The sequence below is a fragment of the Danio rerio genome, chromosome 11, assembly GCF_052040795.2.
Source record: "Danio rerio strain M-AB ecotype USA chromosome 11, GRCz13ab, whole genome shotgun sequence".
NCBI classification, from domain to species: Eukaryota; Metazoa; Chordata; class Actinopteri; order Cypriniformes; family Danionidae; genus Danio; species Danio rerio.
Window position 1 is genome coordinate 8335001 of NC_141031.1, and position 109955 is coordinate 8444955.

General features: G+C 36.6%; 6 protein-coding genes and 1 long non-coding RNA gene across 13 annotated transcripts in view; 2 read left to right on the forward strand and 5 right to left on the reverse strand.

Annotated features, from left to right (window-relative positions):
* dnase2b (deoxyribonuclease II beta) overlaps positions 1 to 11418 on the forward strand; it is a 19953-nt gene extending 8535 nt beyond the window's left edge. For 3 of the 5 annotated variants that reach the window (XM_087273292.1, XM_087273293.1, XM_087273295.1), the window contains one exon: positions 1 to 385. This exon is cut by the window's left edge and continues 82 nt beyond it. In XM_087273292.1, the coding sequence (XP_087129418.1) occupies positions 1 to 253 (253 nt within the window). In that variant the 3' untranslated portion in view covers positions 254 to 385. Of the gene's footprint in view, positions 386 to 11214 lie in introns of those variants that run through there. The other 2 variants (XM_087273294.1, XM_087273296.1) reach the window with 1 other exon arrangement.
* Positions 11419 to 21198: 9780 nt separating this feature from the next.
* LOC141376527 (uncharacterized) lies at positions 21199 to 33210 on the reverse strand. Its single transcript, XM_087273249.1, has 8 exons — positions 32759 to 33210; positions 30324 to 30470; positions 27411 to 29087; positions 26951 to 27045; positions 26770 to 26820; positions 25261 to 25753; positions 24446 to 24551; positions 21199 to 22163 (listed from the first exon to the last, which is right to left on the reverse strand). Exons 1-7 carry the CDS (start codon positions 32976 to 32978, stop codon positions 24448 to 24450), a joined length of 2787 nt encoding a protein of 928 aa, XP_087129375.1. The 5' UTR covers positions 32979 to 33210; the 3' UTR covers positions 21199 to 22163; positions 24446 to 24447.
* Positions 33211 to 40120: 6910 nt separating this feature from the next.
* LOC141376535 (uncharacterized) lies at positions 40121 to 49300 on the reverse strand. The gene is made up of 8 exons (XM_087273243.1): positions 48799 to 49300; positions 46942 to 47088; positions 43884 to 45698; positions 43421 to 43515; positions 43241 to 43291; positions 41724 to 42216; positions 40701 to 40809; positions 40121 to 40405 (listed from the first exon to the last, which is right to left on the reverse strand). The coding sequence occupies exons 1-7, from the start codon at positions 49016 to 49018 to the stop codon at positions 40703 to 40705; spliced, it is 2928 nt and encodes a 975-aa protein (XP_087129369.1). The 5' UTR covers positions 49019 to 49300; the 3' UTR covers positions 40121 to 40405; positions 40701 to 40702.
* LOC141376538 (uncharacterized) lies at positions 49215 to 56685 on the forward strand. The gene is made up of 3 exons (XR_015502366.1): positions 49215 to 50425; positions 50824 to 50899; positions 53625 to 56685. It is a non-coding gene; the product is annotated as an uncharacterized LOC141376538 (long non-coding RNA).
* An 885-nt stretch (positions 56686 to 57570) lies between these two features.
* On the reverse strand, positions 57571 to 89348 carry si:dkey-211e20.8. Of its 2 annotated transcripts, XM_087273242.1 has the most exons (10): positions 89250 to 89348; positions 66897 to 67271; positions 65122 to 65268; positions 63479 to 63867; positions 61993 to 63273; positions 61535 to 61629; positions 61355 to 61405; positions 59838 to 60330; positions 58816 to 58924; positions 57571 to 58519 (listed from the first exon to the last, which is right to left on the reverse strand). In XM_087273242.1, coding segments are annotated over exons 4-9 (2028 nt in total). In that variant the 5' UTR covers positions 63480 to 63867; positions 65122 to 65268; positions 66897 to 67271; positions 89250 to 89348; the 3' UTR covers positions 57571 to 58519; positions 58816 to 58817. The 2 variants fall into 2 exon arrangements, with proteins under 2 accessions (XP_087129368.1, XP_087129367.1); XM_087273241.1 differs by lacking the exon at positions 89250 to 89348 and adding an exon at positions 69950 to 71486 and having other exon boundaries at positions 61993 to 63867; positions 66897 to 67575.
* Positions 77422 to 89260, reverse strand: LOC110440124 (uncharacterized). Of its 2 annotated transcripts, XM_087273245.1 has the most exons (9): positions 88854 to 89260; positions 86508 to 86654; positions 85032 to 85270; positions 83489 to 84979; positions 83037 to 83131; positions 82857 to 82907; positions 81340 to 81832; positions 80519 to 80624; positions 77422 to 78250 (listed from the first exon to the last, which is right to left on the reverse strand). In XM_087273245.1, coding segments are annotated over exons 3-8 (2235 nt in total). In that variant the 5' UTR covers positions 85033 to 85270; positions 86508 to 86654; positions 88854 to 89260; the 3' UTR covers positions 77422 to 78250; positions 80519 to 80520. The 2 variants fall into 2 exon arrangements, with proteins under 2 accessions (XP_087129371.1, XP_087129370.1); XM_087273244.1 differs by having other exon boundaries at positions 83489 to 85270; positions 88854 to 89254.
* A 10642-nt stretch (positions 89349 to 99990) lies between the features above and the next one.
* Positions 99991 to 109640, reverse strand: LOC141376536 (uncharacterized). The gene is made up of 8 exons (XM_087273250.1): positions 109146 to 109640; positions 107067 to 107213; positions 104435 to 106102; positions 103973 to 104067; positions 103793 to 103843; positions 102274 to 102766; positions 101249 to 101357; positions 99991 to 100955 (listed from the first exon to the last, which is right to left on the reverse strand). The coding sequence occupies exons 1-7, from the start codon at positions 109363 to 109365 to the stop codon at positions 101251 to 101253; spliced, it is 2781 nt and encodes a 926-aa protein (XP_087129376.1). The 5' UTR covers positions 109366 to 109640; the 3' UTR covers positions 99991 to 100955; positions 101249 to 101250.
* Positions 109641 to 109955: the final 315 nt, after the last annotated feature.

A 109955-nucleotide genomic window follows, 5' to 3' on the forward strand; every position in this document is an offset into this window, starting at 1 on the left:
CTCTAACTGCTCCCTACCCTGGCACGTGATGAACATTAACGCGGTCTGTCTACCCGGACCTCAGATGTTCAGAAGCTATGAGGATCATTCTAAGTGGTGTGTGTCTTACACTTTTAAAGACCAGTGGACATGCCTGGGGGACTTGAACAGAGATGGTGGTCAGGCTGGCAGAGGTGGAGGGTTAACATGTTGTCAAAACTCAGTTATTTATAAAGCTTTCCGTAAGGCCATGGCCAGTTATAAACACTGCTGAAAAATACAGCACTGAGCAGCTCTGGACATGTATTGCTCAATGCAAGGGATTTTAACCCCTGGATGAAAACCTGCAGGTAATACAGTTTAACAACAAGACAGTGCAGAGCTCAACATAAATGAGTACAGCCCATGTTCATTCTTTTTTTTCGGCTTAGTCCCTTTATTCATCATTGGTCGCCACAGCGGAAAAAAACACAAACTTAGCCAGCATATGTTTTATGAAGCAAATGCCCTTCTAACTGCAACCCAACACAGGGAAACACCCATACACACTCTTTCACACACATACACTACGGCCAATTTAGCTTAGTCAATTCATCTATACCGCATGTCTTTGGACTGTGGGGGAAACCAGAGCACCCGGAGGAAACCCACGCCAACATGGGGAGAACATGCAAACTCCACACACAAATGCCAACTGACCCACCGGGGCTCAAACCAGTGACCTTCTTGCTGTGAGGTGATCGTACTACCCACTACGCGACTATGACACCCTACACCCCATTTTGAAAATGAATATTTTTATACCTTTCTCAGTGAATATAGGTCATATATTTGGGTGAATTTGAACAAAACAGATTTATTAAACAAATATATTTATTATCTCTTAATTCCGTTGAGAATGTTTTCATCTTCTCTGGGGTGATTTTGTGTCTTAATTTGGCCAAACCTTTTTGTGTATCAGCTAGAAGAATGATTTTTGGTGACAAATCTTTTTTTACACAAATTTTGAGAAAATGCTTTGATTGGGTGGTTTCCCGCCCAACTGCATTGAAAAAAATGATTCAAAGATTATTCCTTGGATTTCCTCAATTTTCCTCATTTTTTTTTAAAAGTTAAGTGGTTGTAAACAATTTATTTGTGTTGAATTTAAACAAGAAAATTGAGTTGAACATTATTAAATTAAATTTGTTTAAATTCAACACAAATAAATTGTTTGCAACAGTTCTGCATGCAACACTTTTTTTCAGGGCAGTTTTGAATTTTGCAAATAAAACATGGCATAGGCAGGTTGACAAAATTTGAGCGGTTTGAAAACCTAAATTTTATATGAAATTTATTTACAAAGCATAACTTTGTGCTTCTACTTTATTCAGTTAGTAGTGACCAGTGCATAGCACAAATCACATGGGTCCACCCGCAAGAGGAGGTGAAAGTTCAAAATCTGACTTTCCGGACAAAGCCGACTCCCCATCGCATGCACAATCATCACGCAGCACCTATTAAACTCACAGCGGTTTATCAAAAAAACCTATTGATAATTTTTTCCACAATTGACAACAAGAATAATCTTTTCTAACCGGACCAAAAGAGCTAAAACAAGTCATGTGTGAGTAAACTCTCCTCACATTGGTCAGAGTTTCACAGTTTATTTTGCAGATTCTCGCTCAGCTGTCAGGGGGGTGGTGGTTTGGTGGTGTTTGACAAGGTGCACGAAACGTGTCTGAAGAGCTAGGAGGAATGTGGTGGTGAGGGTCATGAGCGTTTCTTAGAGCGTTTGTTTTGGCGCGGATCCGAGTGCGATTAGTGGATTGACATATGCCAAATGAACCACTCTAACTGGGCAAACGAGACAGATTCCAAAACAAAAGTCTAGGTGTGAAAGCACCCTAAGATGAATTTACACCCCATTTCGAAAGTAAAACATGCTCTAATAGACAGAAGAATCGTTGAATAAAAAATGCTAAAAAATAAAACACTAACACTTTGACGCGTACCATACCACTGAAACTCATGTGATCAGACAACATTGGCCATTCCCTTAAGCATACGATTACACCGGTGTGCTTGGAATGTGTACTTTAGTGCATTGGGTCATCAGATGTTAAAAATCAGTCCGCTTGGCGCAGAACCAGAGGAGGAGGTGCGCAGCGCCTGCAGAGCAGATACACTTATGGTAGAGAAAAAAAAATCTATGCTTACATGGTAGACTCTTAATAAGAGTACTATCTTAAACATATTAAAATCAGAGTATTGGTGTCCATGTAAAGGTACTCAGAAAGTGCCAGATGAAGTCGCGAGCTATCAAAGACAGCGCATTCCTCTGCCTTTCAGCATGCGCCCTCCAATGTTCACTCCAATTTGCTCAGTTCAAAGAATATTTGGTCCCTCTCTAAATTGAGTAACATTTACTCAAACACCATCTTTGTTGCGGTTGTCAGCCTATGGTTTGTCCACACTCGGGTTGTCAGGCGGGTTAGAGTAGAGGCTGCCTTCCCAATCCTCCTGTCAAGCTTAGCACCCAGGGAGAGGTTAAAGGTGATGGACATTTTGGACATCAAGCTGGTAGTCATCTACTATGATGACTGGCAGAGTGCCAGTGTCCTGGCTCAAGATATTTGTTTGTTTTTTTCAAACAGATAGTTAAAATCTAACTAATTCAAATATTATGCAGTGCACTTACATCTTTGTTAAGAAGCAGCACCTTTGGGCCCTCTGCAAGGTACTCCATAATGCCCTGGAGAACTTTTAATGGGTCTGTAGTCACTCTGATTCTCTTGCTCATAAGAAACTATGTGATGGTCTTGCCCTTCTCCTCAATTTGGTTCAGCAATTTAGTTTGGACAGGAAACCATACCCATTTATCTGTTTGATCTAGCAGATGGGTGGCTTCAAAGAGGTAAGGTCGTTATTCCATTACTTGGATTACGTAGTTTTTATTATTCTGAGTGATTCGCTGAATTAATCGTTTAATGTCACTCTCGGGAAGGGATTTTCTTTTAAATGCTTCTTTCAGAATTTTATTATTTTCCTCATGGTAGCCAATAGTCATTTGGTGACTCTGGTTCCTACTGACTGCAACCATAACGGTCAGATAATTTGGACTTTTTCCTATGGTCTCTGTACAAGGAATGCGTACAAAGCAAACTGTTGTCTAACATTCTCAACTGGGTTCTCCATTTGCAAAACAAGGGAGGCAAAACCTTGACCCACAAGATCTGTACCAAATTTATCCAAGAAGCAATCAGCGTGTTTCTCACCTAGTTGTTGTGCAATCTGCTTCAATTTGATTGTTCCTGGTCTGAAGTCAGTATCCATTAAGTCGTCAATGGATCCTGATCATATATCTTCTGTCTTTTGGTAGTGGTCTCTTCTTTTCCTTTTGTACATTCATTAACTTAACTGGAAACTTATGCCGTAAAAATTAAAACTACTGTGAAGTCACAGTTGGTGTTACGGTTGGTGTCACATGTTCAGTAAAACTAGAATTGTTGGAAGCACATGACTCAACCACAGTGCTTTGAGATGCTAAGTGAAAAAAAAATACAATAAAAACACAATTGTCACAAATTTGTTTGATGGAACTTTTACAGAGAGAGTAATGAGTACTGAATAGAATTAGTCTCGAGTAGGGATGTAATAATTTACTGTGAGGCGGTTGAAAATCGATTCAAATATGGGACGATTCAAATCAGTAAAAAATTAAACAAATCGATATGCATTTTTTTTAACTAAGCCCCCTCAGTTAAAAAAATGCATCGCAATTTGTTTCATTTTTTCGCAGTGTTTACAGGCGCAAAAGCGATTTACATGCACATCAGTTTAGATGCGCAAGTGGAATCCAATGACACACGAATAAAAGCTTAAGTCCAAGATTTCAAATTGTGCTTCCTTCTGCGTTTCGAACTGCAGTATTAAAACTAGCTCATGATCATATAATGGCTGGTCATCTAGGAGTTAAGAAAACCTTTCAATGCATGTCTAAAGTGTGGAAGCTGTCTCTTTTCCAACGAGTCGTCTGCAAAACTCAATTTTACAGAATCTGACCTTGTATCTAAGCTATATGCCAGAATTACATCGGCCAGATGTTATAGCTTTAATTAAGCACTTTCCTAATATCTTTTCCAATGTCCTATCTCAAACCAACGTTCATTCAGTTTCATGACATTGATGTGGAAAATGCCGGTCCACTTAACAACCTTACAGACTAAACCCCATAAGGAGAGAAATAATGAAGTCTGAAGTACATTATATGTTGCAAAATGGCAAGGCTGTACCTAGCCAAAGTTCTTGAAGTTCACCGTGTTTGCTTACAGATTACAGAAAACTCAATGCAGTAACAAAACTTGACTCCTTTCCTTTACCAAGAATTGACGATTGCATTGATTATGTTGGTCCAGCTAAATTTGTAATGAAATTAGACCTGTTAAAAGGGTATTGGCAAGTGCCATTATCGCCGCACACCGCACAGCAAAAAATGTTTTTATAACTCCTGACTTCTTTGGTCAATATTCGGTAATGTCCTTTGGCAGGCAAAATGCTCCAGCCACCTTCCAGCACCTCATGCGTTTAGCACTGCAAAATATACCTGACTGTGAGGCATACTTAGAGGACACTGTCATCTTTTCCAGTGAAGTCTGAGATTCCTAAAGCCACAATTACTTACCTTGGGAAGCAAGTGGGCCAAGGCCAGGGGGAACCAGTGGATGTGAAAATCACAGTCATGGCAGAGTTTCCCAGACCCTCTAATAGGCAAGAATTACGTCGTTTACTAGGATTAACCGGTTATTATCATGGATTTTGTTGTAATTTTGCAATCCTAGTGACACCTCTAACAGATCTTTTAAAAATCACTCGCCAGTTTGCGTGGACACCGGATTGCGAGCGTGCTTTTGATGGAGCGAGGGTTCTTTTGTGTGGACTCTGATCTTGGCTGTGCTGGATTTTTCCAGGGCTTTCGTGCTTGACATTGATGCCGGCGCAGTGGCTGCAGGAGCAGTATTGATGCAATTATCAGTCAAATGTGGAGTTGCCTGGCAGTTACTTTTCTAAAGGGTTTGACTATTGTCAGCGACGATGCAGTGCAGTTGAGAAGGAGACCTTAGCTTTGTTGTTGGCCTTGAGACATTTTGATGTTTACTTGAGTGCTGGCCCTTTTCCGATAGGAGTGTACGCTGGTCATAATCCACTCGTCCATAATCAAATCGTTACATCCCTAGTCTCGAAAGACGTTGAGAGTTGTTACACACCTGAGCAGAATGCACTGATCAATCGTCTGGACTGTATTAGTAGCAAAATCCCATCCCAGTCTGCTGCTAGATAAGTGCTGCAGTCAACAACATTTGTAACTCCCAGCTTCATCAACTTTGTGATAACAGTTTCCAGTTGCTGTTCTTCTAGTGACAGGACTGTGCTTTAGGGCAACCAGCAGTCTGCCACCTTTATGGTAGTGTCTTGTAGTCGAGAAGCTCATTGAGTCTTAATCAAATCAAAGTACCAGCATCATTATCTACTTGCAGCAATTGATGCCACTGTGAAAGTGATTTTGTGATGTTTCTGAAATACTTACATGCCCGAAAACACCTCTTAAAGTAGCTGTTCTTGCTTTCAAAATGCATTTTCCATGCGCAAATAATGGCTCAAACTGCAATGTGAGATCTGAATAATGCAAAAGGTAATGATGTTAGGGTCTGCGTGGGAAAAGGGCTTGCCTTGTTTCTATGTACTCCTCAAAAAGGATCTTCATGTAGGCAACCTGCGATTCAGACACTGTGGGAGCACAAACTAGCTCAACCACCTGCCTAAGCAGCAGTATGAATTCCCAGACAACATCCTTAGGATTTCTTACTACGTCATGTAGCAAGACTGGTGGAAAGTGACCACCAGTTTTGGGCAGCATGTCCTTCAAGTTGTCACATTAACAGACTGCACACCTGGACTGCACACCATTGTGAATCTGCATATCAGCATTTTTTTGTAACACCAGCAATGTCTCACTGTAACTTTCTCAGGTCCTTTTAGAGGCTGTAGAAAAAAGGATCTCTTTGAAAATCCTCTTTTGTAATGTGTCAGAACCTGCAAAAATGTTCTGTGGAACTAAAGTTTTCAGTAAATCCACCAAGATAGTGGGATCCAACTTATGCATAAATATTGCCTAAAGTGTAATACACAGCAAGAACCTTGTGTTTTTGCCTGGCGGACCCCAGAGGGTTTGCAACATACCTTGAAACAACATAATCTGAAGTGCTTGTGGATCAAATGCAAACAATTAATTGCATTTTAAGGAGCATCCGTCTCTAATATCACAAAGCAACCCATTTCGCTTTTGTATGCTAATGCTCCCTGCCTTGGTCTATAGCCAAACCGGTTTGAGTTTGTTTTTCAACTCACATGTGATGTTAGAAATGGGAAACCAGGGGGAAAAAAAAGATAAATAAAAAGATTCATTTAAAAGTAGAATTCAGAACCACTGTGCCAATCTGCTGCTTAAAAAACATCTACTTAGAAATACAAATATTTTTAGGTTTAGATTTAATTACCATCACCATCATTATTATTAGTATTATTATTATTAATAATAATAATAATAATAATACATGCATACATACATACATACATACATACATACATACATAATTAAATTCTCTAGCTGTAGTTTTATTATTAGGCCTACAATTTGTGCAGAAATGTATTAATCCCAATGTTAATAAAATCTTTACCGTTCTGCCTCAGGGTTCTATTTGTACAGAATAAAAATGTGAATTATTCAATATACAACGAATATATTTTTAAATAGTTGACAATTAAATTGTTATGAAACACGAGGCTTGAGAAGGGAAATATGATTAATCAGTCTAAATGAGACTCCCTTTTTTGGCCTCCCTATGCCCGTTCCAACATCTACTATGAAGGATTAATAAAATATATAAATAAAGACATCTACACCCGAATCATTTCACAGAAATGAAAATCGTTTTAGTCATACTTCAATTAAATAAGCAAATAAATATTAAAAAAGTTTGTACTTCATCTGCAAATTATTCCTAATAGTCTACAGTGTGCGCGCGTTATAACTATTCAAAAATCTGCCTAAAACATACTACCAATAAATTCAATAAAAATATATATTGTGCTTTCAAGAACTCTTGGGATTTATTTCTATATTGCATACACCTTTTTTTAGTTTGCTCATTTGATATTTTCTGTGATTGTGCTTTCCATTCTGTGATATGAATTAATATTTGCACAGTTTTTATTTTATCAGTAATTTTTCTGATACACACCATCTGAAACCTGTAATGAGCCAACTTATCACATTTCCAGGTCAATTGTGTAACTCATGCAGTCTGCGCATACAAATTGATGATAATCGTAAAGCTAGACTGACTGCAGAAGAGGACATCGATCCTCAAATGCTTAGTAATCAATAGAGCGGCCATTTTGTGATCAGTCATTATGACTTGAATAGATGTTTAACAATAGATATCAATATAGGCCAGTCAATGTTCGGTAATCTGACTGTGATAATGGTTTGCTATTATGTTAATTGCACAAGAGAGAACGTAAGAGCAGCAAAATCATTCATATCATGAGAAGTAAAATACTGTGTTGTTTTAAACCTGCAGGATACATAAAAATGCCATTCTGTGTGACTAAACCAAGCAGTTTGACCATGCTAAAGTGAATAAAGACTGTGAATGATTTTGTAATTTGTCAGAAAAGCATAAAATCAAACAATTCTCAACCATTGTTGTTATATATGCATTTACCTATCTTTTTTTTGGGCATAAGTTTGAGGCACCCCTCTGTAGCTGCATAGTAATGTGCTCTTTCTCTATAAGAGAAGATCGCAGCATTATGCCATTTGTTTTTTTAGAGAAAGCTAGATAATGTAATGTTTTTCAGACAAAAATCTGTAGTGTAACAGTATTGAGAGGTATGAAATTTAATTAAAACTAAAAACAAGGCTGTGCAAAAGTTTGGGATCCTTCTTTTGTGTGGATTTCAAAATAAATCTGTAGTCACTTAATGCTGATTGATCACAACACAAACTTGATTTGAGTGACTCAGGGTGCTTTCACACCTACACTTTTGTTTCGGAACGTATCTCGTTTGCCCAGTTAGCGCGGTTCGATTGGCATATGTGAACAGGGCAATCGCGCTCTGTTCCGCGCCAAAGTAATCGCTCCGAGATCGCTTGAATGAGGTGGTCTCGGCTCGATTGAAACGAACCCTGGAGCGGTTCGATTGTAGTGAGAAAGCGATCCGATCCGAGCGCGGTTGTATCACTGTGTTTTATGGATATGTAATAGGCATATACGGCTATATGAAGAAAGAATTATGATTGGGGTGGGAAGTTTCGCGAGTCTCCGGATGCCCGCAAACGAGTGATGATCTCCCGGTAATCTCGCGTCTCCCTACAGGTCCTCAAATAGGCATCGTCGCGCACCCTTCTCACCCCTCCCCTCCGCATCTCTCCTCAGACACATCGCGCGCGCACCCTGTCAATCACCACCAAACCACCACTTCTCCTGACAGCTTAGCGGGACGCTGCAAAATAAACCCTGACACTCTGACCAATGTGAGAAGAGTTTACTCGCACGTGACTTGTTTTAGCTCTCTTGGTCCGATTAGAAACTTTGCAGTGTGAAAGCGAACCGCTCCAAGAGCAAAGAGCAACAATGTAACAATTGTAATCTCTGTTTCCGAACAACTGAATCGATTCACAGGTGTGAAAGCACCCTCAGTGAACCTTAACAATCAGGTTCAACCAATCATGAAAAAGGATATTTGAGTTAGCTAGTTGTGCTTCTCCTTGTTGTGAACTAGAAAGTAGCAACATGGAAACCTCAAAAGAACTTCCTAATGACCTAAAACTAGGGTGTAAGGGGAAGGATGCAAAAAGATGTCACAAAGGTTTGAAGTCTCTATCTTCACAGTCAGAAATATAGTAAGAAAATGGAAGGCCCCAGGAACAATTCTTGGAAAAACTAAGAAAAATATCTGAAAGGAAATAGGGAAGAATGTTTAGAATAGTCACAGTGCACCTCCAAAGATCTCCAGGAACATTTTACTGCTGATAATGTCTGTACATCATTCCACAGTCCAGAATACTCCGCCTAAATAATTTTTAAAAAAAATATCGTGTGGACAGATTCCACAAACATAGGTGCTTTACAAGGCGGAAAAGGAACACAGCATTCCAGAAGAATTTGATCTCTACTGTAAAATATGGTGGGGGCTCCATCATGCTGTGGGGTTGAGTGGCAGGTGTGTGTCAGCAGATTCTTAAGAACAATGTTCAGGAATCTATCAATAGGCTTGCAATTATGAAAATGGTCAGGGTTGGCCAAACTTTTGCATGAAACAGTCCTATATATACACACACTCTTCTTGCTGTTGTACTTCTTAGTGAACAAATGTGCATTTTTGGTAGATTGTCTGGGGAATAATGAAGCATTTAAATGCATTTTGATAGTGTGATGACATCCTGAAACTTCCAGTGAGTGTGAACAGTGTGAGGAAATCTGAGGCCTGCTTTCCATGAGCTCTCTCTCCATAGGGGCAGTGCAGTATGCAACATAAATACATAATGTGGTTTCTGTCTATTATTTAAGGAATAATAAGTTAGTGCTGGGTAGAACACATACAAATTTTCCATATATATTGTTTAGATTTGGAATTCATATTTTTGAAGTTGTGATTACGACACTTTGATCAAAAAGAAATGATGTTTGTTTTCGAATATAGAGCTATTGAACATATTAATACTGGCAACAATTAGTTTTTTGTCTTTTGACAACCCTATTTAAATTTTTTTAGTTATTATTTTTTGAACATTTATTGTATAACAGAAAGATACATTTGGTCCACATCATTTACAATATCAAGCATTTGATTAGGAATGGTGCCGATAAAAGTGAATAAGAGGAAGAAAAACAACATAAACCAAACAAAGAAATATCAACAGGTTATCTGATCTAAGGATAGAGAAATATTATATAAAGAAATTAGGAGTGAAGAGGGCAAATAAAGAAGATAACACATAACAGTAAGGGGGGATATGGGGGGGGGGGGGGGGATCTGTTTCCACCGCTGGTCAAATGAGACGGGCATAGATCACTTCCTTCTTTCCATCCCTTCTTTTGGGCCATGTCTTTTAAAGATGTTTCTGTGTTCTTCACCAAGTCTTTCTATGTAGCATCCTAAATGCAAAACATTGTGTTTACTGTACTTCATGTGTAAGTTTCCAAATGACACATTTTGAACAATGAAAGCTTAGTGAGGCCTAAACAAATGTACTACACCCTTTAAAATCATAAAGTTACGGTAGGGTAAATTACTGTAATTATTTCTCTTCATTATTTGTGTACTGCACAAATATGAATAAAAATATGGGTAAAATATCACCTGTAGTAAGTCAGTCTGGCCTCTGTGAATGTACTACACCCTTTAAAAACAAAGTTACAGTAGGGTGATTTACTGTCATTTTTTTTCTATATATGTGTACTGTAAAAATATGAATAATAATAATATGGGTAAAATCTCATCTGTAGTATGTCAGACTGGCCTATACAAATGTACTACACCCTTTAAAATCATAAAACTACAATTGGATGATTTACTGTAAATATTTTTATAAAATATTTGTGTACTGTAAAAATATGAATGAAAATATGGGTAAAACATCATCTGTAGTAAGTCAGTGAGTGCTCTGTGAATGTACTACACCCTTTAAAAACATAAAAAATTACTGTAGGGTGAATTAATGTAAACACTTTTCTTCAATATTTGTGTACTGTACAAATACGAATTAAAATATGGGTAAAATCTCACCTGTAGTAAGTCAGTCTGGCCTTTACGAATGTACCACATCCCTTAAAGTCATAAAAGTACAGTAGGATGATTTACTGTAAATATTTTTCAAAAATATTGTGTACTGTAAAAATATGGCTAAAATCTCACCTGTAGAAAGTTTGTCTGGCCTCAGTGAATATACTACACCCTATAAATACATGAACATACAGTAGGGTGAATTACTGTAAATATTTTTTTTTCATACAATGTGTCCCAAAAGGATTTGACAATAGAACTATAAAAAAAAAAGATGTTCCTGAAATTCAATACCTTTCCAGCAGAAAATACAAGCATTACTATCTAAATTAAATCTTTTTGTAAGAAATTCATTACATGGATAAATGTCATTAATTGTTTTGAAATGTGCTTCTTTCATTTTAGGTAACAAAGGAAATGACAGGTATCTTTGTCTCATTGCGGAACAAAGTTGCCTGACGGAAAACAAACAAATCGCCACACGAATCAACTGTCAACTAATCAAAGTCATCGAGAAAATACAGTTTTTTTTTTGTTATGACAAAGATTTTCGTTATGTAACACTTACTTTGTTGTTCTGTAAAGAAAGTGTGCCGTCAAGAGACCAGCTGATGCCGTGTCCTTGTAAGTCTGTCACGCACAAACACACAAAATCATTCCATGTTGGTTGACAATGCATTATTATTATACTATCCAAATATCATGTCTGCACTCGTGAAGGTCAAGGGCTGGGTAAATCGGCTCTCATATCATATCAGCGACAAGGGATTCCAGCTGACCTCACAACAATTCACACCGAGGATTAATGTAGGCCTAGTGAGAGACTTTACACGCAGGTGCTTTTTGGTGGCAGGTTGTTGGTGGACATTTGAGAGGGTAAAAAGACAATGTCATGAAAATAAACCCCCAAAAGAAAGACCTCCTTTTATCCAATGGAGTATTTTATATTAGGACTACTAAAATAATGAAAATGTTTGTTAATATTTAAAATAAACAAACAAAATCACACACATTGGCTATATACAGTATAGACTGTATGTCATTGTTCATATTTGTGATTGTTTAGGACATTTTCAGAAAATGAAATAAGCCCCTTTCACACATACAGACCTTTCCGGAAAATTTATATTACGGAAAGGTCTGTATGTGTGAACGGGCCCTTTTTGAAAATACTGGAAAATTTGCTCCGGCTATTTTCCGGAAAGAGAAGTTGTAACATTACCGGTAATTTGCCAGAATGCTGCGCTGTGTGAATGCAGAAGGAAGATTGCCGGAAAGAGCGCATTCATGTCTAGAACGTGCTGACGTGAGATGTCGACTTTAGCCAATCACAACACTCAGACGCATTCACGTTCGCGCAGTTATGAGAATAAAAGCCTGTGAATGTATTTTCAGACACATTTAGCTGCTAGATGTCAGACAGATAACATTTCTATGTTCCTTCTTAATGCCAATTGTGTAAATAATTATCGATAAAATACTTATAAGCCGTTGTTGTTTGTTTACCTTCAAGCTCTGATGCGTGTGGCCGTAAAGCAGCAGGTAAAATGTTTACAAATACAAGCGCAGCCAGAGGTCATTTCTGGTTAATGATGTCAGAATTTACCTGTATTTTAGAATGCATGTGTGAACGGTCTTTTCCGGAAAAATTCCATAACGTCCGCGCCTGTGTGAACAGCGCTTTTTTGAATTTACCGGTAAAGTTGGTATCACTGTGTGAAAGGGCTAATGTCAATGTGAAAAATGAAATGTTTTTAAACGTTAATGTTTTCAAATAATGTACATAATCTTTAAAAAAAATATTTAAAAAAAAAAGTCAATATTTTTCATATATTCCACAATATTTGTGGTGCAAAAAGATTTTTCTGTGTATAAATCATTTTTGTAGATCACATTTATAGTGATCTCTTATTTATTTTTTTTACAGATTAGATGAACCCACACACTCACACACACACACACAGACACACACACACACAGACACACACATACTACAATTTTCTTGTTTGTTTGCTGCATGTTGAAATGAACGCAGCCCAGCCCAAGACTTTACTCACTAAAGCTAAGCAGGGCTGAGCTTGGTCATTTTTTAGGTGAATTATATCTTATAAATACAGCATATAACTCTTTCAACTCCATTAGAAGGTGTCCACGTTGCTGAACAACGTATGTAAAACAATGTGAAGACTGGTGCGGCCACCATTGCTTCTCTCCTAAACTTGAATATATGATTGACAGAATCGTAGAAATACTGGATTAAGGTCGTCTTGGGGGTCAAATCAAGATCGCAATCTTTTTACAATTAATTGTGCAGCTCTAGGTCAATTGTAATTATTTAGTTATTTCAACAGTATGTCCCACAAGTTATGTGCAGGGCTCCCTAGTTTGATCAAGGCATGGGACGATAACCGGTTTCAGGGTTTACCGCGGTTTGGAAAAGTTATTAGGATTTTAAACAACAGCAAGTTATCCAGCAAGTTTTTACGCAGCGGATGCCCTTCCAGATGCAACCCATCTCTGGGAACATCCACACACACACTCATACACTACAATTTAGCCTACCCAATTCACCTGTACCACATGTCTTTGGACTGTGGGGGAAACCGGAGCACCCGGAGGAAACCCACTCGAAGGCAGGGAGAACATGCAAACTCCACACAGAAACGCCAACTAAACCGAGGTTCGAACCAGTGACCCAGCGCCCTTCTTGCTGTGAGGCGACAGCACTACCTACTGCGCCACTGCCTTGCCCTGTTATAAAAATCTGTGCTTTTGAAACCAATGAAGAGAGCAGAAGTCAATGATTTATTTAAATTATTTATCCTGACAAATATTTCTTAAAATCAAACAAATAGTTTTAAATTACATTTAAAGAGTACTTATTTTTGAGTAGTAATCACAATACCATGATACTGTAAAACTTTTATCCAGTTATCATACTGTCAAAAACTTATACTGGCCCATGCCTGGTTTGACCATGCTTAAAACAGATAAATTATGTCTGCATATTTCTTTTACTAAACCTAAAATATTTGTTCTTAAATTAAAATCAGATAGATCTGTTTATTTAGTTGTTGAAATGACCAAGTTGAACTAGAAACGTCTCAATACTTAAATGCAAACATCAGACAGCAGAGGGCGACAAACAACCTTCTGAGAACAGATCAAATTCACTGTGTAACATCATAATACTAAAAGCTCATGTGAACACTTTACAATACTCTGTCGTTTCAATCAGCTTTCTTCTGGATCAGAAAGGCAAGGCACAACTGAATGCAATTTACAGCACATTTATCAATTACAACATCTCATCATTGTCAGTGGGAAATGTGGCTATAGGCTACAATGCTAGCCGGGCAGGGTTTACAACCAAGGCACTTCAACAAAATAAAGAGCAGCAGTGAACGTCACAATACTTCTACAGCAATACATGTTTCAGAAGGATTAAGCCAAATGTATTAATTCACTGATTATAGATTATATCGCCAAAATTATGCAGCTGTTTTATTCTGAGCACAATCCTGTGAATCATTCTTTGTGCTGCAGTTTAAGAAAGTAACAACTAACGTTTATGAAAGTTATAGCACTCTGTGTGTGTATGTGCGTATGTGTGTGCGTCCCCCCCCCCCCCCCCCGAAAGTAAAACTGTATACAATTTCTGGTGATAGTTGGGTTTAGGGGTAAAGAGGGGTTAAGGCAATAGAAAATACAGTTTGTACAGTATAATATCAATAGAAACCTTTGTAATGTACCCACAATTCACAAAACAAACATGTGTGTGTGTGTTATTACATTAGCGATAATACAGTGTAATGCCTGAAGACACTTTGTTTGTAAGATCAGCAGCTCATCTGTGCATGTGCTTAATGATGAGCTTAAATTACCAGCACTGACATCTTGGACCCTAGACACGTGTGCTCTGTCATCATCACACTGGATATTACCAACATGACCCCTGACTCTTTTTACAGCTTTAATGACCCAGCCACTGAGTGAAGAGTGCAAACCACAGGCTGAGTGCCTCCATTAAATAGGCCAGCATATTAGAGCAGGCCATTGCTTACATGACACAGCATAATTTACTCACCCTTCTGTTGTTTTATGCATATATGACTAATTTCTTTCCTTTTTCCTTTCTTGTTCTTCTGTAAAAACACACACATACGCACAAGCGATAGCCATAAAGTGGGCAATAAATCAAAATGTACTTCATTTTTTATAAACATTAAATTGCCCTAATAATCTTTATTCAAAATCCATAACCTTCCACCCCCCCCTCGAAAAGACTTTTCATCACATTTATTTGTCAATTTTCCACCATTTCAAGGAGTTTACACTTAGATATTGTTTGACAAATGTTAGCAGGTTTGGCATGCTGTCCCGGGGGAGAACCCTGAGCTCAGAGATAGTTGGGCCCAGGGCTCCCGCTCGGTCAGCAGAGCATGTAAGGGGAGTACAAGATCTGGTGGTTCTCAAGAGCTCCCCGTGGTAAAAGCGGAAAAGAGGTGGATGGGGTCCTTCTTCGGAAAACGAAGGTAAGAGAGTAGTTCTAGCTAGGCTACTTATAGTGAGTTTGGATTAATCTGATTGGCTAACTAATGATTGTAGATGGGTGGCTAGCTGCAGTCAATCATATAAGGTGCTCCTCTCGAAATTAGTTTGTGAAACTTGACTTTGTTAGCAACCATCTTCCAACAACCCAATAATTTCCTAAAGGACAAAATCTTGCACCTCCCTACATTTTTTTTTCTCATTTCAGAAACTATTTCAGGTGGATGTACATCATGATAGCAGAAAAAAATGACAATCTTAACTTTCATTTCATGGCGATTTTAAAGCTGCCAATTTGTTAGCAATGCCCATCTTCCCACAATCCGAACGTTTCCCAAAGGACAAAATCTTGCACCACCCTACAGTTTTTTAATTACAGTAACAGGTGGATGTACGTCATGATAGCAGAATGAGTTGGCAGCTTTTTAAATTAATTAATTGAGGGGTATGCTGTTGTATTTCGCACTGTTGTTGTATTTGCACTGTCTGTATTTTGCGCTGTCGTTGTATTTGCATCTGTATTTTGTATTGTCTGGAGCCAGTCTAAGCTTTTCACTCATCATAGCACACGTGCTGCTGATGATGTGACAATAAAACTGATTTGATTTAATTTAAAAGGACAGTAGGTGCAGTCTTAAAGGGCCATGAAACACCCCTGTTTCAGCAGGGTTTTTTCACACCTCTACTTTGGAAAAAAGTCAGGAAAGTGGGCGTGTCCAGCTCTGTATAGGGGGGAGTGTCGGGGGAGGGAAAGAGGGAAGGTCCATAAAAAATTGCATAAAAATGAGAGTTTTGATTTAGGCACGCGCTGATTTTCACAGAGGCAAAACACAAAGACGCAGGGGAGAAAGACAGTGACTGTGTTTACATCGATATCAATAACCGAATTACTTGACAAATGATTAAATGGTGGACTTTAACTGCAGTTTGGCACTTTCATTTAGGAATTTTATTCATGCCCCTCGTAACAAATGAGATATTTGATTCGAGGAGCTGCTGGAAGCGTGCATTTTTCATGCAATGTTTGAGACAGCACGGCGAATAAGAGAAAAAAAAACCCTCCGCATTTCTCTGTAACTTGGATGCACTCTGTAGGTAGCGTCAGAAAGCTGTGTGTGTTATTCATGCACAATGGAAATAGTTTGATTGTGGTGTTCACATGTTTACACTTGGAGAGCAGCATTTACAGCAGATTTGTCAGTCAATAATATTGTAGTGATATTAACGTACTGTAAACTTTATTAACTTAGAAATCATTTGACTAAGGTTTGTCTTTAAACACTGACAGAGTACACGTTATTATCAGCTCAAGAAGTTCGTTATATCAAATATAGACGCGATTGTGAGCTCCTGGAAGAAAGGGAAAAGCGCTTGCACTCTTAGACGGGCTCGTAAAACAACAACAGCACATGGCAGATTTTTTCTTTTTGGCTTTGTGTTCAGCTGCACGTCTATGCCTTTTGGTACCTTTTCTCGTGTTTGGTACCCTTTCAAAAGGGTGCCGAAAAAGTGGTACGGTTCGGTTTTATTGCTGTTTCCACTGTCAAAAGGCATACCGAACCGTATTGTACCTCTCAGTGGAAACGGGCCGCTAGTGTGTATTGCCTCTTCTTGCTGAATATCTCCTCAGTTGTAAGTCACTTTGGACAAAACTGTTTGCTAAATGACTAAATGAAATGCAAGACTAAAAATAAACATTTAATTTTTAATTTTCTGCAGACTTTAAAAACGTAAACACTCACCTTTTCTTCCCACTAGTACAATTTGTTGTGCATCACAGTTCAACAATCAGGGTCAGGGGTTTGATTACATCTCTAAACCTATTGACCTTATTCTAAAATGCGGAAGTGCGCCTGTTTTCGCGATTGTCTAAGAGCTTCCGTTTCAGTCGCCTATGGGAGAAATGACAAGGAATAATAAACGGCAAAAAACGGTCAAACTACTTGCTCTACAAACAAATGTTTGCATGACTATACAGACCAAGTAGAAGAATATAACAAGGAAATATCAGTTTGCAACATCAAACAGCGAAACGAGCAGTTTTTAATGTCTAAAAATGAATGAAAGTGAATGATACCGGAAGTCTCGTGCCAAAAAGATTCAAATGGCAGCGCCCGCTCGTCTGCGGAGAATAAGGTCAATATGCAATACTAATTAGCAATTAACAGCTGCTTCTTCTACTGCTTCCTTCATTTGAGAAGACCCACAGATGTCTCTTTTTACCAAGTGCCACAGCTGCCTGGCCTGAACACAGGAATGGCCATATTTGGGAGGAAGTGTCCATCAGGTCATTACTATGTTTCTTTTGCCAGGGGAACAGTAGGAAGTGAGGTTTCCTATACACATAGAGAGAACTATTTGTTGTTTGAATGGCTTCTCCAAATCCAACATTGCATTAGATGATGCTTCGTACCTGGATGTTATCGATCTGCTGATGTGCTGGAGCACTGATTCAGAGGCTTTTGATGCCATTATATTGAATAGAGATTTTATTTCTTCCTGTTTTTATGGTCGGCCAGATAAAAATAGTAAGGGTGATTGCTTTGAAGTGCACAAGAGCCACAGTACATCAAGCCACATGATTTGAGGTTTGCTATTTGTGATTTTAGATGGAGAATTCAAATTTACACCATATCAATATTGGGAATAGGGGCAGCACAGTAGCTCAGTCGCAGCAAGAATGTCACTAGTTCAAGTCCCGACTGGACCAGTTGTCATTTCTGTGTGCATGTTCTCTCCGTCTTCACATGGGTTTTCTTTGGGTGCAGCAGGTTAAAGACGGGATAACTGATTTGGATAAACAAAATTGCCCATAGTGTATGAGTGTGTGTGTGAAAGAGTGAGTGTATGGGTGTTTCCCAGTACTGTGTTGCGGCTGAAAGGGCATTCGCTGTGTAAAACATATGCTGGAATAGTTGGTGGTTCATTCTGCTGTGAGAACTCCTGACAAATAAGAGACTAACAGAAGGAAAATGAATAAATGAATGAATATTGGGAATTTGTTTGTAATATATGAATATTTAATGGGTTTAATTTTGTTTGTTTTTCATTCATAAAATCAAAATTGACTGGAATATTGGAAATTTATTTGGCTTATCTGTTTTTAATCAGAATTGTAATATTGATGCATTCCTAGTCATTCATTCATCCATTCATTCATTTTCTTGTCAGCTTAGTCTCTTTATTAATCCAGGGTCGCCACAGCGGAATGAACCGCCAACTTATTCAGCAAGTTCAAGTTTTTACGCAGAGGATGCCCTTCCAGCTACAACCCATTTCTAGGAAACATCCACACACACATTCACACACACACTCATACACTATGGACAATTTACTCTACCCAATTCACCTGTACCGCATGTCTTTGGACTGTGGGGGAAACCGGAGCACCCGAAGGGAAACCCACGCAAACACTGGGAGAACATGCAAACTCCCCACAGAAACGCCAACTGACCCAGCCGAGGCTTGAACCAGCAACCTTCTTGCTGTGAGGCAACAGCACTACTTACTGTGCCACCGCATCACCTACTCTCAAATTTGTTATAGGGCCCCTATTATACATGAAATATGGTCATATTTTTGTTGTAAAAAACACTTTCATGGTCTTATAATATGCATTTATTTTTACCTAATTATCCCAGCGACTCCCATATGAATCATACAGCGATTCATTTGTTCCCAAACCCCTTCTTAGCACAAAGCAAATCTGCGCTGATTGGACTGATGACAGCCTGTTGCGATTGGTCGACACTGACAGCGTTCACCGAGAGACAGAGTGAAATGCCTAGCACAGCTTATCAACAATACAGAAGTAAGGTTAGTCAGAGTGGAGAGTGTATGTGTGAGCTTACCTGTCAACACTCCTGTTTTTGCCGGGAGTCATAAATTCAGTATTAATCCACACAGTGTCAAAAGCTGAACAATTTTGAAACTTGACCGCCGCATGTGTGTAAGAACAGCTGAAGGTGGCCATAGCAATGAAAAACGGCAGTGGAACGTGAGCTCACAAACGTATTTAAATCCCTAAACAAAGTGGCTGCGTCACATTTTCAACGTGGCATTAGCCTTTATATAAGAATATAAAGAGCTAATCTGATACAGTACAAGCGGTTACAAGTAACAAAACACAATTAACGTAGACTAACCATGTTCCGTACACTTTTCTCTATTCAGCGCACTCAAACGACCACTCCTCCGTCATTGAAAGCCAGATAAGCATGCTTGTGCACTTCATTCTCTAGGGGAATACCTATTGCACAATCCAAATCTTGATTGATGTCTTTTGGACAAGTAGTTTTTGAGAAAAGATGGGATAAGTACCGGCTTCGCATGTGTACGGAAGATGATAGGTATTAACGGTTTTCCGTACACGACTAAAATAGTGTTCCGTACAGGGCGCATAACTTTAATTTACTGGTAAAAATGGGCATTGTTTGAAGTCTTATTTAAATCTTATGTCAGAATATACTATTATTGTGTTTAACTTGAAGTTAATGATAGTAAATAACTCTTTTATGAAAGTTTGAAATGAAAGAGCTTCAAAATCATTTACTTTTTGCATCATGTTTATTACAGCATGACATTTCAAAATATTAAAAAATTAAATTCGTGCACATTAACGCTAACTTGACTGACCTTATATGAATATAAACATAATCACTGCATAATTACTGCGTTTGCAGTCTGTCTCTCAGGCGGAGAGTTGCGACATATGGTCGTCACGCACAACTGACGTTTAAACATCCCCATTTCAAAGCATTTATTCAACAAAAGATAATTTAACAATTTGTGATAACATAATATTCACTTTATAAAGACTGTAATACCGTGTGATGCATAAATTAAATGCTAAAGCATATTGTCGGGGCTTTAATGTCTCCCCTCCAAGGCGACACTAGCACTAAGCTTGCCCACTTTCTATTTTCAAGTGCATTAGGTGGACGTAGCAAACTTACTGATTTTACTCGGAAAGATATAGTAGGAATGTCTCTGTTGTGGTTGGAGCTGAAAGAGTGAGAATTAAAGATTACACAGATATATAGCTTGCCTACTACCCTTAAGTATTTATTCAGAGATTAACGTTAAAAGGTCATCTGTACGGAACATCGTTGTGTACGGAATATAGTCTATGTTAATTACCTAATTAGCAAGCTAGAGAAAACAAGGAGGCAGCCATTTTAAATCACATGTACTTACACTTGTGAAATAGAGGACGAAACGGATTCATGATCCACTAATCCATGTACTGACATAGTCCCTTACATCAATTGTCTTTTCTGATCCTTCCTTTAACAGCCGATGAATTCTCCGTTGTAGTGTAGATTCCGGAAGCACTCAAACAGCACATGGCTGGGCTATAATGCTGAGGTATTTTTGCAAAAGTAAACCTCAACAACTGACTCTTCAGTTTCATCTTTGGGTAGAGACAATAGCACTAACATTCCCCTCACACTTCCAAAACTATCCAGCTGAGCACAGCGTGACTTCACACAACAGTTTGCTACAGTGTGTTTCTAGCCTCTTTTTCTTTGTTACCGTGCTAGTGGGCGGGACCGCAGGTTTCACTTTTCCCGGGTTAGTATGCGCAACAGCTGGGCAGAGCTAAAGTTTCGTATTCGTCACGCCAAAACGGCTAAAGACTCGTTATGCAGATGATTCATTTGAAGTACTCGACTCTTTTAGAAATGAATCAATAATTTTAAACTCTGCGCACTTTCAGATTTAAACCTTTAGAGCTGTTACACACTACATGGAAGGTCATTCACAAAAACCCATAATAGGGGCTCTTTAAAGTAAATATCTATTTTAACGTTAATATGAATTAATTCTAAAAAGTAATTCCTTGCAAAAAGTAATTTTATTGAAGAGATTTTTATTAAGAAATGTACTTTTACTTACATCATCTCGCTTCACTTTATGTTGTCATGTGCACAGTAGAAAACAAGATTCCCTGTTCAATCAATTGCTTTGCTTTCAACAATAAAATGTTATACATAAATATATGGAAAAATAAATACATATAAATACCTCTATACACTGCCGGCCAAAAGTTTGGGCTCAGTAAAATGTTTAAATGTTTTAAAATAAGCTTCTCCTGCTCACCAAGGCTGTTTCATCAAAAATGCAGTACAAATTGTGAAATGTTATTCCACTATAAAATAACTGTTAAAATGTATTTGATCATTTAATTTAATCATTTATTACAGTAATTTTAAAGATGAATTTTCAGCATCATTACTCCGGTCTTCAGAGTCACTTGATCCTATTAATGGTAACAGTAATAAAAGCAAAAATTATTGGATTAATGATTCCATTTGCAACTACATACAATAAGTAATAAATCAATATTTACAGAATCATTTTCTTTAACACCCCCCACCGCCAAACTTTTGACCAGTAGTGTCATAAACAGCATAAAGTGCAAAAGTTAAAACTTTATTCCTAAATAAATAAATATACACATAATATACTCTAATATATACATAAACAGTGCAAAAATAAATCTTATTTCTGATATGTACATGTCAATTCATCTTTATTTACAAAACTTATACAATGCAGATGTTGTCAAAGCAGCTTAACAAATGTCTCTGTTGAAATTCAGTTCAGTGTAATGTCTCTGCTGAAGGCCGATCCTATGGAGAGTAGCTCAAAAGAGGCAGTTTCCTGGGGAAACGCTGATCCTGTAGTGTTTATGAGCACAGACGGTGGTTCTGGATCGGGAAAAGCTTCTTTATAGATGAGTTTTGATGATTTTTTAATGATTTTTTGTTGAAGATTTTGCTGCTTTGTGTGTGAAGTTTCTAAATGAGGAAAAATAAAAGAAGAAAAAATTAAAAGCATGTCTGGAATTTGTCTACCACATCGATAAAATAGGAAACAACACAATAGAAAAATCATCTTGTCCATGAACGGCCTCTTGAAGCTACAATCAGCCCATGAAATAGAAACCGCAACAAGAATATTATTTACCACAAAACTGCAAGTTGTTTTGAAGTAGTTATATGCAGTAAACAGACCCCCTAGTTTTCTGTGATTTTGCAAACGCTAAACTACACGCAAAATCAACAAAAAGCAAAATCCTTTGCGATTCTGCAAAATTCTTAATTTAAATGCAAAAAAAGTAAATAATCTCATAAAACATCCAATTCTAAACTATCAAATGATATTTATTTCAGTTTGCAATGAAGTATTTTACACGACTTATACTGTAGATGTTGCAAATGCAGCGCACGTGATGTATTTGAGTGTCTCGAAAAATGACGTCTCACCTGCGCCCTAACAACCCTAAAGCCACCTTTCCACTACACATGACATTTGGACACGATTGTCGGATTACGCCCCCTTGTGTTAGTCGCACAGAATTTTCAGTTCTGACGTGCACCGTGGAAAAGAAGCTGTACTCGCAGTGTCCGAAATGAAGGAGTGCAGAAGCAATTCTCCGTTGTTGAATGAATGAATGAATACTAGAAACTCAGACCGCTAAAAATATTGGAGGGGATGTGAAGACAACATAAAAAATATATTTTTATTACTTTATTACTTACATTTATGAAAAGAAATGTTTTTTTTTAATATAGACTTTTTCTGATTAAAACAAATAACCAAATAAAGTCCTATTTCTCATCTCACGCACACGGACCAGTTCGAACAACACTGGAATACATCACATCCGGCCGGCTGGTCGCATACGGTCTAGTCGCAGGAGTTTAAATATTTCAATGGATCCGCAGCTCAATTCAGATCAGAATTTTCTGCATATGGAGATGATTGAAACTCAACGCAGCTCCCGAACTACTCTCCATTGGAAATAAATGACTTCTGGTTTTTCGTGTGCAGTGGAAAGGAGGCTTGACGCCCCATTCACACGGGGCTTCAGCGTCAATGCTTGACTGAAGGCATGTCTGAAGTTGGGGCTGACACGATCATCAGAGCAGCATCAGCCAATGAAATTCAGTCAGCAATAGGCCACTGTCTAGCTGGTGTATTTGCATTCAGCGATTTGATTAGCTGACGCTTCCGTCGCCTCTGGAAAAGTTGAACAAGTCCCGACTTCTGCAGCGAGCAACGCCTCTGAAGCGGCGCAGACTGATCCACAATGCAGTTCGGCAACGCCTGACGTCACCGATTCACAGTGAATGGGAAGCGTTGAAGCTGACGCCTCGTGTGAATGGGGCCTAATGCCTGTTTTACACCGCAAGCGAAAGCACTGCGTGAGCAGCACGTATGGAGAGCAGAAGCAGCAAATCGAGCGAATGACACGACGCGAATTGAGACTAACAACATCTAACATCTAACAAACAGAGCAGTGGAACAGACAGAAAAGGAAGCAGCTTACAATGATGATTGTTTGTGGATGACGGCCGCTAGACCTGACCCAATTGAATGAGATTATTTTTGCATTACATGTATGGCTGCTTTTATGATACGTGCCAAATTGATAATGATTTTCCCTTGCCATTGATGAGAGAAAACGCTTCACTGCCATTGATGTGTTTTAGGTTTAATACGGTAAGGTAACGCATGTTCTGAGTGAGATAAATGATGTCAGATACTGCTGGGAGTGAGCAAGAGAAAGTAAGATTGTCTGTAAAAAATAAAGAGTTATGCAACCTTCCTTTGGCGTAACCCCTGCCGTTTCAGATCTTGTCTTGACAAAAGCTTTATTTTAACGACTTGTGTCATGAAGATATATATTAATCGCAAAATTTTCAAGAACTATCACCACAAAATTAGACATTTTCATCACAAAAACAATCGTGAAAACTAGGGGTTCTGAGTACAGTTTTAGTAAAACACCCTCATGCCTGTGTGTATGTACAGATTTTCAGAAAATTAATCATTTTAAATGCTTTCATTGTCACATTTTTTTTAACATCTTTGAATATTCAAATATATGTTTCTTTTACATTAACTGTATTGCTAAAAATGTTTAGTGTTTAGTAATTGCTAAGTGCTCTAAAATATGTTACACATTAGCAAAATTGAAGATGATTAATAAAAGCGCCAAAACTAATGTGACACCATCAGCTTTGTGTGTGCCAGTATTACAAATGTTGTTTCCTACTGGATCAGTTGTATTTACCTTCATCCCTGCTCCATCTCCTGCCTCTTCATCCACTGGTGCTGTAAGACTTCCTCCAACGTTGACAATTTTTTATCCATGCACTTTTCTATCAGATCCCAGCAGTCTGTACAAGGAGAAAGAGATAGTTATTCAAGACTGTATAAGACATTAAAGCTGACATTTATAAAGATATCTTCTGAAATTTGTTATTAAAAAAGGCTACTGGAGAGTCCTGGAGGGTCTGTGTCCTGCAGAGTTTTACTTAAACTCTAATCAAACACTTGTGAAGCAAGTTAACCAATGGCTGAAATCGCAGCCCTGTACCCTTAAATGAATTAATGAATACATTTATTTAATTGTAAAAATAACATTCCTATACATGATAAATAAAACTACAGTGTTTCAATACTAGCATACAGCTTGTTGTGATAAATAACTTGGGTCTAACCAAGCAGAATCCAATCCAATTGAGGGGTTTATCAACCAGAAAAGCACAAACAAAACTGCTTCAATTGACTTATTTGTTTACATTTACTCATTTAAATACACTAATTTACTAGACTAACGTAAGGAGTAGTAGATGAGGGTATAGGAGTGATTTTGAATACAGTCAATGACAAGATCATTTGAGGATTAAATTTAAAGGTAAACTCTGTAGGACAGTGGCACCCCATGACTGAAGTTGCTCAATCATTAACTATTATACAAGGTGTCGTTAGATTCCTTATTAAAGTCAAACATTTCCTAGGATCAGCAATGCTAAGCTCTTCCTGTCTTGTCATGAGACTACAACAGGTTGAGGTTTTGGCATGTACATTTGTCTTTTCACTTACCACTGGATACACTGGGACCAAACAAAAGGTGGCGCTTCCTTCCAGAAATTCTGTTCACTAGTTGTCTTCCATGCACCATGAAATACAGCATGTAGCCTACGTTCCAGATGTTTGAAAAGACGACAGCTTGATAATCTTCTGCTCTGATTTTGGTAGCACAACCGAAGTCAATCAGCTTGAGCTCCACCTTCGTTGTGTTGACTAGGATGTTGTCAGCATGCATGTCGTTGTGGGAAACATCATGGTCAATGCAGTGCTGCATTGCCTGGACTAACTGGTGCAGCAGGGAACGTGCAACCCGTTCTGACAGTTTGTCATGCATGTATATATAGTCCCGCAGAGATACGCAAGGTTGGGGGTACTCCATGACGAGTGAAATGAATCCAGCTTGATCAAACCACTCATACATTTCTATCACATGCATGCTTGCTGAAGGATGTTTCAGTATTAGCATATACGCTGCTTCTTCACACACAGGTCTGGAACAACCAGGCTGCAGAGAAAAAGAAAACAAGGGTTAGTAGTTGTACATCTGAGGAAAAATTGGTACTATTTTAATGATTAGTTCACCCGAAAATTAAAATACTGTTATTATTTACTTTCCTTCATGTCATTTCAACCCCCTGAAACGTTCATTCGTCTTTCAGAACACAAATTAAGGCATTTTATCTGAGAGCTCCCTCACGCTTCACACATAGGAACGTTCCTGAGGTGCTCAAAGTCCAGAAAAGGAGACAAGGAGTGTCTTCAGTGGTTCAACTGTAATCATACGATGCTCCAAGAACACTAAAATAAGAACTGTAAAAACAACTGACTTTGCCAGAGTCTTCTACATCAGACTGGGGTGTGCATTTACTACAGGTAATATGACTCTGACAAAACATCATACTGCCTGTAGAAAACATGTACCCTGACCTGATGCAGGAGAGAAAACATTGGCAAACTAATTTGTTTTTACAGATTTGGCGCAGACAAAGGTGTTTCAGCAGCTTCGTATGATTGTAGTGGAACCACTGAAGTCACATGAACTGTTCAGACAATGGTTTTGGCTTTTTTTCTGAATTTGAGCTTCTCAGGACGCTTGCCGTCTACAGCAGAAGAGAAAGCTCTTAAATCTGAAATATCTTTTGTGTTCTGATGAGGAACAAAAGTCTCAGAGGATTGGAATCACAGGGTGAGTAAACAATGATTTAATGCTTGGGCAAACTTATCCTTTACATGTATTTTACCCTGCTTTAGTACTTTTGTATATGATCAACAAGGCTTTCCAGCTCTTTTCTCTTACAGTGCTGCAACATAATACAGTAAATGTTCACATTAATCAAATTTCAGCATGAAGCACAGCTCATCCTAAAGTCACCATAAATAACTTTCTTCAGTTTGAACATGAGAGAAGTTTTCATACAGATTCATATGGCTGCTTTTTGACTTTTGAAATTGAACTATGTAACTGTAAATGTGTCCAAACCATTAAAGAATTAAATGATAAGTGAAGTTTTGCCAACTTACAACAGAGATGTAACGTGGATTGTTTCTCTTCAGAATCTTCTTGATGGCAACCTAAAAAAAAGAAAACACAATAATTATTTTTTTCACATTATTCAATCTGTAATTTGTTTAATAAATATACAAGTTTGGATCAAGTGAACAGGTTACATAAGAAGCCAATTGAACAGTAAGAGATTTTTACCTCCTTGCCATCAGATTTACGAACTGCTTTGAATGTTAAGCCGAAGCTCCCGCCTCCTATCGTTTCTCCAAAGCCGTAGAGACCAATCAAAGATCCTGAAAAAGAAGAAGAAGAGGTTATTCTCTTATACTGACAAACTAACCTTACATCAGTTGTTCTCGAATTTTGACTCTCGGACCCCCACACACACATTTTGGATGTCTTTGTTATTTAACACACAAGGATAAGTTAATGAGCTGATGATCAGAATCAGGTGTGTTAGGTAAGGAAGACTTACAAAATGTGCAGTGCAGGGTGGCCAGAGGCCCGAAGTTGAGAACAACTGCCTTACGTTAACAAGTATGTTACAGTAGCATCTATAATATTACTGTTTCCATCAAATTAAATAAACAAAATTTCATGAATTTGATTCTGCATTTATGTTTTGTATGTGATTTCAGAGTGCTGTTAGCACACTCACCAGTATTTGGCTCAAAATTAGGGGCTCCTGAGGCAGATGAGGACCTCACATTAGACGTGTCTTGGAGACTAGATGGTCCAGGCACAGGCTCTGGTTCCTGATCTACCATGTTCTGAACCACAGATGGTCCAGCAACAGGGTCTGGATCTGGATTTAAATTGGCTCTGAGATGAAGCGGTCCAAGGGCAAACTCTAGCTCAGGAACAAAAGTGTACCTAAACCGATACAGTCCAAGTGGAGGCTCTGGATCTGGATCAACAGTGTTCCTGAGACCAGACACTTCAGAAATAGGTTCTGGATCTGGCTCAGCCAGGTTCTGGACCCCAGTTGCTCTAAAAAACGGCTCTGGGTCTGGATTTAAAGTGTACCAGAGACGGAACAGTCCAAGGACAAACGGTGTCACTGGACGCACATTGTTCCAAAGCCAAGACAGCCAAGAGACAGGCTCTGAATCTGGACCAACAGTGTTCTGAGGACCAGGCACTTTAGAGACAAGCTCTGGATCTAGATCAACAGTGTTCCGAGGACCAGGCACTTCAGGGACAGGTTCTGGATCTCGATCAACAGTGTCCTGAGGACCAGGCACTTCAGGAACAGGTTCTGGATCTAGATCAACAGTGTTCTGAGGACCAGGCACTTTAGAGACAAGCTCTGGATCTAGATCAACAGTGTTCCGAGGACCAGGCACTTCAGGAACAGGCTCTGGATCTGGATCAACAGTGTCCCGAGGACCAGGCACTTCAGGAACAGGTTCTGGATCTAGATCAACAGTGTTCTGAGAACAAGGTATTTTAGATACAGGCTCTGGATCTGGATCAACAGCGTTCCGAGGACCAGGCACTTCAGGAACAGGCTCTGGATCTGGATCAACAGTGTTCCGAGGACCAGTCACTTCAGGAACAGGCTCTGGATCTGGATCAACAGTGTTCCGAGGACCAGTCACTTCAGGAACAGGCTCTGGATCTGGATCAACAGTGTTCCGAGGACCAGTCACTTCAGGAACAGGTTCTGGATCTAGATCAACAGTGTTCCGAGGACCAGGCACTTCAGGGACAGGCTCTGGATCTAGATCAACAGTGTTCCGAGGACCAGGCACTTCAGGGACAGTCTCTGGAACTGGATCAACAGTGTTCTGAGGACCAGGCACTTCAGGAACAGGCTCTGGATCAACAGAGTTCTTTAAATCAGACACCTCAAGTACAGGCACTGGATCAACATTGTTTTGGAGACCAGACACTCTAGGGACAGAAACTGGATCTGGATCAACAGTGTTCCATAGACCAGCCACTTTAGAGACAGGCTCTAGATCTGGATCAACAGTGTTCTGAAGCCCAAACACTCCAGAGACAGGTTTTGGATCTGGATCAACAGAGTTACAGAGACCAGACACTCCAGGGACAGGCTCTAAATCTGGATCAACAGAGTTACAGAGACCAGATACTCCAGGGACAGGCTCTAAATCTGGACCAACAGAGTTCCAGATCCAAGAAGGTCCAGCTACATTCTCTGTATCTGAATCAGTCTCTAGGTCTGGATTAGTTGTTTGTGGATTCTCCTGTGGTGTTTGTGGTTCCACACTTATCTGTCTGCAGCAGAGGAAAGGTTTCTTTATGGCCTTCCACACTCTCTTGAAGAAAGCACGAATTTTGCTCCACCTGCTGCCTTGTATTTGAATTCCTAAATTGAAAAGAAGACAAAAAAGAAAACATGACAATCTGGTATTGTTTAGGCTATTGAGTATATATAAATAAAACATATTAAAAAATAACAAGATATAGGGTGACTTTTCCCTAAGTGGGGACAAGCTGTAGTGTTTGTATAACCCTAAATAACAAAATTAGACATAAGAGTCATTTAAAAACTTAATTTTGAAATACTTAATTTTCTGATGAATTTTGGTATAAAAAGGAAATCAAATGAAGTGTTTAAGCTATTCCTAAACATACATACAAACATGGTCAAAATTATTAGCCCTCTTGTGATTTAATGAGATTTTTTTTCATCACGTTTTTAAACTTAAGTTTAAAAAACTGTTTTACAAGATACTAGTATTCAGCTGAAAATGCTTAAAGACACTACTATGATAATTAGGTTCAGTAGGCAAGTTAGAATAATTAGGCAATTCATTGGACAGCAGTGGTTTGTTCTATAAAGACTAATACAATTATACATATATATATATATATATATATATATATATATATATATATATATATATATATATATATATATATATTTTTTTTTTTTTTTTTTTTTTCTTAAGGTGGCTAATATTATTGACCTTAAACTGTTAAAAAGCTACTTTTATTCCAGCCAAACAAAATAAAAAAGGCTTCCACAAGAAATTAATGTTGTAACAAATCTCATGGTTTGGATAACATTATTTTAGTCACCGATCGGCTCAATTTTTTGGGTCACAGATGTAATTTGTTTTCCATTTATTACAAGCACAGAACAGCAAGGAAGATTTGCTTTTAACAAAAATAACTTTTAGAGTGTGTGATTTTGTGAGTTGAGAACACAATTAAATATATTATTAAAATCTACTCAATTTACTCAATGTATTATCTGCAGCTTTTCTTTTTCAATGTTAATATAACATGTCCTGTGAATTTTAAAATAGTATTTTGAATATGAATTTGTTATTTTGGATAGGCCACCTTAAAAAAAGTCTCACTTGAGGCCAATTTATCTTATAGAACAACATGTAATCATTGTGTTAATATTAATCATTTCTCATTTTTGTTTAATATGTCGAGTTCCTTGTTTTTTTTATATATTTAATTTAATTCCCTAATACTTATGTCTTTACCCTGTTTTCACCTTTATATTTTACTTAAAGAGATTAAGTATCCTAATTCCCATTAATAAAATGTTCATATTTTACAATGAAGAGGTTGCTAATTATCTCACCGGTTGTGTTTTCCTCCATGGTGTTATCGGGAAAAGGGTCATCGGGCATCTCATCTGGTGCTGTACCGACATCTGAAGCCACAGTCCAGTCATCGTCCAGCCAGAGACAGAAATCACTGCAAAAGCTGATGATCTCCATATGTGACCCTAAATAACAAAATGAGCCATAAGAGTCATAAAACAACAACAACAACTGTAATTTATTCATTACAAAATGTCTTCATGGAACATGATCATTACTTAATTTTCTGATGATCGTTGACATAAAAAGGAAAATTATTTATTTTAGTCTATTCCTAAAGATTACCACACACACACACACACACACACACACACACACACACACACACACACACACACACACACACACACACACACACACACACACACACACACAGAAATACATTAAGTTAGTGTGATGTATATTAGGGTCTTTCCTGACTAATAAAATAAGGCAGAGGTGATATCTCAATCATTAATTCTTTGCTACTTGAAAGAAACAGATTTTGTATTATTCTTGTAATCTTATCAAGTAAAATATTATCTTACTTAAAAAGGCTAACATTTATAGTAATAAAGTATATAACATTTTCGATTAATTGTTGGTGGTTTTCCCTTGTTGGGAAGAAATAAAATGTGTCATTTTTACTGTTCATCATCAGTTGACAGCATTAACCCTTTAGATTTTCCCTGTGCAAATAAGATTCTGGCTTTTATATGGAGCTCTATGGAGTAAAACAGCAGATTATAGTGTTTGTGCATAAATACACTCACTATGTTTACTATCCTCTGAGAGCTAACTTGCTTATTTTAATTTTTTCAGACATTTCTCTCTCTCTCTCTCTCTCACACACTCACTCACACACACACACACACACACACACACACACACACACACACACACACACACACACACACACACACACACACACACAATATTCCATATAGAGGGAAAACTCTGCAAACTGGACTGAAGCAGTTTTAGTTTACTAGAACTTCAGCTGTGTTATGCTGCTTTGACACAGTCTACATAGTGAAAGCACTTTAGAAACAACATTGAATTGAACAGAAGGCAGAAACTAAGCCTTTTTGCACTGCAACTGATGAGTAAAAAATTAACTCTGACCTTTTCCCAACAAGAAGAGCAAGCAGAAGTCAAAACTGCATTATTAGATGGTGTCATGTCTTTGCTATCAAAAAATGACATCATCAATGGGGCAAAATCAGCCACGAACGTAACAAAATTCTTTCCCAGAGTATTGTTGTATGTCAGAAAATATTTAAAGCATTTTCCCAAAATATGTGTTAAAATAAGATTTGAAAATCATTCAATATGCAGAAACAGAAAATTGTGGCCAAATTAAACATTTGATTTCAAACCGATTAAACTCTTTGCTATGGTTTTTTCTTTGCTATGGTTTGAGCCCTTTATGCTGCACAAAGCTTATTTCTCGAAGAAAAAAAAAAATCAACCAGAAGAAATTATACAATAAGACCAGAACCAAAATGTTCAGAAAAACATGCTGGTTTTTGCACAAGACACTGTTTTGTATTAGGTCGATTACGCTGTAAACTCTTAAATGAACTAAACTATGACACTATTTGAGATAAAATATTCAAATAAACTGTAAAACTGTTTGAATATTTCTGTCTATGATGCACAAGCTTTGTTTTTTATAGTTATGCCTTTGTTAATTTTATATACTGCAGTGAATCCATATTGTCAGTATATCAGAAAAGTGCTTGCAGTGCAACCGATATACTGAAAATTTGGATTTATTTCTCATATTTAGCCATTTTTAGGGTTGATTTGAATTTTATCTCAAATGGTGTCAGAGTTTAATTCATTTACGAGTTTACAGTGTATTCGACCTAATACAAATAGCCATGGATGCATTATTGTATATAAAATATTATTGTATAACTTGTATTATCATTATTGTATAAATTTTATTGTGTACTATTGTGTTCTTCTGAACAATTTGGTACTGGTCTTAGTGTATAATTTCATATGGTTGAATTTCTAAATTCTTTTGTATGGTTAATTTGTTTTTGTTTTTTAAATCGAGAAATTAAGCCTTGTGCAACATAAAGGTCACATATTTATATCTATCTGACATATTTTTGACTCAAACTATAGCAGGAGCAAAGAGTTTAATTGTTTTGAAACCAATTGTTTAACGTCAATGAATGTCTAACGTCAAACTAACTTTAAGGTTAGGGATATCTGAGGCCAGAGTCTTAATTCAGGGCAATTCACCTCACACTTTTCTCATCCTAAACCCCATTATTGACAATTTATCATGTTTTGTTTTATATATTATGTTTCTTAAGTCATATATTAAATTAATTTCATCCACTAATACTTTCTCTTTGCCCAGTTTTATCATTTTTTTAAAAACCTAGAAAGCTTGGGTGGTTGCTGACAGTCTTACCGGTTGTATTTTTCTTGTCATTGACAGTAAAAGGCTTATCAAATGCTTTGTCGGCATCTGAAGCCATTGTCGAATCCTCCTCGTCGAGCCAGGGACAGAAGTTGGTGCAGAATCCAATGTTCTCCAGCCATGTTTTCGTCCCTTCAGTCTCTCCTTCGACACACAAGGGCGTTGTTGCTGCCATCGCGTGGACAAACATAAAATTAGTTTTCTCACTCATAATCCTGTTTACTCAGAAAATAAGTTAGTCAATAGATATTCGCAAATCCAAAGATTTGCGCGAGGTTTCTGCAAACGCGTCTTCACTCAATTCAGAATATCAATTAAATGAAGGGTGTGGCAGCACCGAATAGCGATGACGTCATTTTTGGAATCCTTCGAACAGTTGCAGCTTGCTTCGAACAGCTTACGAGTTTGTAGTTTTTTTGCTTAAAACTACAAAGGCGATTTTCAAATATTACTCAACTAGGACTGTTCACATCTGAAGTTGCCACTAAACCACATAACCACTACAGTCAGCGATAGCTCATCAATGTCAAAATGCTAGCCAATCAAATCAAAAAGGCGGGCTTTACAGTTCGCAGAGGATTTATTTAAAAACGATTACAAATTGATTGACAAAAATACAAAATTAGTGCTCAAGTTCAAAAATATGAATGTTTGTGACGGATATTGAATACTATAGCACAATACTGAAAAAAACATAAAGGCATTTTAAAAAGGGCAACAAACAAATGTTTAATTATTTTATAGACAAGTTATTAATTAATTACTCTTGTAGGAGATACCGTTCTTCTAGCTTCGATTAAAAAATATGAATAAAAACAAATATTGAATGAAATAATCCTAATCAGTTTGTGGGTTTTCTAAATAAATCCTGCTGCTACATCAGACACGGGTAAAGTCTAGATAGGATACAGCTGCGGATACGCACATCAATATCATTTTGTAACACTGAATAACAATAATTAATAAAATACAACAAATGGGAAATTTAAAAAATAATTCTCGTTAACCAACCATATCTGCCCTAACGTTAGCAACAACCAGATACGGCTGCGGCCGGAAGTTAATGAGAATTATTTATATTATTATTTATTAAGTTTTCCATTTATAGTATTTTATTAACGTCAAACCCTACCCCAACCCTAAACCCAAACATAACAGCAATGTAAAAACAGTAGTTGTACCGAGTATTATTTATGGTATTTAATAAATTACCCAATAAATTGTATTTTATTAACGTCTACCCCTACCCCAACCTTAAACCCAACCTTCACAGTACTGTAAAAATATTAATTATTGTTATACAGTCTTACAAAAATGATGCTATATTAATGTGCGTGTCCGCAGCTGTATCTTATGTAACGTCAGGCTTTGCTGCTGTTAGCGCGACATCTCTGTGTAGCTCCACACAGAAAACTTAAACAAAGTTTCATGTAAATTTCAGAGTGGATTTTCGCTTTATGTTTGTGCTATTTTATACCTTTGTTGACGTTTTGATGCCTACTCTTCTCCATGAGCGCCAATTTTCCATGTGCTAACGAAATGATGTTTTTAAAATGGTGGAAATATAACAACTGTCAGTTTGAGTCCTATGCAGGTAATTATTTCTTTATTTAATATAGAGTTTAGCTATTTACTTAGTTTTTTTATATCAGTGTATATGTGCATTTTCTATCATTTTAAGTTCAATGCTTTGTCTAAACTGTTTTGTAGAGGATTTAAATGGTGGTTTTACTAAGAAACATTTCGTGATGTAAACTGAAGGTGTTTTGTATTTAGTGTTTTATATTCAGTCCTTATATTCAGACCTATTTCTGCTGAATGACATGTAGATAGTGGAAAAAGTGACATTGAATTGTTAAAAGAAAACATCAGTTTAATTGTGATGGAGAAACATTTCACAGTTTCACATTATAATGTTTCATTTTTTATTGTCAAAAGCAGCAGAGCTATAACTTGACCATTTGTCTCCTACTGCTCTGTGTGCAGGCATCAAGAAGTTCTGTCTTCATCTATGAGTGTGTGTTGATGGAGAGTGGAAAATTTGGATTCGAAGAGTGCATAACCAAAGAATGTTTTATGGTTAACCAATGAATGTGTTTGTGTTTGCTATTAAAATTCTTAAATTAAAAACAGCTCAAATGCCAACTTACACTTCAATTTAAGGAATTAAAAGATTTTAATGGATATTGACAACATTTTTCAAATCAAATCATTTTTATTGTTACATTATCTACTATGATGAGTAAAAATCTTAATTCATTGTGATCTTAAGGAGTTTTGAGTTGATTATTAAACTATTGTAAAAATTATAATTTTAATACATTTTATTTGGGACAATTTTCTTACAACCCAAAGCACTACAAAAAAAAAAAAAAGTAAAAAGTGAGACAATAAAAAGTACATAATATAAGATAATAACAACAACCATGATCAAGTCAAAATTCTAATAACATATTCATGAGCAATTTTTAAGAGGTGTTTCATTTTCAAATAATTTAATAAATATATATTTTGTACAGTAGATGGCAGTAAATGTCCTAATTGGATTAAACATTATAGGTATACTGGGTGAGTTTATTTGTTTTAAAATATCTCAAGTCTCTTTTTTCAAAATTTTGCTGCACTAAATATTTTCACTTAAATTACAGATTTAGATTAGGCTATAAAACAAAAAAACACTGGCTCAATCTTTTGTTAATAACCAGCATAGGCTGTTTTCCGTTAAAAATAAAAATAGCAGGCTACCTCTAATCCATTTCTCCACAAAAAATCAGCATAACATTTTTAATACAACATTTTAAAGATTATGTCTTGAGCATTTGATACCTTAGCGCTTGTGTGCTTTCATTTTCTTCATCTCTCTCATGGTGAGTTCAGGTGAGGGAGTGTTTTGAATGAGTTAAACCAGGCATGCCCAAACTCGGCCCTGGAGGGCCGGTGTCCTGCAAAGTTTAGTTCCAACCCCAATCAGAAACACCTGCACTAGCTAATTAAGCTCTTACCAGGCTTTCTAGAAACATCTTTGGAGGTGTGTTGAGGCAAGTTGGAGCTAAAATCTGCAGGACACCGGCCCTCCAGGACAGAGTTTGGACAACAGTGAGTTAAACTCTCCTTAGTTTAGTGTCACACTGGCACGCAAATATCAGTATATATGTATCGGCTTTTTTGAAAGCATATTCCTATCTTACTGGGACGATAATGGTTGGACTGCACGATATATCGTTTCAGCATCAATATCACAATGTGATCATTCACAATAGTTTATCGCAGAATATACAATATCGAGTCTAAATTCATTCATTCATTTTCTTGTCGGCTTAGTCCCTTTATTAATCTGGAGTCGCCACAGCGGAATGAACCGCCAACTTATCCAGCAAGTTTTTACGCAGTGGATACCCTTCCAGCCGCAACCCATCTCTGGGAAACATCCACACACACATTCACACAAACACTCATACACTACGGACAATTTAGCCTACCCAATTCACCTGTACCGCATGTCTTTGGACTGTGGGGGAAACCGGAGCACCCAGAGGAAACCTACGCGAAGGCAGGGAGAATATGCAAACTCCACACAGAAACGCCAACTGAGCCGAGGTTCGAACCAGCGACCTTTTTGCTCTGAGGCGACAGCACTACCCATTACGCCACTGCCTCGCCTCGAGTCTAAATTATAATTGATAATTTTGCAAAGTGTTTTTTAAGGCCTGTGATTGAATGAGAATTTTGAAAAATTGTTTCGTTTTAACTTCAATAATAATTATTCTATTGATTTGTTTGTTCAACAGGGTGGCACAGTGACTCAGTGGTTAGCATTGTTGCCTCACAGCAAGAAGGTCGCTGGTTTGAGTTTTGTCTGGGCCAGTAAGCATTTCTGTGTGGAGTTTGCAAGTTCTCCCAGTGTCGGTGTAGGTTTCCTCCGAGTGCTCCGGTTCCCGCCACAGTTTAAAGACGTGCGGTGCAGGTAAATTGAATTAACTAAATTGGCCGTAGTGAATGAGTGTGTGTGAATGTGAGTGTATGGGTGTTTCTTAGTAATAGATTGCAGCTGGAAGGGCGTAAAACATATGCTGGAATAGCTGACGGTTCATTCCGTTGTGATGACCCCTGATAAATAAGGGACTAAGCCAAAAGAAATTGAATGAATACAACAAAGACTGTTCAATATTTTTTTTACATTTGATTACTTAAGTACTGTTATTTAATTCTCCCCTACAGAATCATATCAATCTAAAATTATAAATTCCAAATAGACATTCGAGTCATTTAAAGAAATTGTATTAATATAATTACAATACAATACAAAAATATGGCAATTTTGAAGGTTTCCTATACCCATAGAGAGAACTATTTGTTGTTTGAATGGCTTCTCCAAATCGAACATTGCATTAGATGATGCTTTGTACCTGGATGTTATCGATCTGCTGATGTGCTGGAGCACTGATTCAGAGGCTTTTGATGCCATTATATTGAATAGAGATTTTATTTCTTCCTGTTTTTATGGTCAGCCAGATGAAAATAGTAAGGGTGATTGCTTTGAAGTGCACAAGAGCCACAGTACATCAAGCCACATGATTTGAGGTTTGCTATTTGTGATTTTAGATGGAGAATTCAAATTTACACTATATCAATATTGGGAATAGGGGCAGCACAGCCGTTCAGTCGCAGCAAGAATGTCACTAGTTCAAGTCTCGACTGGACCAGTTGTCATTTCTGTGTGTAGTTTCTGTGTGCATGTTCTCTCTGTGTTAACGTTGGTTTCCTTTGGGTGCTCCGGTTTCCCCCTATAGTCCAAAGACGGGATAACTGAATTGGATAAACAAAATTTCCCCTTAGTGTATGAGTGTGTGTGTGTGAAAGAGTGAGTGTATGGGTGTTTCCCAGTACTGTGTTGCGGCTGAAAGGGCATTCGCTGTGTAAAACATATGCTGGGATAGTTGGTGGTTCATTCTGCTGTGAGAACTCCTGACAAACAAGAGACTAAGCCGAAGGAAAATGAATAAATGAATGAATATTGGGAATTTGTTTGTAATATATGAATATTTAATGGGTTTAATTTTGTTTGTTTGTTTTTCATTCATAAAATCAAAATTGTCTGGAATATTAGAAATTTATTTGGCTTATCTGTTTTTAATCAGAATTGTAATATTGGTGCATTAGTCATTCATTCATTCATTTTCTTGTCAGCTTAGTCCTTTTATTAATCCGGGGCGCCACAACAGAATGAACCGCCAACTTATCCAGCAAGTTTTTACACAGCGGATGCCCTTCCAGCCACAACCCATGTCTGGGAAACATCCACACACACACTCATACACTACAATTTAGCCTACCCAATTCACCTGTACCGCATGTCTTTGGACTGTGGGGGAAACCGGAGCACCTGGAAGAAACCCACGCGAATACAGCGAGAATATGCAAACTCCACACAAAAACGCCAACTGAGCCGAGGCTCAAACCAGCGACCATCTTGCTGTGAGGCAACAGCACTACCTACTGCGCCACTGCTTAGCCTGCATTCCTAGTTATAATTATCATAATTATTTATTAGTTTATCATAGTGTCTATTCCAAGGGTTCTCAAACTTTTCAGCCTGTGAACTCCACTATTTTCAGAAGTGGTTATTGTAACGCTCGTGTTGGTAGGTGCATTATTGCAAAAAAGAAACAAATCAAAATAATCATTCATTTAAAGTTAACCTTGGGCGCCAGACAGAAACATCTGTCAAAATACCTTTTTGTTAAAGAAACACGCTAGCTCTTACAACACATTACAAATATTAAATGAAAAATAAATAATAAACAATATGAGCGACACTTAGGCTGCGTCCGAAACACAGTGTTGCCAACTTAGCAATTTTGTTGCTAGATTTAGCAACTTTTTATACTACTCTAGCAACTTTTTTTTCAAACAGCACCTAGCAACAAATTTAGCAATTTTTAACAGAAATTTTCCAACTTTTAGCAATTTTTCAAAAGTGACTCAAAAGAGCAGTGGCTGCAGGCTTCACTCAGTAAATTGCTAGCTCAGATTGTTTTTCATAACTGTTCATTTACTGATGTTTGTCAACATTTTTCTGATCCTTCCTTTACCAAACAACTGATGAATTCTCCGTTGTAAGCGTGAGTATTTCCAGAAGCACTCGAACAGCACATGGCTGGGCTATAATGCTGAGGTATTTTTGCAAAAATAAACCTTAACCACTGACTTTTGAGTTTCATCTTTGGGTAGAGACAATAGCACTAACTCTCCTTCACATTACCAATAATATCCAGCTGAGCACAGCGTGACTTCATACAACCGTCTGCTACAGTGTGTGTCGAGCCTGTATTTCATAGCTACTGTGCTAGTGGACCAGAACGCAGGTTTCAATTTTCCCGGGTTTGCACACGCAATTGCTAGGCGGGGCTTAAGTTTTGTATCCACGTCACGCCGAAACGAAAAAAGACTCGTTGTCAAGGTGATTCATTTGAAGTAGAAGGAGTCAACTATTTTATAAATTAATCAATAATTTTAAACACTGCGCACTTTCAGATTTAAACTTTAGCTGGATATTTCACTTCACTTAGAGCTGTTACACACTTCATGGAAGGTCATTTACAAAAACCCATAATAGGGGCTCTTTAAAGTAAAAATCCATTTTAAAGTTAATATGAATTAATTTAAAAAAGTAACTTCCTTACAAAAAGTAATTTTATTGAAGAGATTTTTATTAAGAAATGTACTTTTACTTACATCATCTCGCTTCATTTTATGTTGTCATGTGCACAGTAGAAAACAAGATTTCCTGTTCAATCAAGTTCTTTGCTTTCAATAACAAAATGTTATACATAAATATATGGAAAAATAAATACATATAAATACCTCTATACACTACCGGGAAAAAGTTTGGGGTCAGTAAAATGTTTAAATGTTTTAAAATAAGCTTCTCCTGCTCACCAAGGCTGTTTCATCAAAAATGCAGTACAAATTGTGAAATGTTATTCCACTATAAAATAACTGTTAAAATGTATTTGATCATTTAATTTAATCATTTATTCCAGTAATTTTAAAGATGAATTTTCAGCATCATTACTCCAGTCTTCAGAGTCACTTGATCCTATTAATGGTAACAGTAATAAAAGCAAAAATGACTGGATCAATGATTTCATTTGCAACTACATACAATAAGTAATAAATCAATATTTACAGAATCATTTTCTTTAACACCCCCCACCGCCAAACTTTTGACTAGTAGTGTCATAAACAGCATAAAGTGCAAAAGTGCAAACTGTACAACTAAATAAATAAACATACACATAATATACTCTAATATATACATAAAGTGCAAAAATAAATCTTATTTCTGATATGTACATGTCAATTCATCTTTATTTACAAAACTTATACAATGCAAATGTTGTCAAAGCAGCTTAACAAATGTCTCTGTTGAAATTCAGTTCAGTGTAATGTCTCTGCTGAAGGCCGATCCCATGGAGAGTAGCTCAAAAGAGGCAGTTTCCTGGGGAAACGCTGATCCTGTAGTGTTTATGAGCACAGACGGTGGTCCTGGATCGGGAAAAGCTTCTTTATAGATGAGTTTTGATGATTTTTTGAACATTTTTTGTTGAAGATTTTGCTGCTTTGTGTGTGAAGTTCCTACATGAGGAAAAATAAAAGAAGAAAAAATTCAGACTTTCAGAAAATTAATCATTTTAAATGTTTTCATTGTCACAGTTTTTTTAAACATCTTCAAATATTTGAATATATATATTTTTTTTATTAACGGTGTTGCTAAACATGTTTAATACTTGAGTTTTAAGTGCACTTAAATATGTTACACATTAGCAAAACTGAAGATGATTAATAAAAAATCTAAAACTAACGTGACATCATCAGCTTTGTGTGTGCCAGTATTAGAAACGTTGTTTCCTACTGGATCAGTTGTATTTACCTTCATCCCTGCTCCTCCATCTCCTGCTTCTTCATCCACTGGTGCTGTAAGACGTCCCCCAATGTTGACAATTTCCTATCCATGCACTTTTCTATCAGATCCCTGCAGTCTGTACAAGGAGAAAGAGATAGTTAATCAAGACTGTATAAGACATTAAAGCTGACATTTATAAAGATATCTTCTGAAATTTGTTATTAAAAAGGCTACTGGAGAGTCCTGGAGGGTCTGTGTCCTGCAGAGTTTTGCTTAAACTCTAATCAAACACTTCTGAAGCAAGTTAACCAATGGCTATGTCTGAAATCGCAGCCCTGTACCCTTAAATGAATTAATAAATACATTTATTTAATTGTAAAAATAACATTCCTATACATGACAAATAAAACTACAGTGTTTCATTACTAGCATACAGCTTGTTGTGTTAAATAACTTGGGTCTAACCAAGCAGAATCCAATCCATCCGAGGGTTTATCAACCAGAAAAGCACAAACAAAACTGCTTCAATTGACTTATTTGTTTACATTCACTCCTTTAAATACACTAATTTACTAGACTAACGTAAGGAGTAGTAGATGAGGGTATAGGGCAGGGCTGGCCAGCCCTGTTCCTGGAGAGTCACCTTCCTGCAGATATCAGTTGCTACCCATATCAAACACACCTGAACCAATTAATTAGGACCTGAACACTGTGTGATAATTACAGGCAGGTGTGTTTGATATGGGTTGCAACTGAAATCTGCAGGAAGGTAGATCTCCATGAACAGGGTTGGCCACCCCTGATATAGGGGGTGATTCTGAATACAGTCAATGACAAGATCACTTGAGGATTCAATTTAAAGGTAAACTCTGTAGGGCAGTGGCCCCCCAGGACTGAAGTTGCTCAATCATTAGCTATTATACATGGTGTCGTTAGATTCCTTAATAAAGTCAAACATTTCCTAGGATCAGCAATGCTAAGCTCTTCCTGTCTTGTCATGAGACTACAACAGGTTGAGGTTTTGGCATGTAAATTTGTCTTTTCACTTACCACTGGATACACTGGGACCAAACAAAAGGTGGCGCTTCGTTCCAGACATGCTGTACTTTGGATATCTTCCATGCACCATGAAATACAGCATGTTGCCTACGGTCCGGATGTTTGCCAAGACGACAGCTTGACAATTTTCTGCTCTGATATTGGTAGCACAACCGAAGTCAATCAGCTTGAGCTCCACCTTCGTTGTGTTGACTAGGATGTTGTCAGCATGCATGTCGTTGTGGGAAACACCACGGTAACTACAGTGCTGCATTGCCTGGACTAACTGGTGCAGCAGGGAACGTGCAACCCGTTCTGACAGTTTGTCATGCATGATTATATAGTCCCGCAGAGATACGCAAGGTTGGGGGTACTCCATGACGAGTGAAATGAATCCAGGTTGATCAAACCACTCATACATTTCTATCACATGCTTGCTTGCTGAAGGATGTTTCAGCATTAGCATATACGCTGCTTCTTTACACACAGGTCTGGAACAACCAGGCTGCAGAGAAAAAGAAAACAAGGGTTAGTAGTTGTACATCTGAGGAAAAATTGGTACTATTTAAATGATTAGTTCACCCGAAAATTAAAATACTGTTATTATTTACTTTCCTTCATGTCATTTCAACCCCTTGAAACCTTCATTCATCTTTCAGAACACAAATTAGGGCATTTTAAATTAAATCTGAGAGCTCCCTCATCCTCCACACACAGGAACGGTCCTGAGGTGCTCAAAGTCCAGAAAAGGAGACAAGGAGTGTCTTCAGTGGTTCAACTGTAATCATACGATGCTCCAAGAACACTAAAATAAGAACTGTAAAAACAACTGACTTTGCCAGAGTCTTCTACATCAGACTGGGGTGTGCATTTACTACAGGTAATATGACTCTGACAAAACATCATACTGCCTGTAGAAAACATGTACCCTGACCTGATGCAGGAGAGAAAACATTGGCAAACTAATTTGTTTTTACAGTTTTTTGGCAGACAAAGGTGTTTCAGCAGCTTTGTATGATTGTAGTGGAACCACTGAAGTCACATCAACTGTTCAGACAATGGTTTTGGCTTCTTTTCTGAATTTGAGCTTCTCAGGACCCTTACCGTCTATAGCAGAAGAGAAAGCTCTTAAATCTGAAATATCTTTTGTGTTCTGTTGAGGAACAAAAGTCTCAGAGGATTGGAATCACAGGGTGAGTAAACAATGATTTAATGCTTGGGCAAACTTATCCTTTACATGTATTTTACCCTGCTTTAGTACTTTTGTATATGATCAACAAGGTTTTCCAGCTCTTTTCTCTTACAGTACTGCTACATAATACAGTAAATGTTCACATTAATCAAATTTCAGCATGAAGCACAGCTCATCCTGAAGTCACCATAAAATAATTTTCTTCAGCTTGAACATGGGAGAAGTTTTCATACAGATTCATATGGCTGCTTTTTGACTTTTGAAATTGAACTATGTTACTGTAAACGTGTCCAAACCATTAAAGAATTAAATGATGAGTGAAGTTTTGCCAACTTACAACAGAGATGTAACTTGGATTCTTTCTCTTCGGAATCTTCTTGATGGCAACCTAAAAAAAGAAAACACAATAATTATTGTTTTCACATTATTCAATCTGTAATTTGTTTAATAAATATTCAAGTTTGGATCAAGTGAACAGGTTACATAAGAAGCCAATTGAACAGTAAGAGATTTTTACCTGCTTGCCATCAGATTTACGAACTGCTTTGTATGTTGAGCCAAAGCTCCCAGATCCTATCATTTCTCCAAAGCCGTAGAGACCAATCAAAGATCCTGAAAAAAAGAAGAAAGAAGAGGTTATTCTCTTATACTGACAAACTAACCTTACATCAGTTGTTCTCAATTTTGACTCCCCGGACCCCTACACACACATTTTGGATGTCTTTGTTATTTAACACACAAGAATAAGTTAATAAGCTGATGATCAGAATCAAGTGTGTTAAGTAAGAAAGACTAACAAAATGTGCAGTGCAGGGTGGCCAGAGGCCCGAAGTTGAGAACAACTGCCTTACATTAACAGGTATGTTACAGTAGCATCTATAATATTACTGTTTCCATCAAATTAAATAAACAAAATTTCATGAATTTGATTCTGCATTAATGTTTTGTATGTGATTTCAGAGTGCTGTTAGCACACTCACCAGTATTTGGCTCAAAATTAGGGGCTCCTGAGGCAGATGAGGACCTCGCATTGGACGTGTCTTGGAGACTAGATGGTCCAGGCACAGGCTCCGGTTCCTGATCAACCATGTTCTGAACTACAGATGGTCCAGCAACGGGGTCTGGATCTGGATTTAAACAGGCTCTGAGACGATTCCGTCCAAGGGCAAACTCTAGCTCAGGAACAAAAGTGTACCAAAGCCAAGACAGTCCAAGTACAGGCTCTTGATCTGGATCAAGATCAACAGTATTCCGGTTCCTGGATACTTCAGGTACAGGCACTGGATCAGAATAAACAGTACTCCAGGGCTTAGACATTCCAGGTACATTTTCTGGATCTGGATCAACAGAGTTCCGGAGATCATGCACTCCAGGGGCAGGCTCTGGATCTAAATCAACAGTGTTCCTGACCCCAGGTGCTCTAGAAAACAGCTCTGGATCTGGATTTAAAGTGTACCAGAGACGGAAAAGTCCAAGGACAAACGGTGTCACTGGACGCACATTGTTCCAAAGCCAAGATAGCCAAGAGACAGGCTCTGAATCTGGACCAACAGTGTTCTGAGGACCAGGCACTTTAGAGACAAGCTCTGGATCTAGATCAACAGTATTCCGAGGACCAGGCACTTCAGGGACAGGCTCTGGATCTGGATCAACAGTGTTCCGAGGACCAGGCACTTCAGGAACAGGCTCTGGATCTGGATCAACAGTGTTCCGAGGACCAGGCACCTCAGGAAAAGGCTCTGGATCTAGATCAACAGTGTTCTGAGGAACAAGCACTTTAGAGACAGGCTCTGGATCTGGATCAACAGTGTTCCGAGGAACAAGCACTTCAGGAACAGGCTCTGGATCTGGATCAACAGTGTTCCGAGGAACAAGCACTTCAGGAACAGGCTCTGGATCAAAAGAGTTCTGTAAATCAGACACCCCAGGGACAGGCACTGGATCAACAGTGTTCCGAGGAACAAGCACTTCAGGAACAGGCTCTGGATCAAAAGAGTTCTGTAAATCAGACACCCCAGGGACAGGCACTGGATCAACAGTGTTTTGAAGACCCGACACTCTAGGGACAAGCTCTGGATCTAGATCAACAGTGTTCCTAGGACCAGGCACTTCGTGAACAGGTTCTGGATCTGGATCAACAGTGTTCCGAGGACCAGGCACTGCAGGAACAGGCTCTGGATCAACAGAGTTCTGTATATCAGACACCCCAAAGACAGGCACTGGATCAACAGTGTTTCGGAGAACAGACACTTTAGAGACTGGCTCTGGATTTGGATCAACAGTGTGCTGAAGCCCAAACACTCCAGAGACAGATTTTGGATCTGGATCAACAGAGTTACAGAGACCAGACACTCCAGGGACAGGCTCTGGATCTGGATCAACAGTGTTCCAGAGCCCAGACACTCCAGGGACAGGCTCTGAATCTGGATCAACAGTGTTCCAGAGCCCAGACACTCCAGGGACAGGTTTTGGATCTGGATCAACAGAGTTACAGAGACCAGACACTCCAGGGACAGGCTCTAAATCTGGACCAACAGAGTTACAGAGACCAGATACTCCAGGGACAGGCTCTAAATCTGGACCAACAGAGTTCCAGATCCAAGAAGGTCCAGCGACATTCTCTGTATCTGAATCAGTCTCTAGGTCTGGATTAGTTGTTTGTGGATTCTCCTGTGGTGTTTGTGGTTCCACGCTTATCTGTCTGCAGCAGAAGAAAGGTTTCTTTATGGCCTTCCACACTCTCTTGAAGAAAGCACGGATTTTGCTCCACCTGCTGCTGCCTTGTATTTGAATTCCTAAATTGAAAAAAAGACAAAAAAGAAAACATGACAATCTGTTATTGTTTAGGCTATTAAGTATATATAAATAAAACATATTAAAAAATAACAAGATATAGGGTGACTTTTCCCAAAGTGGGGACAAGCTGTAGTGTTTTTATAACCCTAAATAACAAAATTAGACATAAGAGTCATTTTAAAACTTAATTTTGAAATACCTAATTTTTTGATGAATTTTGGTATAAAAAGGAAATCAAATGAAGTGTTTAAGCTATTCCTAAACATACATACAAACATGGTCAAAATTATTAGCCCTCTTGTGATTTAATGAGATTTTTTTCATGATGTTTTTAAACTTTAAGTTTAAATAACTATTTTACAAGATACTAGTATTCAGCTGAAAATGCTTAAAGACACAACTATGATAATTAGGTTGACTAGGCAAGTTAGAATAATTAGGCAAGTCATTGGACAACAGTGGTTTGTTCTATAAAGACTAATACAATTATATATATATATATATATATATATATATATATATATATATATATATATATATATATATATATATTCTCTTAAAGTGGCTAATATTATTGACCTTAAACTGTTAAAAAGCTACTTTTATTCCAGCCAAACAAAATAAAAAAGGCTTCCACAAAAGAAATATTATTTTAAGAAATTAATGTTGTAACATATCACAAATCTCATGGTTTGGATAACATTATTTTAGTCACCGATCGGCTCAATTTTTTAGGTCAAAGAGGGATAAATGTAATTTATTGTCCATTTATTACAAGCACAGAACAGCAAGGAAGATTTGCTTTTAACAAAAATAACTTTTAGAGTCTGTGATTTTGTGAGTTGAGAACACAATTAAATATATTATTAAAATCTATTCAATTTACTCGATGTATTATTTGCAGCTTTTCTTTTTCAATGTTAATATAACATGTACTGTGAATTTTGAAATAGTATTTTGAATATGAATTTGTTATTTTGGATAGGCCACCTTAAAAAAAGTCTCACTTGAGGCCAATTTATCTTATAGAACAACATGTAATCATTGTGTTAATATTAATCATTTCTCATTTTTGTTTAATATGTCATGTTACTTGTTTTTTTATATATTTAATTTAATTCCCTAATACTTATGTCTTTACCCTGTTTTTACCTTTATATTTTACTTAAAGAGATTAAGTATCCTAATTCCCATTAATAAAATGTTCATATTTTACAGTGAAGAGGTTGCTAATTATCTCACCGGTTGTGTTTTCCTCCATGGTGTTATCGGGAAAAGGGTCATCGGGCATCTCATCTGGTGCTGTACCGACATCTGAAGCCACAGTCCAGTCATCGTCCAGCCAGAGACAGAAATCACTGCAAAAGCTGATGATCTCCATATGTGACCCTAAATAAAAAAATTAGCCATAAGAGTCATAAAAAAACAACAACAACTGTAATTTATTCATTACAAAATGTCTTCATGGAACATGATCATTACTTAATTTTCAGATGATCGTTGACATAAAAAGGAAAATAATTTATTTTAGTCTATTCCTAAAGATTACCACACACACACACACACACACACACACACACACGCGCGCGCGCGCGCACACACACACACACACACACACACACACACACACACACACACACGCACAGAAATACATTAAGTTAGTGTGATGTATATCAGGGTCTTTCCTGGCTAATAAAATAAGATATCTCAATCATTAATTCTTTGCTACTTGAAACAAACAGATTTTGTATTATTCTTGTAATCTTATCAAGTAAAATATGATCTTACTTAAAAAGGCTAACATTTATAGTAATAAAGTATATAACATTTTTGATTGATTGTTGGTGGTTTTCCCTTGTTGGGAAGAAATAAAATGTGTCATTTTTACTGTTCATCATCAGTTGACAGCATTAACCCTTTAGATTTTTCCTGTGCAAATAAGATTCTGGCTTTTATATGGAGCTCTATGGAGTAAAACTGCAGATTATAGTGTTTGTGCATAAATACACTCACTATGTTTACTATCCTCTGAGAGCTAACTTGCTTATTTTAATTTTTTCAGACATATGTCTCTTTTACACACGCACGCACACAAGCGCGCACACACACACACACACACACACACACACACACACACACACAATATTCCATATAGAGGGAAAACTCTGCAAACTGGACTGAAGCAGTTTTAGTTTACTAGAACTTCAGCTGTGTTATGCTGCTTTGACAAAGTCTACATAGTGAAAGCACTTTAGAAACAACATTGAATTGAACAGAAGGCAGAAACTAAGCCTTTTTGCACTGCAACTGATGAGTAAAAAATTAACTCTGACCTTTTCCCAACAAGAAAAGTAAGCAACAGTCAAAACTGCATTATTAGATGGTGTCATGTCTTTGCTATCAAAAACTGACATCATTAATGGGGCAAAATCAGCCACGAACGTAACAAAATTCTTTCCCAGGGTATTGTTGTATGTCAGAAAATATTTAAAGCATTTTCCCAAAATATCTGTTAAAATAAGATTTGAAAATCATTCAATATGCAGAAACAGAAAATTGTGGCCAAATTAAACATTTGATTTCAAACCGATTAAACTCTTTGCTATGGTTTTTCATTGCTATGGTTTGAGCCCTTTATGCTGCACAAAGCTTATTTCTCAAACAAAATAAAAATTCAACCAGATGAAATTATACAATAAGACCAGAACCAAAACTTGTTTTTTTTAAATCGAGAAATTAAGCCTTGTGCAATATAAAGGGCACATATTTATGTCTATCTGACATATTTTTGACTCAAACTATAGCAGGAGCAAAGAGTTTAATTGTTTTGAAACCAAATGTCTAACGTCAATGAATGTCTAACGTCAAACTAACTTTAACGTTAGGGATATCTGAGGCCAGAGTCTCAATTCAGGGCAATTCACCTCACACTTTTCTCATCCTAAACCCCATTATTGACAATTTATCATGTTTTGTTTTATATGTTATGTTTCTTAAGTCATATATTAAATTAATTTCATCCACTAATACTTTCTCTTTGCCCAGTTTTATCATTTTTTTAAAAACCTAGAAAGCTTGTGTGGTTGCTGACAGTCTTACCGGTTGTATTTTTCTTGTCACTGATAGTAAAAGGCTTATCAAATGCTTTGTCGGCATCTGAAGCCATTGTCGAATCCTCCTCGTCGAGCCAGGGACAGAAGTTGGTGCAGAATCCAATGTTCTCCAGCCATGTTTTCGTCCCTTCAGTCTCTCCTTCGACACACACGGGCGTTGTTGCTGCCATCGCGTGGACAAACATAAAATTAGTTTTCTCACTCATAATCCTGTTTACTCAGAAAATAAGTTAGTCAATAGATATTCGCAAATCCAAAGATTTGCGCGAGGTTTCTGCAAACGCGTCTTCACTCAATTCAGAATATCAATTAAATGAAGGGTGTGGCAGCACCGAATAGCGATGACGTCATTTTTGGAATCCTTCGAACAGTTGCAGCTTGCTTCGAACAGCTTACGAGTTTGTAGTTTTTTTGCTTAAAACTACAAAGGCGATTTTCAAATATTACTCATCTAGGACTGTTCACATCTGAAGTTGCCACTAAACCACATAACCACTACAGTCAGCGATAGCTCATCAATGTCAAAATGCTAGCCAATCACATCAAAAAGGCGGGCTTTACAATTCGCAGATTTATATAAAAACGATTACAAATTGATTGCCAAAAATACAAAATTAGTGCTCAAGTTCAAAAATATGAATGTTTGTGACGGATAATGAATACTATAGCACAATACTGAAAAAAACATAAAGGCATTTTAAAAAGGGCAACAAACAAATGTTTAATTATTTTATAGACAAGTATTAATTAATTACTCTTGTAGGAGATACCGTTCTTCTAGCTTCGATTAAAAAATATGAATAAAAACAAATATTGTATGAAATAATACTAGTGGGTTATCTACATAAATCCTGCTGCTACATCAGATACGGGTAAAGTCTAGATAGGATACGCACATCAATATCATTTTGTAACACTGAATAACAATAATTAATATTTTAAATTACTGTGACGCGTACGGGTTTAAGGTTGGGGAAGGAGTAGACGGTAATAAAATACAACAAATGGGAAATTTAAAAAATAATTCTCGTTAACCAACCATATCTGCCCTAACGTTAGCAACAACCCACGCCGGCCGAAAGTTAATGAGAATTATTTATATTATTTATTAAATTTTCCATTTAAAGTATTTTATTAACCTCAAACCCTACCCCAACCCTAAACCCAAACATAACAGTAATGTAAAAACAGTAGTTGTACCGAGTATTATTTATGGTATTTAATAAATCACCCAATAAATTGTATTTGATTAACGTCTACCCCTACCCCAACCTTAAACCCAACCTTCACAGTACTGTAAAAATATTAATTATTGTTATACAGTCTTACAAAAATGATGCTATATTAATGTGCGTGTCCGCAGCTGTATCCTAACGTCAGGCTTTGCTGCTGTTAGCGCGACATCTCTGTGTAGCTCCACACAGAAACTTAAACATAAAGTTTCATGTAAATTTCAGAGTGGGTTTTCGCTTTATGTTTGTGCTATTTTATACCTTTGTTGACGTTTTGATGCCTACTCTTCTCCGTGAGCGCCATTTTTCCATGTGCTAACGAAATGATGTTTTTAAAATGGTGGAAATATAACAACTGTCAGTTTGAGTCTCTGTGCGCAGGTAATTATTTCTTTATTTAATATAGAGTTTAGCTATTTACTTAAGCTTTTTTTATTTATATCAGTGTATATGTGCATTTTCTATCAATTTAAGTTCAATGCTTTGTCTAAACTGTTTTGTAGAGGATTTAAATGGTGGTTTTACTAAGAAACATTTCGTGATGTAAACTAAAGGTGTTTTGTATTTAGTGTTTTATATTCAGTCCTTATATTCAGACCTATTACTGCTGAATGACATGTAGATAGTGGAAAAAGTGACATTGAATTGTTAAAAGAAAACATCAGTTTAATTGTGATGGAGAAACATTTCACAGTTTCACATTATAATGTTTCGTTTTTTACTGTCAAAAGCAGCAGAGCTATAACTTGACCATTTGTCTCCTACTGCTCTGTGTGCAGACATCAAGAAGTTCTGTCTTCATCCATGAGTGTGTGTTGATGGAGAGTGGAAAAACTGGGTTCGAAGAGTGCCAAGGTCACACACACACACACACACACACACACACACACACACACACACACACACACACACACACACACACACAAATGTAGTTTGTAATTTTGTTTGCAATAAATCTTTCTATTCCTAAAGATGTTCAATGACCAAACTCTCATTTTAACGGACATAGACTAACTGTTTAATAATGAAAGAAAATGTTTGATAAAATGCACCAAAAATTATTGACTATATTCACTGAGAAATGGATATGGGGTAAGCAAAATAATCTTGTTTTTCCTTTTGAAGTGATTATTTTGCAGATTTAATATTTTACATATTTTGCTTGTTTTAAGGAAAAAAATCTATTAATTTTGATAAATAATTTCTTCAAACAAGACATACTTGCTTGTACAGAAATTGTTTTTGATTTAAGAATTTTTAGATATTTGGACTAGAGACTAAAATCGAAGGAAGAAAAGCATTTTTTATAATGTCATTGATTTTAAAATATTTCACATAAATAAATAAAAAAAAAACTTTTAGGCCTTAAAATCTTAAATTAACTGAAATGTTGTGTTTTACGTCTTATATAATTTTAAACAGGTCTTCATTTTGCTGTCCATGTAAAGGTACTAAATTAGGCCAACACCCATTCAATCACATACATTTCATCTCAATAAAAGTTTTGTCAAAGATTTGCCTTTAAACTCTTATTTATTAACTTTATTTATCAACTCTATTTATATGTCTATTTATGAACATATTGTTTAATTATCTTCCTTACAATAACAATTTAAATTTTCTTTTTAACTACACCATAACATTGTGTCTGACATTTTATTCATAATGGTGTTGAAGTCAGAATTATTAGCCCCCTTTTGATTTTTTACTTCTTTTTTAAATATTTCCCAAATGATTTTTAACAGAGCAAGGACATTTTCACAGTATGTATGATCACATTTTTTCTTCTGGAAAAAGTCTTATTTGTTTTATTTCAGCTAGAATAAAAGCAGTTTTTAATAAAAAAAGAATGTTGGGACAAAATTATTAGCCCCTTTAAGTTATTTTTTTTTCAATTGTCTACAGAACAAACCATCATTTTACAATAACTTGCCTCATTACCCTAACCTGCGTAGTTCACCTAATTAACCTAGTTAAGCCTTTAAATGTCACTTTAAGCTGTATAGAAGTGTCTTGAAAAATATTAAGTAAAATATTATTTACTGTCAGCATGGCAAAGATAAAATAAATCAGTTATTAGAAATACGTTTTTAAAACTATTATGCTTAGAAATGTGCTGAAACAATCTTCCCTTCATTAAACATAAATTGGGGGAAAAAATAAACAGGGGTGATAATAATTCAGGGGGACTAATAATTCTGACTTCAACTGTATGTAATATATATATATATATATATATATATATATATATATATATATATATATATATATATATATATATATATATATATTTGCATAACCAAAGAATGTTTTATGGTTAACCAATGAATGTTTTTATGTTTGTTATTAAAATTCTTAATTTAAAAAACAGCTCAAATGCCAACTTAGACTTAAATTTAATGAATTAAAAGATTTTAATGGATATTGTCAACATTTTTCAAATCAAATCATTTGTATTGTTACATTATCAACAGCATTATGTACTATGATGAGTAAAAATCTTAATTTATTGTGATCTTAAGGAGCTTTGAGTTGATTATTAAACTATTGTAAAAATAATAGTTTTAATAAATTTTATTTGGGACAATTTTCTTACAACCCAAAGCACTACAAAAAAAAAAAAAAGATAAAAGTGAGACAATAAAAAGTACATAATATAAGATAATAACAACAACCATGATCAAGTCAAAATTCTAATAACATATTCATGAGCAATTTTTAAGAGGTGTTTCATTTTCAAATAATTTAATAAATATATATTTTGTACAGTAGATGGCAGTAAATGTCCTAATTGGATTAAACATTATAGGTATACTGGGTGAGTTTATTTGTTTTAAAATATCTCAAGTCTCTTTTTTCAAAATTTTGCTGCACTAAATATTTTCACTTAAATTACAGATTTAGATTAGGCCACAAAGCAAAAAAACACTGGCTCAGTCTTTTTTTAATAACCAGCATAGGCTGTTTTCCGTTAAGAATAAAAATAGCAGGCTACCTCTAATCGATTTCTCCACAAAAAATAAGCATAACATTTTTAATACAACATTTTAAAGATTATGTCTTGAGCATTTGATACCTTAGCGCTTGTGTGCTTTCATTTTCTTCATCTCTCTCATGGTGAGTTCAGGTGAGGGAGTGTTTTGAATGAGTTAAACCAGGCATGCCCAAACTCGGCCCGTGAGGGCCGGTGCCCTGCAAAGTTTAGTTCCAACCCCAATCAGACACACCTGCACTAGCTAATTAAGCTCTTACCAGGCTTTCTTTACAACGTTGAGTTAAACTCTCCTTAGTTTAGTGTCACACTGGCACACAAATATCAGTATATATGTATCGGCTTTTTTGAAAGCATATTCCTATCTTACTGGGACGATAATGGTTGGACTGCACGATATATTGTTTCAGCATCAATATCACAATGTTATCATTCACAATAGTTTATCGCAGAATATACAATATCGAGTCTAAATTATAATTAATAATTTTGCAAGTGTTTTTAAGGCCTGTGATTGAATGAGAATTTTAAAAATTGTTTCTTTTTAACTTCAATATTGATTATTTTAATGAATTGTTTGTTCAACAGGGTGGCTCAGTGACTCAGTGGTTAGCATTGTTGCCTCACAGCAAGAAGGTCGCTGGTTCGAGTCTTGTCTGGGCCAGTAAGCATTTCTGTGTGGAGTTTGCAAGTTCTCCCAGTGTCGGTGTAGGTTTCCTCCGAGTGCTCCGGTTCCCACCACAGTCCAAAGACATGCGGTGCAGGTAAATTGAATTAACTAAATTGGCCGTAGTGAATGAGTGTGTGTGAATGTGAGAGTGTATGGGTGTTTCTTAGTAATAGATTGCAGCTGGAAGGGCGTAAAACATATGCTGGAATAGCTGACGGTTCATTCCGTTGTGATGACCCCTGATAAATAAGGGACTAAGCCAAAAGAAATTGAATGAATACAACAAAGACTGTCCAATATTTTTTTACATTTGATTACTTAAGTACTGTTATTTAATTCTCCCCTACAGAATCATATCAATCTAAAATTATAAATTCCAAATAGACATTCGAGTCATTTAAAGAAATTGTATTAATATAATTACAATACAATACAAAAATATGGCAATTTTGAAATATCGTACAGCCCTTAATGGCATTATACATTTGAATGAAAATTGAAGTACAGGTCTTATCAATGTTTTAAAGTAGAATGCCCTTAAATAGTGTAGCATACAGGGCTCGAAATTAACCTTTCTGCTTGGTTGCACCGGTGCTCCTAACTTAAAAAATTTAGGCGCATCAGCCAAAATTTAGTCGCACTTATAAGCACCGTTACTACAAGTTTTATACAAACATATTTATTGCATTTAAAATCACCACTAATCAAACTAACAAGCAAAACAATATATATGCATGCATGAGAAAAATATGCACTTCATGCACTGCTTGACATGAATAAATCTGTTAACGGTGTAACTGTGCTGTTCTCACACGTCGTGTCTAATATTGCACTGATGCTTTTGACATATACTGTACCTTATTATATGCATACGTCATGTTAATAGCAATACTTTTCATGAGAAGCAATATTAGTTTACTCAGTGTAAGCCCGTTTGTGATGGTGTACGTGGTGTTCAATTTTACATATAGCTGCCCCTTGCATGGCGGACAGAATCTGGCGATTAGGATTAAACAGAAGCTCTCGTGCTAGATGTGGCACAGAGTTACCTGAAAATTCCATCCCACAGACTTTTTATAGCGGACTTGAAGCCAATTTAAGTAATTTATCCACTCATCGAAAAGTGTAGACAGTGGATTAACATTCAGCACATGATCACTACTAAGATGTGTCATTATTTGTAACTTTAGATGCCACGGTTTCTAAAACAAAATCTGTCAGTGTAATCTTCATTCTCATCTTCAGCGCTTTAGTTTTTTGCGGTAGTAGCTCTCTCTGTCATCCCAAACCAGAAGGCAATGACTGAGTGATTGACAGCTGATATTTTAGTGCTAGAGCAGTGGTGAGCCAATAAGAAGAGCGCGAAGGCGGGGCAAGCATTACGGACTTGGCTCTGTTTACTGCAGCAAGTTGACATGACAACTGTTTTATACCATTCCTGAGCGCTGCGTTTCGCGTTTCAAGTGCAAATATGCATTCTGCGTGAATGTCTCCCAAATCTGCGCATGTGGTGAACATTTTGCAGTCAAAACTGGTCGCACACAACAATTTCTTGCACTCGCACAAATGCTCCCAAATAAACTTTGAGGTCGCATAGGTAAAATTTCAGGTGCATATGCGACCAAAATGGTCGCAATTTTGAGCCCTGCAGTTTAATAATCAGGGTCAGGGGTTTGATTACATCTCTAAACCCATATGCTATACTAATTAGCAATTACCAGCTGCTTCTTCTACTGCGTCCTTCATTTGAGAAGACCCACAGTCTCTTTTTAACAAATGCCACAGCTGCCTGGCCTGAACACAGGAATGGCCATATTTGGGAGGAAGTGTCCATCAGGTCATTACTATGTTCCTTTTGCCAGGGGAACAGTAGGAAGTGAGGTTTCCTATACCCATAGAGAGAACTATTTGTTGTTTGAATGGCTTCTCCAAATTGAACATTGCATTAGATGATGCTTCGTACCTGGATGTTATCGATCTGCTGATGTGCTGGAGCACTGATTCAGAGGCTTTTGATGCCATTATATTGAATAGAGATTTTATTTCTTCCTGTTTTTATGGTCAGCCAGATGAAAATAGTAAGGGTGATTGCTTTGAAGTGCACAAGAGCCACAGTACATCAAGCCACATGATTTGAGGTATGCCATTTGTGATTTTAGATGGAGAATTCAAATTTACACAATATCAATATTGGGAATAGGGGCAGCACAGCAGTTCAGTCGCAGCAAGAATGTCACTAGTTCAAGTCTCGACTGGACCAGTTGTCATTTCTGTGTGGAGTTTCTGTGTGCATGTTCTCTCTGTGTTAACGTTGGTTTCCTTTGGGTGCCCCGGTTTCCCCCTATAGTCCAAAGACGGGATAACTGAATTGGATAAACAAAATTTCCCCTTAGTGTATGAGTGTGTGTGTGTGAAAGAGTGAGTGTATGGGTGTTTCTCAGTACTGTGTTGTGGCTGAAAGGTCATTCGCTGTGTAAAACATATGCTGGAATAGTTGGTGGTTCATTCCTCTGTGAGAACTCCTGACAAACAAGAGACTAAGCCGAAGGAAAATGAATAAATGAATGAATATTGGGAATTTGTTTGTAATATATGAATATTTAATGGGTTTTAATTTTGTTTGTTTGTTTTTCATTCATAAAATCAAAATTGGCTGGAATATTAGAAATTTATTTGGCGAATCTGTTTTTATTTAGAATTGTAATATTGTTTTATTCCTAGTTATAAATATCATAATTATTTATTAGTTTATCAGGTCTATTCCAAGGGTTCTCGAACTTTTCAGCCTGTGAACTCCACTATTTTCAGAAGTGGTTATTGTAACTCTCGTGTTGGAAGGTGCATTATTCCAAAAAAGAAACAAATCAAAATAATCATTCATTTAAAGTTAACCTTGGGCGCCAGACAGAAACATCTGTCAAAATATCTTTTTGTTAAAGAAACACGCTAGCTCTTACAACACATTACAAATATTAAATGAAAAATAAATAATAAACAATATGAGCGACACTTAGGCTGCGTCCAAAACACAGTGTTGCCAACTTAGCAATTTTGTTGCTAGATTTAGCAACTTTTTATACTACTCTAGCAACTTTATTTTCAAACAGCACCTAGCAACAAATTTAGCAATTTTTAACATAAATTTTCCATTTTTTAGCAATTTTTAAAAAGTGACTCAAAAGAGCAGTGGCTGCAGGCTTCACTCAGTAGAGTAAATTGCTAGCTCAGATTGTTTTTCATAACAGTTATTTTACTGATGTTTGTCAACATTTTTCTGATCCTTCCTTTACCAAACAACTGATGAATTCTCCGTTGTAAGCGTGAGTATTCCAGAAGCACTCGAACAGCACATGGCTGGTCTATAATGCTGAGGTATTTTTGAAACTCTTGAGTTTCATCTTTGGGTAGAGACAATAGCACTAACTTTCCTTCACACTTCCAATAATATCCAGCTGAGCACAGCGTGACTTCATACAACCGTCTGCTACAGTGTGTGTCTAGCCTGTTTCTTTGCTACTGTGCTAGTGGACCAGAACGCAGGTTTCAATTTTCCCGGGTTTGCGCGCGCAACAGCTGGGCGGGGCTTAAGTTTTGTATCCACGTCACGCAGAAACAGCTCACTCGTTATCCAGATGATTCATTTAAAGTACTAGGAGTCGACTCTTTTATAAATTAATCAATAATTTTAAACACTGCGCACTTTCAGATTTAAACCTTAGCTGGATATTTCACTTCACTTAGAGCTGTTACACACTTCATGGAAGGTCATTTACAAAAACCCATAATAGGGGCTCTTTAAAGTAAAAATCCATTTTAAAGTTAATATAAATTAATTCTAAAAAGTAACTTCCTTGCAAAAAGTAATTTTATTGAAGAGATTTTTATTAAGAAATGTACTTTTACTTACATCATCTCGCTTCATTTTATGTTGTCATGTGCACAGTAGAAAACAAGATTCTCTGTTCAATCAAGTTCTTTGCTTTCAACAATAAAATGTTATACATAAATATATGGAAAAATAAATACATATAAATACCTCTATACACTACCGGCCATAAGTTTGGGGTCAGTAAAATGTTTAAATGTTTTAAAATAAGCTTCTCCTGCTCACCAAAGCTGTGTTTCATCAAAAATGCAGTACAAATTGTGAAATGTTATTCCACTATAAAATAACTGTTAAAATGTATTTGATCATTTAATTTAATCATTTATTCCAGTAATTTTAAAGATGAATTTTCAGCATCATTACTCCAGTCTTCAGAGTCACTTGATCCTATTAATGGTAACAGTAATAAAAGCAAAAATGACTGATCAATGATTTCATTTGCAACTACATACAATAAGTAATAAATCAATATTTACAGAATCATTTTCTTTAACACCCCCCACCGCCAAACTTTTGACCAGTAGTGTCATAAACAGCATAAAGTGTAAAAGTGCAAACTGTATATCTAAATAAATAAACATACACATAATATACTCTAATATATACATAAACAGTGCAAAAATAAATCTTATTTCTGATATGTACATGTCAATTCATCTTTATTTACAAAACTTATACAATGCAAATGTTGTCAAAGCAGCTTAACAAATGTCTCTGTTGAAATTCAGTTCAGTGTAATGTCTCTGCTGAAGGCCGATCCCATGGAGAGTAGCTCAAAAGAGGCAGTTTCCTGGGGAAACGCTGATCCTGTAGTGTTTATGAGCACAGACGGTGGTCCTGGATCGGGAAAAGCTTCTTTATAGATGAGTTTTGATGATTTATTGAACGTTTTTTGTTGAAGATTTTGCTGCTTTGTGTGTGAAGTTCCTAAATGAGGAAAAATAAAAGAAGAAAAAATTCAGATTTTCAGAAAATTAATCATTTTAAATGTTTTCATTGTCACAGTTTTTTTTAAACATCTTCAAATATTTGAATATATATATTTTTTTTATTAACGGTGTTGCTAAACATGTTTAATACTTGAGTTTTAAGTGCACTTAAATATGTTACACATTAGCAAAAGTGAAGATGATTAATAAAAAATCTAAAACTAAGGTGACATCATCAGCTTTGTGTGTGCCAGTATTAGAAAAGTTGTTTCCTACTGGATCAGTTGTATTTACCTTCATCCCTGCTCCTCCATCTCCTGCTTCTTCATCCACTGGTGCTGTAAGACGTCCCCCAATGTTGACAATTTCCTATCCATGCACTTTTCTATCAGATCCCTGCAGTCTGTACAAGGAGAAAGAGATAGTTAATCAAGACAGTATAAGACATTAAAGCTGACATTTATAAAGATATCTTCTGAAATTTGTTATTAAAAAAGCTACTGGAGAGTCCTGGAGGGTCTGTGTCCTGCAGAGTTTTGCTTAAACTCTAATCAAACACTTCTGAAGCAAGTTAACCAATGGCTATGTCTGAAATCGCAGCCCTGTACCCTTAAATGAATTAATGAATACATTTATTTAATTGTAAAAATAACATTCCTATACATGACAAATAAAACTACAGTGTTTCATTACTAGCATACAGCTTGTTGTGTTAAATAACTTGGGTCTAACCAAGCAGAATCCAATCCATCTGAGGGGTTTATCAACCAGAAAAGCACAAACAAAACTGCTTCAATTGACTTATTTGTGTACATTCACTCCTTTAAATACACTAATTTACTAGACTAACGTAAGGAGTAGTAGATGAGGGTATAGGGTAGGGGTGGCCAGCCCTGTTCCTGGAGAGTCACCTTCCTGCAGATATCAGTTGCTACCCATATCAAACACACCTGAACCAATTAATTAGGACCTGAACACTGTGTGATAATTAGAGGCAGGTGTGTTTGATATGGGTTGCAACTGAAATCTGCAGGAAGGTAGATCTCCATGAACAGGGTTGGCCACCCCTGATATAGGGGGTGATTCTGAATACAGTGAATGACAAGATCACTTAAGGATTAAATTTAAAGGTAAACTCTGTAGGGCAGTGGCCCCCCAGGACTGAAGTTGCTCATTCATTAGCTATTACACAAGGTGTCGTTAGATTCCTTAATAAAGTCAAACATTTCCTAGGATCAGCAATGCTAAGCTCTTCCTGTAGTCATGAGACTACAACAGGTTGAGGTTTTGGCATGTAAATTTGTCTTTTCACTTACCACTGGATACACTGGGACTAATCATAAGGAGACGCTCCGTTCCTGAAATGCTGTACTCTGGATGTTTTCCATGCACCATTAAATACAGCATGTAGCCTACGGTCCGGATGTTTGCCAAGACGACAGCTTGATAATTTTCTGCTCTGAGATTGGTAGCACAACCGAAGTCAATCAGCTTGAGCTCCACCTTCGTTGTGTTGACTAGGATGTTGTCAGCATGCATGTCGTTGTGGGAAACATCATGGTCAATGCAGTGCTGAATTGCCTGGACTAACTGGTGCAGCAGGGAACGTGCAACCCCTTCTGACAGTTTGACATGCATGATTATATAGTCCCGCAGAGATACGCAAGGTTGGGGGTACTCCATGACGAGTGAAATGAATCCAGGTTGATCAAACCACTCATACATTTCTATCACATGCTTGCTTGCTGAAGGATGTTTCAGCATTAGCATATACGCTGCTTCTTTACACACAGGTCTGGAACAACCAGGCTGCAGAGAAAAAGAAAACAAGGGTTAGTAGTTGTACATCTGAGGAAAAATTGGTACTATTTAAATGATTAGTTTACCTGAAAATTAAAATACTGTTATTATTTACTTTTTTTCATGTCATTTCAATCCCCTGAAACCTTCATTCATCTTTCCGAACACAAATTAAGGCATTTTAAATTAAATCTGAGAGCTCCCTCATCCCCCACACACAGGAACGGTCCTGAGGTGCTCAAAGTCCAGAAAAGGAGACAAGGAGTATCTTCAGTGGTTCAACTGTAATCATACGATGCTCCAAGAACACTAAAATAAGAACTGTAAAAACAACTGACTTTGCCAGAGTCTTCTACATCAGACTGGGGTGTGCATTTACTACAGGTAATAGGACTCTGACAAAACATCATACTGCCTGTAGAAAACATGTACCCTGACCTGATGCAGGAGAGAAAACATTGGCAAACTAATTTGTTTTTACAGTTTTTTGGCAGACAAAGGTGTTTCAGCAGCTTCGTATGATTGTAGTGGAACCACTGAAGTTTCATGAACTGTTCAGACAATGGTTTTGGTTTTTTTTCTGAATTTGAGCTTCTCAGGACGCTTACCGTCTACAGCAGAAGAGAAAGCTCTTAAATCTGAAATATCTTTTGTGTTCTGATGAGGAACAAAAGTCTCAGAGGATTGGAATTACAGGGTGAGTAAACAATGATTTAATGCTTGGGCAAACTTATCCTTTACATGTATTTTACCCTGCTTTAGTACTTTTGTATATGATCAACAAGGCTTTCCAGCTCTTTTCTCTTACAGTGCTCCTACATAATACAGTAAATGTTCACATTAATCAAAATTCAGCATGAAGCACAGCTCATCCTGAAGTCACCATAAAATAATTTTCTTCAGCTTGAACATGGGAGAAGTTTTCATACAGATTCATATGGCTGCTTTTTGACTTTTGAAATTGAACTATGCAACCATAAATGTGTCCAAACCATTAAAGAATTAAATGATAAGTGAAGTTTTGCCAACTTACAACAGAGATGTAACGTGGATTGCTTCTCTGCGGAATCTTCTTGATGGCAACCTAAAAAAAGAAAACACAATAATTAATTTTTTCACATTATTCAATCTGTAATTTGTTTAATACATATTCAAGTTTGGATCAAGTGAACAGGTTACATAAGAAGCCAATTGAACAGTAAGAGAATTTTACCTGCTTGCCATCAGATTTACGAACTGCTTTGTATGTTGAGCCAAAGCTCCCAGATCCTATCATTTCTCCAAAGCCGTAGAGACCAATCAAAGATCCTGAAAAAAAGAAGAAGAGGTTATTCTCTTATACTGACAAACTAACCTTACATCAGTTGTTCTCAATTTTGACCCTTGGGCCCCCACACACACATTTTGGATGTCTTTGTTATTTAACACACAAGGATAAGTTAATGAGCTGATGATCAGAATCAGGTGTGTTAAGTAAGGAAGACTTACAAAATGTGCAGTGCAGGGTAGCCAGAGGCCCGAAGTTGAGAACAACTGCCTTAAATTAACAAGTATGTTACAGTAGCATCTATAATATTACTGTTTCCATCAAATTAAATAAACAAAATTTCATGAATTTGATTCTGCATTTATGTTTTGTATGTGATTTCAGAGTGCTGTTAGCACACTCACCAGTATTTGGCTCAAAATTAGGGGCTCCTAAGGCAGATGAGGACCTTGCATTGGACGTGTCTTGGAGACTAGATGGTCCAGGCACAGGCTCTGGTTCCTGATCTACCATGTTCTGAACTACAGATGGTCCAGCAACGGGGTCTGTATCTGGATTTAAACTGGCTCTGAGACGATTTCGTCCAAGGGCAAACTCTAGCTCAGGAACAAAAGTGTACCAAAGCCAAGACAGTCCAAGTAGAGGCTCTTGATCTGGATCAAGATCAACAGTATTCCGGTTCCTGGATACTTCAGGTACAGGCACTGGATCAGAATAAACAGTACTCCAGGGCTTAGACATTCCAGGTACATTTTCTGGATCTGGATCAACAGAGTTCCGGAGACCATGCACTCCAGGGGCAGGCTCTGGATCTAAATCAACAGTGTTCCTGACCCAAGGTGCTCTAGAAAACAGCTCTGGATCTGGATTTAAAGTGTACCAGAGACGGAACAGTCCAAGGACAAACGGTGTCACTGGACGCACATTGTTCCAAAGCCAAGACAGCCAAGAGACAGGCTCTGAATCTGGACCAACAGTGTTCTGAGGACCAGGCACTTTGGAGACAAGCTCTGGATCTAGATCAACAGTGTTCAGAGGACCAGGCACTTCAGGGACAGGCTCTGGATCTAGATCAACAGTGTTCCGAGGACCTGGCACTTCAGGAACAGCCTCTGGATCTAGATCAACAGTGTTCCGAGGACCAGGCACCTCAGGAAAAGGCTCTGGATCTAGATCAACAGTGTTTTGAGGAACAAGCACTTCAGAGACAGGCTCTGGATCTGGATCAACAGTGTTCCGAGGACCAGGCACTTCAGGAACAGGCTCTGGTTCTGGATCAACAGTTGTCCGAGGACCAGGCACTTCAGGAACAGGCTCTGGAGCAAAAGAGTTCTGTAAATCAGACACCCCAGGGACAGGCACTGGATCAACAGTGTTTCGAAGACCCGACACTCTAGGGACAGGCTCTGGATCTGGATCAACAGTGTTCCTAGGACCAGGCACTTCAGGAACAGGTTCTGGATCTGGATCAACAGTGTCCCTAGGACTAGGCACTTCAGGAACAGGCTCTGGATCAACAGAGTTCTGTATATCAGACACCCCAAAGACAGGCACTGGATCAACAGTGTTTCTGAGAACAGACACTCTAGAGACAGGCTCTGGATTTGGATCAACTGTGTACTGAAGCCCAAACACTCCAGAGACAGATTTTGGATCTGGATCAACAGAGTTACAGAGACCAGACACTCCAGGGACAGGCTCTGGGTCTGGATCAACAGTGTTCCAGAGCCCAAACACTCCAGAGACAGATTTTGGATCTGGATCAACAGAGTTACAGAGACCAGACACTCCAGGGACAGGCTCTGGATCTGGATCAACAGTGTTCCAGAGCCCAGACACTCTAGGGACAGGCTCTAGATCTGGATCAACAGTGTTCCAGAGCCCAGACACTCCAGGGACAGGCTCTGGATCTGGATCAACAGTGTTCCAGAGCCCAGACACTCTAGGGACAGGCTCTAGATCTGGATCAACAGTGTTCCAGAGCCCAGACACTCCAGGGACAGGCTCTAGATCTGGATCAACAGAGTAACAGAGACCAGATACTCCAGGGACAGGCTCTAAATCTGGACCAACAGAGTTCCAGATCCAAGAAGGTCTAGCGACATTCTCTGTATCTGAATCAGTCTCTAGGTCTGGATTAGTTGTTTGTGGATTCTCCTGTGGTGTTTGTGGTTCCACGCTTATCTGTCTGCAGCAGAGGAAAGGTTTCTTTATGGCCTTCCACACTCTCTTGAAGAAAGCACGGATTTTGCTCCACCTGCTGCCTTGTATTTGAATTCCTAAATTAAAAAGAAGACAAAAAAGAAAACATGACAATCTGTTATTGTTTAGGCTATTAAGTATATATAAATAAAACATATTAAAAAATAACAAGATATAGGGTGACTTTTCCCTAAGTGGGGACAAGCTGTAGTGTTTGTATAACCCTAAATAACAAAATTAGACATAAGAGTCATTTAAAAACTTAATTTTGAAATACTTAATTTTCTGATGAATTTTGGTATAAAAAGGAAATCAAATGAAGTGTTTAAGCTATTCCTAAACATACATACAAACATGGTCAAAATTATTAGCCCTCTTGTGATTTAATGAGATTTTTTTTCATGATGTTTTTAAACTTAAGTTTAAAAAACTATTTTACAAGATACTAGTATTCAGCTGAAAATGCTTAAAGACACTACTATGATAATTAGGTTAGAATAATTAGGCAAGTCATTGGACAACAGTGGTTTGTTCTATAAAGAATAATACAATTTATATATATATATATATATATATATATATATATATATATATATATATATATATATATATATATATATATATATATATATATATATATATATTCTCTTAAAGTGGCTAATATTATTAAACTTAAACTGTTAAAAAGCTACTTTTATTCCAGCCAAACAAAATAAAAAAGGCTTCCACAAAAGAAATATTATTATAGGAAATTAATGTTGTAACATCACAAATCTCATGGTTTGGATAACATGATTTTAGTCACCGATCGGCTAAATTTTTTTAGGTCAAAGAGGGATAAATGTAATTTTTTGTCCATTTATTACAAGTGCAAAACAGCAAGGAAGATTTGCTTTTAACAAAAATAATTTTTAGAGTCTGATTTTGTAAGTTGAGAACACAATTAAATATATTATTAAAATCTATTCAATTTACTCAATGTATTATTTGCAGCTTTTCTTTTTCAATGTTAATATAACATGTCCTGTGAATTTTGAAATAGTATTTTGAATATGAATTTGTTGTTTTGGATAGGCCACCTTTAAAAAAGTCTCACTTGAGGCCAATTTATCTTATAGAACAACATGTAATCATTGTGTTAATATTAATCATTTCTCATTTTTGTTTAATATGTCGAGTTCCTTGTTTTTTTATATATTTAATTTAATTCCCTAATACTTATGTCTTTACCCTGTTTTTACCTTTTTATTTTACTTAAAGAGATTAAGTATCCTAATTCCCATTAATAAAATGTTCATATTTTACAGTGAAGAGGTTGCTAATTATCTCACCGGTTGTGTTTTCCTCCATGGTGTTATCGGGAAAAGGGTCATCGGGCATCTCATCTGGTGCTGTACCGACATCTGAAGCCACAGTCCAGTCATCGTCCAGCCAGAGACAGAAATCACTGCAAAAGCTGATGATCTCCATATGTGACCCTAAATAACAAAATTAGCCATAAGAGTCATAAAACAACAACAACTGTAATTTATTCATTACAAAATGTCTTCATGGAACATGATCATTACTTAATTTTCCGATGATCGTTGAGATAAAAAGGAAAATTATTTATTTTAGTCTATTCCTAAAGATTACCACACACACACACACACACACACACACACACACACACACACACACACACAGAAATACATTAAGTGTGATGTATATTAGGGTCTTTCCTGGCTAATAAAATAAGGCAGAGGTGATATCTCAATCATTAATTCTTTGCTACTTGAAAGAAACAGATTTTGTATTATTCTTGTAATCTTATCAAGTAAAATATTATCTTACTTAAAAAGGCTAACATTTATAGTAATAAAGTATATAAAATTTTTGACTGATTGTTGGTGGTTTTCCCTTGTTGGGAAGAAATAAAATGTGTCATTTTTACTGTTCATCATCAGTTGACAGCATTAACCCTTTAGATTTTTCCTGTGCAAATAAGATTCTGGCTTTTATATGGAGCTCTATGGAGTAAAACAGCAGATTATAGTGTTTGTGCATAAATACACTCACTATGTTTACTATCCTCTGAGAGCTAACTTGCTTATTTTAATTTTTTCAGACATATGTCTCTTTTACACACGCACGCACACACACACACACACACACACACACACACACATTATTCCATATAGAGGGAAAACTCTGCAAACTGGACTGAAGCAGTTTTAGTTTACTAGAACTTCAGCTGTGTTATGCTGCTTTGACACAGTCTACATAGTAAAAGCACTTTAGAAACAACATTGAATTGAACAGAAGGCAGAAACTAAGCCTTTTTGCACTGCAACTGATGAGTAAAAAATAAACTCTGAACTTTTCCCAACAAGAAAATCAAGCAACAGTCAAAACTGCATTATTAGATGGTGTCATGTCTTTGCTATCAAAAACTGACTTCATTAATGGGGCAAAATCAGCCACGAACGTAGCAAAATTCTTTCCCAGAGTATTGTTGTATGTCAGAAAATATTTTAAGCATTTCCCAAAATATCTGTTAAAATAAGATTTGAAAATCATTCAATATGCAGAAACAGAAAATTGTGGCCAAATTAAACATTTGATTTCACACCGATTAAACTCTTTGCTATGGTTTGAGCCCTTTATGCTGCACAAAGCTTATTTCTCAAACAAAATAAAAATTCAACCAGATGAAATTATACAATAAGACCAGTACCAAAACTAGTTTTTTTAAAATCGAAAAATTAAGCCTTGTGCAATATAAAGGGCAAATATTTATGTCTATCTGACATATTTTTGACTCAAACTATAGCAGGAGCAAAGAGTTTAATTGGTTTGAAACCAATTGTTTAACGTCAATGAATGTCTAACGTCAAACTAACTTTAAGGTTAGGGATATCTGAGGCCAGAGTCTTAATTCAGGGCAATTCACCTCACACTTTTCTCATCCTAAACCCCATTATTGACAATTTCTCATGTTTTGTTTTATATGTTATGTTTCTTAAGTCATATATTAAATTAATTTCATCCCCTAATACTTTCTCTTTGCCCAGTTTTATCATTTTTTAAAAACCTAGAAAGCTTGGGTGGTTGCTGACAGTCTTACCGGTTGTATTTTTCTTGTCATTGACAGTAAAAGGCTTATCAAATGCTTTGTCGGCATCTGAAGCCATTGTCGAATCCTCCTCGTCGAGCCAGGGACAGAAGTTGGTGCAGAATCCAATGTTCTCCAGCCATGTTTTCGTCCCTTCAGTCTCTCCTTCGACACACACGGGCGTTGTTGCTGCCATCGCGTGGACAAACATAAAATTAGTTTTCTCACTCATAATCCTGTTTACTCAGAAAATAAGTTAGTCAATAGATATTCGCAAATCCAAAGATTTGCGCGAGGTTTCTGCAAACGCGTCTTCACTCAATTCAGAATATCAATTAAATGAAGGGTGTGGCAGCACCGAATAGCGATGGCGTCATTTTTGGAATGCTTCGAACAGTTGCAGCTTGCTTCAAACAGCTTACGAGTTTGTAGTTTTTTTGCTTAAAACTACAAAGGCGATTTTCAAATATTACTCAACTAGGACTGTTCACATCTGAAGTTGCCACTAAACCACATAACCACTACAGTCAGCGATAGCTCATCAATGTCAAAATGCTAGCCAATCACATCAAAAAGGCGGGCTTTACAGTTCGCAGAGGATTTATATAAAAACGATTACAAATTGATTGCCAAAAATACAAAATTAGTGCTCAAGTTCAAAAATATGAATGTTTGCGACGGATATTGAATACTATAGCACAGTGGTTCTCAAACTTTTTTCACCAAGTACCACCTTAGAAAAAAATCGCCTCTCCAAGTACCACCTTATGACGCTATTTTTTAACCAGTATTAAAAAATAGCGTCGTAAGCCTAATTAAGCAGCTACAGGTGTGCACAGTTTAAAAACGATGCAGATTACTTCCTATTAGTAAGAATATGTATTATTGTCAGTCACTTTAAACATTTGAAATAGTCTGAACATTAACTGTGCTTGCAGATAAAAAAAAAAAGTTTTGGTTAAAATGTGCTTTTAAAAGTTCATAAAAAAATGGCGCTGTTCTTAAAAAGTAAAAAGAAAACTGCTGTACTTAAATCTAAAGTATAGTAGCCTATTCATCAAAAGCTGGAAATGCTGCTTGGACCTTATAATAGGCTATATGTCATACTCCTACACTTTCAGACAAATCTTGAAATAAATGTTAAATGTACATATGACAGGGTTCATACAGGCACAGCCTAATGAAAGTCAATTCCAGCACCTATTTTTTTTTTCAAGACTGACATGCTATGTATTGAAGACCTGAAATGTATTCTCAGCAACCCATAAAACATTGCATAGGAATAGATACAAATAAAAACCATTAATAATAATATTTATTAATCATATATTAATAATAAAATAAATCTGCACTAAGTGCTTGTGAAATCTTTTTTGTACTCAAGTAAAAATACACTGCTAAAATAACAAAAATTTAAGTAAATAATACTAATATTAGGTAAAAGTACAAATTACTCTTTTAAAAAGTACTAGTTGATTATTTTTGAAAAAAAATCTGATTTTCATTATGAAATCACTTTTTTTTTAAGTGTAAACCTAATTTAATGGTTTGATTGCTTACATCCCAAAGCTACATGTATAATTTGCACTAACAAAGGAAGTATAGTCAATTTTTCCTTTCATGACAATTAATCTTTTTCAATAGCACTGGTAAAACTACCAAATAATCTTTAAGGCCATAGAGACACTTTTTGCCTATTTTTCAAAATATATATATTTAAGCTTTGAAAGGTTAAATTAAAGTATATGGTAAAAAGATTTAAATTTAGCCTTTTATTTACATATTTTACACTATTTTCTTTACAATATGGCAAATTTGTTTCTTAAATAGCTGTAGATCACATGTAGATTTTATTTTACACTTGATCTTAATCTAAAATAGAAACGTAAAAAAATACAAGTACACTGTCAGTAAAAAAATAAAACAAATGACTTCATTTTACTTGAGGTATTTGAAATATGACGACACTACATTTATCAAAGCAGTGCTTTAAGAGCCTTATTGTAAATTGTGATAAATAAACAATAAGTAGGCTAACAATGGATTGCTTTGACCTGTAATGCTTTAAGACAGATCAGAATACAGCTAAATGTATAAATCACACAAATACCTCATCCAGAAACATTTCAAGCATAATTATTTTGTCGTAAAGAAATAAAAAATGTTCCACCTTTGCTAAAAGTAAGTTTCACTTCACAACACAGCCAAATAACAAGACCATTAGCATTGTCATCGATCATGAATCAATCTAATTCTAAATATTTGATAAATTTGAATACTTTTGACTAAATTTAGTTAAGGAGCAAAGATAAATAATGTCTACTTTAATAGTGGAAAGATCGCGATTGTATTCTATCTGAGCACACACGCGATCATGAGAGGTCTTGCAGTTCATTTCAAAAAAGCCTATTTAAGAGCTCGCATATCTGTTTTAGCGATTTGCGTACATGAATGCGCTCTCGTGTTAAAATAAAGCACTCGCCGCATTTGCAGAAATGAGTAATTGCGCAATACCTCCATTCCCGCGCCGCCATTCATACTGTGTTTAGAGGAGTGACAGGTCAGAGGCGAGTCGACTGGCTGTCGGAGAGCGAAACGTGTATGAAGATCATCAAATAGGCAGGAAATATGTCCGCGGTTTAATTACTCTGCTAGACATCTCTGTAGTAAAAACATCCGAGAAGCATTATGCCAACAAAACATTTGTTTTTAAGTTGTTTTTTTCTGTCTCTGCAACACAGAAATCATTTGTCCCGCCCTTACGTTTCACGCAACTAGACAAGGTCGACTGTGATTGGCCACTTTTCATGTCAGTCAGATCACGCTTCAGAATCAATTCTTAAACTTCGGAAACTGATTTTCAGCAGCTTATGACACAATGCACTAAAATAAACACTCTAAGCACAGCGTTGTGATCGTACGCTTCACAAAACAGCCAATGCTGATCACATCAATGTTATATTACGCATTAAAGGATTAAAGTGTTAATTGTTTCTTTCATTATTCAGCGATTACTCCGCGTACCACTAGGAGGAGTGGTACGCGTACCACAGTTTGAGAACCACTGCTATAGCACAATACTGAAAAAAACATCTTCTCCGTGAGCGCCATTTTTCCATGTGCTAACGAAATTATGTTTTTAAAATGGTGGAAATATAACAACTTTGAGTCTTTGTGCGCAGGTAATAATTTCTTTATTTAATATAGAGTTTAGCTATTTACTTAGTTTTTTATTTATATCCATGTATATGTGCATTTTCTATCATTTTAAGTTCAATGCTTTGTCTAAACTTTTTTGCAGAGGATTTAAATGGTGGTTTTACTAAGAAACATTTCGTGATGTAAACTGAAGGTGTTTTGTATTTAGTGTTTTATATTCAGTCCTTATATTCAGACCTATTCCTTCTGAATGACATGTAGATAGTGAAAAAGGTGACATTGAATTGTTAAAAGAAAACATCAGTTTAATTGTGATGGAGAAACACATTTCACAGTTTCACATTATAATGTTTAGTTTTTACTGTCAAAAGCAGCAGAGCTATAACTTGACCATTTGTCTCCTACTGCTCTGTGTGCAGACATCAAAAAGTTCTGACTTCATCCATAAGTGTGTGTTGATGGAGAGTGGAAAAACTGGGTCCAAAGAGTGCCTAGGTCGCACACACACACACACACACACACACACACACACACACACACACACACACACACACACACACACACACAAATGTAGTTTGTAATTTTGTTTGCAATACTCTTTCTATTCCTAAAGATGTTCAATGACCAAACTCTCATTTTAACGGCCATAGACTAACTGTTTAATAATGAAAGAAAATGTTTGTTTAAATGCACCAAAAATTATTGACTATATTCACTGAGAAATGGATATGGGGTAAGCAAAATAATCTTGTTTTTCCTTTTGAAGTGATTATTTTGCAGATTTAATATTTTACATATTTTGCTTGTTTTAAGGAAAAAAAATCTATTAATTTTGATAAATAATTTCTTCAAACAAGACATACTTGCTTGTACAGAAAATGTTTTTGATTTAAGAATTTTTAGATATTTGGACTAGAGACTAAAATCGAAGGAAGAAAAGCATTTTTTTATAATGTCATTGATTTTAAAATATTTCACATAAATAAATTAAAAAAAAACTTTTAGGCCTTAAAATCTTAATTTAACTGAAATGTTGTGTTTTACGTCTTATATAATTTTAAACAGGTCTTCATTTTGCTGTCCATGTAAAGGTACTAAATTGGGCCAACACCCATTCAATCACTTACATTTCATCTTAATAAAAGTTTTGTCAAAGATTTGCCTTTAAACTCTTATTTATTAACTTTATTTATCAACTCTATTTATATTTATATTTATGAACATATGGTTTAATTATCTTCCTTACAATAACAATTTAAATTTTCTTTTTAACTACACCATAACATTGTGTCTGACATTTTATTCATAATGGTGTTGAAGTCAGAATTATTAGCCCCCTTTTGATTTTTTACTTCTTTTTAAAATATTTTCCAAATGATTTTTAACAGAGCAAGGAAATTTTCACAGTATGTCTGATAATATTTTTTCTTCTGGAAAAAGTCTTATTTGTTTTATTTCAGCTAGAATAAAAGCAGATTTTAATTTAAAAAAAAAAATGTTGGGACAAAATTATTAGCCCCTTTAAGTTTTTTTTTTTTTTTCAATTGTCTACAGAACAAACCATCGTTTTACAATAACTTGCCTCATTACCCTAACCTGCGTAGTTCACCTAATTAACCTAGTTAAGCCTTTAAATGTCACTTTAAGCTGTATACAAGTGTCTTGAAAGATATATAGTCAAATATTATTTACTGTCAGCATGGCAAAGATAAAATAAATCAGTTATGAGAAATACGTTTTTAAAACTATTATGCTTAGAAATGTGCTGAAACAATCTTCCCTTCATTAATTATAATAAATTTGGGGAAAAAATAAACAGGGGTGATAATAATTCAGGGGGCTAATAATTCTGACTTCAACTGTATGTATATATATATATATATATATATATATATATATATATATATATATATATATATATATATATATATATATTTTTTTTTAATATATATATATATAAATATTTGCATAACCAAAGAATGTTTTATTGTTAACCAATGAATGTTTTTATGTTTGCTATTAAAATTCTTAAATTAAAAACAGCTCAAATGCCAACTTACACTTCAATTTAAAGAATTAAAAGATTTTAATGGATATTGTCAACATTTTTCAAATCAAATCATTTGTATTGTTACATTATCAACAGCATTATGTACTATGATGAGTAAAAATCTTAATTCATTGTGATCTTAAGGAGTTTTGAGTTGATTATTAAACTATTGTAAAAATAATAATTTTAATAAATTTTATTTGGGACAATTTTCTTACAACCCAAAGCACTATAAAAAAAAAAAAGATAAAAGTGAGACAATAAAAAGTACATAATAGAAGATAACAACAACCATGATCGTCAAAATTCTAATAACATATTCATGAGCAATTTTTAAGAGGTGTTTCATTTTCAAATAATTTAATAAATATATATTTTGTACAGTAGATGGCAGTAAATGTCCTAATTGGATTAAACATTATAGGTATAGTGGGTGAGTTTATTTGTTTTAAAATATCTCAAGTCTATTTTTTCAAAATTTTGCTGCACTAAATATTTTCACTTAAATTACAGATTTAGATTAGGCCACAAAACAAAAAAACACTGGCTCAGTCTTTTTTTAATAACCAGCATAGGCTGTTTTCCGTTAAGAATAAAAATAGCAGGCTACCTCTAATCGATTTCTCCACAAAAAATAAGCATAACATTTTTAATACAACATTTTTAAAGATGTCTTGAGCATTTGATACCTTAGCGCTTGTGTGCTTTCATTTTCTTCATCTCTCTCATGGTGAGTTCAGGTGAGGGAGTGTTTTGAATGAGTTAAACCAGGCATGCCCAAACTCGGCCCTGGAGGGCCGGTGTCCTGCAAAGTTTAGTTCCAACCCCAATCAGACACACCTGCACTAGCTAATTAAGCTCTTACCAGGCTTTCTAGAAATATCTTTGGAGGTGTGTTGAGGCAAGTTGGAGCTAAAATCTGCAGGACACCGGCCCTCCAGGACAGAGTTTGGACAACAGTGAGTTAAACTCTCCTTAGTTTAGTGTCACACTGGCACACAAATATCAGTATATATGTATTGGCTTTTTTGAAAGCATATTCCTATCTTACTGGGACGATAATGGTTGGACTGCACGATATATCGTTTCAGCATCAATATCGCAATGTGATCATTCACAATAGTTTATCGCAGAATATACAATATCGGGTCTAAATTATAATTGATAATTTTGCAAGTGTTTTAAGGCCTGTGATTGAATGAGAATTTTAAAAATGGTTTCTTTTTAACTTCAATAATGATTATTTTATTGAATTGTTTGTTCAACAGGGTGGCTCAGTGACTCAGTGGTTAGCATTGTTGCCTTACAGCAAGAAGGTCGCTGGTTCGAGTCTCGTCTAGGCCAGTAAGCATTTCTGTGTGGAGTTTGCAAGTTCTCCCAGTGTCAGTGTAGGTTTCCTCCGAGTGCTCCGGTTCCCGCCACAGTTCAAAGACGTGCGGTGCAGGTAAATTGAATTAACTAAATTGGCCGTAGTGAATGAGTGTGTGTGAATGTGAGAGTGTATGGGTGTTTCTTAGTAATAGATTGCAGCTGGAAGGGCGTAAAACATATGCTGGAATAGTTGACGGTTCATTCCGTTGTGATGACCCCTGATAAATAAGGGACTAAGCCAAAAGAAATTGAATGAATACAACAAAGACTGTCCAATATTTTTTTACATTTGATTACTTAATTACTGTTATTTAATTCTCCCCTACAGAATCATATCAATCTAAAATTATAAATTCCAAATAGACATTCAAGTCATTTAAAGAAATTAATACAATATAATTACAATACAATACAAAAATATGGCAATTTTGAAATATCGTACAGCCCTTAATGGCATTATACATTTGAATGAAAATTGAAGAACAGGTCTTATCAATGTTTTAAAGTAGAATGCCCTTAAATAGTGTAGCATACAGGGCTCGAAATGAACCTTTCTGCTTGGTAGCACCGGTGCTCCTAACTTAAAAAGTTGAGGCGCATCAGCCAAAATTTAGTCACACGTATAAGCACCGTTACTACAAGTTTTATACAAACATATTTATTCATTTAAAATCAACACTAATCAAACTAACAAGCAAAATATATATATGCATGCATGAGAAAAAAAATCTCGTTATCACAAGAAAATAGATTTTTTTAACATAACCGAGTGACCAAAAGGTACACGGAGCGCTCACCGGCCCTGCAAGCACTGCTTGACATAAATGAATCGGTTAACGGTGTAACTGTGCTGTTCTCACGCGTCATGTCTAATATTGCACTGATGCTTTTGACATATACTGTATCTTATTATATGCATACGTCATGTTAATAGCAATACTTTTCATGAGTAGCAATATTAGTTTACTCAGTGTAAGCTCGTTTGCGATGGTGTACGTGGTGTTCAATTTTACATATAGCTGCCCCTTGCATGGCGGACAGCATCTGGCGATTATATGAAGGATTAAACAGAAGCTCTCGTGCTAGATGTGGCACGAAACAGAATCAATAGAGAGGTTTGTGCAATTCAACTCAGATTTTAATAGTAAATTCAACAAAGGCAGTCTGTCAGTAATTCAGATGAAATACTCAGATCCGGTTCTTCAAAGCAAACTTAAAAGGGAACACCCACGGCCGTGGGCGAGAGAGCCGATCGGTCCGTGCCCACCACAGAGATGCGGGAACCACTGACCTCCGGATGCTGATGGTCAGAGCACAGTCAACAGGTGAGTAAGCAAGCTGCGGTACTCACAACATGAAACGATGAACACAGGAGGGATGATCGACAACCAGACGAGACGATACGAGACAAATGATGATGAAATCTGATATTGGTAAAAACTAATACACGGAGAGCAAACGCACAGAGTAACAATAATCTGACAACAGAGGGAGAAAATTGGGAGGTAGATATAGGAGTGTCAATAATGACAAAGCGAGAACAGGTGACTGCTGATCAGCGCTCGCGCTGATTGCAAGCGCTGACAGCTGGTAGGAGAAACACAGAAGGGAAAAGATTGACAATCAACAAACCAGATTCATGACAAGATGTGGCACAGAGTTACCTGAAAATTCCATCCCACAGACATTTTATAGCGGACTTGAAGCCAATTTAAGTAATTTATCCACTCTTCGAAAAGTGTAGATGGTGGATTAACATTCAGCACATGATCACTACTAAGATGTGTCATTATTTGTAACTTTAGATGCCATGGTTTCTAAAAGAAAATCTGTCAGTGTAATCTTCATTCTCATCTTCAGCGCTTTAGTTTTTTGCAGTAGAACAGTAGGAAGTGAGGTTTCCTATACCCATAGAGAGAACTATTTGTTGTTTGAATGGCTTCTCCAAATCGAACATTGCATTAGGTGATGCTTTGTACCTGGATGTTATCGATCTGCTGATGTGCTGGAGCACTGATTCAGAGGCTTTTGATGCCATTATATTGAATAGAGATTTTATTTCTTCCTGTTTTTATGGTCAGCCAGATGAAAATAGTAAGGGTGATTGCTTTGAAGTTCACAAGAGCCACAGTACATCAAGCCACATGATTTGAGGTTTGCTATTTGTGATTTTAGATGGAGAATTCAAATTTACACATTATCAATATTGGGAATAGGGGCAGCACAGTAGCTCAGTCGCAGCAAGAATGTCACTAATTCAAGTCCCGACTGGACCAGTTGTGATTTCTGTGTGGAGTTTCTGTGTGCATGTTCTCTCTGTGTTAACGTTGGTTTCCTTTGGGTGCTCCGGTTTCCCCCTATAGTCCAAAGACGGCATAACTGAATTGGATAAACAAAATTGTTGCGGCTGAAAGGGCATTCGCTGTGTAAAACATATGCTGCAATAGTTGGTGGTTCATTCTGCTGTGAGAACTCCTGACAAACAAGAGACTAAGCCGAAGGAAAATGAATAAATGAATGAATATTGGGAATTTGTTTGTAATATATGAATATTTAATGGGTTTAATTTTGTTTGTTTGTTTTTCATTCATAAAATCAAAATTGTCTGGAATATTAGAAATTTATTTGGCGAATCTGTTTTTAATCAGAATTGTAATATTGTTGCATTCCTAGTTATAATTATCATAATTATTTATTAGTTTATCAGGTCTATTCCAAGGGTTCTCAAACTTTTCAGCCTGTGAACTCCACTATTTTCAGAAGTGGTTATTGTAACTCTCGTGTTGGAAGGTGCATTATTCCAAAAAAGAAACAAATCAAAATAATCATTCATTTAAAGTTAACCTTGAGCGCCAGACAGAAACATCTGTCAAAATACCTTTTTGTTAAAGAAACACGCTAGCTCTTACAACACATTACAAATATTAAATGAAAAATAAATAATAAACAATATGAGCGACACTTTGGCTGCGTCCAAAACACAGTGTTGCCAACTTAGCAATTTTGTTGCTAGATTTAGCAACTTTTTATACTACTCTAGAAACTTTATTTTCAAACAGCACCTAGCAACAAATTTAGCAATTTTTAACAGAAATTTTCCAACTTTTAGCAATTTTTTTAAAAAAGTGACTCAAAAGAGCAGTGGCTGCAGGCTTCACTCAGTAGAGTAAATTGCTAGCTCAGATTGTTTTTCATAACTGTTCATTTACTGATGTTTGTCAACATTTTCTCATCCTTCCTTTACCAAACAACTGATGAATTCTCCGTTGTAAGCGTGAGTATTCCAGAAGCACTCGAACAGCACATGGCTGGTCTATAATGCTGAGGTATTTTTGCAAAAATAAACCTTAACCACTGACTCTTCAGTTTCATCTTTGGGTAGAGACAATAGCACTAACTCTTCCCTCACACTTCCAATAATATCCAGCTGAGCACAGCGTGACTTCATACAACCGTCTGCTACAGTGTGTGTCTAGCCTGTTTCTTTGCTACTGTGCTAGTGGACGGGACCGCAGGTTTCAATTTTCCCGGGTTTGTGCGGGCAACAGCTGGGCGGGGCTTAAGTTTCGTATCCACGTCACGCAGAAACAGCTCACTCGTTATCCAGATGATTCATTTAAAGTACTAGGAGTCGACTCTTTTATAAATTAATCAATAATTTTAAACACTGCGCACTTTCAGATTTAGACCTTAGCTGGATATTTCACTTCACTTAGAGCTGTTACACACTACATGGAAAGACATTTACAAAAACCCATAATAGGGGCTCTTTAAAGTAAAAATCCATTTTAAAGTTAATATAAATTAATTCTAAAAAGTAACTTCCTTGCAAAAAGTAATTTTATTGAAGAGATTTTTATTAAGAAATGTACTTTTACTTACATCATCTCGCTTCATTTTATGTTGTCATGTGCACAGTAGAAAACAAGATTCCCTGTTCAATCAAGTTTTTTGGTATCAACAATAAAATGTTATACATAAATATATGGAAAAATAAATACATATAAATACCTCTATACACTGCCGGGCAAAAGTTTGGGCTCAGTAAAATGTTTAAATGTTTTAAAATAAGCTTCTCCTGCTCACCAGGCTGTTTCATCAAAAATGCAGTACAAATTGTGAAATGTTATTCCACTATAAAATAACTGTTAAAATGTATTTGATCATTTAATTTAATCATTTATTACAGTAATTTTAAAGATGAATTTTCAGCATCATTACTCCGGTCTTCAGAGTCACTTGATCCTATTAATGGTAACAGTAATAAAAGCAAAAATGACTGGATCAATGATTTCATTTGCAACTACATACAATAAGAAATAAATCAATATTTACAGAATCATTTTCTTTAACACCCCCCACCGTCAAACTTTTGACCAGTAGTGTCATAAACAGCATAAAGTGCAAAAGTGCAAACTGTACAACTAAATAAATAAACATACACATAATATACTCTAATATATACATTAACAGTGCAAAAATAAATCTTATTTCTGATATGTACATGTCAATTCATCTTTATTTACAAAACTTATACAATGCAAATGTTGTCAAAGCAGCTTAACAAATGTCTCTGTTGAAATTCAGTTCAGTGTAATGTCTCTGCTGAAGGCCGATCCCATGGAGAGTAGCTCAAAAGAGGCAGTTTCCTGGGGAAACGCTGATCCTGTAGTGTTTATGAGCACAGACGGTGGTTCTGGATCGGGAAAAGCTTCTTTATAGATGAGTTTTGATGATTTTTTAATGATTTTTTGTTGAAGATTTTGCTGCTTTGTGTGTGAAGTTCCTAAATGAGGAAAAATAAAAGAAGAAAAAATTAAAAGCATGTCTGGAATTTGTCTACCACATCGATAAAATAGGAAACAACACAATAGAAAAATCATCTTGTCCATGAACGGCCTCTTGAAGCTACAATCAGCCCATGAAATAGAAACCGCAACAAGAATATTATTTACCACAAAACTGCAAGTTGTTTTGAAGTAGTTATATGCAGTAAACAGACCCCCTAGTTTTCTGTGATTTAACAAACGCTAAACTAAACGCAAAATCAACAAAAAGCTAAATCCTTTGCGATTCTGCAAAATTCTTAATTTAAATGCAAAAAAATGTAAATAATCTCATAAAACATCCAATTCTAAACTATCAAATTATATTTATTTCAGTTTGCAATGAAGTATTTTACACGACTTATACTGTAGATGTTGCAAATGCAGCGCACGTGATGTATTTGAGTGTCTCGAAAAATGACGTCTCACCTGCGCCCTAACAACCCTAAAGCCACCTTTCCACTACACATGACATTTGGACACGATTGTCGGATTACGCCCCCTTGTGTTAGTCGCACAGAATTTTCAGTTCTGATGTGCACCGTGGAAGAAAAGCTGTACTCGCAGTGTCCGAAATAAAGGAGTGCAGAAGCAATTCTCCGTTGTTGAATGAATGAATGAATACTAGAAACTCAGACTGCTAAAAATATTGGAGGGGATGTGAAGACAACATAAAAAAAGATATTTTTATTACTTTATTACTTACATTTATGAAAAGAAATGTTTTTTTTTAATATAGACTTTTTGTGATTAAAACAAATAACCAAATAAAGTCCTATTTCTCATCTCACGCACACGGACCAGTTCGAACAACACTGGAATACATCACATCCGGCCGGCTGGTCGCATACGGTCTAGTCGCAAGAGTTTAAATATTTCAATGGATCCGCAGCTCAATTCAGATCCGAATTTTCTGCATATGGAGATGATCGGACCTCAACGCAGTTCCCGAACTACTCTCCATTGGAAATAAATGACTTCTGGTTTTTCGTGTGCAGTGGAAAGGAGGCTTGACGCCCCATTCAAACGGGGCTTCAGCGTCAATGCTTGACTGAAGGCATGTCTGAAGTTGGGGCTGACACGATCATCATAGCAGCATCAGCCAATGAAATTCAGTCAGCAATAGGCCACTGTCTAGCTGGTGTATTTGCATTCAGCGATTTGATTAGCTGACGCTTCCGTCGCCCCTGGAAAAGTTGAACAAGTCCCGACTTCTGCAGCGAGCAACGCCTCTGAAGCGGCGCAGACTGATCCACAATGCAGTTCGGCAACACCTGACGTCACCGATTCACAGTGAATGGGAAGCGTTGAAGCTGACGCCTCGTGTGAATGGGGCCTAATGCCTGTTTTACACCGCAAGCGAAAGCACTGCGTGAGCAGCACGTATGGAGAGCAGAAGCAGCAAATCGAGCAAATGACACGACGCGAATTGGGACCAACAACATCTAACATCTAACAAACAGAGCAGTGGAACAGACAGAAAAGGAAGCAGCTTACAATGATGATTGTTTGTGGATGACGGCCGCTAGACCTGACCCAATTGAATGAGATTATTTTTGCATTACATGTATGGCTGCTTTTATGATAAGTGCCAAATTGATAATGATTTTCCCTTGCCATTGATGAGAGAAAACGCTTCACTGCCATTGATGTGTTTTAGGTTTAATACGGTAAGGTAACGCATGTTCTGAGTGAGGTAAATGATGTCAGATACTGCTGGGAGTGAGCAAGAGAAAGTAAGATTGTCTGTAAAAAATAAAGAGTTATGCAACCTTCCTTTGGCGTAACCCCTGCCGTTTCAGATCTTGTCTTGACAAAAGCTTTATTTTAACGACTTGTGTCATGAAGATATATATTAATTACTATCACCACAAAATTAGACATTTTCATCACAAAAACAATCGTGAAAACTAGGGGTTCTGAGAACAGTTTTAGTAAAACACCCTTATGCCTGTGTGTATATACAGATTTTCAGAAAATGTATCATTTTAAATGCTTTCATTGTTACATTTTTTTAACATCTTGGAATATTTAAATATATGTTTCTTTTACATAAACTGTATTGCTAAAAATGTTTAGTGTTTAGTAATTGCTAAGTGCACTTAAATATGTTACACATTAGCAAAATTGAAGATGATTAATAAAAGCGCCAAAGCTAATGTGACACCATCAGCTTTGTGTGTGCCAGTATAACAAATGTTGTTGCCTACTGGATCAGTTGTATTTACCTTCATCCCTGCTCCATCTCCTGCTTCTTCATCCACTGGTGCTGTAAGACTTCCTCCAACGTTGACAATTTTTTATCCATGCACTTTTCTATCAGATCCCAGCAGTCTGTACAAGGAGAAAGAGATAGTTATTCAAGACTGTATAAGACATTAAAGCTGACATTTATAAAGATATCTTCTGAAATTTGTTAATAAAAAAGGCTACTGGAGAGTCCTGGAGGGTCTGTGTCCAGCAAAGTTTTGCTTAAACTCTAATCAAACACTTGTGAAGCAAGTTAACCAATGGCTATATCTGAAATCGCAGCCCTGTACCCTTAAATGAATTAATGAATACATTTATTTAATTGTAAAAATAACATTCCTATACATGATAAATAAAACTACAGTGTTTCAATACTAGCATACAGCTTGTTGTGTTAAATAACTTGGGTCTAACCAAGCAGAATCCAATCCAATTGAGGGGTTTATCAACCAGAAAAGCACAAACAAAACTGCTTCAATTGACTTATTTGTTTACATTTACTCATTTAAATACACTAATTTACTAGACTAACGTAAGGAGTAGTAGATGAGGGTATAGGATTGATTTTGAATACAGTCAATGACAAGATCATTTGAGGATTAAATTTAAAGGTAAACTCTGTAGGGCAGTGGCCCCCCAGGACTGAAGTTGCTCAATCATTAGCTATTACACAAGGTGTCGTTAGATTCCTTATTAAAGTCAAACATTTCCTAGGATCAGCAATGCTAAGCTCTTCCTGTCTTGTCATGAGACTACAACAGGTTGAGGTTTTGGCATGTACATTTGTCTTTTCACTTACCACTGGATACACTGGGACCAAACAAAAGGTGGCGCTTCCTTCCAGAAATTCTGTTCACTAGTTGTCTTCCATGCACCATGAAATACAGCATGTAGCCTACGTTCCAGATGTTTGAAAAGACGACAGCTTGATAATCTTCTGCTCTGATTTTGGTAGCACAACCGAAGTCAATCAGCTTGAGCTCCACCTTCGTTGTGTTGACTAGGATGTTGTCAGCATGCATGTCGTTGTGGGAAACATCATGGTCAATGCAGTGCTGCATTGCCTGGACTAACTGGTGCAGCAGGGAACGTGCAACCCGTTCTGACAGTTTGTCATGCATGTATATATAGTCCCGCAGAGATACGCAAGGTTGGGGGTACTCCATGACGAGTGAAATGAATCCAGCTTGATCAAACCACTCATACATTTCTATCACATGCATGCTTGCTGAAGGATGTTTCAGTATTAGCATATACGCTGCTTCTTCACAGACAGGTCTGGAACAACCAGGCTGCAGAGAAAAAGAAAACAAAGGTTAGTAGTTGTACATCTGAGGAAAAATTGGTACTATTTTAATGATTAGTTCACCCGAAAATTAAAATACTGTTATTATTTACTTTCCTTCATGTCATTTCAACCCCCTGAAACGTTCGTTCATCTTTCAGAACACAAATTAAGGCATTTTAAATTAAATCTGAGAGCTCCCTCACGCTTCACACACAGGAACGTTCCTGAGGTGCTCAAAGTCCAGAAAAGAAGACAAGAAGTGTCTTCAGTGGTTCAACTGTAATCATACGATGCTCCAAGAACACTAAAATAAGAACTGTAAAAACAACTGACTTTGCCCAATTCTTCTACATCAGACTGGGGTGTGCATTTATTACAGGTAATATGACTCTGACAAAACATCATACTGCCTGTAGAAAACATGTACCCTGACCTGATGCAGGAGAGAAAACATTGGCAAACTAATTTGTTTTTACAGATTTGGCGCAGACAAAGGTGTTTCAGCAACTTCGTATGATTGTAGTGGAACCACTGAAGTCACATGAACTGTTCAGACAATGGTTTTGGCTTCTTTTCTGAATTTGAGCTTCTCAGGACCCTTACCGTCTACAGCAGAAGAGAAAGCTCTTAAATCTGAAATATCTTTTGTGTTCTGATGAGGAACAAAAGTCTCAGAGGATTGGAATCACAGGGTGAGTAAACAATGATTTAATGCTTGGGCAAACTTATCCTTTACATGTATTTTACCCTGCTTTAGTACTTTTGTATATGATCAACAAGGTTTTCCAGCTCTTTTCTCTTACAGTGCTGCTACATAATACAGTAAATGTTCACATTAATCAAATTTCAGCATGAAGCACAGCTCATCCTGAAGTCACCATAAAATAATTTTCTTCAGCTTGAACATGAGAGAAGTTTTCATACAGATTCATATGGCTGCTTTTTGCCTTTTGAAATTGAACTATGCAACCATAAATGTGTCCAAACCATTAAAAAATTAAATGATGAGTGAAGTTTTGCCAACTTACAACAGAGATGTAACGTGGATTGTTTCTCTTCAGAATCTTCTTGATGGCAACCTAAAAAAAGAAAACACAATAATTATTGTTTTCACATTATTCAATCTGTAATTTGTTTAATAAATATACAAGTTTGGATCAAGTGAACAGGTTACATAAGAAGCCAATTGAACAGTGAGAGATTTTTACCTCCTTGCCATCAGATTTACGAACTGCTTTGAATGTTAAGCCGAAGCTCCCGCCTCCTATCGTTTCTCCAAAGCCGTAGAGACCAATCAAAGATCCTGAAAAAGAAGAAGAAGAGGTTATTCTCTCATACTGACCTTACATCAGTTGTTCTCGAATTTTGACTCTCGGACCCCCACACACACATTTTGGATGTCTTTGTTATTTAACACACAAGGATAAGTTAATGAGCTGATGATCAGAATCAGGTGTGTTAGGTAAGGAAGACTTACAAAATGTGCAGTGCAGGGTGGCCAGAGGCCCGAAGTTGAGAACAACTGCCTTACATTAACAAGTATGTTACAGTAGCATCTATAATAGTACTGTTTCCATCAAATTAAATAAACTAAATTTCATGAATTTGATTCTGCATTTATGTTTTGTATGTGATTTCAGAGTGCTGTTAGCACACTCACCAGTATTTGGCTCAAAATTAGGGGCTCCTAAGGCAGATGAGGACCTCACATTAGACGTGTCTTGGAGACTAGATGGTCCAGGCACAGGCTCTGGTTCCTGATCAACCATGTTCTGAACCACAGATGGTCCAGCAACAGGGTCTGGATCTGGATTTAAATTGACTCTGAGATGAAGCGGTCCAAGGGCAAACTCTAGCTCAGGAACAAAAGTGTACCAAAACCGATACAGTCCAAGTGCAGGCTCTGGATCTGAATCAACAGTGTTCCTGAGACCAGACACTTCAGAAATAGGTTCTGGTTCTGGCTCAGCCAGGTTCTGGACCCCAGTTGCTCTAAAAAACGGCTCTGGGTCTGGATTTAAAGTGTACCAGAGACGGAACAGTCCAAGGACAAACGGTGTCACTGGACGTACATTGTTCCAAAGCCAAGACAGCCAAGAGACAGGCTCTGAATCTGGACCAACAGTGTTCTGAGGACCAGGCACTTTAGAGACAAGCTCTGGATCTAGATCAACAGTGTTCCGAGGACCAGGCACTTCAGGGACAGGCTCTGGATCTGGATCAACAGTGTCCCGAGGACCAGGCACTTCAGGAACAGGTTCTGGATCTAGATCAACAGTGTTCTGAGGACCAGGCACTTTAGAGACAAGCTCTGGATCTAGATCAACAGTGTTCCGAGGACCAGGCACTTCAGGGACAGGCTCTGGATCTGGATCAACAGTGTCCCGAGGACCAGGCACTTCAGGAACAGGTTCTGGATCTAGATCAACAGTGTTCTGAGAACAAGGCACTTTAGATACAGGCTCTGGATCTAGATCAACAGTGTTCCGAGGACCAGGCACTTCAGGAACAGGTTCTGGATCTAGATCAACAGTGTTCTGAGGACCAGGCACTATAGAGACAAGCTCTGGATCTAGATCAACAGTGTTCCGAGGACCAGGCACTTCAGTGACAGGCTCTGGATCTGGATCAACAGTGTCCCGAGGACCAGGCACTTCAGGAACAGGTTCTGGATCTGGATCAACAGTGTTCCGAGGACCAGGCACTTCAGGAACAGGCTCTGGATCTGGATCAACAGTGTTCCGAGGACCAGTCACTTCAGGAACAGGTTCTGGATCTAGATCAACAGTGTTCCGAGGACCAGGCACTTCAGGGACAGGCTCTGGAACTGGATCAACAGTGTTCTGAGGACCAGGCACTTCAGGAACAGGCTCTGGATCAACAGAGTTCTTTAAATCAGACACCCCAAGTACAGGCACTGGATCAACATTGTTTTGGAGACCAGACACTCTAGGGACAGGCACTGGATCTGGATCAACAGTGTTCCATAGACCAGCCACTTTAGAGACAGGCTCTAGATCTGGATCAACAGTGCTCTGAAGCCCAAACACTCCAGAGACAGGTTTTGGATCTGGATCAACAGAGTTACAGAGACCAGACACTCCAGGGACAGGCTCTAAATCTGGATCAACAGAGTTACAGAGACCAGACACTCCAGGGACAGGCTCTAGATCTGGATCAACAGTGTTCCAGAGCCCAGACACTCCAGGGACAGGCTCTAAATCTGGACCAACAGAGTTCCAGATCCAAGAAGGTCCAGCGACATTCTCTGTATCTGAATCAGTCTCTAGGTCTGGATTAGTTGTTTGTGGATTCTCCTGTGGTGTTTGTGGTTCCACGCTTATCTGTCTGCAGCAGAGGAAAGGTTTCTTTATGGCCTTCCACACTCTCTTGAAGAAAGCACGGATTTTGCTCCACCTGCTGCCGCCTTGTATTTGAATTCCTAAATTGAAAAGAAGACAAAAAAGAAAACATGACAATCTGTTATTGTTTAGGCTATTGAGTATATATAAATAAAACATATTAAAAAATAACAAGATATAGGGTGACTTTTCCCTAAGTGGGGACAAGCTGTAGTGTTTTTATAACCCTAAATAACAAAATTAGACATAAGAGTCATTTAAAAACTTAATTTTGAAATACTTAATTTTCTGATGAATTTTGGTACAAAAAGGAAATCAAATGAAGTGTTTAAGCTATTCCTAAACATACATACAAACATGGTCAAAATTATTAGCACTCTTGTGATTTAATGAGATTTTTTTCATGATGTTTTTAAACTTTAAGTTTAAAAAACTATTTTACAAGATACTAGTATTCAGCTGAAAATGCTTAAAGACACTACTATGATAATTAGGTTCAGTAGGCAAGTTAGAATAATTAGGCAATTCATTGGACAACAGTGGTTTGTTCTATAAAGACTAATACAATTATATATATATATATATATATATATATATATATATATATATATATATATATATATATATATATTTTTTTTTTTTTTTTTTAACTTAAGGTGGCTAATATTATTGATCTTAAACTGTTAAAAAGCTACTTTTATTCCAGCCAAACAAAATAAAAAAGGCTTCCACAAGAAATTAATGTTGTAACATCACAAATCTCATGGTTTGGTTAACATTATTTTAGTCACCGATCGGCTCAATTTTTTGGGTCAAAGAGGGATAAATGTAATTTGTTGTCCATTTATTACAAGTGCAGAACAGCAAGGAAGATTTGCTTTTAACAAAAATAACTTTTAGAGTCTGTGATTTTGTGAGTTGAGAACACAATTAAATATATTATTAAAATCTACTCAATTTACTCAATGTATTATTTGCAGCTTTTCTTTTTCAATGTTAATATAACATGTCCTGTGAATTTTGAAATAGTATTTTGAATATGAATTTGTTGTTTTGGATAGGCCACCTTAAAAAAGTCTTACTTGAGGCCAATTTATCTTATAGAACAACATGTAATCATTGTGTTAATATTAATCATTTCTCATTTTTGTTTAATATGTCATGTTCCTTGTTTTTTTATATATTTAATTTAATTCCCTAATACTTATGTCTTTACCCTGTTTTTACCTTTTTATTTTACTTAAAGAGATTAAGTATCCTAATTCCCATTAATAAAATGTTCATATTTTACAGTGAAGAGGTTGCTAATTATCTCACTGGTTGTGTTTTCCTCCATGGTGTTATCGGGAAAAGGGTCATCGGGCATCTCATCTGGTGCTGTACCGACATCTGAAGCCACAGTCCAGTCATCGTCCAGCCAGAGACAGAAATCACTGCAAAAGCTGATGATCTCCATATGTGACCCTAAATAACAAAATGAGCCATAAGAGTCATAAAAAAACAACAACAACTGTAATTTATTCATTACAAAATGTCTTCATGGAACATGATCAGTACTTAATTTTCCGATGATCGTTGACATAAAAAGGAAAATTATTTATTTTAGTCTATTCCTAAAGATTACCACAGAAATACATTAAGTTAGTGTGATGTATATTAGGGTCTTTCCTGGCTAATAAAATAAGGCAGAGGTGATATCTCAATCATTAATTGTTTGCTACTTGAAAGAAACAGATTTTGTATTATTCTTGTAATCTTATCAAGTAAAATATTATCTTACTTAAAAAGGCTAACATTTATAGTAATAAAGTATATAACATTTTTGACTGATTGTTGGTGGTTTTCCCTTGTTGGGAAGAAATAAAATGTGTCATTTTTACTGTTCATCATCAGTTGACAGCATTAACCCTTTAGATTTTTCCTGTGCAAATAAGATTCTGGCTTTTATAAGGAGCTCTATGGAGTAAAAGAGCAGATTATAGTGTTTGTGCGTAAATACACTTACTATTATTATTATATATTACTTTATTATCCTCTGAGAGCTAACTTGCTTATTTTGATTTTTTCAGACATTTGTCTCTCTCACACACACACACACACACACACACACACACACACACACACACACACACACACACACACACACACACACACACACACACACACTATATTCCATATAGAGGGAAAACTCTGCAAACTGGACTGAAGCAGTTTTAGTTTACTAGAACTTCAGCTGTTATGCTGCTTTGACACAGTCTACATAGTGAAAGCACTTTAGAAACAACATTGAATTGAACAGAAGGCAGAAACTAAGCCTTTTTGCACTGCAACTGATGAGTAAAAAATTAACTCTGACCTTTTCCCAACAAGAAAAGTAAGCAACAGTCAAAACTGCATTATTAGATGGTGTCATGTCTTTGCTATCAAAAACTGACATCATTAATGGGGCAAAATCAGCCACGAACGTAACAAAATTCTTTCCCAGAGTATTGTTGTATGTCAGAAAATATTTAAAGCATTTTCCCAAAATATGTGTTAAAATAAGATTTGAAAATCATTCAATATGCAAAAACAGAAAACTGTGGCCAAATTAAATTTGATTTCAAACCGATTAAACTCTTTGCTATGGTTTTTTCTTTGCTATGGTTTGAGCCCTTTATGCTGCACAAAGCTTTTTTCTCGAAGAAAAAAAAAATCAACCAGATGAAATTATACAATAAGACCAGAACCAAAATGTTCAGAAAAACATGCTGGTTTTTGCACAAGACACTGTTTTGTATTAGGTCGATTACTCTGTAAACTCTTAAATGAACTTAACTATGACACTATTTGAGATAAAATATTTAAATAAACTGTAAAACTATTTGAATATTTCTGTCTATGATGCACAAGCTTTGTTTTTTATAGTTATGCCTTTGTTAATTTTATATACGGCAGTGAATCCATATTGTCAGTATATCAGAAAAGTGTTTGCAGTGCAATCGATATACTGAAAATTTGGATTTATTTCTCATATTTAGCCATTTTTAGGGTTTATTTGAATTTTATCTCAAATGGTGTCAGAGTTTAATTCATTTACGAGTTTACAGTGTATTCGACCTAATACAAATAGCCATGGATGCATTATTGTATATAAAATATTATTGTATAACTTGTATTATCATTATTGTATAAATTTTATTGTGTACTATTGTGTTCTTCTGAACAATTTGGTACTGGTCTTAGTGTATAATTTCATATGGTTGAATTTCTAAATTCATTTGTATGGTTAATTTGTTTTTGTTTTTTTAAATCGAGAAATTAAGCCTTGTGCAATATAAAGGTCACATATTTATATCTATCTGACATATTTATGACTCAAACTATAGCAGGAGCAAAGAGTTTAATTGGTTTGAAACCAAATGTCTAACGTCAATGAATGTCTAACGTCAAACTAACTTTAAGGTTAGGGATATCTGAGGCCAGAGTCTTAATTCAGGGCAATTCACCTCACACTTTTCTCATCCTAAACCCCATTATTGACAATTTCTCATGTTTTGTTTTATATGTTATGTTTCTTAAGTCATATATTAAATTAATTTCATCCCCTAATACTTTCTCTTTGCCCAGTTTTATCATTTTTTTAAAAACCTAGACAGCTTGTGTGGTTGCTGACAGTCTTACCGGTTGTATTTTTCTTGTCATTGACAGTAAAAGGCTTATCAAATGCTTTGTCGGCATCTGAAGCCATTGTCGAATCCTCCTCGTCGAGCCAGGGACAGAAGTTGGTGCAGAATCCAATGTTCTCCAGCCATGTTTTCGTCCCTTCAGTCTCTCCTTCGACACACACGGGCGTTGTTGCTGCCATCGCGTGGACAAACATAAAATTAGTTTTCTCACTCATAATCCTGTTTACTCAGAAAATAAATTAGTCAATAGATATTCGCAAATCCAAAGATTTGCGCGAGGTTTCTGCAAACGCGTCTTCACTCAATTCAGAATATCAATTAAATGAAGGGTGTGGCAGCACCGAATAGCGATGACGTCATTTTTGGAATCCTTCGAACAGTTGCAGCTTGCTTCGAACAGCTTACGAGTTTGTAGTTTTTTTGCTTAAAACTACAAAGGCGATTTTCAAATATTACTCAACTAGGACTGTTCACATCTAAAGTTGCCACTAAACCACATAACCACTACAGTCAGCGATAGCTCATCAATGTCAAAATGCTAGCCAATCAAATCAAAAAGGCGGGCTTTACAGTTCGCAGAGGATTTATTTAAAAACGATTACAAATTGATTGACAAAAATACAAAATTAGTGCTCAAGTTCAAAAATATGAATGTTTGTGACGGATATTGAATACTATAGCACAATACTGAAAAAAACATAAAGGCAGTTTAAAAAGGGCAACAAACAAATGTTTAATTATTTTATAGACAAGTTATTAATTAATTACTCTTGTAGGAGATATCGTTATTTTAGCTTCGATTAAAAAATATGAATAAAAACAAATATTGAATGAAATAATCCTAATCAGTATGTGGGTTTTCTAAATAAATCCTGCTGCTACATCAGACACGGGTAAAGTCTAGATAGGATACAGCTGCGGATACGCACATCAATATCATTTTGTAACACTGAATAACAATAATTAATAAAATACAACAAATGGGAAATTTAAAAAATAATTCTCGTTAACCAACCATATCTGCCCTAACGTTAGCAACAACCAGATACGGCTGCGGCCGGAAGTTAATGAGAATTATTTATATTATTATTTATTAAGTTTTCCATTTATAGTATTTTATTAACGTCAAACCCTACCCCAACCCTAAACCCAAACATAACAGCAATGTAAAAACAGTAGTTGTACCGAGTATTATTTATGGTATTTAATAAATTACCCAATAAATTGTATTTTATTAACGTCTACCCCTACCCAACCTTAAACCCAACCTTCACAGTACTGTAAAAATATTAATTATTGTTATACAGTCTTACAAAAATGATGCTATATTAATGTGCGTGTCCGCAGCTGTATTCTATGTAACGTCAGGCTTTGCTGCTGTTAGCGCGACATCTCTGTGTAGCTCCACACAGAAACTTAAACAAAGTTTCATGTAAATTTCAGAGTGGGTTTTCGCTTTATGTTTGTGCTATTTTTATACCTTTGTTGACGTTTTGATGCCTACTCTTCTCCATGAGCGCCAATTTTCCATGTGCTAACGAAATGATGTTTTTAAAATGGTGGAATTATAACAACTGTCAGTTTGAGTCTCTGTGCGCAGGTAATTATTTCTTTATTTAATATAGAGTTTAGCTATTTACTTTTATTTATATCAGTGTATATGTGCATTTTCTATCATTTTAAGTTCAATGCTTTGTCTAAACTGTTTTGTAGAGGATTTAAATGGTGGTTTTACTAAGAAACATTTCGTGATGTAAACTGAAGGTGTTTTGTATTTAGTGTTTTATATTCAGTCCTTATATTCAGACCTATTCCTGCTGAATGACATGTAGATAGTGGAAAAAGTGACATTGAATTGTTAAAAGAAAACATCAGTTTAATTGTGATGGAGAAACATTTCACAGTTTCACATTATAATGTTTCATTTTTTATTGTCAAAAGCAGCAGAGCTATAACTTGACCATTTGTCTCCTACTGCTCTGTGTGCAGACATCAAGAAGTTCTGACTTCATCCATGAGTGTGTGTTGATGGAGAGTGGAAAAACTGGATTCGAAGAGTGCATAACCAAAGAATGTTTTATGGTTAACCAATGAAAGTGTTTGTGTTTGCTATTAAAATTCTTAAATTAAAAACAGCTCAAATGCCAACTTAGACTTCAATTTAAGGAATTAAAAGATTTTAATGGATATTGACAACATTTTTCAAATCAAATCATTTTTATTGTTACATTATCAACAGCATTATGTACTATGATGAGTAAAAATCTTAATTCATTGTGATCTTAAGGAGTTTTGAATTGATTATTAAACTATTGTAAAAATAATAATTTTAATAAATTTTATTTGGGATAATTTTCTTACAACCCAAAGCACTACAAAAAAAAGTTAAAAGTGAGACAATAAAAAGTACATAATAGAAGATAACAACAACCATGATCAAGTCAAAATTCTAATAACATATTCATGAGCAATTTTTAAGAGGTGTTTTATTTTCAAAAAATTTAATAAATATATATTTTGTACAGTAGATGGCAGTAAATGTCCTAATTGGATTAAACATTATAGTTAATTGGTTTTAAAATATCTCAAGTCTATTTTTTCTAAATTTTGCTGCACTAAATATTTTCACTTAAATTACAGATTTAGATTAGGCCATAAAACAAAAAACACTGGGTCAATCTTTTGGTAATAACCAGAATAGGCTGTTTTCCGTTAAAAATAAAAATAGCAGGCTACCTCTAATCGATTTCTCCACAAAAAATAAGCATAACATTTTTAATACAACATTTTAAAGATTATGTCTTGAGCATTTGATACCTTAGCGCTTGTGTGCTTTCATTTTCTTCATCTCTCTCATGGTGAGTTCAGGTGAGGGAGTGTTTTGAATGAGTTAAACCAGGCATGCCCAAACTCGGTCCTGGAGGGCCGGTGTCCTGCAAAGTTTAGTTCCAACCCCAATCAGACACACCTGCACTAGCTAATTAAGCTCTTACCAGGCTTTCTTTACAACGTTGAGTTAAACTCTCCTTAGTTTAGTGTCACACTGGCACACAAATATCAATATATATGGATAGGCTTTTTTCAAAAGCATATTCCTATCTTACTGGGACGATAATGGTTGGACTACACGATATATCGTTTCAGTATCAATATCGCAATGTGATCATTCACAAGTTTATCGCAGAATATACAATATCGAGTCTAAATTATAATTGATAATTTTGCAAGTGTTTTAAGGCCTGTGATTGAATGAGAATTTTAAAAATTGTTTCTTTTTAACTTCAATAATAATTATTTTAATGAATTGTTTGTTCAACAGGGTGGCTCAGTGACTCAGTGGTTAGCATTGTTGCCTCACAGCAAGAAGGTCGCTGGTTCGAGTCTCGTCTAGGCCAGTAAGCATTTCTGTGTGGAGTTTGCAAGTTCTCCCAGTGTCGGTGTAGGTTTCCTCCGAGTGCTCCGGTTCCCACCACAGTTTAAAGACGTGCGGTGCAGGTAAATTGAATTAACTAAATTGACCGTAGTGAATGAGTGTGTGTGAATGTGAGTGTATGGGTGTTTCTTAGTAATAGATTGCAGCTGGAAGGGCATAAAACATATGCTGGAATAGCTGACGGTTCATTCCGTTGTGATGACCCCTGATAAATAAGGGACTAAGCCAAAAGAAATTGAATGAATACAACAAAGACTGTCCAATATTTTTTTACATTTGATTACTTAAGTACTGTTATTTAATTCTCCCCTACAGAATCATATCAATCTAAAATTATAAATTCCAAATAGACATTCGAGTCATTTAAAGAAATTGTATTAATATAATTACAATACAATACAAAAATATGGCAATTTTGAAATATCGTACAGCCCTAAATGGCATTACACATTTAAATGACAATTGAACAACAGGTCTTATCAATGTTTTAAAGTAGAATGCCCTTAAATAGTGTAGCATACAGGGCTCGAAATTAACCTTTCTGCTTGGTAGCACCGGTGCTCCTAACTTTAAAAATGTAGGCGCATCAGCCAAAATTTAGTCACACGTATAAGCACCGTTACTACAAGTTTTATACAAACAATTTCAGCCTTTTCAATTTCAAGTATTTTACGTTTTGCCAGTTTAGTGGCTAATTCGTACGAATTCGTACGAGTTCAGTCATACGAAATGGTACAATTTTAAAAAGGAGGCGTGGCACCTGACCCCACCCCTAACCCCAACCCCACCAATTTAAAATCAACACTAATCAAACTAACAAGCAAAACAATATATATGCATGCATGAGAAAAATATGTCTCAACGAAATCTCGTTATCACAAGAAAATAGATTTTTTTTACATAACTGAGTGACCAAAAGGTACACGGAGCGCTCACCGGCCCTTCACGCACTGCTTGACATGAATAAATCTGTTAACAGTGTAACTGTGCTGTTCTCACGCGTCGTGTCTAATATTGCACTGATGCTTTTGACATATACTGTACCTTATTATATGCATACGTCATGTTAATAGCAATACTTTTCATGAGAAGCAATATTAGTTTACTCAGTGTAAGCCCGTTTGTGATGGTGTACGTGGTGTTCAATTTTACATATAGCTGCCCCTTGCATGGCGGACAGAATCTGGCGATTATATGAAGGATTAAACAGAAGCTCTCGTGCTAGATGCGGCACAGAGTTACCAGAAGATTCCATCCCACAGACTTTTTATAGCGGACTTGAAGCCAATTTAAGTAATTTATCCACTCATCGAAAAGTGTAGACAGTGGATTAACATTCAGCACATGATCACTACTAAGATGTGTCATTATTTGTAACTTTAGATGCCATGGTTTCTAAAACAAAATCTGTCAGTGTCATCTTCATTCTCATCTTCAGCGCTTTAGTTTTTTTGCGGTAGTAGCTCTCTCTGTCATCCCAAACCAGAAGGCAATGACTGAGTGATTGACAGCTGATATTTTAGTGCTAGAGCAGTGGTGAGCCAATAAGAAGAGCGCGAAGGCGGGGCAAGCATTACGGACTTGGCTTTGTTTACTGCAGCAAGTTGACATGACAACTGTTTTATACCATTCCTGAGCGCTGCGTTTCGCGTTTCAAGTGCAGAGATGCATTCTGCGTGAATGTCTCCCAAATCTGCGCATGTGGTGAACATTTTGCAGTCAAAACTGGTCGCACACAACAATTTTTTGCACTCGCACAAATGCTCCCAAATAAATTTTGAGGTCGCATAGGTAAAAATTCGGGCGCATATGCGACCAAAATGGTCGCAATTTCGGGCCCTGCAGTTCAATAATCAGGGTCAGGGGTTTGATTACATCTCTAAACCCATATGCAATACTAATTAGCAATTACCAGCTGCTTCTTCTACTGCGTCCTTCATTTGAGAAGACCCACAGTCTCTTTTTAACAAATGCCACAGCTGCCTGGCCTGAACACAGGAATGGCCATATTTGGGAGGAAGTGTCCATCAGGTCATTACTTTGTTTCTTTGGCATGCACTAAATTGCAGGGGTTTCATTACCACGACGTAATATGGGCGTGGCTTGGTCGGTGTTTGGAAAACGCCCCCTTAAAAAAAACAATACTGAGAGGTCACCGATCATGCACAGTACAGGTTCTTTTTTGCACGGTCATTTCAAACAGGATGATTATGGATAAAGAACCTACCGCGGTGGATAACGAAGGAAAAAAAACAATCATACAGGTTATTTTTTGTTTTCATAATGTTATATTTTAAAGAGTTCATTAGCAAAAACAGCTTACCTCGTTTTACTCCGTTTTACTGTCTCTAGGCTTTTATACTTCTATGGTAAACCAAATAATAATGGTTGTGGTAAGATTAACCGTGTTTTTGTAGTCAAAAATATGGTTTTCAGTCATGTTTAAACAAATTAATACCACATTTTTCTGTAATAAACCGTGATTCATTTTTCTTTCTCTATCTTAGTTAATTAACATAACTTGTATTTATTTTCTATTTTTGTTTAAAGTCATCATACACAAAACCCCTGGGATCAGGACAGGTATCTGATGTTAATGTATATAAAAGTGATCATACATGAAACACCTGGGATCAGGACAGGTATCTGATGTTACTGTATATAATATAAAAGTGATCATACATAAAACCTCTGGGATCAGGACAGGTATCTGATGTTACTGTATATAAAAGTGTGGTTTATTCATAAACTAATTTCGAGAGGATCACGTGCTTATAATCAACACGGCTGGCTCCTTGTTAGCTCCGTAATCAGCCCTATTAGATGATTACGGAAGCATTATAAATAACCTGAGTTTTCCACTCCAGTTATCTTCGTCTTGAAGCTCCCCCCTTTCCACCCCTACATCCTCCCACTTTTTCTGATCGGGCGACACGGTGGCCCAGTGGCTAGCACTGTTGCCTCACAGCAAGAACACCGCTAGTCCAACCCATCGGGCTGGTTGGTGTTTCTGTGTGGAGTTTGCATGTTCTCTCCGTGTTCGCGTGGGTTTTCCCCGGGTTCCCCGGTTTCCTCCCACCATCCAAAAACATAAACCATAGCCAATCGACTAAAACAAATTATCACCCAATACAACCTGAGTTTACACTTCTCACGGTGACAAGCAGGGGAGTTCTCGAGACCTACCTGACCTCGAATTCCCCTCTCGCCCTTCTAACGGGAGGAAGCCCCGGGCTCGAGGATATTACGAGCTCAGGGCTCTCTCCCGGGACAGCATGCCAAATACGCTTTATTGATTATCAGCTAAGTGTGAACTCTTGAAGTGATCATACATGAAACACCTGGGATCAGGACAGGTATATGATGTTACTGTATATAAAATGATCATACATGAAACACCTGCGATCAGGACAGGTATCTGATGTTACTGTATATAAAACGATCATACATGAAACACCTGCGATCAGGACAGCTATTTTGTACTGCATATAAAAGGCATTGGACACGAAACCCCTGCGATTACGTACATGTATCTGAATCAAACGGCTGTTTTCACAATCTGCGCATGACCCGTGACCTGTGCAAATTCACATATAGGCCACGCCCACCCGATGACGTAGTAGTGGTTACGCTGTACTGAAACACCTGGAAAAAAGTGCCTGCCATGTTCCTTTTGCCAGGGGAACAGTAGGAAGTGAGGTTTCCTATACCCATAGAGAGAACTATTTGTTGTTTGAATGGCTTCTCCAAATCGAACATTGCATTAGATGATGCTTCGTACCTGGATGTTATCGATCTGCTGATGTGCTGGAGCACTGATTCAGAAGCTTTTGATGCCATTATATTGAATAGAGTTTTTATGGTCAGCCAGATGAAAATAGTAAGGGTGATTGCTTTGAAGTGCACAAGAGCCACAGTACATCAAGCCACATGATTTGAGGTTTGCTATTTGTGATTTTAGATGGAGAATTCAAATTTACACATTATCAATATTGGGAATAGGGGCAGCTCAGTAGCTCAGTCACAGCAAGAATGTCACTAGTTCAAGTCTCGACTGGACCAGTTGTCATTTCTGTGTGAAGTTTCTGTGTACATGTTCTCTCTGTGTTAATGTGGGTTTCCTTTGGGTGCTCCGGTTTCTCCCTATAGTCCAAAGACGGGATAACTGAATTGGATAAACAAAATTTCCCCTTAGTGTATGAGTGTGTGTGTGTGAAAGAGTGAGTGTATGGGTGTTTCCCAGTACTGTGTTGCGGCTGAAAGGGCATTCGCTGTGTAAAACATATGCTGGAATAGTTGGTGGTTCATTCCTCTGTGAGAACTCCTGACAAACAAGAGACTAAGCCGAAGAAAATAATATGAATATTGGGAATTTATTTTTAATATATGAATACTTCATGGGTTTAATTTTGTTTGTTTGTTTTTCATTCGTAAAATCAAAATTGGATGGAATATTAGAAATTTATTTGGCGAATCTGTTTTTATTTAGAATTGTAATATTGTTGCATTCCTAGTTATAATTATCATAATTATTTATTAGTTTATCAGGTCTATTCTAAGGGTTCTCGAACTTTTCAGCCTGTGAACTCCACTATTTTCAGAAGTGGTTATTGTAACTCTCGTGTTGGAAGGTGCATTATTCCAAAAAAGAAACAAATCAAAATAATCATTCATTTAAAGTTAACCTTGAGCGCCAGACAGAAACATCTGTCAAAATACCTTTTTGTTAAAGAAACACGCTAGCTCTTACAACACATTACAAATATTAAATGAAAAATAAATAATAAACAATATGAGCGACACTTAGGCTGCGTCCGAAACACAGTGTTGCCAACTTAGCAATTTTGTTGCTAGATTTAGCAACTTTTTATACTACTCTAGCAACTTTTTTTTCAAACAGCACCTAGCAACAAATTTAGCAATTTTTAACAGAAATTTTCCAACTTTTAGCAATTTTTTAAAAAAGTGACTCAAAAGAGCAGTGGCTGCAGGCTTCACTCAGTAGAGTAAATTGCTAGCTCAGATTGTTTTTTATAACTGTTCATTTACTGATGTTTGTCAACATTTTTCTGATTCTTCTTTTACCAAACAACTGATGAATTCTCCGTTGTAAGCGTGAGTATTCCAGAAGCACTCGAACAGCACATGGCTGGGCTATAATGCTGAGGTATTTTTGCAAAAATAAACCTTAACCACTGACTCTTGAGTTTCATCTTTGGGTAGAGACAATAGCACTAACTTTCCTTCACACTTCTAATAATATCCAGCCAAGGGCGTAGGTTTGCGCTTCACTTTGGTGGGGACTGGGGACGAGTCACCCCCACCAAGTATTAATATTGTTTTTATATATATATATATATATATATATATATATATATATATATATATATATATATATACATATATATATATATATATATATATATATATATATACATATATATATATATATATATATATATATATATATATATATATATATATATATATATATATATATATATATTATATTATATTGCTATTTATTATTTAACTGCTATTAAAATGTATTGAGTAATCCTCTCTTCTTACAATTTATAAAGTTAAATTAAATAGTCATGCGTGTAGCCAAGGGGGGGTCAGGTGATTTGAAAGACCAAAAGTTGGATTATTGTTATTATGTTTGAATTTATCTTATTATTCAAATGGACAAATTTTCACAGAGGAAAGTTGAATGCACTGGCCAGTTTGTTATTTGCCTATAGGCTTCAGTTTTTAATTTCAATCAAGTTTTAACAGATTTCCCAAACAAGATTATGATAAAAAAAATGTATTTTAAAAATAAGTATGTTTACATATTTGAAGAGTTTAGATGCAAAAACCTCTGAATGCCATTTAATATTTTCTTCTAAAATTAGTATTTTGTTCCAACTCCTGTGTGTGGACTCAGTGATTTTCTTTTTATAGTGACAAATACGTTCTTTTCGTTGCCTTTAAAGTGAAAAAATTAAACATAAATATACAAGGCTGAGAAAAATGCTTATTTTACATGGCATTTAGAGGTTTTGGCATCTGAACTCTTCATTTCTTTATTCTAAGATTTTAAAGTCCTAATTTCTAGTTCAAAGTATTTTTAATATTTATAAAACTGTAATAAAACTTACCGTTTAAATGTGTAAATAAAGCAATTTGACAAAATGGTAGGAAATAGTTTTGGTACATCAAAAAGTGTAGTTGTAATAACTATCCAACAAGATTATCCAGCAAAAATTAGTTCTTAATATGTCACTAAAATGTGTTATTTATACCTCAATTAAACAGAAAATCAGGGGAATAGCTGCAAAAAGGTTCAGGTTTTCAGAAATCAAATAACCCCTTTCAATAAGCTGAACAGGCTTGAAAGTGTCATGTTAAAATAATGTTTATTAACTGATAAAGAGAGAGTTTTATTAAAGACTTTCGTTCATTTTTCGTACAAATTAAACATGTCTCATAGTATTATTAAAAGATGGAGCACAAGCTGTAGTTTTTCTGACAAATTGTTTCAACCAAAATTGGAGATGTTACTCTAAGACAGGGGTGTCAAACTCGATTCCTGGAGGGCCGAAGCCCAGCACAGTTTAGTTCCAACCCTGCTCCAACACACTTACCTGTAGGTTTCAAACAAGCCTGAAGGACTCAATTAGTTGGATCAGGTGGTTTAATTAGGGTTGGAACTAAACTGTGCAGAGCTGCGGCCCTTTTGGAACTGAGTTTGACACCTGTGGACTAAGAGATTAGGAGAACTGGCAGGGTCATATAAGTTTACATGTAGGTAATTATTCTGCTGTTAGTTTTCAGGGAATATTGTTTACAGACTATATCAGTCTGCTTTAACATTAGACTGACCGTAAAAGCGGTGAAAACACTAGCATAACGGCATTATCATGATGGACTCATTCAGTAGCGAACTTGAGTTTATGTGACTTACACTTTTCGTTGGAAAAAGCTCTTTATGTCCACCTTTTTTTGCAACCTCCATCCTCACTTGTGCGTGTCACACACCTCACACATCGGGAAATTCCCCCCGCGCAGTTGTTTTGTATCTGAAACTATGATCTGAAAGCAGCCACTCACATGACAGCAGGAAAGGCACAGCCAATCACAATGTTCATATGTGTTTGGGGGCGGTGCGACTCGAGGAGAGACAGTGATTTAACCCTTTCGGCATGTCTAGGTTTATACTGACAGCGCAATGTTTTTAAGTGAATTAAACTATTGGTGGGGACATTTCGGTAGTTTGTGGATATTGGTGGGGACACGGGAATCTACGCCCCTGTATCTAGCTGAGCACAGCGTGACTTCATACAACCGTCTGCTACAGTGTGTGTCAAGCCTGTTTATTTGCTACTGTGCTAGTGGACGGGACCGCAGGTTTCAATTTTCCCGGGTTTGTGCGCGCAACAGCTGGGCGGGGCTTAAGTTTTGTATCCACGTCACGCAGAAACAGCTCACTCGTTGTCAAGGTGATTCATTTAAAGTACTAGGAGTCGACTCTTTTATAAATTAATCAATAATTTTAAACACTGCGCATTTTCAGATTTAGACCTTAGCTGGATATTTCACTTCACTTAGAGCTGTTACACACTTCATGGAAGGTCATTTACAAAAACCTATAATAGGGGCTCTTTAAAGTAAAAATCCATTTTAAAGTTAATATGAATTAATTCTAAAAAGTAACTTTCTTGCAAAAAGTAATTTTATTGAAGAGATTTTTATTAAGAAATGTACTTTTACTTACATCATCTCGCTTCATTTTATGTTGTCATGTGCACAGTAGAAAACAAGATTCCCTGTTCAATCAAGTTCTTTGCTTTCAATAATAAAATGTTATACATAAATATATGGAAAAATAAATACATATAAATACCTCTATACACTGCCGGCCATAAGTTTGGGGTCAGTAAAATGTTTAAATGTTTTAAAATAAGCTTTTCCTGCTCACCAAGGCTGTGTTTCATCAAAAATGCAGTACAAATTGTGAAATGTTATTCCACTATAAAATAACTGTTAAAATGTATTTGATCATTTAATTTAATCATTTATTCCAGTAATTTTAAAGATGAATTTTCAGCATCATTACTCCAGTCTTCAGTCACTTGATCCTATTAATGGTAACAGTAATAAAAGCAAAAATGACTGGATCAATGATTTCATTTGCAACTACATACAATAAGTAATAAATCAATATTTACAGAATCATTTTCTTTAACACCCCCCACCGTCAAACTTTTGACCAGTAGTGTCATAAACAGTATAAAGTGCAAAAGTTAAAACTTTATTCCTAAATAAATAAACATACACATAATATACTCTAATATATACATAAACAGTGCAAAAATAAATCTTATTTCTGATATGTACATGTCAATTCATCTTTATTTACAAAACTTTTACAATGAAAATGTTGTCTAAGCAGCTTAACAAATGTCTCTGTTGAAATTCAGTTCAGTGTAATGTCTCTGCTGAAGGCCGATCCCATGGAGAGTAGCTCAAAAGAGGCAGTTTCCTGGGGAAACGCTGATCCTGTAGTGTTTATGAGCACAGACGGTGGTCCTGGATCGGGAAAAGCTTCTTTATAGATGAGTTTTGATGATTTTTTGAGCATTTTTTGTTGAAGATTTTGCTGCTTTCGGTGTGAAGTTCCTACATGAGGAAAAATAAAAGAAGAAAAAATTCAGTTTTTTAGAAAATTAATCATTTTAAATGTTTTCGTTGTCAGTTTTTTTAAACATCTTCGAATATTTTAATATGGGTTTTTTTTTAATTAACGGTATTGCTAAACATGTTTAATACTTGAGTTTTAAGTGCACTTAAATATGTTACACATTAGCAAAAGTGAAGATGATTAATAAAAAATCTAAAACTAACGTGACATCATCAGCTTTGTGTGTGCCAGTATTAGAAAAGTTGTTTCCTACTGGATCAGTTGTATTTACCTTCATCCCTGCTCCTCCATCTCCTGCTTCTTCATCCACTGGTGCTGTAAGACGTCCCCCAATGTTGACAATTTCCTATCCATGCACTTTTCTATCAGATCCCTGCAGTCTGTACAAGGAGAAAGAGATAGTTAATCAAGACAGTATAAGACATTAAAGCTGACATTTATAAAGATATCTTCTGAAATTTGTTATTAAAAAAGGCTACTGGAGAGTCCTGGAGGGTCTGTGTCCTGCAGAGTTTTGCTTAAACTCTAATCAAACACTTCTGAAGCAAGTTAACCAATGGCTATATCTGAAATCGCAGCCCTGTACCCTTAAATGAATTAATAAATACATTTATTTAATTGTAAAAATAACATTCCTATACATGACAAATAAAACTACAGAGTTTCATTACTAGCATACAGCTTGTTGTGTTAAATAACTTGGGTCTAACCAAGCAGAATCCAATCCATCTGAGGGGTTTATCAACCAGAAAAGCACAAACAAAACTGCTTCAATTGACTTATTTGTTTACATTCACTCCTTTAAATACACTAATTTACTAGACTAACGTAAGCAGTAGTAGATGAGGGTATAGGGCAGGGGTGGCCAGCACTGTTCCTGGAGAGCCATCTTCCTGCAGATATCAGTTGCTACTCATATCAAACACACCTGAACCAATTAATTAGGACCTGAACACTGTGTGATAATTACAGGCAGGTGTGTTTGATATGGGTTGCAACTGAAATCTGCAGGAAGGTAGATCTCCATGAACGGGGTTGGCCACCCCTGATATAGGGGGTGATTCTGAATACAGTCAATGACAAGATCACTTGAGGATTCAATTTAAAGGTAAACTCTGTAGGGCAGTGGCCCCCCAGGACTGAAGTTGCTCATTCATTAGCTATTACACAAGGTGTCGTTAGATTCCTTAATAAAGTCAAACATTTCCTAGGATCAGCAATGCTAAGCTCTTCCTGTCTTGTCATGAGACTACAACAGGTTGAGGTTTTGGCATGTACATTTGTCTTTTCACTTACCACTGGATACACTGGGACCAAACAAAAGGTGGCGCTTCGTTCCAGACATGCTGTACTTTGGATATCTTCCATGCACCATTAAATACAGCATGTTGCCTATGGTCCGGATGTTTGCCAAGACGACAGCTTGACAATTTTCTGCTCTGATATTGGTAGCACAACCGAAGTCAATCAGCTTGAGCTCCACCTTCGTTGTGTTGACTAGGATGTTGTCAGGATGCATGTCGTTGTGGGAAACACCACGGTAACTACAGTGCTGCATTGCCTGGACTAACTGGTGCAGCAGGGAACGTGCAACCCGTTCTGACAGTTTGTCATGCATGATTATATAGTCCCGCAGAGATACGCAAGGTTGGGGGTACTCCATGACGAGTGAAATGAATCCAGGTTGATCAAACCACTCATACATTTCTATCACATGCTTGCTTGCTGAAGGATGTTTCAGCATTTGCATATACGCTGCTTCTTTACACACAGGTCTGGAACAACCAGGCTGCAGAGAAAAAGAGAAAAAAGGTTAGTAGTTGTACATCTGAGGAAAAATTGGTGCTATTTAAATAATTAGTTCACCTGAAAATTAAAATACTGTTATTATTTACTTTCCTTCATGTCATTTCAACCCCCTGAAACCTTCATTCATCTTTCAGAACACAAATTAAGGCATTTTAAATTAAATCTGAGAGCTCCCTCATCCTCCACACACAGGAACGGTCCTGAGGTGCTCAAAGTCCAGAAAAGGAGACAAGGAGTGTCTTCAGTGGTTCAACTGTTATCATACAATGCTCCAAGAACACTAAAATAAGAACTGTAAAAACAACTGACTTTGCCCAATTCTTCTACATCAGACTGGGGTGTGCATTTACTACTTAGGTAATATGACACTGACAAAACATCATACTGCCTGTAGAAAACATGTACCCTGACCTGATGCAGGAGAGAAAACATTGGCAAACTAATTTGTTTTTACAGTTTTTTGGCAGACAAAGGTGTTTCAGCAGCTTTGTATGATTGTAGTGGAACCACGGAAGTCACATGAACTGTTCAGACAATGGTTTTGGCTTCTTTTCTGAATTTGAGCTTCTCAGGACGCTTGCCGTCTATAGCAAAAGAGAAAGCTCTTAAATCTGAAATATCTTTTGTGTTCTGATGAGGAACAAAAGTCTCCGAGGATTGGAATCACAGGGTGAGTAAACAATGATTTAATGCTTGGGCAAACTTATCCTTTACATGTATTTTACCCTGCTTTAGTACTTTTGTATATGATCAACAAGGTTTTCCAGCTCTTTACTCTTACAGTACTGCTACATAATACAGTAAATGTTCACATTAATCAAATTTCAGCATGAAGCACAGCTCATCCTGAAGTCACCATAAAATAATTTTCTTCAGTTTGAACATGAGAGAAGTTTTCATACAGATTCATATGGCTGCTTTTTGACTTTTGAAATTGAACTATGTTACTGTAAATGTGTCCAAACCATTAAAGAATTAAATGATGAGTGAAGTTTTGCCAACTTACAACAGAGATGTAACTTGGATTCTTTCTCTTCGGAATCTTCTTGATGGCAACCTAAAAAAAGAAAACACAATAATTATTTTTTTCACATTATTCAATCTGTAATTTGTTTAATAAATATACAAGTTTGGATCAAGTGAACAGGTTACATAAGAAGCCAATTGAACAGTGAGAGATTTTTACCTGCTTGCCATCAGATTTACGAACTGCTTTGTATGTTGAGCCAAAGCTCCCAGATCCTATCATTTCTCCAAAGCCGTAGAGACCAGTCAAAGATCCTGAAAAAAAGAAGAAAGAAGAGGTTATTCTCTTATACTGACATACTGACCTTACATCAGTTGCTCTCAATTTTGACCCCCGGACCCCTACACACACATTTTGGATGTCTTTGTTATTTAACACACAAGGATAAGTTAATGAGCTGATGATCAGAATCAAGTGTGTTAAGTAAGAAAGACTAACAAAATGTGCAGTGCAGGGTGGCCAGAGGCCCGAAGTTGAGAACAACTGCCTTACATTAACAAGTATGTTACAGTAGCATCTATAATATTACTGTTTCCATCAAATTAAATAAACAAAATTTCATGAATTTGATTCTGCATTTATGTTTTGTATGTGATTTCAGAGTGCTGTTAGCACACTCACCAGTATTTGGCTCAAAATTAGGGGCTCCTGAGGCAGATGAGGACCTCGCATTGGACGTGTCTTGGAGACTAGATGGTCCAGGCACAGGCTCCGGTTCCTGATCAACCATGTTCTGAACTACAGATGGTCCAGCAACGGGGTCTGGATCTGGATTTAAACAGGCTCTGAGACGATTCCGTCCAAGGGCAAACTCTAGCTCAGGAACAAAAGTGTACCAAAGCCAAGACAGTCCAAGTACAGGCTCTTGATCTGGATCAAGATCAACAGTAATCCGGTTCCTGGATACTTCAGGTACAGGCACTGGATCAGAATAAACAGTACTCCAGGGCTTAGACATTCCAGGTACATTTTCTGGATCTGGATCAACAGAGTTCCGGAGACCATGCACTCCAGGGGCAGGCTCTGGATCTAAATCAACAGTGTTCCTGACCCCAGGTGCTCTGGAAAACAGCTCTGGATCTGGATTTAAAGTGTACCAGAGACGGAAAAGTCCAAGGACAAACGGTGTCACTGGACGCACATTGTTCCAAAGCCAAGATAGCCAAGAGACAGGCTCTGAATCTGGACCAACAGTGTTCTGAGGACCAGGCACTTTAGAGACAAGCTCTGGATCTAGATCAACAGTGTTCCGAGGACCAGGCACTTCAGGGACAGGCTCTGGATCTAGATCAACAGTGTTCCAAGGAACAGGCACTTCAGGGACAGGCTCTGGATCTAGATCAACAGTGTTCCGAGGACCAGGCACTTCAGGAACAGCCTCTGGATCTGGATCAACAGTGTTCCGAGGACCAGGCACCTCAGGAAAAGGCTCTGGATCTAGATCAACAGTGTTCCGAGGACCAGGCACTTTAGGAACAGGCTCTGGATCAAAAGAGTTCTGTAAATCAGACACCCCAGGGACAGGCACTGGATCAACAGTGTTTCGAAGACCCGACACTCTAGGGACAGGCTCTGGATCTGGATCAACAGTGTTCCTAGGACCAGGCACTTCAGGAACAGGTTCTGGATCTGGATCAACAGTGTCCCTAGGACCAGGCACTTCAGGGACAGGCTCTGGATCAACAGAGTTCTGTATATCAGCCACCCCAAAGACAGGCACTGGATCAACAGTGTTTCGGAGAACAGACACTCTAGAGACAGGCTCTGGATCAACAGAGTTACAGAGACCAGACACTCTAGGGACAGGCTCTGGATCTGGATCAACAGTGTTCCAGAGCCCAGACACTCCAGGGACAGGCTCTGAATCTGGATCAACAGAGTTACAGAGACCAGACACTCTAGGGACAGGCTCTGAATCTGGATTAACAGTGTTCCAGAGCCCAGACACTCCAGGGACAGGCTCTAGATCTGGATCAACAGAGTTACAGAGACCAGACACTCCAGGGACAGGCTCTGAATCTGGATCAACAGAGTTACAGAGACCAGATACTCCAGGGACAGGCTCTAAATCTGGACCAACAGAGTTCCAGATCCAAGAAGGTCCAGCTACATTCTCTGTATCTGAATCAGTCTCTAGGTCTGGATTAGTCGTTTGTGGATTCTCCTGTGGTGTTTGTGGTTCCACGCTTATCTGTCTGCAGCAGAGGAAAGGTTTCTTTATGGCCTTCCACACTCTCTTGAAGAAAGCACGGATTTTGCTCCACCTGCTGCTGCCTTGTATTTGAATTCCTAAATTGAAAAGAAGACAAAAAAGAAAACATGACAATCTGTTATTGTTTAGGCTATTAAGTATATTTAAATAAAACATATTAAAAAATAACAAGATATAGGGTGACTTTTCCCAAAGTGGGGACAAGCTGTAGTGTTTGTATAACCCTAAATAACAAAATTAGACATAAGATTCATTAAAAAACTTAATTTTGAAGTACTTAATTTTCTGATGAATTTTGGTATAAAAAGGAAATCAAATGAAGTGTTTAAGCTTCATTTTGTATATATATATATTCTCTTAAAGTGGCTAATATTATTGATCTTAAACTGTTAAAAAGCTACTTTTATTCCAGCCAAACAAAATAAAAAAGGCTTCCACAAAAGAAATATTATTATAGGAAATTAATGGTGTAACATATCACAAATCTCATGGTTTGGTTAACATTATTTTAGTCACCGATCGGCTCAATTTTTCAGGTCAAAGAGGGATAAATGTAATTTGTTGTCCATTTATTACAAGCACAGAACAGCAAGGAAGATTTGCTTTTAACAAAAATAACTTTTAGAGTCTGTGATTTTGTGAGTTGAGAACACAATTAAATATATTATTAAAATCTTTAATTTACTCAATGTATTATTTGCAGCTTTTCTTTTTCAATGTTAATATAACATGTCCTGTGAATTTTGAAATAGTATTTTGAATATGAATTTGTTGTTTTGGATAGGCCACCTTTAAAAAAGTCTCACTTGAGGCCAATTTACCTTATAGAACAACATGTAAACATTGTGTTAATATTAATCATTTCTCATTTTTGTTTAATATGTCATGTTCCTTTTTTTATATATATTTAATTTAATTTCCCTAATACTTATGTCTTTACCCTGTTTTTACCTTTTTATTTTACTTAAAGAGATTAAGTATCCTAATTCCCATTAATAAAATGTTCATATTTTACAGTGAAGAGGTTGCTAATTATCTCACCGGTTGTGTTTTCCTCCATGGTGTTATCGGGAAAAGGGTCATCGGGCATCTCATCTGGTGCTGTACCGACATCTGAAGCTACAGTCCAGTCATCGTCCAGCCAGAGACAGAAATCACTGCAAAAGCTGATGATCTCCATATGTGACCCTTAATAACAAAATTAGCCATAAGAGTCATAAAACAACAACAACAACTGTAATTTATTCATTACAAAATGTCTTCATGGAACATGATCATTACTTAATTTTCAGATGATCGTTGACATAAAAAGGAAAATTATTTATTTTAGTCTATTCCTAAAGATTACCACACACACACACACACACACACACACACACACACACACACACACACACACACACACACACACACACACACACACACACACACACGCACAGAAATACATTAAGTTAGTGTGATGTATATTAGGGTCTTTCCTGGCTAATAAAATAAGGCAGAGGTGATATCTCAATCATTAATTCTTTGCTACTTAAAACAAACAGATTTTGTATTATTCTTGTAATCTTATCAAGTAAAATATTATCTTACTTAAAAAGGCTAACATTTATAGTAATAAAGTATATAACATTTTCGATTGATTGTTGGTGGTTTTTCCTTGTTGGGAAGAAATAAAATGTGTCATTTCTACTGTTCATCATCAGTTGACAGCATTAACCCTTTAGATTTTCCCTGTGCAAATAAGATTCTGGCTTTTATATGGAGCTCTATGGAGTAAAACTGCAGATTATAGTGTTTGTGCATAAATACACTCACTATGTTTACTATCCTCTGAGAGCTAACTTGCTTATTTTGATTTTTTCAGACATATGTCTCTTACACACGCACCCACGCACACGCACACACACACACACACACACACACACACACACACACACACACACACACACACAATATTCCATATAGAGGGAAAACTCTGCAAACTGGACTGAAGCAGTTTTAGTTTACTAGAACTTCAGCTGTGTTATGCTGCTTTGACACAGTCTACATCAGTGGTCACCAAACTTGTTCCTGGAGGGCCGGTGTCCAGCAGATTTTAGCTCCAACCCTAATCAAACACACCTGAAAAAGCTAATCAAGGTCTTACTAGGTATACTTGAAACATCCAGGCAGGTGTGTTGAGGCAAGGTGGAGCTAAACCCTGCAGGGACACCGGCCCTCCACGACCAGGATTGGTGACCCCTGGTCTACATAGTGAAAGCACTTTAGAAACAACATTGAATTGAACAGAAGGCAGAAACTAAGCCTTTTTTTTGCACTGCAACTGATGAGTAAAAAATAAACTCTGACCTTTTCCCAACAAGAAAATCAAGCAACAGTCAAAACTGCATTATTATATGGTGTCATGTCTTTGCTATCAAAAACTGACATCATTAATGGGGCAAAATCAGCCACGAACGTAACAAAATTCTTTCCCAGAGTATTGTTGTATGTCAGAAAATATTTAAAGCATTTTCCCAAAATATCTGTTAAAATAAGATTTGAAAATCATTCAATATGCAGAAACAGAAAATTGTGGCCAAATTAAACATTTGATTTTAAACCGATTAAACTCTTTGCTATGGTTTTTTCTTTGCTATGGTTTGAGCCCTTTATGCTGCACAAAGCTTATTTCTCGAAAAAAATTAAAATTCAACCAGATGAATTTATACAATAAGACCAGAACCAAAACTTGTTTTTTTAAATCGAGTAATTAATCTTTGTGCAATATAAAGGGCACATATTTATGTCTATCTGACATATTTTTGACTCAAACTATAGCAGGAGCAAAGAGTTTAATTGGTTTGAAACCAATTGTTTAACGTCAATGAATGTCTAACGTCAAACTAACTTTAAGGTTAACGTTAGGGATATCTGAGGCCAGAGTCTCAATTCAGGGCAATTCACCTCACACTTTTCTTATCCTAAACCCCATTATTGACAACTTCTCATGTTTTGTTTTATATGTTATGTTTCTTAAGTCATATATTAAATTAATTTCATCCCCTAATACTTTCTCTTTGCCCAGTTTTATCATTTTTTAAAAACCTAGAAAGCTTGTGTGGTTGCTGACAGTCTTACCGGTTGTATTTTTCTTGTCACTGACAGTAAAAGGCTTATCAAATGCTTTGACGGCATCTGAAGCCATTGTCGAATCCTCCTCGTCGAGCCAGGGACAGAAGTTGGTGCAGAATCCAATGTTCTCCAGCCATGTTTTCGTCCCTTCAGTCTCTCCTTCGACACACACGGGCGTTGTTGCTGCCATCGCGTGGACAAACATAAAATTAGTTTTCTCACTCATAATCCTGTTTACTCAGAAAATAAGTTAGTCAATAGATATTCGCAAATCCAAAGATTTGCGCGAGGTTTCTGCAAACGCGTCTTCACTCAATTCAGAATATCAATTAAATGAAGGGTGTGGCAGCACCGAATAGCGATGACGTCATTTTTGGAATCCTTCGAACAGTTGCAGCTTGCTTCAAACAGCTTACGAGTTTGTAGTTTTTTTGCTTAAAACTACAAAGGCGATTTTCAAATATTACTCAACTAGGACTGTTCACATCTAAAGTTGCCACTAAACCACATAACCACTACAGTCAGCGATAGCTCATCAATGTCAAAATAAATCATAATCATTCAATAAAATAATCATTCATTTAAAGTTAACCTTGAGCGCCAGACAGAAACATCTGTCAAAATACCTTTTTGTTAAAGAAACACGCTAGCTCTTACAACACATTACAAATATTAAATGAAAAATAAATAATAAACAATATGAGCGACACTTAGGCTGCGTCCGAAACAGTGTTGCCAACTTAGCAATTTTGTTGCTAGATTTAGCAACTTTTTATACTACTCTAGAAACTTTATTTTCAAACAGCACCTAGCAAC

Coding starts and splice junctions, on each gene's coding strand:
- LOC141376527 (XM_087273249.1), bottom strand. CDS start 32,978: ATGAGTGAGAAAACTAATTTTATGTTTGTCCACGCGATGGCAGCAACA. Junction 29,088..30,323: donor CATGGAGGAAAACACAACCG/GTGAGATAATTA, acceptor TTTTCAATTTAG/GAATTCAAATACAAGGCAGC. Junction 25,754..26,769: donor ATCCACGTTACATCTCTGTT/GTAAGTTGGCAA, acceptor TTTTCTCTGCAG/CCTGGTTGTTCCAGACCTGT.
- LOC141376535 (XM_087273243.1), bottom strand. CDS start 49,018: ATGAGTGAGAAAACTAATTTTATGTTTGTCCACGCGATGGCAGCAACA. Junction 45,699..46,941: donor CATGGAGGAAAACACAACCG/GTGAGATAATTA, acceptor TTTTCAATTTAG/GAATTCAAATACAAGGCAGC. Junction 40,810..41,723: donor TGGTCCCAGTGTATCCAGTG/GTAAGTGAAAAG, acceptor CTCCTTGTACAG/ACTGCAGGGATCTGATAGAA.
- si:dkey-211e20.8 (XM_087273241.1), bottom strand. CDS start 67,116: ATGAGTGAGAAAACTAATTTTATGTTTGTCCACGCGATGGCAGCAACA. Junction 63,868..65,121: donor CATGGAGGAAAACACAACCG/GTGAGATAATTA, acceptor TTTTTAATTTAG/GAATTCAAATACAAGGCAGC. Junction 60,331..61,354: donor ATCCACGTTACATCTCTGTT/GTAAGTTGGCAA, acceptor TTTTCTCTGCAG/CCTGGTTGTTCCAGACCTGT.
- LOC110440124 (XM_087273244.1), bottom strand. CDS start 89,073: ATGAGTGAGAAAACTAATTTTATGTTTGTCCACGCGATGGCAGCAACA. Junction 86,655..88,853: donor TGACAAGAAAAATACAACCG/GTAAGACTGTCA, acceptor TTTGTTATTTAG/GGTCACATATGGAGATCATC. Junction 83,132..83,488: donor TAATTTTGAGCCAAATACTG/GTGAGTGTGCTA, acceptor CTTCTTTTTCAG/GATCTTTGATTGGTCTCTAC.
- LOC141376536 (XM_087273250.1), bottom strand. CDS start 109,365: ATGAGTGAGAAAACTAATTTTATGTTTGTCCACGCGATGGCAGCAACA. Junction 107,214..109,145: donor TGACAAGAAAAATACAACCG/GTAAGACTGTCA, acceptor TTTGTTATTAAG/GGTCACATATGGAGATCATC. Junction 101,358..102,273: donor TGGTCCCAGTGTATCCAGTG/GTAAGTGAAAAG, acceptor CTCCTTGTACAG/ACTGCAGGGATCTGATAGAA.